Here is a 143,353-nt window from a genome sequence, read left to right as displayed (position 1 = left end):
CTCTCTGATTTTTCCCCATTCAGTTTTCCCTCCCTTCCCCTGTGGTCCTCTACACTATTCCTTATGTTCCACATATGGGTGAAACTATATGATAATTGTCTTTCTCTGTTTGACTTATTTCACTTAGCATAATCCCCTTCAGTTCCATCCAGGTCGGTGCAAATGGTGGGTATTCATCTTTTCTGATGGCTGAGTAATATTCCATTGTATATATAAACCATATCTTCTTTATCCGTTCACCTGTTGAAGAGCATCTCAGCTCCTTCCACAGTTTGGCTGTTGTGGACATTGCTGCTGTGAACATTGGGGTGCAGGTGCCCCTTCTTTTCACTACATCTGTATCTCTGGGGTATGGATTGTGCTTCTAGTGTCTTATCTAAGAAATCATGGCCTAATGCAAAGCAACAAACGTTTTCTCTTAGGAATTTTCTAATTTTAGGCTTAACATTTTAGGTCTGCACTTCATTTTGAATTAACTTTTGTATATGGAATGAGGTTCATTGAAAAAAAGAAAGATATCTAATTGTTCCAGCACCACTTGTTGAAAGGACTTTACTTTTTTTTGCATCTTTATCAAAAACCAGTTGTCATTGTATTTATTTCTCTACTCTCTATTCTGTTCCATTGATCTGTTTGCTTTTCTCATGGCCAATGTCACACTATCTGGATAATTATAGCTTTGTAAAGCGTCTTGAAATCAGGTAGTTTTGGACCTTCAACTTTGTTGTTGTTGTTGTTCTTCTTCTTCTTCCCTGCTCCCCAATCAGAAGACCCATTTATTACTCTAGAGTTGTGAAGGTCTCTTTGCAGTTATTGCAGTGTTTATGGCCCTGCCCAGGGCCCATACCCAATCTTCAAGCTACTTGGCAAGTAAAATCAAAAGGCTGCCTGGTGAGTGTGGAGTCAAAGCAAGATCAAAAGAATGACTTGGAGAGTCATTCACCCAAGCCCTGGAGAAACCAGGATGGTCCTCTTCTTCAAAGCTGTTTGGCTATTCTGGGTCCTTGTTAATTTCACATTCCTTTTACAAAGAGATTTTCAAGTTCTGCAAAAACAAAACAAAACAAAAGCCTGCTGCGCTTTTAATTAGGATGGTGTTGAATCTATAGATCAATTTGGGGAGAGTTGACTCTTGTTAATGTTGCGCTTTCCACCTATAAACGTGATATATCTTTCTGTTTATTTAGATCATCTTTCATTTCTCTCAGGCGTATTTTGTAGTTTTCAGAGTATAAGTCTTTCACCTCTTTTATAAGATTTATCCTGAAGTATTGCATATTTTTCAATGATACTGTAAATAGTATATTTTTCAATTTCCAATAGTTAATTAATTGTCAGTGTATAGCAATGCAGGTATTTTTTTTTTTTGCTGTAGTCATATATAGAACATAAAATTAGCCATTTCCTTGATTTCTAAGTGTACAGTTCAATGGCATCAAGTACATTCACAGTGTTGTGCAACCATCACCACTATTTCCAAATCTTATTCATCACTCCAAACAAACACTTTGTACTTACTACGAAGTAACTCCTCACTGGCCCCTCTCCCTAGCCCCTGGTAACCTCCAATTTCCTTTCTGTCTTTATGAAGTTTCCTATTCTAGATATTACATGTAAGTGGAAGCATACAGTATTTTTCCTTTTGTGTCTGGCTACTTCACCTAACATGATGTCTTCAAGGTCCTTCCATGTTGTAGCGTATGTGAGTACATCTTTCCCTTCTTGACTGAATAATATCACACTGTGTGCATGGTTTGTTTCTCCCTTACTCTTTTTTTTTTTTTAAGATTTGTTTATTTATTTATTTGACAGAGAGAGAGAGAGACAGCGAGAGCAGGAACACAAGCAGGGGGAGTGGGAGAGGGAGAAGCAGGCTCTCCGCTGAGGAGGGAGCCCAATGCGGGGCTCGATCCCAGGACCCCGGGATCATGACCCAAGCAGAAGGCAGACGCCCAACGACTGAGCCACCCAGGCGCCCCTCTCCCTTACTCTGTTGATGGATACTTGGGTTGTTTTCACCTTTGGGCCATTATGAAAATGCCGCAGTGAACACTGGCATACAAATATGTGTTCCAGTCCTTGTTTTCAACTCTTTTGGGTGTATAATAGGAGTGAAATTGCTGGACTATATACGAATTCCATGTTTAGCTTTTGGAGGAACCACCCAGCTGGTTTTTGTTTTTTGTTTTTTGGGGTTTTTTTTTTTAGATTTTATTTATTTGAGGAGAGAGAGTGAGAGAGAGAGAGAAATCATGAAGGGGGGGAGGGTAGAGGGAGAAGCAGGCTCCCCACGGTGGAGCAGGGAGCCCGACGCGGGGCTCGATCCCAGGACCCTGGGATCATGACCTGAACAGAAGGCAGATGCTTAACTGACTGAGCCCCCCAGGCGCCCTGCCCAGCTGTTTGTCACAGCAACTGCACCATTTTACCTTCCCAGCAGCGGTGCCTGAGGTTCCCATTTCTCCACATCCTCGGCAACACCTGTTATTTTCTGGTTTTAAACCACCCTGGAACTGGCAAAATGGTTTCTCACTGTGGTTCTGATCGACATTTCTCTGATGACTGATGTTAAGCATCTTTTCATGTGCTTCTTGACCATTCATAGATCTTTAGAGAAATGTCCATTCAAGTCCTTTGCCTATGTATTTTGTTTTTAAATAAACTCTTTATTGAAGTATATAGCCCGCATATGAAAAAGTGCACAAGTCATAAGTGAAGAATTTGGTGAATTTTCACAAAGTGAATTCAAGGTCTGCCTTGAATTATTTCTGCCCTCTAACACAAGGCTACCTCCATCCTGACTTCCATTAGACTGACTTCTAACTGGAGAGATTAGTTTTGTCTATTTTTAACTTAATTTAGGAGTACCAGGGGTACTCTTTTGTGTCTTCCGTCTTTAGTTTAACAGTGGATTCATCTATGGTTTTGCATGCAATTGCAATTTGCTCACTCTCATTGCTGTGTAGTATTCTGTGTGGATTTACCATAATTCATCCATTCCACTGTGACAGGGATTTGAGATGTGTCCCAGCTTTGGTTATTATTAACACTGGACATTTTAATGCATGTCTTTTGGTTGATATTTTTGGTGGTTTGATTTTTTTCAGCTTTACTGAGGTATAATTGACACGTAGAAGTTATATATATTTAAGGAGTACAACTTGATGTTTTGATATACATATACATTGTGAAATGATGACCACAGTCAAGCTAATTAACATACCCATCACCTCACATACTTACCACTTTCTTTCTTTCTTTTTCTTTCTTTTCTTTTCTTTTTCTTTTTTCTTTTCTTTTCTTTGTGTGTATGATGAGAAAACTTAAGATGTATCCTCATAGCAAATTTCAAGGATACAATACAGTATTGTTAACGACAGTCCCCATGCTGTACATCTGATCTCTAGAACTCATTCATCTTGGATGACTGAAGCTTTGTACCCTTTTGCCAACATTTCCCCATTTTCCCCATCTACCCAGCCCCTGGCGACCACAGTTCTACTGTTTGCTTCTATGACTTTGACTGTTTTGGGTTCCACATAAAGTGAGATCATGCAGTATTTGTCTTTCTGTGAATGGCATTTTTCACTTAGCATAATGTCTTCCAGGTTCATCCATGTGGTCCTAAATGGCAACTTCCTTATTTTTTCAGGCCAAATAACATTTCATTGTATATATATATACACCATATTTTCTTTATCCATTCCTCTGTCAGTGGACATTTAGGTTGCTTCCATATCTGGGCTATTGTGAATAATGCTGTGGGGAGCATGGGAGTGGAAATATCCCTTTGAGATCCAGATTGCATTTCCTTTGGAAATATATGCTGAAGCAGGATTGCTAGATCAGATGGTAGTTCTTGCTCTATTTCTAATTTCTTCAGAAACCTATACTATTTTCCATAGCAGTTGTATCCATTTACAGTCCTACCAACAGTGAACAGAGGTTCACTTTCTTGATAATGCCCTTTGAAGCACAAGTTTCTAATTTGGAGGAAGTCCAATTTATCTATTTTTTTCTTTTGTTTATGCTTTTGGTGTCATATTTACAAATTCATTGCCAAATCCACAGTCATGAAAATTGACCGTTTTCTTCTAAGTGGTTTTAGAGCATATATTTAGGTCATTGATCCATTTTGAGTTTATTTTGGTGAGATGTGGGTCCAGCTCCATTCCTTGGCGTGTGGAAATCCAGTATCCAGTTGTCTCAGCACCATTTGTTGAAGACACTATAGAATGGACGTAGCACTCTTGTCAAAAATCTATTGGCCATAGATGTATGAATTTATTCTTGGAGATACCAATATCTCACTGTTTTGATTACTGCAGCTTTGTAATGTTGTTTTGTTTTGTTTTGAGAGAGAGAAAGAGAGCATGGTGGGGAGAGGTTTTGTTTCATTTTGAGAGTGGGAGAGGGAGAGAGAAAATCCCAAGCAGGCTCCATGCTCAGTGGGGAGCCTGATACAGGGCTCGACGTGGGGCTCGATCTCACAACCTGAGATCATGACCCTGAGCTCATGACCTGAACTGAAACCAAGAGTTGGATGCTTAACCAACTGCGCCACCTAGGCGCCCCTATAGTAAGTTTTGGATAGGAGAAAAGGGCAAGGAAGCAAGACGTGACCTGTACTAAACATGTCTAGGGAGGGCTGGGACTCCCAAAAGAGTGGGTCACTGAGATGGCATAGAGGGGGCATTAGAAAGAGCTTGAGCTTTGTTATTAGACAGACCTGGTTCAAATCCCAGCTCCACTTCTTACTAGCTGTGTAAATGTAGCCCAGGTGGGAACATCTTTATAATTTTATAATCAAATTTTATAATTTGATTATAAAAATCATGTGTGCCACTTGTAGAAATAGAAGAAGCAAAGTTGAAACAGTTTAGAAGTGTGTCAAGTAGATAGTTACTTAATACCCTTTAGTCTCAGTGTCCCCATCTATAAAATCGGGGTGATGATTTTCTTATAGTGAAGGGTCACAGTGGGAATTGAATTGTGTACACTCTTAGGTAGGCTGTGAATTAGAAACAGACCACATGCATATCTACTCTAGGCAGAGTGAAACTCCTAATTTAATTGGCCTGGAGCTTATTGGTGACAAGGGGACCACACTGGCCAGGAGTCTCTACAACACATCTTGGTGCAGGTTTCTTCTGGCTCCTTGGTTCCCACACAGGACACGCAGTGCTGGCGATACTCTTGGCAAAGGTAGGTTTCTGCCAAGTTGAGGAAGTAGCCAAATTCTTATTGTAAAAGTAGCCCTTTGTACTTAGCGCTCACTTCACCATTTTGAGAGTACTTGACATTAAAACAATGTGTGCTTCTCTTTTCAAGATGTAGGCTGTCTTGTCACAAGAAAAAATGTTAGGCTCTCCTCTTCTTAAACCAACTTGATGTCCCCAAAGCCACATACTTTTGGTGAGGGTAGGGCTAGAGTGGGAGGGGAAGCTGCTCAGTGTCTGCATGTTCCCGAACAATGGCTGCAGCTTCAGCTTCCTAACGTTCCAGAAAGTTGTTCCTTCACAGTATTCAAAGCACTTGCACAGTGCATGTGTGACCTTGGGAAAGCTATTTAACTGCCGTGAGCCTCCGTGGCCTCATCACTAAAATGGACGTAATAGTACCTACAGGAAATGGTACCTATCGTTGGGAGGACTCAGTGACTTAATATTTGCAAAGCTTAATAAATATAGAGTGCTTGGGGCAGTGCCTGGCGCATGGCGAGTGCTATTATGTGCTGGCTGTGGTCATTATGAGCGGGCACGTAGCAAGTCTCCTCTACAAATATCAGGACTTTTCTGTCCAGTTGAACCTGAAAATTAGGTCATTCCTAGAACAGGGATAGGTGTGGTGGCCGAGGCAGGCCCTGCCCCAAGGTGGAGCTGTGTGAGGAGAGTGGGTAGGTAAGGGGAGGCGGCTGAGGCGCCTAGGGAGGTAGTCCAGGGACTGAAGAGACATGGCTGATGAGGACCTGGTGGGTACCAGTTGGGACCAATTGGGTGAGAGGGGCACAGTGGCAGGACCTCCAGGCTAGGGATGGAAAGCAGGGTCAGATGGGAATTCGGGAGCTGGGGACCTTAGCCAGTACCTGAGGCCTGGGTGACAAGGTTCAGCTTCCTCCGGAGGGCCAGGCATTTAGCCCCAGTGAAGAATTCGCAAGCACCTCAGGACACTGAAACAAACCCTTCCCTTAGGACTTGGACTCAGGCCACAGCTGTTGAGAGATCTCACAGAGGGAGCCATAGGGATGAGCCAGCTAACTCTAGTCCCTACTGCTGGTGAGTCAGAACCAGCAGAGAAGCTGGGAGGCACTGGGCAGTAGAGGGGGGCAGACCAGGCCTGGGGGCAGCAGTCTGACCCCTGTGGCAGGTAAGTTCACAAGCAGCTTATTCTGAGATGGAGGTGATGCTTTTCCTGGGCTTTATGAAGCAGGGAAGGATGTTGGAAAGAGCACTGCGAAGGGAGCTCGGAATCCAGGACTTCATTCTGGCTACTCCATTAATTCCCATTCTGGCTCTAGGCAAGTCACTTGGCTCTCTGCGCCTGTTTCTCCTGAAGTTGAAGAGGCTGGACTGCTTGACTGAGCTCTCTTGGAGTTCTGGTGTTCTGTGAGTACATGACCCGTGGCCTTGCTGTGTGTTCTGTGGTTGGCAAGGCCAGGGTGGGGGATGAGAACAGGGCAGGCTGGGGTTTGGAGGTCCTGGCCATGGCAGTGCCAGCTTCTGGATTGCTGGCAGGGGAGGCTGGGGTGGACACCCGAGACAGGTGATTGGAGGTCCTGCTTTGTTCCAGAGCTTTGGAACATAGCTACTTTTCTTCTGATGGATTTATAGCTGTATGGAACTAAAATGACTGTACCGGCTGGGGCAAATGGCAGTGGTGGTGCAGGGTCAGGGGAGGAATAGCTGTGGAGGAGGGACGTGACGGGGGCTGATCTGTGTCCCATGCAGCTGGTGTGATTGGGGCTCAGGGTGATAAGGGAGTAGAGACAGGAGCACGTCATGGAGGTGAGGCAAGGATTTCTTGCCCACACTGATGTTTGAAGTCATCAGGCAGTATGGTTTCTCAGGTAGAGTGACAGGATGCTTTTAAACAAAAGCAGACCCTGGGGGCAGGAACATCATTTCTGTGGCCAAAGGTAGAAAGAAAGGCACAGTCCGGAGGACAGTTTTTTTCTAAGTGGGGACTCTCAGGAACCCGTTGATATCTGACCCCTTCATTCTGAAAAATCCTGTGCCCTGATGACAGATAAATGTCAAGCCTGGGTCTCACCTGGGGCATTCTGACCCAGCATGTACTTGGGAGAGCGGCGCACCTTTTTTCTCCATCCTGAGCAGTGTGGGCTGTCCTGACATCGAGCAGTTAGAGCTCCTGGCTCAGCTGTGTGTTCCAAATCAGTGTCCCCCTCTGAAACTCCGGGCAAACGTTTTGGTCTCCCCTAATCTGAAGAGTAACAAAGAAAACCCTAGACAGGTGTATGTGTGTCTGTGTGTGCGCGCGCTTGGTGGGTGTACTGATGAGTGCCAGGCCAAGCTGTCGGGGAGTCGGTGGGCATTAGGGAACAGCTTGCCCATGCTGTCACCAGAGGAGGCAGATTTCTGCACATCTAATGGTGCTAGAGAACTGTGCCATCCGACTGGAACCTAGTGTCCGAATGAGGGCCCGGCACCCAAGAACCTTTGGAATCAGGCTGAGCCTGCATCAGGGTAACAGGGACCCAGAATTACCTTCTTACAAGGTCACATTCCTCAGCCAAGATTTAATCCCACCCCGGCTTTGCTCCTGGGCCCTCTCCAGCACTGCAGACCCACTAATCACCAGGCCAGGAACGCCCCAGTGCACCAAGAGGGCACTGTCCTGGCGCCGGCCCCTCCCCCCCCCAAGCTGGTTTGCCCTGGGTGGGACAGTCTGGGTGGCATTGCCTTCTCTCCACCACCAAGTAAGTGTCAGAGAGCCGAGGCGGTGATGGTCTGGGCTCCTCTGGGAGAAGGCTTCTGAGAGCGTGTTTTTCATGGAACTGAGTGTGTGCACCAGTAATTGTGTATCTGGGCTGTGGGCACATTGTGCCAGGGTGTGTGTGCACCACTGAGTGTATATGGATGAGTTTGTGCACCTTTGCAGGCAGCTGCCTGTGTGCCATCAGGAGTAGCGATGTGGACGTGTGTGTGTGTGTGTGTGTGTGTGTGTGTGAGATGTATTTGAATGGAAACAGGTGTGCTGGAGAGAATTGACTCTGGGGGGCAGGGCGAGGGGAGACTGGCTTGCTCTCTCCCTCCCTCTTCTTCCCCTGAGCCTTGGGAAGTGGGGGAGGATGGTACACCACCCCTTCCCCGGGGCAGGACCAGGTGCATGAGGGTCATGAGCCTGCTCCGCCTCCGCCTGGGCGGCTTCTGCACAGCAGGGGGACTGCAGAACCAGCGGACTAAGCAAGGCGCAGGAGAGGCCGCTTCCATGTGGGAGCTGATAGATGTCTGTGTGACCTCGGGTGATGAGCTGCAGGGGAGGGCGGCGGAGGACCCGGCCCATCCCAGAGGAGCTGGGAGCGGGAACCCTGCCTCTGCTACGAGGAGCTCTGGGGCAGTCCGGGGCTGCATCAATGTTGGATGAGCCCACGCTGCCTTCGCGCGCCTCGATACCATCTTCCATGGTCTCACTTTTAGTGTAACTGGAGAGCCCGGGGCTCAGCCCTGAGCCTGCCCCTGGCGATCTCCTCACCACGGCGCCACCCACCGGGGGACGGCAGCTGGGGTGGGCAGGCCGGGCCGGCTCTGGTGGACTGTCCCGGGACCGGGTGGGGGCCGGCCCGCCAGGCCTTTTCGGGCAGGGGGGTCGGTTCCAGCCTGGCCTCTCCTAGGGCCCCTGAGTCCTGGTGCTGGGTTACACCTCCTCTCGCCTCAGGCCACCTCGTGCTCCCCGGGGTGTCATCTGTCCAGCGACCTGTCCTTGGGGCAGTTCTGTCCCATCCCCCGCCTGGCTTTGGGAGTTTCCTGCTCGGGAAGGGGCTGGAGGGGCATCGGCTAGACGAACAGAGATCCCTTAGGGGAAGGAAGGGGAGTAGTGGTGACTGCGCAGAGCCTCCCACTGCAGGTAAGTGTCCGGAGCCCTGAGTGCGTGCTGGGAAAGGGGGGGGCAGGACTGAGGTCTGGGGGTCCCGACTGGCCATGCTCCTCACCACCCCGACCTTTTCTACTCCAGCCCCCGCGCCTTACGCCTTGTGACACCACACCCAGCCTTGCCCTAAGAGAGAGCGCTGGTGACGCGGGCTGGTGCTCCATCGAGCATCTGGTACAAGTTGGCGTGTTGGGCTGTGGCCTCGGGTGGTCCAACATGGACAACCACCGTGGTGGGCAGTGAGGTTGGATTGGATCAGCAGCCTGTTTTTGTAAATAGTTTAAGGGGACACAGGCATGCCTACTTGTTTACATACTGTCTTTGGCTGTTTTCCCACTCAGCCACAGAGCTGAGTACAGCTCAGCCTGCAAGCCTAGAATATGTACCATCTGGCCCTCCAAGAAAATGCTTGCCCACCCCGCTCACCTGTTCTGCAGTCCCTGCTCCTTTTTACCCTACACCTGGGCTGGTTCCCTCCTGCCCTCCTCCGCAGGCCCCACACCACTGGCTCAGCCAGGCTGAGTGCTGGCCACACCTGGGAACGCAGACTTTGGGGACCACCACTTCACATCTTATCACTACTGCTTTCTCTGGCAAGAAAGGAGAATAACTGAGGGCCACAAGTATTCCCAGGCATTCAGTAGGTTGTCTGAGAGCTGAGGGTTGAGCCGCTACAGCCCCCTTGCTTGACCCCAAGCTGAAAGCGAGCCCCTTCCTAGGCCGTAGGAGCAAGGTGGGTTAGCTGATGGTGAGCACCCAGGTCTGGCACCTGAGAGGCTGGGCAGGCCAGTTCTCGGTGTGGGCTTCCTGTCACCTCTCCCTGTGGGCCATGCCAGGAGCAGGTGACAGCTGAGGTCCCAGTGGAATGGTGGGGAGACAGTGCTGTGTGAACAGATAATAAACAGAGACACCAGAATGCTCTGGACGCAGCCGGGGCGCTCCAGAGGCAGGAGCCTTCCCCCGCCTGCTGCCTTAGAGCTTCCAGACCCTGGGGCCCATTGTGCCTTCTCTACTCCAAGCCTCAAGCCTTTGTGAGCGAGACTAAACCCTTTTCTTCAGTTCCTGTTCACACAGCTGAGTTCAGGGGAAGAGCAAAGCGGAGGGAAAGCCCAGGGCCTGAAGACAGAGCTGCACTCCCACCGCGCCATCACTAGGTGGCACCCTCGAGGCGCCGGCTCCTGCGGGGAGGGCTCCGCCTGTCCGGACACGTACCCTTGGTCTACTCACGGCCTGCGAGGCTGCGGTCCCCCACATTCTGAATCCCGCCAGGCCTGACCAGCTCTGTCTGCCCACTGAGGCAGCTCACCGATACCTCCAGACTCTGTACTTCAGGGCATTTTTACCTGCGAGTCCAAAGGGCTCATCAGCCTGACCTGCAGTCCTAGTCATTATTACCTGCTTCTCCTCCTCCTCCCCAGGGCTCCCTGGAGACAGGGACTGTCTTCCTCTTCGGAGCCCAGGGTCCGGCTCGGCAGGGAGGGTGTGTGGTGGTGAGTGAGGTTCACTAGGGCAGAGTGCTACTGTCTCTGCCCGCCACCGGAGCCGGTGTGCTGGCGAGAATTGACTCTGCGGGGCTGGGTAGGGGTGGGGGAGAGACTGGCTTGCTCTCTCCCTCCCTCTTCTTCCCCTGAGCCTTGGGAAGTGGGGGACGACGGTACACCACCCCTTTTGCTGGTGCAGGACTAGGTGCGGTGGGCTCATGAGCCTGCTCTGCCTGCCTGGACGGTTTCAACCGGAGCGGAGCTAGTGAATGCTTTTTTCCTATCTGGGTGTCCTGGCTATCCTGCTGGGAAGCCGGGTGGGGGCTGGGGGGTCCAGGCCCCTGTACCCTGGGAGGGGAGCTGGTTCGGAGATAGGAGTAGCCTTTTCCTGCTCTGGCCTGGTTCTGTTGGTGCCAGCATCCTAGGCTAGGGCCATAGCAGGCTGCTTGTTTCTGGGTTCCGTTTCCAGGCATACCTGGGGTCGTCTGGCACTGGGAGCAAGCACATGCTCATCAGGAGCAGAGGTGGGGGCTGGGACCCACTTTAGCATCTGTGGTGGCCTTGCCCCTCCCACCTGGCCCCAACTCGGGACATTCCAGGAGCCTCCCAGTCTAACAGGGCCCAACTGTGTGGCTGTCCTAGTGTCCCAGATGGAGGTTTGGAGGGCTGCATCTGTGTTGGGGAGGACAGCCACCCCCTCCCCAAGCAACTCCTTCTGATAGCTAGGGATGATGTCAGCAAGGGACCTCCGCCCAGCGCCAGGGCGGACGGTCGGTGTGGGTGAGGTGTGAGGTCTGGACCGTGCCTAGAGACTAAGGATGATCGTTGAGCGTCCCGCACCCACTGTAGTTCCTAGGAAGAAGGGTGGAAACCGTGTCCCGTTGAGTCAGCGGAGGCCAGGCCAACTTGTGCCCTTGGGTGTGACCCCTTGCAGACTCTTCTCCCTGATGGACTGACACTGACATGCAGGTGCCATTTCTCTGCCTGGAACAGGCTCCACCGTTAAGACTGGCGTTGTTCACTGGGGTAATTACTGGTTTGGGTTCGATTTCCATTCAAAACAGTAATCCCAGCCTGAGCTGGGTGTCAGATCTGAAGGCTGATTATTAGTAACATTTATCAACAGCCTCTCTCAGCTTCAGGCAATTACAGCTAATCTGCAGTTCCTGCTCCCTGTCTCGTGGAACTGCCTGCCCCTTCCCTGCCCGCCCCCTCGCCCCTCCGTTCCCTGCTCCTCCCTCCCCTCCCCTCCCCTCCCCTAGGCAGCCAGCCTGAGGGAGGGCAGGAGATGGGAGCCCCCTTCTGAGTCACTGTCACCCCCACATGTGGGGGCCCGCGTGCACGCTGGGCACCTGGGCTCTTCATCGGCAATCTTCATGTTGCAGAGTCTCGGGAAGTCTGAATCCGATTCTGTCAGAACTGAGAGGAATCCCTGCAGTTTGCAGAAGGCATGTCTCCTGGCTCCTGTCATATGATGTATTTTCACCTGCAGCAGGGGCCCTCTTGCCCCTGGACTCCTCTGCCCTCCCCTTCGGGCCCGAGACTAGCATGAGGCATGTCTCCTGGCTCCTGTCATATGATGTATTTTCACCTGCAGCAGGGGCCCTCTTGCCCTTGGACTCCTCTGCCCTCCCCTTCGGGCCCGAGACTAGCATGAGGCACGTGGGGCCTTTATTTACCTCAGGTACAAAATTTAAGGGACTGCTGAAAAGCTCAGGAATTGACATAACTAATATTTCAATGCAATACCTTTGAATATCAAAACTAACGCAAAAACATCCATAATGAACAAAATCAAAATGTGAATAGAGGATCCAACCCTTGATTGCAGGATTTGGCCTCACTGCCTCACACTAATTCCGGCCCCCGTGGAACCCTGTTATAGTTTAAAATTTGGTTGTTTTGTGTATGGGGGTATTTTTGCATTCAATTTGACTTAAAATATTATCTTGATAGCTGAGTCTTTTGGCACCTCATTCAGCTCCCCCTCATTTCCCATTGGGCCCTAACCCCTGTTCCCTTCATTTCTTCTTGTCTACTACCTCTGGTCGGGGCTCAGCATCTCTCTGAGTGGGGCCCCAACCCTGGGCTGGCCTTCTGAGGATGTGGACCTAGGGAAGGGACTGGACAGATGCTTGCTGGCTGACATCAAAATGGTTTCATGATTGCCGGCCTGGGCAGGGAAGGTGGAAGGAAATAGCAGGAAGCTACGCTGGCGCCTTGGAGGCCTGCTGTGTGGCTCACAGAGACAGCATGGATAAGATAAATCTTATCTATAAGATAAGACTCACAGGAAGTCCTAGCTGCATCCTTCAGTGTGAGCTGCTGTGTGGGATATTCAGGGGGATGTGTCCAGAGAACAGGTGGATGGAGGGTTCTGGAGTTTAGGAGAGGAGTGGGCCCACGATGCAGGCGTGGATGTTCTTGGGTTGTGGGAGGTGGGGGCGCCTGGGTGGCTCAGTTGGTTGAGTGTCTGACTCTTGATTTCGGCTCAGGTCATGATCTCAGGGTTGTGAGGTCAGGCCCTGCATCAGGCTCTGTGCTGGGTGTGGAGCTTGCTTCAGATTCTCTCTCTCCCTCTTCTCCCCACCCCCCACATGTGCTCTCTCTCTCTCTCTCTCTTAAAAGGGTTGTGGGAGGTGAAGCCCTGTGAGGGGGAAGATCACTCGGGTGCCTTTTAGGTGGAGTGGGAGGACAAGAGGCTGAGGACACAGGCGAGGAAATCCTAGAACCCCCATCAGTCTCTCAAAGACGCACAAGCACAGACCTGCTACCAACCCAGGGCAGGCCACAGAGAGCGGCAGTGAATGTGTTTTCTGGCTGTGGTTCCTCCAGATGGGGACTTTGTCCTCAGTGCACCTGGCTCTGCCTGGGTTGCTATAGTAACCGCAGATGCAGGCATACAGGGTCTCGGTGTTGCCATGGAAACGAGCAGCTGGGTGTCCCTGAGTGGCATGGCCACTGAAGCCTTGGAGATTCGGGCTGGTCCTGAAGGGCTTGGGAGGGGGACTGTGACCAGCAGAGAGGGTTTCTGTGTCCCAGTGAATCCTGATGGTGGTTGTTAGTGTGACTGTTGCCGCGGTGATGGAGGGAGACACCCAGGTGGCTTGTGGCAGCTTCAGTTGGGAGCTGAGTAGTGTAAGGAACTGCAACAGGATCCCGGTCTTTGTGTGCAGCCTGAAGCAGCACCAGCCTCCGGACTCCCCCCAGCCTTTGGCTGCCATGGAGGACAGGACCCTCTGCTTTCTTCCTGGGTTTGCACCCTTTTGCCAAGACAGGGGTTTTGTTCCCAGGAGGCACTCCCCGGCCCATGGGATCTCAGCAATCGAAGCAACACAGGAAGCCTGGGCCCCTGAAACGGGGCCACCGAGGAGATCGGTAAGCATTCGGCACCCCTGCCTTTAGCCCAAGGATCCCACCCTTGGGTCCTCCCCACCCCCCCACCCTGCTCGACCCCACCACTAGCCTGTCACCACATGGGATCCCACAGTCCTCCCACAGCCTCAGGCTCTAGACAGGTGAACAGGGAGGCTCTGCTCCTCCACCTGCCCCAGATCGGAGGGGTTTCCTCCAGCGTGGGAGCGAGGCCTCTGCCCTTGGTAGCTCCGTACTCCTGCCCTCTGTCTCTTCTGGTGGGCTTCTCTCCCCAGTCTCCACCTGACCCCCCTGCTTCGTCCCCGGCTCTGCTCATTACTGTCCTCATTCTGGGCTGCCTGCTTGCTGTCCCAGAGCCCGTCCACCCTGATCCCATTGGATTCCCAGCTGAAGTGGCCAAGACCAAGGGCCCAAGAGAGGCCTTGAGTGACCATGGTCTGGCCAGGCAAGGGGCAGGAATGAAGAAGTGAGGCAACAAGGGCATGGAGTCACCCCTTCTTTTCCCCCTCAGGAGAACAACCAGGAGGAAGTACTGGAAGGAAGGAAGGGAGATCGCTCGGTGAGCTGGCAGGGGAGGAGGGAGCACTGACTGGGAGAGGGCCATTCACAGGAGACTGCAGGGAGGTGGAGGGGAGGACATGGGCAGCTCGGTGGCCATGGAGCCCATGCGTGCTGGGGGTGTGTGTGAAATGGGGCCCAGGGGAGGGGTGACCCCAGGCAAAGGCTGTACTCACTATGGCTCTTGTGACCTTGGTTTGTTCCTCTTAGATCCTTCTGTGGTCCTTCTGCCCTGCTCCAGCCAGGTGGTGCTGCCCAGAGTCCCCAGGGTCCCGGACTCTGCTCCCCAGCCTATCCTGGGGGAATCTTGGCCAGGCCTTCCCCAGAGAAAAGGTGTCCTCAAGCTGTGGCCCGGCATCACTGAGGGAATTCCTTCCCACTGTCCACACGCCCGGACCCCCCATGCTACCTGCACCAGGCTGATAACCCAGGCCTATCTTCTACAGTCACAAAGTGGGTCTTTCCCAAGACTCCTGACAGGACCTCATTTGTTCTTCACTGATGTCAAGGGCCCTAGGATGTATCATTGGCCCAAAGGATAGGCAGAAACACCTTGTGAAGGAGGGGGCTCAGTCCTGGGTACAGATGAGGCCACATGTTGGGATCCCCTCACCAGCTGCAACATGGGGTACTGAGGGTCCCTGGTATCTGAGGAATCTGCCTGCCTCCCAAGGACCAGGCCAGAGACATACAGGGGCATCTGGAGCTCTCGTGGTTGTTGGTCCTGAGTCTCTGATGGGGGTTGGGATGAATGTGCCCTAAAAGGGAAGCTCTGTGGGGAGCCATGGGTCTCTGGTATGGCCGTGTGGCTGGGGCCTCCTGTGTTCTCCTTTTCAACACAGCCTCAAACCAGGTTGACTTTTTAGCCTAAAGAAAATCTCATGAAGAGAAAGATGGGAGGCATGGGGGTACCACTTGAGCTTACTTCAGAGGATCTCAGGAAGGAGGAGGAGGAGGGGTGCAGGGAGTGAACCCCAGAGGGATGACTCTGCAAAAGACTCTCATGAAGCTTGAAGACTTCTGCAGCCCGTGCATTCTGAGCCCCGTGAGCTGATGAGCATATCCTTCCTCCACCCACACCCGTAGACCATCTAGGCTGCAAGAGTCTTTGGGATCCCTCTGCCCTTGTGTAACAGGCAAACCGAGGCCTCAGGGCAGGGTCACACTGCAAGTTCATGGCAGAGTCAGGACTAGAACCCAGGCCCCCTACTCAAGGCTCTTTCTCTTCACTGCAGGCCAGGGAGCCAGCCTCGCTGGATGGGAGTCAAGGGGCTTATTGGGAGTGCGTGGTCTTTTGGTTATGACCTTGCTTCTTGTGCACAGAGGCTCTGAGCATACTGTGACTGTGTATCGGGCTGATGGCTAGCTCGCAAGCACTCCTGGCCATCCTGGGTTTCTGGGATTTGGTGCCCCTTACGCCAGGCTCTCAACACCACTCCGGCTCTTCCATGTTTAAAGGCTCTGCCAATATCTCTTAAAAACTATGTAATTCAGGCGCCTGGGTGGTTCAGTTGGTTAAGCGACTGCCTTCGGCTCAGGTCATGATCCTGGAGTCCCTGGATCGAGTCCCGCATCGGGCTCCCTGCTCGGCAGGGAGTCTGCTTCTCCCTCTGACCCTCCCCCTTCTCATGTGCTCTCTCTCATTCTCTCTCTCAAATAAATAAATAAATCTTTAAAAAAAAAAAAAAACTATGTAATTCAAGATGGTGCCAGCAAGCATGATATTTCACCTGTGGTCAGTCCTGTAAGGGCACACGAGGCTATAACTAGAAGGACAAGGGAGGTGAGGAGCCAGGCAGCCTCAGGGATGAAGGCTGAGTTATAAGGCTATATCTCTGCAGGCTGGCAATAGTCGTAATTAAGGGCAAAGTTAGATGATCCAGCTATGTAGGGACCCAGACAGCAAAAGAATTTTGTCACAGTGTTTTTGTCCTAGGTTCTACCATCATCCCAGGAGCTTCCATGTCTACGAAGACAGCTCCTCCAAACCCTGGCTTCTGAGTTACTTGTCTTCAACTCACTGACTGTCACCTCTGTTTCAGCAACCCATTTCCATGATCTGGTTATCATTTGAAACCATTCCGCCTCTCAAGTTTTAATCTCCGTATACCTCCTATGTGCTCTGTCTCCCTTGCCTCCACCATATCTGTTCATAGAGACCTTCAGGCTCCTGCCTCTTACTTTTTCCCCTCACCCCGAATCAGCTCTTGTTCCCCTCCAATCTGGATGCTATGGCCTCTTGCTTGAACTGCTCACCATTCACCACCTGGCCCCGTAGCCTCCCACCCCACCCCTAGAACGTGGTAACTGCCTGACTTCTCCAGTCCTGGCTTATTATAAGGCTGAGATGGGGGATGGGAATCCCTTCATGAATTGACACTTGTCCAACTTCATGGTCCACAGCCTCAACTGAGCCCCCAGCAGTGCCCAGCAGTCCTGCTGCCTACGTCTACTCCAACCGCACCGCCCCCCCAGCTATTTCAGAGCTCTCACATACCCCTCTGCTTTTCCACACCACAGCTTCCCCACTCACTCCCAGCAGCTGACCTAAACACTCTCTTTATAAGGAAAAGAAAACTTAGCAGGAGGTAATTTTTTTAACCTCTGCCCTGGGCTCCAAACTGACCTGCATCCATGTCTATCCATGCCTCTGGCCCCCATTATACTGAGAGATAGACGTCCCTCTTCCAGTTAGCCTCTCCACAGGAGATCTGGTAACTCTTCCCTCAACCCCTGCCCGAGTACCCTCTTCTGTTGCTCATTCCTTGTACCCTGGATCTTCATCGTCTCCACTCTCCTGACTCTTTCCATTGTAACCCAGTTAAGAAACAAAACAAAAATACCTTGACTTTATAACTTCCTCTGTCTCCTACTCTTCTCAGCCAAGGCTGTTGAAATCAAAATCTGGGTTTATTATCTTCATCTCCTCAACTCCTGCTCAATCCACTGGCTTCTGTTCCCACTATCCCCGTATCTCCACTGATTCTTTCGGTAAATCCTGCTGCAGCCTACGAGGTCCTAGTTTATCTCAGCAGCATTTGATGTAGTTGAGCACACTCTGCCTTTTGGAACCCTCTTCTCTGGAGTTCCATGACCTCACACTCTCCTTTTCTGCCTCCTATTCTGACAGTTATTTCTCTGTTTGTTTCTTGAGAGTTTCTTCTGATCACCCTGGCAGTGCTAAAGTGGCCCAGCATTCTGTCTGGATGTCTTTTCTCCCTTACACTTGTTTCTGCTCATCTGACTGTCGTGGCTTCAGCTTCCATCTCTAAGCTGATGACTACAGCTGCTACCTAGATATTTCTCCTTCATTTCATTTTTTCTTTTCCGATCTATCACTTTTTGCATCATGTGTTTAAGCTCTGTTCCTAGGTGCATAAACATTTAAGGTTGTTATATCCTTTTGAGAAGTTAATCCCTTCATTAATATAAAATGTTCTTCATCCCTGGTAATATTTCCAGTTGGTCTGTGTAATCACTCTGGCTTTCTGTTGACTAGTGTTTGCATGGCATATCTTTTTCTATCCTTGTACTTTTAATCTCTCTGACTTTATATTTTCAAAGTTTTTTTTTTTTAGAAAGCATGTAATTGTGTTATTTTTATCCAATTTGACAAATCTGACTTTTTAATTGGAGTGTTTAGACCACTTACAGTTAATGTTGTTATCAATATGGTTGAGTTTAAATCTGCCATCTTTCCATTGGCATTCTATTTGTCCTGCTTGTTCTTTGTTCCTTTGTCTTCTTTTTTTGCTTTCTTTTAGATTGTGTGTTGTTTTGTTTTGTTTTTGTGTTTTTGTGTGTATGTGTGTGAGTCTATTTTATCTCCATTCTTAGCTTATTAGTTGTAAATTATTTTTTTGTTTGTTTTTATTAGTGGTTGCTTAGGGTTTATATTATACATCTTCAACCTTAAAATAATATTATACCATTCATGAATATCATTGAGAACCTTACAACAGTATACTTCATTCTTCCTGTCTTTTGAGCTATTGTCATGCATTTTGCTTTTAGCTATGATATACACCCAACAATACACAATTTTTTTTTTTTTTTTTTTGCTTTAAACAGTCAGTTGTCTCTTTTTAAAAAAATAACATCTTTCTTGGGATGTAATTCATATACCATACAATTCACCTATATGTAGTGTACAGGTCAATGGGTTTTAGGTTGTGCAACCATCACTACAATCAGTCTTAGAACATTTTCATTATCTCCCCGCCCCTCAAAAAAAGCTGCATGCCCATCAGCTGTCACTCCCCTTTCTTCTACCCACTCCCAGCCATAGGCTACTGCTACCTTATTTTCTCTACAGATTTGCCTATTGTGGACATTTCATATGAATGAAATCACATAATATGTGGTCTTTGTGACTGGCTTTTTTCCTTAGCAGAATGTTTTCAAGGTTCATCTATGTTGTAGTATGTCTCAATAGTTCATTTCTTTTGTTGCCAAATAATATTCCATTGTATGGACACATGCATTTTGTTTATCCATTCAATTGATGGATATTTGGATTGTTTTCACTTTTTCGCTATTATAAATGATGTTGCTGTGAAAATTTGTGGACACATTTCATTTCTCTTGGGTCTATACCTGGGAGTAGAACTTCTGGGAATCTAATGTTCAGCCTTTTGAGGAATTGCCAGACTATTTTCCAAAGTGGCTGCACCATTTCACATACCCACCAGCAATGTATGAGGTTTCTAATTTCTCTACATACTTGACAATAAATGTTTTATTTGTGGTTTTTATTATAGCTATCCTACTGAGTGTGAAGTGGTATCTCATTGTGGTTCTGACTTATATTTCCCTGATGACTAATAATGACTGATGATGTGTCTACAGGCCATTTGTATATCTTTGGAAAAATGTCTATTCAGATCCTTTGACCATTTTTAAAATGAGTTATTTGTCTTTTTATTACTGGGTTGTAACCATTTGTTAGGTATTCTAGATACAAGTCCATTATCAGATAGTGATTTGCAAATGCTTTATCGAATTCCGTGGCTTATCTTTTCACTTTCTCTATGGTGTCTTTTGCAACACAAAAGTTTTAAATTTTGATGAACTTTATCTATTTTTTCTATTGTTGCGTATGCTTTTGATGTCATTTCTAAGAAATCATTGCTTAATCCAAGGTCAGAAAGATTTGTGCCTACATTTTCTTCTAACAGTTTTACAGTTGTAGTGCTTACATTTAGGTCTTTGATTCATTTTGAGTTAATTTTTGTATAGAGTGTGAGGTAGAGGGTGCCAAGTCTTTCTCATTTTAGATACTCAGTTGTCCCAAAACCATTTGCTGAAAAACCTATTCTTTCCACCATTATATGGTCTTAGCATCCTTGCCCAAAATTGATTTATAAATGTGAGTTTATTCCTGGACTCTCAATTTACTGCCTTGATTTATGTATCTGTCCTTATACCAATACCACAGTTTTGATTATTGTAGCTTTGTTGTAAGTTTTTGAAGTCAGGAAGTGTGAGCTCTCCAAATTTGTCCTTTTTAAAGATTGTTTTGGCTATGCTGGGTCCCTTGAATTTCCATATGATTTTAGGATCAGCTTGTCAATTTCTGACAGAGAAACCAGCTGGTATTCTGATGTGGATTGTGTTTAATCTGTAGATCAATTTGGGGAGTATTGCCATCTTAAAAATATTTAAACTTCTGATCCATAAACCCAGGATGCCTTTTTATTTATTTGGGTCTTCTTCACTTTCAAAGAAGTTTGTAGTTTCCATTGTAAAGTCTTGTACTTCTTTTTAAAAATTTATTCCCAAGTGTTTTATTTTTTTTGATGCTCTTGCAAATTGAATTGTTTTCTTAATTTCATTTTTTGGATTGTTCCCTGCAGGTGTATAGAAATATAACTGATCTGTATCCTGTAAGCTTGTGGAACTTGTTTATTAGTTCTAATAGTTTTTTGGTGATATCTTAGATATTCTTTATACAAAATCATCTCATCAATGAATACAGATAGTTTTACGTCTTCCTTTTTAATCTGGATGCCTTTTATTTCATTGTCTTGCCTAATCATCTTGGCTAGAACCTCCAGTACAACAGATTTTTCAAGAGCGAGCATCCTTGGTTTGATCTTAAGGGTAGATAATGCATTCCGTCTTTCACTGTTAAGTATGATTTCAGTTTTTGGTTTTCCATAGGTGCCCCTTACCAGGTTGAGGGAATCCCCTTCTATTCTTGGTTTGTTGAATGATTTTATCATGAAGAGGTATTGAATTTTTTCAAAAGCTTTTTCTGCATCCACTAGACAATTATGTGGTTTTTCTCTTGATATTGTATATCATATCAATATTGTATTAAGACTGATTTTTAGATAAGGCACCTTTGCATCCCCAGAATAAGTCCTACTTGATCAAGATGTATAATCCTTTTTTATATGTTGCTGGATTCAGGGTTTTGTTTGTTTGTCTGTTTGTTTGTTTAGTGAGAAAAACTTTTCATGGGCACCTACATATTTACCATTTCCAGTGCTCTTCATGTGTATATGTAAATCATCCTCTAGTATCATTTTCCTTTTCCCTGCAGGACTTATTTTAACATTCCTTATAGTACTGATCTGCTGGTGATGCATTCTCTCAGATTTTATTTGTATGAAACAGTTTTTATCTTGCTTTCCTTTTTGAATTGACCAGAAATAAAATTAAAATTGACAGGGCTCCCCCTCCCCCCACAGTGCTGTAAAGATGTTGCTGCACTGTCTTCTGGTTTGCATTGTTTCATGAGATGTGTGCTGCCTTTCTTTTCTTTGTCCCTGTTTGCAGTGTGTGTTCCCTTCTCCTTTTCTGGCTGCTTTTAAGATTTAAAAAAAAAAAAATCTTTTCAGTAATTTGATCATGAGGTATCTCAGTGTAGTTTTCTTTATATTTCTTCTGCTTGAAGTCTTTTGACATTGTTGGACCTGTGGGTGTATAATTTTCATCCAATTTGAAAAGATTTGGGTCATTATTTCTTCAAATATTTTTTTCTGCCTCTCCTCCTCAGCTCCTCTCCCACCCCTGGAATTCCAATTACATGTATGTTGGACAACTTGATATTGTTCCACAATTCACTGATAACTTCTTTTTTCAGCACTTTTTTCCTGAGCTTTATTTTGGAATATTTCTATTGCTGTGTCTTTGAATTCATAATCTTTTCTTCTGCAGTATCTAATTCTACATAGTGTATTTTTTGTTTTAGGTATTGTGTTTTTCAACTCCAGAAGTTTGATTTGGGTCTTAGCTACATCTTCCATTTCTCTCCTTATTATAGTCATATTTTCTTTTGCCTTCTTTCCTATATGGAGTAAGTCTGTAATAGCTCTTTTCACATTCTGGTCTGCTAATGTCATCTCTAGATATTTTCCTCATGACTAATTTTTCTTCTGAATTATGTGTTCGATCCTCCTGATTTTTTACATGTCTGATAATTTTTGATTGAAGGATGGATGTTGTGAATTTTACATTGTTGGGTGCTGGACTTTGTTTTATTCCTTTAGAACAATCATCACAACGTCAGGACTTTGTTCTGAAACAGTTAAATTATTTAGAATTTGGATCCTTTTGAGGTTTTCTTTTAATCTTTCTTAGGGTAGGTCCAGAGCAGCCTTTAGCCAAGGGCTAATTTAACCTCACTACTAAAGCAATACTCTTCTGAGGACTCTGCCTGATATCCTGTGTATTAGGAAGTCTTTATACTCTGACTGATCGGAACACAAACTATTCCCAGCCTTCTGTGATTTTTTGGGATTCTTCTGCCTACTTCTCTCTGGTGATTTGTTACCAGGATCACACAGGCTCCTCACATTGGGTCAGCACTCAGCCGAAGATTTGATCTCTTTCCCAACTGCACCAGTCCAGCAAACTCACGTTCTGTCTTCCGTTTCGGGGCTGTACCTGTGGTTCCTTCCATATCTTCACCTGGTAGACTTCCCGACATCCTTCAGGACTCAGTGCCACCTCTGCCAGGAAGCCTACTCAGTTGTCCTCAGTCACACAAAGTGCTAAACTCTATCATAAGTCTTAGTCAACTTTAATCATAGGTTATAACTCAATGTGCTAGTTGGCTGTGACTCTGAGGGCAAGGCCCTGTCTTACTTGGCTGTGTACCCTTAGTGGAGGGCTGTACATAGAGTAGGTGCTCCATATAAGTGCAGTGAATGAATGAAAGCCGGGTATGGATGCATGGCTGGTGGAAACAAGGAGACCCAAGGCCAGCTGCCTTCCAGCGGCTTGGATGTCTCCAGGGCTCTCCAGCCCAGAGTGGAGGGGTTCAGTGCAGCACAGCTTTCCTTCCAGAGTTGGACAGTACTGGACTTTAGGGCTTATGCTCTCCCCCTGCTCTGCTGCACAGGGGCTAGACTTCTGTGAGCTTTCCAGTGGCTACATATACCTGCTTCAGAGGGAGCTCTGTGACATCATCCCAGCCAGTGTGGGCTGAGCCCCATGGAAGGTCTTAGGGTGACTGGACTTTTGGCTCCTCAGCAGAGCCTTCTCCTGTACGAGGATCATAATCTGTGCCACAGGAAGCCTGATGTGTCACAGGAAATTTAGGATTTTAGGATAGGGCGTGATGAAGGGCTTTGATGACTGGGATGTGCAGCCACACAATGTAACTCTGCTGGGAAAGGTCCCACTTGCTCAGCCACTTAAAGAAGTATATGCTTTACTGTGATTCGATTATAAGCTCCATGAAGGCAGGAACCATGTCTGTCTGGTTTTTTTTTTTTTTATCAATACATATTTATTGGTTGTAAGAAATGATGAATGAATAAGTAGTGAGTAAATGCTTTACTTATGATTTGAAAAAAATAATCATTCTCATACTCTCTGTACAGATTCCCCTTCCCCCAGTCTTCAATGCAAGTAACCTTAAGAGTGTCCTGGGGTGGGGAGGGGCGCCTGGGTGGCTCAGTTGGTTAAGCATCTGGCTTTGGCTCAGGTCATGATCTCAGGGTCCTGGGATCAAGCCCTGAATTGGGCTTCTTGCTCAGCGGGGAATCTGCTTCTCGCTCTCCCTCTGCAGCTCCCCCTGCTTGTGTTCCCTCTCTTTTTCATTGTGTGTCCTCAGCAGACTGTGTATACACAGTAAGCACTCATAAATGTTGAAGGGATAATAACAGCTGAAATTTACTGACAACTTAAAGCACACCACAGATACTTCTAAGCCATTTACACAGATTAACTCATACAACAGTAAGAACCATGCTCTGAGGTGGATACTGTTATCATTCTCATTTTGCAAATGAAGAAACTGCGACATGGAGTGGATAAGTAAGTTGCCCAAGGTCACTTTGTCACATAACTGGGGAGGCAAATTTTCAAAGATTGTACCCTTAACTTCTGTTGATTGAATGAATGAATGAATGAATGAATGAATTTTGATTTATAGCATCTGCAAAAGGAGACCATAATAGACAAAAGTGTATTTCCTAAAACAATCATCACAACGTTTGATTTTCCATAATTTGGACTGTCCATATTCAGTAGCAGTACATCTCTCTATACTATATATATAACATTATATAATATACAAATGTAGTAATACTGTGTTAAGTATTGCATAATCCTTAGCATAGTGTATATCGTTACTATTGACATTGTGATCTTACAACATGCCAGGCTTTGTGTTAAATGTTTTACATACATTGTCTTCTTTCATATTCATAATTCTGTGAAATAGGTGTTAGATTTCCTGTGAGCTAGCTAAGGATCAGAGATAGCCCAAGGTCATGGAGCTTGTTACAGAACAGGATTTGAGCCCTTGTCTATTTAACTCCACATCTGTGATCCTAAGGGCTTTGCTGTACTCCCTGTCCTGTAGGCCTGCAGGGCTACCTTGGGCTTTCCAAGCTCTCTCTCTCCCAGGAAGCTCCCAAATCCTAGGGCCTAATCCTCCTTTCCCAGCCCTACTGAGGGGGACTGTGGGTGCCCCAGGCAGGCTTTCCCAGCCCCTGTCCAGCAGGGGGAGCTGAAGCTATGACAGTTCAGACACTGTGGTGCAGAGTCCCAGTACTTGAGAGCTTGAGGGACGCCATATTGGAGCCCATGCTAGGCCAACGGAATCCCAATCTCTGGGAGTGGGGCCCCAGAATCGGAATTTTTAAGTAGCTACCCAGTTGACTCTGATATCCAGATAGATTTGGGAACCACTGGCCCAGGCTCAGGAAAAAGGAAGTAGATACTCCTTAGGAAGAGAAGTGGTAGCTTCTTGCCCAGGCCAACTTCACAACACCTTTTTTAGAAGCATGGTGGCATCATGTGACATGAACATATGTTGTAAAATAGATTAAAATATTTTTTAAAACATTGCAGTAAATTTGGAATATATGAAACAATATAGGGAAGAAAAATAAGACACCTAGAGATAACTCCTGTTAACTTTTTGATTTATTTCTATCTTGTAACTTTTTGAAGTATATACAGTATATATAAAAGCACAAATTGGGGTATCTGGCTGGCTCAGTCAGTGGAGCATGCGACTCTTGATCTCAGGGTCATGAGTTTGAGCCCCACGCCTAGAGCTTACTTAAAAATAAATTTTTTAAAAAGCACAGATTTTTAATGCACAGTTTATAATGCATTTTCACAGCTGAATACAGTCATGTTAACAAAACCCAGACTAAGAAACAGAATGTTGCCAGCACCCTAGAAGTTCCCTCTGAGCCACTTCTGGTAACTGCCTCCTCCCAAAGCAGTTGTCCTGACCCCTAACATCATTGGTTAATTTTGCTCGTGTTCAGCATTTACATAAATGGAATAATTCATTATCTCCAATTTGAGTGTGTCTTGTTTTGCTCAGTATGGTATTTGGGAGATCCATCTGTGTTAGGTATATAGTTACATGGTAGTTCACTTATCGTCACTATATAGAGTTTAATTGTGTGACTGTAGCACAGTTTATATATCCATCCTACTGTGGAAGGTATTGTGGAATTTTAAAGTATTTGGCGGTTATGACCCTAGCGCTGTTAACAACAGGCTTGTCCATGTCCTTCGGTGCACATATGTGTATATTTCCGTGGGCCAGGTACCCAGGTGTGCAATTGCTGAGTTTTATGTTCAGCTTTCGTAGATGCTGCCAGAATTTCCCAAAATGGTTCTACCAATACCCTTTCACCTGCAGTGCGTGAGGCCGGTTTGCTCCACATCCTCACCAAACTTTGGTTTTTCCTGTCTTACGTTAGCTGGTCTGGTGAGTGTGCATTATTGCTTGTGATTTTGGGACTGTATCTCCCAGTGAATAATAAAATTGAACACCTTTTCCTTCATGTATTTCTTTTGTATTTTTTTAAGATTTTATTTATTTGACAGAGAGAGAGAGAGCACAAGCGGGGGGAAGGGTAGAGGGAGAAGCAGACTCCACTGAGCAGAGAGCCCCATGCCGGGCTCGATCCCAGGACCCTGAGATCATGACCTGAGCCGAAGGCAGCCGCTTAGCTGACTGAGCCACCCAGGCGCCCCAGTGCATTTCTTTTTAATCTTTTACTTATGTGCCCACCTGGTAACCCCTATTTCACTAAGAGAGGGAAAAAAAGGAAGAAAAAGAAAAAAAGAAAACGAGGAAAGTAAACCCTAAAGCAGAAACGCCCGGGTAAAGTCGTATGTTATTTTTCCTTTCAGTGAAGTCTGTCATCCTAAAAGTAAGCTCTGCCTATCTTAGGCTTAAAAGAAAATAAATGCTCTGCTGCTATTCTGTCTCTTAGCTCTTTCTTCCTATGCTTTTGTCAACCGTTTAATTTTTACTTGTTCTGCCAATAGCATTGGTATTTGGGGGAAGGATACATTTTTATGAACTTTGCACGAATAGTCTTCAAAGAAAGGCTGCTGTCGCAGAGGAGAAGCTTCAACTCGGGGTCAGGAAGGAAGCCTCAGGCAGCTCGTGCTGAGAGCAAGTCACTGGTGCTGTGCTGCTGGGAACAGTAGGGAGCTGCGCAGAGTGAGTGGGGGTGTGAGCTTCGCAGAGTAGATGCCAAAAGTAAGGGTGTTTTGTGTTGTGTTATCACTTCATAAAATTGTTAATTAAAAAAAAAATGGGTCTCAGGCGTCTGGGTGGCTCGGTTGGTTAAGTGTCCGACTCTTGATCTCAGCTCAGGTCTTGATGTCAGTGTCGTGAGTTCGAGCCCCGTGTTGGGCTCCACGCTGTGTGCAGAGGCTGCTTAAAAAAAGATGGGTTTCAATTCTCTTGAGGTGCTATTTTGGAAAAAACCTCTTTTTGGGTGTTATCTGAAAAAATGTACAGTATGAGTTTGTTCACAAGTGGTAATTACACAGGTTTGTGTGCATATCTTAACAAAGTCGTGTAGCTGTTTTGTTCTCTAAATTTTCTACGTAACATGTTTTTGCATATCATTAAACATTATTAGATGAATTTTGTTTTAATGGCTATATCATGGTTCTTTTATGGACTTACTGAAATGTATTTCACCATTTTCCTATTTGCATCATTTCAAGAATTCCAGAATCCTCCGTGATGAAGATCTTTGTGCGTAAATTTCCATGCGCACCTGATAACTTTCTTAGAATAGCTTCAGGGAAGTGAAATTCCTGGCTCAGAAAGAATGACTGCCTCAGAGATATTCATTAAAGGTCTTTGGTGCTTTCATAGGATCACATTTCCTTCCAGAAAGACTACCCATGAGGACACCCTCCCCCCAGACACGCCCTCCCTCAGTACTGTTTGCCAGCTTTATTTTCAGTCCCACGCACAGCGTCTCTTGCTGTACAAGAGACTGTTGTTTTTAACCTTATAAAATCCTTATGGATTTAGGAACATACTTAGAAAAGCTCCTACACACGATCAGAAAAATATTCTCCAACATTTTCTACTTGTAGTCTTTTTGTTTTCTTTTGTTTTTTACAATACGTCTTTAATGCATCTGTTACGTGTTTTTGTGTGTGACGTGACGGAGGGAGAGAACTTTTGTCCCCCCAGGTGGATAGCAAGTTTATCTGGAAACCATTGACTAAATAGTGCAACATTTCGTCGGCATTTTGTGAGGCCGTCTTTAGCATAACCCAATTTCCTCTGCAGATGTGGGTCTGTTTCCACACTGCATTGGTCCGTTGGTCATTCCCCGGCCCGTGCTGAGGTTTTATTTCAGATTCGTAGTACAGTTTCATAGCTGGTGTGGCAAGTCCTTATTCTTTTCCTCTTACACATTTTCTTGGTTATCTTGGAAAACTGACTTATTTTTCCAGATGAATTTTGTAATAAATTTGTCCCATTGAAAACAGAAATCCTATCGCACTTGTGATTAGAATGGCACGAATGTGTACATTGATTGGACAAAATTACAGGACCATACAGGAACAGAGGGGAAGTTTCTTTTTATCATGGGTGTTTGTATAGGTAAGATTTCAAGTTTGTTTTATTAGCATTTTAGTGTGTTCTTGTGTATGTCTGAGATGCTTCTTGTGAAGTTTCCCAGGATCTGTTCTTTCTTCTATTGCTTTTGTAAGATCTCTTGATGTTATCTTTTTAACTAGATGTTTCTGATATGTAGAATTATTTAGAGTCAGTGTGTCAGATCCAAAAGGGTCAGAGTGTAGCCTCACCCTCCCTGTGCCCCGGGGACACTGACACCAGGGGATTAGGGACTTGTCCCATGCCAGAGATGAGTCGTGGCCGAGCCAGGTCTGGAGCCCAGACCTAGATGCAGGGCCTGTGTCCCCTGGAAACTCCCCAGGCTAGACAGAGGGAAGGACTTGTTGTAACTCATCAATCAGGGACCCAACTGCTGTTGCCATGGAAACCTGAAAGCAGTGTCTTCTGGGAGGACCAGGATGTGGAGTCCAGAGAGAACAGGCTGCACTAAGGTGGGGCCAGGCTAGGATGGCCTGTCTCTGGGCCCAAGTGTATGTGTGTCTGTGTGTGTGTCTGTGTGTGTGTGTTTGTGTGTGAGAGAGAGAGTGCAAGCCTGCATGTGCACAAGAGCGAGAACAAGCCCACACTTTTTTTTTTATTCTTATGTTAATCCCCATACATTACATCATTAGTTTTAGATGAAGTGTTCCATGATTCATTGTTTGTGCATAACACCCAGTGCTCCATGCAGAATGTGCCCTCCTCAATACCTACCACCAGGCTAACCCATCCTCCCACCCCCCTCCCCTCTAGAACCCTCAGTTTGTTTTTCAGAGTCCATCGTCTCTCATGGTTCATCCACCCCTCCGATTTCCCCCGCTTCATTCTTCCCCTCCCGCTACCTTCTTCTTCTTTTTTTTTTCTTAACATATATTGCGTTATTTGTTTCAGAGGTACAGATCTGAGATTCAACAGTCTTGCACAATTCACAGCGCTTACCAGAGCACATACCCTCCCCAGTGTCTATCACCCAGTCACCCCATCCCTCCCATCCCACCCCCCACTCCAACAACACTCAGTTTGTTTCCTGCGATTAAGAATTCCTCATATCAGTGAGATCATATGATACATGTCTTTCTCTGTTTGACTTATTTCACTCAACATAATACCCTCCAGTTCCATCCACGTCGTTGCAAATGGCAAGATCTCATTCCTTTTGATGGCTGCATAATATTCCATTGTATATATATACCCCATCTTCTTTATCCATTCATCTGTCGATGGACATCTTAAGCCCACACTTTCTAAAGAGGGATGCCCTACTAGCATCCTTCCAGGCCTGGATTACTCCAGATCATTGCTGGGTGGTGCTGTAAGAAGGGGCGATGTGCCACTGAGATGGCCTCCGTGTGTCTGCCAGGGCCCAGGCTGAGGCCCCTCTCACAGTGAGCTGGAGGTGCTGGTCCGAAGTGCTGGCATCTGCCCATCGTGGGCCTTGGAGCCCGGCTGGCAGCTGCTGGACGCTGGACGCTGGCTCCTCCTCCCTCAGATGATGGGGTGGTCCAGGAGAGAGGCCCCCACCCAGGCCACACGGACACCGGGGTGCCGGGAGCAGACACAGACCCCTCACCCCAGGTCTCACCTCTGCTGCTGACAGGCCGGGAGGCAAAGGCAGTGCAGGAGTACAGGACGATGGCCAGAGGGACTGGACAGGCCCCGACCTTCAGATGGAGCTGGGAGTTGGGACACCCAAGGACAGGAGATACCTCTGCCACAGCCTCAGTCTGGCAAGATGCAGGAAGGGGACATGCCCTGGGGTTCTGAGAGTATCTGCGGGGTTTGTAGTTTGGGAGTCCTGACTTCCCTCTTTACCTTCCCACCAGCATCCTGTGCCTCTTGCCTTCTGGTCCCTTCCATGAGGCCAGGAGAGCCTGAGCTCAGCATTCACTGCATCCTGAACAAGGCCCACACACCCCCATAGAGGCCTGCTCTTGCTGGGTGTGGGAGGAGCTTCCAGAAGCAGGTGGGGCTTCTTTGGGGGTGGGGGATCTGGGGGAGAGCAGCAAGGAGGTGGGCTGCTAGAGCCCCCCCATGGTGCCTGAGGCTGGGCCTAAAGGAAAGCAGGGTGTTTAGCCAGCAGTCCTTGTCCCATCCCTCCCCCCCACCCCCCAGTCCTTTTACTCCCCCCGCCCTTTTGCATCTCAGGCCAGAGTCTGACCTCCAGGGAAGCAAGCTGTCACCCCAGGGAAGCTCACTCGAGCTCTTCCACCTCCTGCTGCCTGGATCCCCCTCGTGCTCCTGGGTCCAGGGGTGGGCTTAGGGGCTGGCAGAGCGGTCTTCTGTCGTGGAACATGGGGGTGATAGGGGGATGTGTTGAGTGTGGGAGCTCAGTGGGTGGGGTGGCATGTGTGGGTGCCTGTGAGCACGAGTGTGGAGAGACATAGAGGTCGGCCATGGCAGATACACAGGTGTGGTGTGTGTGTGTTTTGCGGAGGGCAGGAACTGTGTGTGGTCTGTCTGGAGTGACGGGGGCCATGTGGTGGCTAGGGTAAGGTGTCCGCTGCTACGTGACATGCCTTGAATTGGGGGGTAGTAGGTACTTGGTGGGGGCGTGCGTGTCTGAAGTATGTGAAGGAGTTCCACATACAGATGCATGTATGAGTACCGTGTGGTGGTTTGGGCAGGCGGTGATGGGTGTGTGTGAGAGACACAGCCCGAGACAAATGCGCCCGTGGAGTGTCTGAGGTAATATGTGGGAGGCAGCTGTGGACGCGCAAACTTGTCTGTGGTGGAGGAGGGGCCGACGTGTCGGTGCGTGTGGTGTGGCTTGGAAGGGGGGGGCAATCTGTAGCTTCAAAATATGTGCATGGTACGGGCGAGGTGCCGTGTGCATTGGGGTGTATTTGAGGGAGGCGATGCACGTGAGCTAGCACATGGGTGTGCGGAGCACGTTGGAGGAGGGTTAGGTGGGCATATAATCCTCCCTACACCTTGAGAGATGATGGCCATGATTTTCCCCCAAAAAGATGAAGAACCTGAGGCTCACAGAGGATCCCCCCCCTGGCAGCCCCCAGCCTAGACTCTAGAGGGCAGGGGCCAGGACTGACCCCTCTGGTGGCCCGGTGGGTTATGGCGGGTCATGTTCAGTTCTGCTGGGTGACTGGACTGAAGCTGGTCCACACGGCCTCAGGGCCAGTAAAGGAAAGTTCTTGTAAGTCAGTTGTTAAATATAGCTGCTATTAAGACTTGAACTCTATAAACTTAAAGAAATTAAATTTAAGGGCGCCTGGGTGGCTCAGTTGGTTAAGCGACAGTCTTTGGCTCAGGTCATGATCCTGGAGTCCCTGGATCGAGTCCCGCATCGGGCTCCCTGCTCGGCAGGGAGTCTGCTTCTCCCTCTGACCCTCCTCCCTCTCATGCTCTCTGTCTCTCATTCTCTCTCTCGCAAATAAATAAATAAAATCTTTTTAAAAAAAAGAAATTAAATTTAAAACAACGGTGATAAATACACGAAACTTACCACTTTTTTTTTTTAACTACATTTGACTCCACCTGTGCTCTTGAGGTGATTCATGTCTGTTGTATCTGAGTGGTAGAAATACTCTTCCCAGCTCCGCATTGTGTCACAAAACTGGCCAGAGAGGGTGTATTTATTCTGCCCCAGTCAGGAAATGCTAATGAAGACTTAATTTATTTTGTTGATTGTTTAGACAAGAGTCATGCAGATAAACTTCAAAACTTGTCCTGTCTGTGGCTGCTCTGTGCTATTCACTTGTGTTCAGCGTAGCTATCTAGTACAAAGTATTGAAGAAATTATTCTCCCAGTGTTCAAAAATGATTAACCAAGTCAGCAAAGAAGTCACTCAGATCACTGATGAATGAGTGAAGTTCTGACATATTTTCCTTGCTTGACTTTCACCTTATTTGTTAAACGAAAACATCAACAATCATTCAAGTTGGAACGATGCTCATTTGTCACTGCAACCGTAGGTAGGCTCCAGATAAACAGTGAGGCAAAAATCAATGAACACATTGGGGCGCCTGGGTGGCTCAGTCGTTAGGCGTCTCCCTTCGGCTCAGATCATGATCCCAGGGTCCCGGGACTGAGCCCCACATCGGGCTCCCTGCTCGGCAGGGAGCCTGCTTCTCACTCTCCCACTCCCCCTGCTTGTGTTCCTCTCTCGCTGTGTCTCTCTCTGTCAAATAAATAAATAAAATCTTAAAAAAAAAACCAATCAATGAACACATTGATTTCTGGGACAATCAACTGGCTGTATGGAATTGTTATTTGTAAATTATGTGCCATACATCCTTCAGATCAGTAAAATTTATGATAAACGTACGTATGTATGCCTACAAACATCTTTTCGGAGAGCCGGGTGTTAAACATCGCTGTTTCAAGCTCGCACGAGGCCCTCGTTACCCACACGCCCCGACAGGCCTCCCTTATCCTACAGGAGGGGAGGTGAAGGAGGGCAGGTGCAACTTGCAGATGCACGGAGCAGCTTCTGGGATTTCCAGAAAAGCTGTGGCTTGTCAGCAGCTCAGCTGTGACTTCCTCCTGGTCCCAGGCCAGGTGGTCAGAACTCACCTGGCACGAGTTCGTTCTGTACTGGCTACTGAAGGCCCTTCTCTGTGCCCGGTGCTGGGGATTCACAGGTGGGGGAAGACGTGCTCACTGCCTGCCTGGAGCTCACGGCCCAGAGGAGGAGACACCCCATCACAGCCGGTTACTCCCTGGAGAGTGGGGGGCAGGCAGGCAAAGCCTTGCCCAACTGGAGAAGGAGGGGGGCTGGGGCAGGGAGAACGGGCATGTTCCACCTGCAGCAGTCGTCCTCGGCATTGAATGCATAGCCCGCGTGAGATCTCTGTTAGAAATGCAGAGACTCTCTTGGCTGGTCTGGGCAGGGTGGCTGCCCGGGAGTCTGCAGCCTGCTAGGGGATGGGGAAGCAGGTGGCCCCCAGGCCACACTTGGAGAAACATCGTTCTAGCAAGACGAGAAAGATGAAGTTGCATTGGGAGGTCAGGGTGGCTGGAGCAAAGCAGAGTCGGGCAGCCTGGTGGGAAAGGGGAGGGCAGAGGGGGGCAGAGGGGGGCAGGCGGCAGAGGCAGGCAGCTCACACTGCCCCGCAGGCGGCGTGAAGGGGGCTGGGTTCTGTCCTGTGGAATGAGGGGCCGTCGAAGGATCCTTGTCAGCAGACAGGTGACAGGCTCAGAGTGGTAGAGCTAGCACATGGGTGTGCAGAGCATGTTGGAGGAGGGTTAGGTGGGCATATAATCCTCCCTACACCTTGACTTTGGAAGGTGTGTGCTCTTGGAGGAGGCAGAACTGCACGTACGGAGCCCAGAAGAGGCTGGGCTAGAAGGAAGGGGAGGTCGGGTGGATCTGGGCTTCTGGGCTGGTGATGGAGCTCACGGCAGGGCCCACAGTGTCGCCTGAAACAGGAAGAAGAGCGGATTGGAGGGATAGACATCCCAGTTTGGACCTGGAGACTTGGGGGTGGTTCTGGAGGAGCCCCCAGGAAGTAGATTTGGGAGTCCCTGCAGTTAGGTGGGGGAGCTATGGGAGTGGACAGCTCACCCGGGAGAACACAGAATGAGAAGAGTCTGAAACAGCTGTCCAGATTTGGCCCCAGAAGGTCGGGAACTCAGGTGTCTGTCTTGGTCTCATTTCTGGAAGGGGTGGCCCAGTTGCCAGGTCCCTCCAAGCAGGAGAGTCGAGAGTGGGCTGGAGAGGGTTGGAGGAGTTCAGAACCATGTGCGGGCAAGCTGGCTGCCTTCAGTGAAGAGCTGGAAGCCACCATGGTTAGGAGTCGTGGGGCCCTGTTTCTAGCTCCAGTCCTGGCTCTGCTACCAACTTGCTGTGTGACCGTTGGCAAATCACTACTCGCTCTGGGCCTCAGCTTCTTCATCTGCAAAAGAGAAGGTTGGACCAGACCGGTGACTTTCAAATGACATTTGGAGCCCTGGGGTCACCCAGAAGCATCCCCAGGGAAGTGCTGGTGGGGCGGGGAGCAGCTGAGAGCCTGGTACTCCAGCCCCTGCCCCACCCCCCGCTTCATCCAGAGCCGCTTGCTTTTTTGTGTTCCCTGTTGGCTTCTGGCTGAAAACCACTGGGGCAGAGGATCCCAAGTCTGGGACGCCTTGTCACCATAGACCCTGATGGAGACGAAAGAGTGATAAAACACAGTGAGAAACCAAGTATCCACTTACGGACCCTGTGTGGGCCTCAGTGCCCATTTCCCACATAGCGGAGTCTCGGTCGCGCCCACAGTCACAGGCCCCAGCTCTGCCTGCTCGTAGGTGATGGCGGTCGTGGGTGCAGCTTGGTTTGCTTCCTCCTCCTGGCTGGCGGGTCACCAGCCTCCGCCATCGGTGCGCCGCAGGTGGGCTCCGTGTGACGCGGGCCCTTCTCCGCTGCTCCCAGGCCAAATGCACTGTGAGGCTGCCTCCTTGTCCCTTGCTGTTCTCTGTCCATGGTCTCTCCAGAGAGCACAGGTTCTCAGACCAGGACACGAAACCCTGGGGTTCTTCCCCTAGCCTGACCTCGGTGGTGGCGCCCACTGTGCGCAGGAGGCCTCAGCAGGGTAGCGCCCTGGCTGCCCTCCGGCCCCACCAAGCTCCCCCAGACGTCCCCGACAGCCAGGCACTGTGGGCAAACTGGAGGCAAGGCTGGGTCCAGACCGGGGTGTGGGAGGGCCACGAGAAGGGAGGCCCCAGAGTGGGAGCAGGGTGCCCTTCCAGTGCCTCCGGAGGGAACCCAGCATCCCCTCCCTCAGGGCAGGGCCTCCGAGCTGTGGAGGGGCAGCCGGCTCTGGCTCTCCGTGGTGAAGCCAGAGGGTCACAGATCCCCACATGCCTTCACCCCAAGCTCGTGTCCCATCGCTGGGAAGGTTGTTCTGCCCCTGCCCCTACCCCCCAAGGGATAAAGGGCACATGGGGTCTCTTGCTACTTTAGGAACAGTTTGGAGGAAGATCTCAGCAGAAGTGGCCTCTCCCTGTCCTCTCCTCAGTATCTTAGATGGGCTCAGAAACTTTCTCCAAGGCCCTGAGAGGAGCCCCCTCCAGCCCCTCCCTGGAGTCCCTCCCTGTTCCTCCTCCTGTTCTCTGGGTTCCCCAGGACCGCAGAGGCCACTTGGACCAGCTCTCACTTGGCAGGGTGGTTGCGTGGGGGCAGGGGTGACGACTCTCGGTGTTTCCTGACAACAGGCTGGGGGACTCAAGCACCAATGTGGAGCTGAAGAGTGTCGTGGAGACAGGGGGCGGTGAGACCGAGTCTGTCCAGGCCATGCCCGTGGCCGGGGTGTGGCCCTGGGCCTGGGGAGGGTCGCTGTTTGAGAGGAGGACGCAGCTTTATAAAATGACTCCGTAAGTATGGCCCGGGCAGGCGGGGCCACAGGCCCCCAATGCCCCCCCCCCCCAGGGACATGGGCACAGACCAGGAGCACCTGCAGCAGGTGCCCCTGCAGCAGGCAGTGGGGGACCCCGGAGAGCTGGGAGGCCACCGGTGTCAGGGAAACACAAGAGCTTGGGCAGAGGCAGAGCCTGGCTCTGGGCCTTTGGGGAACGAGGAAGCCCCGGTGTGTTTAGGGGCCTGTGGCGGACCCTCCCCGATGTCCTAGGCCACCAGGCTGGGGTCTTCCTTTGAGCAGTGTGTGTGTGTGTGTGTGTGTGTGTGTGTGTGTTTGCACAATGAGGGGCTGTGGTTTCTGCCAGGACTACTGACTTCATTGGCCCAAATTAAAAACCCTCTGAACTCAGGAATCCAGGAATGCAGGCGCATGTCTTCTTTCTTAGGCATCAAAGTCTCTAGAAAAGTGATTTGCTTCATGTGAATCTCTGAGAGGGTTTTAAAAAATACACATTCCCAGGCCCTACCACCAAAGAGTCTGGGATGGGGCCCAGGAATGTCTATTTTTAAAGCCTCCTGGTGATTTTGATAGACAGCCGGGGCTGGGTGAGAAAACCATTGCTGTAGGGGGACGCCTACCCTGGGCCAGTCTTATCGGAAGCGGGGGGAAGGCCGGGCCTCTGCCTGCAGTACCGCCATTAGGCCCCCCTGCTTTGCCCCTTACAGATGTTCTGACTGTCCAGAATCTCACGCAAGGGGAAGACCCAATGTGCTCTTCAGTAACCTCTTCCTAGGCCGCGAGAGGCAAAAGAATGGTGAACCGGGTGGGCCTGTGAGGGAGAAAGCCTTAGGAAGGAGAGGGATGCAGGCCCAGGAGCCTCAGGAGGAAGGGTCCTTGCACCCCAGCATCTGGGGTTCAGCAGGCACGTGGCACCCGGGGCCACCCCAACCCCTGCACTGCCCCATCCAGCCCCACGGGGGAGCCTGGCTCGGGCTGTGCAGACATCACAAGGAAGAACAGGGCTCAAGAGAGTGCACTGCTTGGAAGGCAGGCATGCCAAGGAGAGTTGTGGCGTTTGGTTGATGGAGTTGCTTTTTAACGTTTTTGATGTATTTTTTTAAAAAAAGAATCCACTTAATTTAAAATGACCCTGAAAGCGCTCATCATTAACATGAAGGCTCGTGACTTCACTGAATTGACATGAAGTGACTGCCTGGTGCAGCCGGAGTCTGAGTTGGTCTGAGCCCGTTACTTTCCCATCCTGTCCCACCGGGTGCACCTCCCCTCCACCTGACGCCGCTCCTTTCCCTGCCTCCTGGCCGTGGAGCTGCTGAGGTGCCCGCTTGACCCAGTTCGCTGCGTCAGTCCCCAAGTGCTGAACCTTTGGGCTCCTTCCAGTTCCTCGCTATTATAAATATCACTGCTATGAATATCTCTGTACAAATTACTTTCTTAGTATTTGACTGGGAAACATTCCCCAAGTGGAATTACGAAGTCATAGGGCATGAGCAATTTTGTAGCTCTTGTCACGTTCCTGGGGAGTTCTTCAGAAGCACTGAACCTGTCTACCATGACACCAATTATGGATGGCTGTCCCTCCAGCCCTCCAGTATGAAGGTTCATTGTTTTTCTTTATGTGGAGCTGTATTGTTGGCTTTGGGCTTTCCCCATTGCTGTATTAGGCAGGGGGGGTGCTGCCAGGTTGTTTTCAGCGTGTATTACTGTAATGACTGGTGACGCCAGGCATAGTCTGAGGGCCTGCGAGAACCTGGTGGGCATCATTTGCCCTGCGGGGATCATGGTGGGGTCAGCTCTGAGCCAAAGCCCGGACCGGGGCCAGGAAACAGAGAGTTTGGTTCTCTAGGCTTAGAGCACAGCCCCCAGCAGTAGGCCAGCATGCACCCCAGGGCCACTGTCCCAAATGCTCTGATCCTGAGTGTGCTTTGGAAGCAGAAGCACTTGACCTGGGGAGAGGGCTGAAATGAAGGGGCACGGGAACCCCGATGGCCCCATGCTCGTCCCTGACCCAGCACGCTCTGCTGGGGGACAACACAGCCACCTGGCCAGCTGTGGCCTACTGGGTACACAGACTACCATGTTGTGCTTGTGCATGTGGACATGGGGCAAAACCAGACCGGAGGCTTTGTAGTACACCTAGCTGTTGTCTCGGTCCTGAAGATCCTTAGGGGAGCTGCACCAGAGTTTGCCCACTGCCTGTCAAACCAGGGTTTGACCCACAGCCAGCTGGGGAAGACCAGGAGTGTGTATTGAGGTCTGGGCCCCTGTGTCTTGGCTGAGGCCCAAGCATGGGGAGTTTGGAACAAGGAGGGCCTTAGGGAACATTGTCTTGAGTCAGGGTCCGAGACCGTGGCCTGCAGATAGTGCAGAGAGGGGACATCAGTGCAATCCGGGACTCAGGACAGAGGTAGTGAGGTTCAGAGGCACAATACCCAGTGCTGAAGTCTGGATGCCACGGCTGCTGCAGGCAGGGCTAAAGGGCACCCTCTGACCTCAGAACAGACAGACCAGACGAGGGTAGAGGGTCCAAGCACACGTGGGCAGTGGGAGCTAGCGGAGCACACTGACATCACAGGGTCAAAGGACTCCGAAAACTTGAGAACAAAGAGACAGATATGGACCTTCAAGGGTATTCTGGGCAGGATGGAGCAGGAGGGCAGTTTGTAAAACCAAGGGGATCTTAGAGTTTCTGTGCTGGGGGAGGGTAGGGCACAGGCTCAGTCTGTGGTGCAGACAGGAGGGCCCAGCCTCTTGGAGGGGAATTGGCAGAAGCTGGGCAGGGGATCCACATTCCAGCCCAACGGCTGCATTTGCCCAGGGCTCCTGTGCGCAGAGGGCAAGCCCAGATGGAGGGCATCAGGTTGAAGGTGAAGCATGCCTGTCGTGGGGTAGCAGGGAGCTCCCCTGGGCCCACCTACATCCTCCAGGCTTCGGGCAGGCAGCAGATCGGCTTTCCCTCTCATTCCTGGCCTGCTGTTCATGGGGCCAGCTTGAGTGGGGCTGGGGCAGGTGGCCACGGACAGAGGAGACATGGTCGGTGCCCCAGGACCCCCAAATGGCGACCAGACAGGGTTGAGACATGGCTGGGTGCAGCAGAACTATGGACCTGACATTCATACAACCTGTCCGATCCCGGTGCTACCCTGTGGCTTCAGTTTAACATCGCTGAGGCTCGGTCTCCTGTTCTGGAAGATGGAGAGACTCAGTATGGTGTGACTGAAAAGAACACGGGAGCGTGCTCAGCACAGAGAGTTGTTGCTCGGTAAACACCTCCGCAGGTGTCCAGAGCAGGGTCGAGTGGTTTCTGTAGCTGCTGACACCTCTGTGCACCTCCGAATCCTACCGATGTGGGGAGTTTCTGCGACCCCAGAGGCCAGCTTGGGGTTTGACAGACACGGCCCAGGGCGTAGCTGTGGTTAGTGCTCTGGCTGGTTCCGTCTGTGCCTGATGGATCGTGTCATCCCAGCGCTGGCTGACGAGGGAGGGCCCAGTAGGAAGCTGCCCTGAGGTCCCTGGGACCCATGGGTGTGCCAGGGATGCTCAGCAGTTCTCCTCCCTCACACAGGGGGTCCTGACAGAGGCAAGTGGCAGGCAGTGTGCACAGGCACGGGGCCGAGGTCTCGTCTGGCACCCGGCAGGACAGCCTTGTCCCTGCAGGAGCCATTACTGGAGGCCGACAGCACAGACATGAGAGGTTCGGGGGTCACCAAGCCCAAGGCAGGAGTGGGTGAAGATGGAGGGGTCCAGGGGGAGCTGTGCCCTGGTCCTGATCCCAGGCCTGGTCCCTCACTGTGCACAGGGGTTGGACCTTACTCCCTTCCGGGGGCAGGAGGACCAGGCAAAGGATGTGGACACTGGGGTAGAGTCAGGCCGTAGCTGCTCCAGTCTTCCGCCAGGGCCACCTGCTCTGGGTACCGTGGCTGTGGGGCAAGAGGATTCTCAGGTTCTGAGTCCCATTCTGTCCCCTGCAAGCTGAAACCTGGCACACTCTAGCCTGTCTGATTCTTTTTTTTTTTAATTCTTTTTTTTTTTTTTTAAAGATTTTATTTATTTGAGAGAGAGAATGAGAGACAGAGAGCATGAGGGGGGGGGGCGTCAGAGGGAGAAGCAGACCCCCCGCTGAGCAGGGAGCCCGATGCGGGACTCAATCCCGGGACTCCAGGATCATGACCTGAGCCGAAGGCAGTCGCCCAACCAACTGAGCCACCCAGGTGCCCTAGCCTGTCTGATTCTGAGTCCCTTTCTGGAAAATGCCCTCAAGTGTCAGGCGCTGTGCTTGTGCTAGGCATGCAGCAGGAGGCAGAGTTGGGCCTGGTCCCATGGAGCTCGTGGTCTAGGAATAATGCTGGTGGTGTTTGGGGACATCGGCCTTGGTTACAGAAGCACTCTGAGGCGGCATAAGGCCGTCTGCACAAGCTCAACCCTGCCGGCCATACAGTCCTGCACCTTGCAAATGGCCGGGGACGACCCAGGATCTGTCAGCACTGCCTGGATCCGCTGGGCAGCCCCCCTTCCCTCCCCGGCGTGTGCACACCCGCACCCACCTACACACACCCCCACCCTGCCATCACAACATGACGGTGGGCCTCCTTGCTCTCACTCTGTTGCTGACGTCCCTTCTGAACCTTGAACCCCTACAGTCTTTTCTCCTGCTTTCTCATCTGCTCCCCATTCTTCCAGCAGCTGGCCTCAAAAGCCGCTGGTCTGTCGGCGACCCCACTAAGTCTGACACTAACTGGGTCCTGCTCCTCCGGCTCCTGCTTCTGGCTCCTCCTTCCACCAACAAGATTAGTAACACTCACTCTTGAGCGTGCCCTGGGGCGCAAGCACAATGAGATTGTCCGTGAGCTGGTTTTCCCCCCAGTTTCCTTCCTGCTCGGCCAGCATCAAGGAGAGCACCTCCAGGGATCACACAGCCCTGGGGTCAGCGGCCCTGCTCCTTACTAGCCATGCCGGAACTCGGGCAAATTGTGTCACCTTTTGGAACCTGTTTCCTGATCTGTAAAATGGGAACCTTCCCTGTAGGGCTGCCCTAAAGATGAAATGAGACCTTGCATGTGCAGCTTTTAGCACACAGTAGGTGTTTTTTTTTAAGATTTTATTTATTTATTTGGCAGAGAGAGACACAGTGAGAGAGGGAACACAAGCAGGGGGAGAGGGAGAGGGAGAAGCAGGCCTCCCGCGGTGCAGGGAGCCCGATGCGGGGCTCGATCCCAGGACCCGGGGATCCTGACCTGAGCCGAAGGCAGACGCTTAACGACTGAGCACCCGGGTGCCCCACAGTAGGTGTTTAATACCTGCTTGCTTCTGGTATTACTTTGTGCCTCATATTCAGAGTAGATGACTGGAAGAATTTTGCTCATTTATTCACTCAGCAAATTTGTATCAATCTTCTGCCTTGTTCTAGGTACTCTCCCAGGTACAGGGGACACAGCAGGGAGCAAAACAGAGAAATGCCTGCCCTCAGGGAGTTCAGATTCTTCCCGTTTCCAGAGCTACAAACTGGAGCCTCTGCTGTGAGCCCTCCCCTCCTCCCAGTCTGCATCTTCCCTGTAGGACCCTCTGAATTTCCGTCCCCCCACTGCATTCCTGGGGAGGGTCCCAGTGCCCTGCAGCCCCACTTCACACATGCAGCTGCCCCCCATCACTGTCTTTACCACGTGTCACAGCATCACCGCCTACTGAGCGCTGGCCCTGTCAGGCCCTTTCGTGTATTAAGTCATTTCCTGTCTCGACATGCAAAGAACATGAAAGAGTTCCCATTATTTGCAGAGGAGAAAACTGAGGCCAGCCTGGTTAATAAACAGCCCAAGGCCCTACTGCTAGTAAAGGGCTGAGCCAGGGGGAGAAGCCCAGGCAGTCTGGCCTCTGAAGCCTGTCTCCAAAGGCTGGGCTTTTCCTACCCCTGTGCGACCCTGCCTGGGGTCCTGTGGGGTCGCCTGGACCCCTCACCCAGTCCCCTTCTCTGCCACTGGCCGGGCCACTCTGGCCTGGGCTACTGAAGAGCCCGCACACCAGATCCCTGCTCCAGGGGCTGCCTGTGAGCTTCTCCCTCACGGGGCGGAAGTGCGTCCTGTCATGTCCCCAATGCCAGCAACCCCTGGGGACTTCCCACTGCTAAGAGATCCAAGGCCAAACACTCGGCTGGGCACCGAATAACCTCCCTTTCTTCCCCCATTAAATTCCTGCTCATGGGTCCCAGTCACACCACCCACCTCAATACACTCCTGCCTCCCGTGTCTCCCCCGCTACCTTTATAAACTTCAGTCCAGCCTCAAAGGCCATCTCTGCCGCAGAGCCCTGCCTGACCCTGCCCCCCGCCCCCGATCAGACTCCACCGCCCTCTCCCCTAGACCCTCGACTTCCCTCCACCTGGGATTTCCCTTTGTTGCGTCTTCGTCCACCCATGCCTCGTCCTCCACTGCCTTGCGGTCTTCACAGGCTGGTGCCATGTCTTATCCATCTCCGGGCCCCAGTGACTGCCAGACTGAGTGCAGAGCGAGCCTCAACACTGAAATGAACGGAGCCAGCCTGCTGGATTTGGGGCAGGGGAAGACTGAATGTCTTTCTGTTCTCCCATCTCGTCCTGAGGCAGAAACCAAAAATGGTCAGGTCCCGGAATGGCTGAGCTGGAAGGCCCAGTAGAGGTCATCTGTGTCAATCCTTTATCTTTGTAATGTTGGCCTGAGGCCCTGAGAGGGGAAAGCCTGGGCCCTGGGGGAAGGCTGTGACTAGAATTCAGACCCCAGCCTTGTGCCCAGAGTCCTTCTGCTTTGCTCATTGCTCTCTCTCTTCTTTGCTCTTTGCCTCTGTAAGCTGCCTGCTCGGGTAACAACAATTACTGTAAATCAGCCCACGGGCTCCTAGCTCTGCAGCGGCCTCCTCCTCTCGGGATCACTACGTGCACCCTCCACACCTTTGTGATCACAATTTCGCATTCTCATTTTCTTATTTTGTATTCTTTTTTGGTAATTGACATTTAAATTCGGTCCTTTTGGACAATGGGGTGAATTTCTGGGTCGCTTATGTTCTTCCCTCGATGTTTCCTGTGTGATTCACACCCATCACCACACAGTTTTAGTTGTGGTAGCTTTACAATATATTTTACTATCTGGTGGGACTGGTCCTCCTCTCATTAACCATCATTATCAGAATTTTCTTTTTTTTTCTTACCTACTTTTGTTTTTTTCTTCCAGAATATTTTTACCTGGATTATCTAGAGGAATTAAGGGCAGTGAATAGTTTATCCCAGGCTGCCCTAATCGTGGGTATTGTCAGCGGTCTCTTAACGCCAGGCTCTGAAAACGGAAGAGAGGCCCATTGATGGGGAGGAGGGGGCAGGGGAAAGAGGCAAATAAGGAAGTAGTGTCACCAACTTCCCAACTCCCCACTCCCTCACCGCTGTCCCCAGTTCTGCTGTCCCAGGACCACGGCTTTCCCTGAGACTAGGACCCCTTGAGCAGCTTCGCGTGTAGGGGGCAATCCGGGGAGCAGGCCCGGCTCACATGTGCTCTGAACGGGCACGGCTGTGCCCCGCTGCATTCCCACCTGCCAGCAAGGACCCAGGCACTGACCCAACCGCTCTGAGACAAAATTCAGGAACCCTGGTGACTGACATGAGCAAGTCAGGGTGGTCCCTTCCGCTTCCTTCTCACAGAGCCCATGTTCACAAACCGGCTTGCTCACCTCTTTTCTTTAGATCATCATCTGAGGGAACCTTATGAAATCCCTGCACTTTATCAAGCTTCAGACCCCGTGGTATTTTGCTTCGAACTAAATGAAATGTAATCTCGAGGGGCGCCTGGGTGGCTCAGTTGGTTAAGCGACTGCCTTCAGCTCAGGTCATGATCCTGGAGTCCCGGGATGGAGTCCCATATCGGGCTCCTTGCTGGGTGGGGAGTCTGCTTCTCCCTCTGACCCTCCCCTCTCTCATGCTTTCTCTCTCTCTCTCATTTTCTCTCTCAAATAAATAAAATAAAAAATCTTTAAAAAAAATAAATGAAATGTAATCTCGGAAGAATTACTGTCTTTAAAATAGTCTTTTTATCACATAGGAATATACTAGGAATCTCCACTTACTCATGTTCTTTTTCTAACTCTCAAGTATTTTATCATTTCCTTCATATGAATCACAAATAAGTCTCATTAATATTATTTTAAAGCATTTCACACATAGTCTTGCCATTGTAAATGAAATATCTTCTTCATTTTCATTCTGGAAAACATTATTATTTTGTAATAACAGAAATGTGATTGGCTATTTTCTTTTTATCTTTTTATCTGGCAACTATCGAACTTTCTGATTCTAGAGGTTTTCTCGTTGATTCCCTTATGTCTTCTCAGGATCTCCCGTACAGTGTATCACTTACAATAATATAAATTATGACTCTTCCTTTCTAATATAGTAGACCAATGACTATTCATCAGTGTTGCCCTCAGGAACTTTCTAAAAATACAGGTAGTTGGGCCCATTCCATCCCCATGGAACCACAGCCTTGGGCTGGGCAACAGGGCCTGGGACTGGGACTGGTAGATTCCAGACCAAGGAGATGGCGCCCACAGAGCTGGAGAGGGTGTGAGCCGGGCTTGTCTAAAAGCAGACCAGTATGGAGAGCAACGTGATTGGCTTCGTAGACACTTTAAAATGTTTGGTCTGTAAGCAAGGGAAGTCAGGGAAGGATTGGAAGCAGCAGGTGCAAAGGCAGATCTGAACGGTGAAGAGATCATTCTTGCCGCCATGTGAGAAGAGACTGCAGGCGGCCAGAGGGAAAGGGGTGCACAGCATTATGTGACAGCTAAGTCATCCATCTCCTGCTTGTGTCCCAGGCGCTGCTTGCAGTGGCTCGTGTATATTAACCCTCCAGGCCCCGGGCACACAGGTGGTTCGTGGCACAGCCTGGCTTGGAACCAGCAGATCTGGCTCCAGAGTCCGCTCTGAAGCACCACAGCTGTTCCATGCCACAGGTGGAGTAGTTGGGGCCATGGTGGTAGCCTTGGAGGTGCAGAGAAGGGGACCAATTAAAGAGATACTTAGCACTGAATATCAATGGGACCGGGTGAGGGATTGGATACCAGGATGGGGGAGATATCAAGCTACCTGTTTTCCCACATGTTTGTGGCTGTTTGGAGTTTCTCTGGGACTTGTCTGTTCACTTTTCCATTGGGTTGTTCTTGTGTGCACATCATGTCTACTCTTTTTCATGGGGAGGGAGGGAAGGAATTCAGACTCCCTTGCTAGGGTGCATTCTGCACCTTCTGTCTGTCTTCCGGGTGTGTGACTGGGTAAGGGACAGGTCTCTGCTCATCATACCTTTTGCCTGGGGGATATGAGAGCAAGGTGAGCCTGATCTGAGTGTTCTCTACTCTGCTCTCCAAAGGCAGTTGGGGTAGGAGGTGAGAAGTGCATGTCCTTTTCATGTAAATTATCTGATGAGGCTCTAGATAATGGAACTCTAGTGATCTTGGGGGCCCTAGACATCAACCCACCCATCTTATAAATTGATACGTTGAGGCCAAGAAAACCGGGACTTGTCTGCTGTCACATGGGAGGCCGGGGACTGACACCTAGATCTCAGTTTCCCAACATCCAGACCTTAGCGGCATCTTCAGTGCAAGGGAGGGTGTGGCCAGCAACATCCAAAAGTGTCTGGTCGCCTGTCCTGGTGGGGGGCCGGGGAGGATCCCGCAGTGTATCACAGCCGAGGGGTGGGGTGGGGCAAAGCTGAGAACAAGTTGGCGGAGCCAGGGGAATGGGTACGGATAGCTCACGAAAACCAGACGGGCTGTGATGTGAGTATGGGGAGCTAGGACCCATTACAGAGACCTGGGGGATTTGGGAGCAGGTGGTCAGGAGGCTGGGGCAGAGCAGGTGAGTGACTGGGCACCTCCTAGGGTCCCACCCCCTGCAGAATGGAGACCTCCGAAGTCTATTCGAAGGGTGGGCCCGGCTTGCCCAGGGAGACCCCAGAAGTCCTGATGAGTGTGAGGGCCAGGACAGGGCCAACTGGCCGACGATGACCAGGTCAGAATCCAGGGCCTTGTCCTGCTGAGCGGAACCCCTGTCCCCAAGGAGCCCGTCCCTGGCAGCCTCAAGGTGTTAGGGTTAGGAGGGCGCAGGCTCCGTGGCAGTGGGGAGGGTGGTGCCTGCAGAGGAGACGCGTAGGAAGGCGGGCTGTGAGGGGGGCCGGGAATCGGGGGGAGAGGCAGAGAGGTCCGAAACAGCCCAGGGTTGGAGGAAGGCAGAAGTGGACGTTACCCCGCCCGGGCCCACCGGCCGCCCGGCCCTTCGCTCATCCAAGGAAGCCTGGAAGGGGCTCCACAGGGCCTCCTCCCTGTGCCAGAGATGGGCGATGAGGAGGGGTGGGCGGCCCTCTCCTCCCTCCCAGAGCCCAGGCCGGGCAGCTGCCCCCGGGACTTCCATCCTCCTCCTCAGCCGAGCCAGGGGCTCTGAGGCATAGTGTTTGGTCGGGACCGAGTAAATCCCGGCTGTTGTGAGAGCTGGAGCGCTTCTGCCTCCCACTGTGTGCCGGCTCCTCGGGGAGCCGTGAGCAGGGCGAGAAGGCAGCCCCGCTTGGCACAGCGCCGGCCCGGGTGCGGGCTCGCTAGGTGGGAGCTCTCACTGCCATCCTTGTCACCTCTCCGTGGCGCTTCCGACTTCCCGCACGGCGGTCACACTCCTTCTCTCCGTTCAGCCGCTCACACCCTGCGCGGAAGGCAAGACGTGCGTTGTCCCCACTTCACGGATGAGGAAACTGAGGCAAGTCTGGGCCGGTGGTCCCTGGCCACCCAGTGAGTTGGCAGCATAGGCAGGACAAGAGTTCCTCCCCTACACCTAGTGTGTTTTCACTCTTGTGTTTCTTCTATAAAATACAAGACTTTTATCCTTATTTCAGAGTTGAGCAAGCCATAATTGTCTTTTGTCTCGGGCTGTAAGGTCAACATATCGGAGAAATTTAGTGCTGGGGGAGGTAGCCTTTAAGATGGTGCCGCCCCCTGATTTCCATGAGGCACAGAGAGGCTACAGACTCGCTCAAGGTCACATTAGTGACAGAGCCAGCCCTGGAACCTGGGTCTGGTGTTCCTTCTCCTATACTCACTACTGTTATAGGTGTTGGAACTTTTATTCCCATTTCAGAGGTAGGAAACCTGAGCCAGAGAGGCAAAACTATTGACTTCAGACCCATAGCACTGCCTTTCAGGACTCTGCGTCCTCAGTAACCTGGTGGGGCTAGTCTGGTATTTATGAACTATCCTCGGCAAGAGGGAAGGCCATGGAGCGAAATATTGGTATATTGGGAGTAATAAACTTTGCAGTAGTTTAAATTGCATTTCAGGGTCTGATTCCTCTTGCTCGAGAGATGGTTTTATGAATTCAGAGTAGGATTGTTTAAAATGCATTTCACATTTTAAATAACCAAGGTTTTCTTAGGTGAAGAAGAATAACAGGTCAAAAATGCACACTCATAGGCTTTTCTGAAAGGTTACAAAATAAAATGTTCTTTGCTAGAGGATATGAAGGCACTGGCTCTTTGTTTGACAAAGGAGAGGGCTCTGCTAGATAAATCCTGCATTCTGAACAAATGACAGCTCTGTCCCTCTCTTCCTGATCAGCTTAATTCCTTGTTGCTTATCTGCAAATCCAATAATGCTGGTAAAACAGACCCCTCCCGCAGGCTGAGCACAGGGGCCTGGCGGCTCCTTCTCAGAAGCCTTTTTGTGTTTATAACCTCAGCCCCTGCTCCCTGGAGAGCAGGGCCTAGAAGCCCTGTCAGGAAGTGGGTGGCGGCGGGGGCACATTTGTCTGGAAGTGACAGCCTGTCCTGGACTGGGCCACTGAGTGCCCAGCCTCCCCGCCCCCAGCCCCGGCCCTCAGAGCACGAAACTCAGCCGATTCTCAGAGTGGAGCCGGCAAAGGGGGCACGGGGCAGGTATTAAGATTCAGCATCCTTCCCCCACATCCCCTGTGCCCCTCCAAGATAAATAACCTGGCCCCAAATTGCAGGCGTTTCCAATGCCCGCACACATTACAGTGCGGCCACCTGGGGGTCGTCTTGGTGATAGATCATGCTCCACTAGGTGACTAAGGAGATTTCAATTGCACAGCTTCCAGAATATTTATTTATTTACTTACAAAATCCACTGTGCATGGATGGTATTTACTGTCCCTCTCCCACCCACGGGGGCCCAGGGCTGTCGCCCGGGCTCTTTAGGGGTTACTAGGCCCTCACAGGAGCGGAAAACCAGAGTTGTGAGGAAGCCAGCACCTGGAACGAGGAGCCACACAGAGAGGATGGGGTCCTCGGGTGGCCTAGCTGATGGCACTCGACTGTGTCTCTCTCCCCCCAGGCAGCTTTTTATGAGCCCACGCGCGCGGGGCTTCCTCAGAGCACGTTACCTCCGGCGGTATCGTATCCCATCTCGTAAACCTGCTCCCCCCTGTCGTTAAAACCTCCCTGTAAAGGATGCCTAATGATCTAGTCTGTGAACACAGAATGCTTCACTTAAAACCAAGTCCCAAATGATAGGCATTTCGTACCCCCTACTCCTGCCGATTTCTCCCGTTAGAAACAAAGTGGTGCCGACGATCTCTGTTCGTAAACTTTTGACACCCTTGCATGTTTCCCTTGGTCAGGTTTCTAGAATGGGAATTAATGAGTCAAAGGGCTAAGGCTCTCATCGTCTGGTTTTCTCTACAGGATTGCAGTGAAGCCTGTGGCTCTAGAACTCTCTGGTGCCTGAGCTGGAATCTGAACTCTCCCACTTATTACCTGTGTGACTTCGAGCAGGTTATGTAACCTCCCATTTCTTCACCTGTAAAATGGGGATAATAATAGTACCTACCTCATAGTGGTGTTGTGAGGGTTCAGTGAGCGGAGCCATGTGTAACAGTTAGGTTGAATAGGCATGACTCATGAGATGTAATCATAAAGCAAACTTTATTTTTGTCTCCCACGGTCTCTTTAATTTTATTCTCTGGGGCTGCTCCCCGCCCCCCCCCCCCGAAACCTAGGTGAAATTGAGGGTAAGTCCCATGACTTCTCTGGTCATTTCCAGGTAACCAAAGGTTGTCCTGTCAGTAATTCATATGTCCTACTGTAATAAAAAAAAAAACTTTGAATTTCAGGTTTACACCAACTCTTCTTGCCCATCACAGTGTTCTGTGAGCCAGCTGCCTGCCGGAGAGGGTCCAGCTTGCAGTTCTGACCCTTTCCAGGGTCCAGAGGGAAGGGAGGGAGGGGAAGAAGAGAGGAGAGGAGCAGGAAAATTCTTTCCACCCCCCTCCTCTGGGTGATTTTTGGGGTTCTTGGACACCACTCCGTCGCTTAGGCTGTCTCCAGAAGCTCAGCTCCCTTGATGCGGGTGATCGTCGCTCCCCATAGCTCCACAGGACACTCTGGTTCCTTTCTCAGGCCCTGGGAAGCCTGGGCTCATCCCCTCCCCACTGTCACCTCCTCCCACAATGGGGCCCTCTCGGCTGAGATCTAAGATAACAGCATCTGGCCCTCATGCTGGGACCCACACTGGTCCACAGGAAAAGGGCACAGACCCGACCCTGAAGCAGCAGAGCCCTCTCAGCCAGCAGGGCAGCCACCCGCCCCTGCTCTTCGGGTTGGCAGGCCTGGATCCACTGCCTGTGCCCACCCATGGACCTCAGGACCATCCTAGGGGGTTCTCCTTCAAGCCCACCTCTCTGGATTTGAGGCAAAGGCCATGTACCTTCCCTGCTCCCACAAGGGTCCACTGGACCCTGAGGCTCTCTCTCAAATTCCCCTTAAGCCTCTAACAATTTAGAGGTAGGCGTCGGCTAACGGTACAGACCCGGGTTTCCTCCCCCTCTCTTCCAGGTCCTGTTTGGTCGGGGTTATCCCACCACACTCGGCAACGCGTTATTTATTCACTCGGCGCCTAGACCAGAGAGTTGCATTTCGTCATCCTCTTGCCCATAGTTGCTTTCTATGAAACCTGGGGATGAGTGCCTGGCCCAGAGCATGCACTCAACCAGTGATGGTCGTGTGTGATCCCATCCACAGGCCCCCCACTTACACTCACTCTGTCGCTATTTCATTTGGCTTTATCCCAATTTTATGTTTTCTTTAGACTGTGCTTTTGGTGGTGGTGGTGGTGGAGATTTTAATTTGCTATTATCTCCTGCAGTTACTTGGAAAATAAGCATATTGCTTTTAGTTCTGCCAGTGCCTACCCTACATTTTTTCAAATACATCAGTAAGCCTATTTATCTCCCTTGAGTCAGGTAGAAATGGGGCGGTGGTCTTTGTATGTTCTGCAGTTATTTAAGTGGAAATTTTGGAGGGCACTATCTGGCTGCCACACATATGCTACCATTTTGCCATCATGTCTGCTCAACAGCTTTGAAAAGGCACTGAGCTCTGGTGCAGGGTCTGCTCATCCCTGTCCTGGACTTTCCCATTACCCAGCTAGCAGTTGTCGATACGTCTGGCCTTGTCTCCCTCTGTCCTCCATTTTGCTCCCAATTATATCTTTCTAAAAGTACACCTGGGCAGGTTACTCGTGGCTTAAAACCCTTTAGTGGTTCCCTGTTAGTTATAGGATAAAATTCAAACTCTTCAGCCTGGTGTTCAGGGTGCCATGTGATCTAGCCCTACCTTAACTTTCTAGGCCCTTCTCCTGCCACATGGAACCACTCACCTCCGTGCTACCACATGGGTTTGCATTTTGATTATCAACTGCATTGGTCACATGTTCTCATATCCCCGTGGCTTTGCTCACGTCATCTTCTGTGTCTAGAATGCCCTTTGGTGAAAGAGCCCAGCTCAGCACCGGGCCAGTTGTAGAATCTCAGTAACTGGAAAGCTCCCCCCTTCCTTTCTTATACCAGTCTATCAAAATCCTACTCATCCTTCAAGGACCAATTCATCACTCTCAGGGCAGATTTGTCCTACCCCGACTTCCCTCGCCCCACTACCACTGGCCACCCCTCCTCTGTGCCCCCAGCACTTGGTACACCTCTGTTGTAACCCTAGCCCCTGGCTTCTCTGCGTCTCTCCTGCCAACTGAAAGCTCCCTGGGAGCAGAACTGGGCCTGACGCCTGCCAGAGCCCTGCACGGACCTGCGAGCCCGGGCGGGTCAAGTCCATCTCCTTCCTCAGCCCGAAGGGAGGCAACACCAAGCTCTGAGGTGGGGCACCTTGGGACTGAGTGCCCGATCTGGATAGATATTCACTTATTATTCAGATCCTGTTGCTTCCAAAATTGATTAGAGGTTGGCCGCACTCAATACAACTGTTAAATTAGAAACTGAAAATTTTAAATTCCACATGGAGTGGCAAGGTGCCGAAAGAAGGTGCGAACCTTCTTCCTTGGGTGAACTAGTCTCGCTGAGAGGAGCTTGCACTGGGGTCTTCCAGGTGGGGTAGCAGATGGGAGAGTCTCCTTCGGCCTAAACTCTTGCACTCCCCTCACAAACCGTGGCCATGTTTGAAAGGAGAATTTAAATCCACCCTTGCAGGATTTGGGCAGGTGGTGAGGCAGGCATTGGGTTTGCTATGTGGCGGCATTTTGGGAGCGATCACCTGGTTCTGCAGGCTAAATCTGAAAAGCCTAGGCCCTTTCTCAAGGGTCACCCTATAGCACAGTTGTGTTCTAACCATGGCCTAGTACAATCTACCTCATGTGGCTTTCTGGAGTGGCTTTTCAATGGAAGCCAAGGGCATACACTTAAAATGTCAACTAGGGAAGCTTTTTTTTTTTTTTTTTTAAGATTTATTTATTTGGCAGAGAGAGAGACAGCGAGAGAGGGAACACAAGCAGGGGGAGTGGGAGAGGGAGAAGCAGGCTTCCCTCTGAGCAGGGAGCCCGATGCAGGGCTCGATCCCAGGACCCTGGGATCATGACCCAAGCTGAAGGCAGACGCTTAACGACTGAGCCACCCAGGCGCCCCCAGGGAAACTATTTGAGCAGGAAAACCCATTGCCAGTTCTGAGTTGAGTGTGAACACTTACACACCCCTTAGAACCACAGAAGAACATACTGAGATCCTCCCCATGCCGTCCAACAAATGTTCTTGTGCAGACCAGCTGCAAGGACACCTTATACACACACACTCGTGCACACTCGTGGGTACATGGCACGCAGTCCCACTGGCTCCCACACATGCCATGGGCAGGCGCACAGCCTCTGCAGGAAGAGACATGGGGAGCTGTCTTATTTCTGCACCTCACTCTGCCTCCAGATTTTGCTCTCTCAGGACAGAACCTAAAGTATCTATTTAATAGATTCAATTACTTTAGGCTCCTGAGACCTTCCAACTTGATTCTGATTGCTTTAAGGTGTCAGATAATTTGGGAATAAATGGGGAAAGCATTCACATCCTTGAAGGGGTAGTCTTCCAGGCCCTAGTCAGTCATCACTGAAGTGGTAGCTGCGGGTTGCAGTTTGGGAAAGGGTGGCCTGGAGGGTGGGACCAGCCTCTTGTTGCTAGGCAGGGACGCAGGGCTCTGTCCTCTGGTCCTAAAGGACAGAGGCCCTCAGGGTAGTGCTTTGGCCTCCAAAGCAGGGGCCAGTCCCTTTCTGCTGACCTTCCTGGGAACCCGATGGGTGGAACCGAGGCCCATGCCAAGTGTCCCAGCAGGCAAGAAAACAGCCCTGCTTTCTGCCCCCTGCACCTCACTCTGGGGTGATTTCTTTTGTCTGCCCTCTGTCCGCTGTGACAGCGATAGCTCTTGGAGGTTGATAATCAGAGGTCACGGCCTTCAGAGACTGATGATGCTGTGCCAGACAGAGATGGATCTGTCCTGTCCTGCGCTCCAGAAACCTGAAGAAAGAGACCGGGTGTGTGGCATGTGGCACAAACCGTGCTAGGCCAGAAGGAGGCTAAGGGCAAGGGCTGTGGGCCCAGACTGCTGTGTGGGAATCTCAGCTTCACCACTGCACAGCTCTATGACGTCGGGCAAGATCTTTGCCTTCTCTGTGCCTCAGTTTCTTCTGCTGTGAAATGGGTATGATAATAGCATCCACCTCCTAGGGTGGTTGTGAGGATGAAATGAGTTACAGTGTAGAGAGCACTTGGAGCTCAGTAAATGCTCCAGACATTTTGGATATTGTTTTTAATAGTTAATGGGGAAGGCCAGGCCAGGCAGAAAGGCTGGGAGAGTCCTGCGGTGGGGAGTCCTGGCTGTGGACCTAGGGCAGCAGGATGGGGCCCTCTCTCAGCCCAGCTGGTTCTTCTCACACTCCCTCCCACCCAGTCATGCAGTCCTGATGGCCTATTTTGCACCACATGGACCTGCACGGTTGCAGGGTGTGCGCGCTGCTGAATCCAGGGTGCACGTGAGGACACCACATGGAGTGTGGAGACTGTGCCCCTCCGAAGACCCCTGCCCAATCACCTGTTCTCTCCTCCCCAGCTGGGGATTCACTGTCCTTCACCTCACCATGCCATGGCTGGCTTTAGAGTTGGTGTGAGTCACAGCCAAGACCTCCTCAGCACCCAGAGACTTTTAAGATGACTTTTTAAAAGAAGTTTTTGCCTCCTTTTAAGTGTGGCCCCTAGAAAGAGCTTTGGAGGACGGAGACCCTGGTTCCATTTCAGCTCCATCGCTTTGTAGCTTTATGTTCTTGGGCATCTTAGCATTACTGAGGCTTTATTCTCTGGAAATAGGAAAATACTTGCCTCTCAAGGCTGTTGGGGAGCTTAAATAATATAAATTTATAAGGGCTGGGAATACAATACACAGCATATGTTATTCTTCTCTTGACTGCTACAGCTTAGAGGGGAAAGACCCACGGCTTTGAGAAAGCAGCTCCCTTACTAAAAAACAAAGGTTCCCCTGGGGCCTGTGAGGACGTGGGGTGGGGGAGTGGAAGGAGCAGAGAGGGGAAGGCCAGCCTCCACGCTTCGGATCTGCAGGTTCCCCCAGACCTCTTCGGTTCTTTTCAGGCCTCAGCTCTTTCCCCGCACCGAAGGATCCCACCCCCCACTGCTCCTCCCAGTCCCCATCTAAGCAGCGGTTCCCATCCCTGGGTGGAGATAGGTAAGCCAGGCAGGCAGGTAAGAGTTAGAAATATCCCCGCTTCACAGAGAAAGAAACTGAGACTCGGAGGTCTGGGGACCGACCCGCCCAGCAGCCTCGGCCTTAGCCCAGGGTGGGCGCGGGCGCGGGCGCGGTCACGTGTGCGGCGTGGGAGCCCCCGGGGCTTCGGGGAAGGAGCGGGGGCGGGGGCGTTCGGAACGCCGGCGCCGGCCGGGGGTGGGGTCTCTGCCAGGGGCGGGGCGAGGGGGCGGGCCGCGGCCGCCGCCACGCAGCGCTCGGGCCCCTCGGCGCGGGACCGAGCCCCTCCAGTGGCGCCCGGCGGTGCGGGCGGGCCTCTCCCGCCTCCACGCGCGCGCACGCCCGCCGCGGCCCCGCGCACTCCGCCGCTTCGCCCATCGCGCCGCGCAGACAGCCGCTCGCCGAGCCCGCGGCCGGGGCCCTGGCGTGCAGCGCGGGCCTCGGCGGGGCCCAGCGCCCCGGCCCGGGAGGATGCGGCCCGGGGCGGCCCGGGAGCTGAGCAGGGCCCCCGCGCCGTCCCCTGCGGGCCCCGGCTTCCAGAGCCGCAGCCGCCGCCCCGCCCCCGGGAGACATGACTTCCAAGCCGCATTCCGACTGGATTCCCTACAGGTACGCGGGCGCCCAGCCCACCGCCCCCCTTCAGCTCGGGGGCGCGGGCTCGGCCCACTACCCTCCAGCGCTCGGGGCGAGCGGCGCCCACCACCCCGACCCGGGGTGCAGGGCCCCCGTACCCATCCCATCCCACATTGCGGGCGCGGGCTGGAGGTGCCGGGCCTTCCTACCCCAACTTTGGGCCCCGGGCGGACTGAACCGGCCTGCCCTGCTCCGTCTCTCGTCCGCCGGGGCTGCTGGAAGGGGCCAGTGCTCTGGGCCTGTGTGGGCCGTGTTGGGTTGGGCAGCGCCATGTGGCCGCCCGGGGAGGGAGCGCACTGCTCTGAGCCCTCCTCCTAGGCCCAGCACAGCGGGTCACACGCCGGTGTAGCTGTGGACAGACACCCGTATAGCTGCAGGCATGCACCCCCCGTGGGTGCATCGGGCCAGAGACACTCCTGCTGGTCTGTTCACACACGCAGAGCATGAATTCCTGGAGACAGTTATTCTGACCCAAGAGCACAGGCCGCTCATACACACATGCCCCTGTACGTCTCCACCGACACTGATTCTCGGTCTCACACAGGTGTACTCCTACTCTCTGTGCCCATAACATCCTGTATTTGGACAATACCTGACACCCGCTACCCACTCACAGGCACTACTCATATCAGAGACTCGGAAATGCACTTGCGAACAGGTCCATACCTGGACACCCACCAACTCACAATACACAGACCGCCTTTACACGCATAAGAGCACTCACGGAAGCACGGGTACCCTGTGTCCCCAGACTCTGTGGTCTGTCCCAAGGATAGATGGGCTTTGCCGGTTGCCTGGTGGCTGGGGTGGGGGAGGGGTGTTGGAGGCTTCTCATACAGGTGCAGGCCTTTCCCCCATCCACTCTTCATTCTCTCCATTACCCCTGGAATAGAGCTCATCGTCATGGCAGCGCCAGATCCTTGGCCACCTATTGGCTCCTGGTTGCCATGGGCTACGGGGCTGTCTCCAGGCCTCCCAGAGAGGCACGTGTGTAAGATGGGTGCTGGACTGCTGAGGGCCACTGTGCTATTGCCCGCCGAGGTGCTCATGCCTGCGGGCTGGAGGAGCAGAGCCTCCAGACCCGCCTTGTAACACAGCCAGCTCTCGGGAAGGGACCTGATTCTGGTCACCGATAGAAAATACTTCTGACAGAGCTCTTCCAGGAGTCTGTCCAGACAGCATCCAAAATGGAAACCAGCTGCAACCGCCTGAGGCTTGTTAAAAGGAGATCCTTCTGCAAACAAGCACCTGTCACTGACCTGGGGATTCAGGGTTTCTCCTGAGAACTGTTGTCTCTAAGCTCCTTTGGGGGCTCTAGGGCTTCCCAAGTTAGAATTTGTGGGTGCCCCTCCCACCAACATACACACGTGCACACACACGAGTCACCCATAGGGTTTCCTGCAGGCATAATGCAGTTACACCTCAGAGTCTCCCATAGATCAGGGAGATACTCCCATCGGGAGACTGGGGCTTTGCTGACTCAGGAGCTGCTTCCCTGCACCGGGCATCCAGGCTAGGGGCGCAGGTAGTTTCTGGAGCATCCTGGCTTGACACGTCTGTGCCGAGGACCTTCTAGAAGACCGTGCAGCCCCACGGAGTACCATTAACCTTTTCTAGCCGCCCAGCAGAGGTGCCTGGGGAGCACCTGCAGGCTGAGTGGCCTCTAACACTGTGGAAGTACGAGTGTGGGGGGGCACATGGCAGGGTGGTGGCCACAGACTGACTTAGGAGGGCAGGAAGGGAGAGCCCTTGTGGCTGTGGATACGATGGTATGTTTAGGATCTGGCAGAACGGGGGTCCAGGCCAGATCATGGGTCAAGGAAGCCTTTCCCAGAAGCCAAAGACCAGAACAATGTGTAGAGTAAGTGCACAAGTCTTAGAGAAAGCCTACCTCTAGGAAAGAGGTCCCTCGGGAGGTGGGCTTGTCTCTGGGAAATGGCTTTGTCCTCCAGAGGCGCCCAGGGCACTCGCATCCTTTAAGGGGTGATTTGGCACTTGCCCCAGCCTAGGCCCAACCACCCTATCCCCCCATTCCTTTCTTGGGCCCGAACACGCCACCTGGAGCACAGAATCTTATCGCCCTGGAAGCCTGTCCCTGAGGAGCAGCTTGGCACCTTTGTGGCTCTACTTGCTTGCAGTCCCATTGCTCTGTCACCCCTGCCTTCTTGCTCTGTGGCAGGGAGGGTGGGTCTCGAGCGGGGGGCAGGCTATAGTCAGAAGTTGCCAGAATCTCTCCTGCCTTGCTGGGGTCTTTCTGAGCATGCCCTGAGCCTGGGAAAGCACTGGACTTTGGGTGTAGCCTTCCAGAACGGGGAGACCTGGGCTGAGAAGAGGAGATGCAAATTGCCTCTCGCATTAACTGGGCTGCTGATTGCAGTTAAAGCCACATGCCTGTGTGATCGCAGAAAACTGGGGCAGAAGACAGGCAAGGCCGTTTACTTGCAGATGAGGGGGATGGGCACGTGGGCACGTGCTTCGGTATGAGGTTTTCCCCAGTGTCACAGCGTGTCAGAACTGGAATGCGTTGTTTGGTTTGGGGGAGAGAGGTCGGTCGATTTCTTGTTAGCTCCCCTGGTGGGGGTTTTACTCCCTCTGTGATGGCTGCACCTGCGTTCCCTAGGCCTGGCTCATTTTCTCTGAAGCAACTGCCAGTTGGCGATAATCTTCTTAAGGGTAATTGTGGCTCCGTTTATAATGATCATGGATTAATCTCACATTCTGACTCAGAAGGGAGCCATTTAGTTTATAAAGTTGAACAATTGGAATAATGTTTTGCCTTTTGATTTTTTTCTATTATTAGTAGTACTAATAATTTTCACTTCTGCCATTTTCTCTTATCTGTGTTCTTGAGTATTAAATGCCCCTCCTCCCTGGCTTCACAACCTTTTATGAGCTGCAGGTGGAGCATTAAGAGCGAAGGAGCGATGGCGGGCCCTGTCCTCAGTGCTCTCTCTGCACTGTCTCCCCCCAACCCAGCCCCGAACTCCTGGAGAGCAGGGACCGCACTTGGTCCTGGGCTGTGTGCCTGGCGTGGCCCAGCATAGACAAGATGCGCACTACTTTGAGTCAAAGAGGCATCCCCAGATGGTTTTTCAGACTTTCTGGCTTTCCTGGCTGCACACCTGGGTTCTCAGCACACCCGAGGGATGTAGTAGTCTCCCCTCAGGGAAAGGGATAGTGCTGGAAAGCGTGGCCCTGCGTCAGAGAATGAGCATCGCAGCTGGAAGGGCCCTTCCAGGCTGTTGGGTCCTCTGTGTGAATGCGCCCTTCCATCACGTGGGGGTGACCGTTAGAAAGCTCTTCCTTGGGGTGAGCCTCAGCGTGCCTCTGGGTTCCCTCCTCTTGGCTCTTGGGAGGGTCCTCCCTCCCACCACTTCCGGACGACGCTTCTGGGGAGTAGAGGGACTGCTGACCAAGCAAGACCTGGCTCTTCCAGCTCGGCCCGTGTGGGAAGCCTCGGGGTGCCGTGGATGCTATGGTGGCCGCTTCACCTCCGGCCGCAGGGAGGAGGGGCAGAATCTCTGGCTACTCCCAGCCTCGGTGCCCCCGCCCCGGGGAAGGCGCCCCGCTGCTGCTTCTGGTGGGAGGAGCAGGGACGCAGGGGTGAGAGAGAGGACTCAGGGAGCAGGGACTGTGCGGCTCCCCTCAGGTTGGTCTCTGCCCTCCTCCAGCAGGCGTCTGGAGCCACCTGCAGCTTCCTGGGTGTGGCCTGTCCCACCCCGAGCAGAGGGAGGCTGTTACTTCCTTGCTGGGGGCCCTGCTCCCGTTGTTGACCTTGGGCCCTCCCTGTCATGGGGGACAGCTTTGGCTCACTGACTCGTCACCTTGAGGCCTCTGTAAACAGAACTCCAAAGTCTCATCAGGCTGATGTCAAGCCCTGTGTCCCCCATTCTGCCTGTGTGGGGCAGACCTGGGTTTGGGGACCCACATGTAAGACATGACCTTCTCCTGTTAGGTTTCCTTTGGTTAGACTCTGCAAGCTCTCCGGTGTCTTCTGAAGTCCTATTGTCTTAATGAACAGTTTAGTATCACTTCGACTTTGTGTCACCTATAAGTCTGCTGTGAGGCCTGCCTTGTCTTTAGGTCATCAGTAAACATGCTAAGCAAGGGAAGCAGGATGCTGGAAACCTCTGATTATGGCATGCTTTATTGTCGCAAAACCCTGTCTCTTTGGAGGAGCATGCCGCTCACATTGCTTTATCTTGCCCACTAGTGACTGTCACTGATCCTTGCGATTCCATGTGGCAGCCTGGCTGTGCTGCCCTCCCATTTTCCCGGGTAGGTCTGGGGGCATGTGCCCTGACTTGCTGGCCGACTGGGCTCAGTCCTGCTGATCACTAGGTCTTCTAGCTCTTCAGTGAATCTGTCCCATGATCTTACCTGGGGCCTGTGTAAGACTGATCGATCTACAGACTACGATTTCTTCCCCCATCTGAACAGAAGGCTGCATTTGCATACTTTGAGCAACTCTCGGATTTCTTTTTTGTTCTTTAGAGATCACCAGCTGTGGCTCATGGCCCTCATTTGCATGACTGAACATTAAAATCACCTATGTTTCTCGCGTTAAAAGAGAAAATGAGGTGAGGGATTGATTCTGGGCTAACTTCCCCAACAGTTCTGAATCACCAAGTCAGGGCCGAATGTTTTAATGACGTGCCAAGTTTGGGAGCCCACGGCAGGAATGGAGAGGGCCCATCCTGGGAGACTGGGACTCCTGTGAGCCCTGTGGGCTTCTCCCTTTTGGGGCTGCGCCTGTTCCCACGCGTACTGTGTTTCCCTGGTGTTCCAGGCAGCCACTAGGGCAGATCTGGGCGTGCTGGGGTGGGGGTGGGGAAGTCTGGCACAGGTACAAGGCTTGCAGCCTGGCCCCCTGCGTGGTCTTGACTCCTCTGTCTCCCTGGGTCCAGCAGGGGCAGCTTCCGCTGTGCCTGAGTGGAAGGAATGTGGGCATAAAAGGGGGAGAGTGAATTGGGCGTGGAGTACGGGCCTGTCCCTAGGTAGCCTGGCCCCCAGGGCTCTGGTCAGCTCTGGTGGGTTAGCTGAGCATGCAGGGGGTGGAGTCTAAAGAGAGGCAGGGCCCCGGCTTCCTAAATGTGTTGTCCACGGCTGGCTGTTCCATCCCCTGGGAGCAGTGCCCCTCCTCTCATTCGTTATCAAGCATGGTTTTCTCTCCAGATACCTGTTGGGCAGCTCGGGGGAGGCAAGATATGGAGGGGCTGTCTCCCTGGGAGGCGAAGGGCCACCTCGTTCGTTGGCCCTGGGCAGAATGGGTGGATTGGTGGACACCGCCGACTGGGTTTCTCCGACCCTCAGGAGCCAGTGGCCGGTGCGTTCCTGGATCTCCCTGGTCCGGTCCCCAGCAGGAGGTGACCGTGATGAAGGAGCCGCCAGGGTCAGCTGGAGGACCCATCCATCAGTGCCCTGTCTCCTTTCCGAGGCTCCTGGCGGGGCCGCAGCTGCCAGCCCGGGCTTGGCAGCGATTCCGTAATTGGAGCCCGAGTTGTTAAAAAGCCATTACTTTCTCCTCTGTGGTTATCATTTAGTGTTGCCCAGAACAGTGCCCATCGGGTAGAGGCAGGCCAGGGAGTGGCGGCGGGACAGGAAGGAAGGAGCCCTGGTGGGAGCTGAGGGGCAGGGCTGCCTGGAGGGGTGGGGCGGGGGCGGGGGCGGGGCCTGCCCGGGTCGGGAGAGGGGTTTCCTTCCACTCCCTGGACACAGCCCCCCTTGTTGCCGTGGTTCTCAGCAGCCGCCGGGGCTTGCGGGGATTTGTTCTCCATCGGGGCGATATGCGCCTCCGACACAGGGCTGTCCGGCGGTCCGGGCTCGTCCCTGCCGGGGGCCCGTGACCCGCTTTCCTAGAAACAGGGCCCTGGCAGGAATCAGCTTTCCTGGACGCGCCGTCGCGCACTGTTGGAACCACCGCTCGGAGCTGCGTGGATTGCCGGCCCTCCCGGGGGGGTCGTGCGCAGCCAGGCATGTTCCTCCTCACCCCTGGCCGGGCGCACGTGGCTTCCCCCAGCCGCGCCCCTGCACAGGGCGGGGGGGGGGGGGGGCGCTCCGGTGTGCCCAGCGGGGTGGCCGGGGAGGGGGGGCGTGGCTCTCCAGGCTCTTCCAGGCTATCCGAGTTTCTGGAATCTCTTCAGAAGCTTACCCCTTTTCATCCATCTTTCTGTGAGGGCCGGTCCTGAAGTCCGTTCCACTTGTAGTCCTGCCAGGTGACCGGCGGTACTAAGGCCTGCGGCTCTGGCTCTTTCTGCCTGATCAGGGAATGGAGGTGGGCCCGGAGGAGGAGGAAAGCAGCCTCCTTGCCCGCGCGTGACCTGTGGAGAGTCCGGGCAGTGGGACGGTAGCCTGCACTAGGGATGTGCGGCCCCCCCGCCCGCACGGATAGGGACACCAGAGCCACCCTTGTCCGTCGAGCTGTCGCTGTGACCCGGCGCCTCTGGAGGTGGCTTTGCTTGTGTCAGCTTAACTCGCGGCCGATGTCCCCTTTTCTGAATGACCCTAGATGTTCGCGTCAGCACCACAGAGGGCGGGGCTTTGCCCTGCTCCCCAAGCTCAGTCCCCGGACGACCTGGCTGTCCCTGGCCCTGCCCTAGGAAAGCGCAGGGGCCTTGCGCCATGCCAGGGGGCCACGAAGCTGCCTCCTGCCCCGGGACTCAGAGCCAGTGGTCTCGTGGAGGCGACGTGGGCTCCTGTGGCCAGGCCACTAGCATGACTGAGATGACGGGCTGCCCCGCGTGGACCCAGGTACAGAGCTTGGCAGGCAGAGCGCGGCTGGATGTCAGGCCCCGTTGTTGCCGTCAGCCGGTGCCACGTGGAGTCCAGAGTGCCCTTTCTATTCATCTCCAGCTGGTTTGTAAGGAATCCGCGCTGCTCATGCCGCAGACCCCGGTGGACCGTGGCGTCTGTGGACTGAGCCCTTGAAGTCTGTGGGAGCAGATGCGTGGCCTCGGCATTTTTCAGTCCGGCCACTGACTTAAGGTGGAGAGGCCAGCGGCAGAGGTGTAGCCTCTCAGACCTGGCGGGGCCCCCAGGCACCTTGCTCAGCCAAATAAACGCATCCTTCCTTCATAACTCTCGCTGCTGCCCTCCGGCCTGGGGTGCCTGCTTTCTCGGATGGCACTCCCTGTGCCAGCCAGCTTGAGGTTTTAGGAGCCGGGTCCCTGTCGCCTGGTCCTGGCAGTGCCCTCAGGGAGTCCCACGTGCAGCTGTGGGCGATTCTAGGTGGACTGAGGCCTTGACTGAGAAGCACGTCTGTTTAGCAGTGTCTTCCCTTGTGTTCTGGCAGCCAAGGCTTTTGGAGAATAAGGCTGCGACCAGACTCAGCACAGTCGGGGCTCCTCTTGAGTGCAGGGCGGCCCCTGGGTGTCAGGAAAGGCCTTCAAGTAAGGAGGACAGCTACCAGTTAAAACCGGGCAGTTGTCTTAGGTTGTGGCCGGGGAGGTGGGCGGGGAGAGCCAGAGGTGGGCGGTGGGCTGTGGGCTCCATGCGCTTCCTGCCACACCCTTGGCCGGGCCCCCCGGAACACGGACACACGGGTAGTTTGGATGAGCCGAAGGAACACTGCAGGTGGATGACTGTTGCCGGTAGAAGAGCTCCTGTCGTCAGGAGGAGGTGGCACTGGTTGCAGCTTGTCTTCGGGGTGACTCGCCCTCACCTTCCCCCCTTAACACGCGTACTGTGCTCACCTGCGCACAAGCACACCCACTTCTTACGCAGGCGCTCATCTGCACAGCTGTGCGGTGTGTGCTCACACTTGTAGATGTGCTCGTGTATGTGGACACCTCCTGGTGTGTGCACACGCACGACGTATACTTAGCGCTTCGCATACAAACCTGATGCACTCAGGCATGCCTGTGCAGGGACCCGCTCAAGGTCTGGTCCAGGGGCAGGCTCCAGCATCACTGGGCCAGGGTAGTCTGGGGGTTCCCAGGGCTCAGGTCCTCAGACGCCAGCCCTACTACCCCCTAACCTTGGCTTTTATAGAATTTGGGGCTACGGCTAACGGATGTATCTTGGACTAGAAGGAATGCTAAGTGGTTGGAGCTCCCTAATTATGCTTGTCTTCCTGGGAGGCAAGCCCAGCCTATGTGAGTTGACCCTGCCCGTTCCAAGACCTTAGGGACTCAAGGATTTGATGCCCTGGTGCCCCCTGCGCCATGTTGGCTGGTTGCTGGGCTGCGTCTGCCTGCAGATATCCCCACCCAGCCCTAGCCCTGCCCTCAGGGGCTGGTTGGTCTTTTAGCTTCGCTCTCCCAAATGAGGGGACCCTCAGCCTTCTTTAAGAGGGGAGGGGGTGGGCAGCACCTCCATTCTGCCACCTGGCTCCTGGAGAGCCAGGAGTTTGAATAGAAGAGGAAAGAGTCTGCCGCAAAGGATCCAGCCTCCTCTAGGAAGGACAGAAAGATGGGAAGAGCTGGTGAGATCCGAGAGGGACTTGGAGCCAACAGGCGCCTGGGTCTGAAGCCCAGCCTTGGGCTTGGCTTGCACCTGACGCCTCTGGGCAGGTTCCCCTGGATCTCAGGCATGTCTCCTTCCGTACTTACCGGGGCCAGGCTGACCAGGAATTCCTTGGGTCAGCAGGGACCCCAGCAGGAGAAAGCTCCTAAAGTGGCCAAAATATAGCTCCCACCTTTTTGTCTGGAGCCACTTTCCAGATAGTAGCTCCACCCTTCCCCCCTCTCCTCTGCACCCAGGAGTCCTGACGGGAGGGGTTTGAAGAACCCAGATGTGCGAGGGGCGGGCTCTGGGTGGTGTTGTGGCAGCCGGTCGGCAGGCCCTGAGTGCCCCCGTCTCCCTCTGCAGTGTCTTAGATGATGAGGGCAGCAACCTGAGGCAGCAGAAGCTGGACCGGCAGGTGAGTGGGGCCGGGGCCGGGAGGACGGGCAGTCAGCATTCACCATCCTGGGTGGAGAGCGAGGATTGTCTCCCTTCCTGGGGTGACCCTGGCTGGCGGGGAGGAGGCTCTCACAGAAGAGAGGCGAGCCCTGTCTTGACCAGCTCAGCACCAGCACTGCCCCAGAGCTCAGGGCTTTTGCCGGGCAAGCAGCTGGTGGCTGCAGGCGGAGCACTGGACATCCGTACGCGTGTAAGGCCACCTGGGCTGACCTGTGCCTCCTTTTCCTGGACCCTGAGTCTCCAGGTGCCAAGGGCACGGAGCGTCGGCCCAAAGTGGGCTGTGGACCCCCTGGCAACCCCTAGAACCGAGCTGAGCGATCGGGGCCCTCTCTCTGGTCCCAGCTGGGAGCCTGCCCTCCGGGTGGAAGCGGCGGGCTGCGCTCTCGGGGCCCGCCGACTTGTGTGTCTGTCCCGTGCCTGCAGCGGGCCCTGCTGGAGCAGAAGCAGAAGAAGAAGCGCCAGGAGCCCCTGATGGTGCAGGCCAACGCGGACGGGCGGCCCCGGAGCCGGCGGACCCGGCAGTCGGAGGAGCAGGCACCCCTGGTGGAGTCCTACCTCAGCAGCAGCGGCAGCACCAGCTACCAAGGTAGAGCCTGCCCGGGGGCGAGCCTGGGGAGGGCCCCGCGCTGCGGCCTCGCGCCCCCTCCCGCCGGCACTGCTTCGGGGAGGCCCTCACGGCCGGCCGGCCGGCCGGCCGGCCAGGGCGGGCGAGGGGCTCCTCCCGCCCGGACGACGCCCAGCCCAGGTGGAGGGAGGCCGGGGCCTGGAGCCCGGGGCCCCGGCATGTGCTCAGGCATCCTGAGGCTTTGGTCGCCTTGGCGGGTGTTCCTTGAGCACCGACTGTGTGCCCGGGGCAGGGCCGGGCCCGCAGAAAGGCTGCAGCCCCTCCGGAGAGAGCGGGTCCCACCCCCGTCAGAAGATAGTTTCTGCTCACCTGTGGCTGCGAGCAAGTCACTTACTCTGTCTCGGCCTATTTTCTCCCCTCGTAAAGTTGAGGAACATCCTGTATCTTGGGGCTTTAAAAATCGAAGCGGCCAGTGTGTCCCGCGGTCCAGTCATGAATGCTGTTCCCTGCGGAGACTGCTGCCCAGGCTTGGGGTGGGGGGAGGGTGCCTTTGCCCAGCGCCAAGCCCTGAGGAGGCGCGGCTGGCTGACCTGGGGTCCCTGGTTCCGAGGGCCCCTCCAGCGCCGCCTGCTCTGCCCTCTGCTGGCTCTTGGTGTTAAATACAAGGGGGTCGGTTCCAGAGGCTGAGGGGGGGTTTGGCATCAGTGAGAACTGCTTCTCCCAGCGAACAGTTTTTCACTGACCATGCTCATCCATGTTGTATATCCATTTTTTAAATATTTATTGAGGGCTTACTTTGTGTCAAGCTCTGGATTAGAGGCTGAGGGTCCTGGGGAAGCACAAAACAGGCGTGTTCTCTGTTCATGGACTTGGAGGTCTAGGAAGGGAGAGAGTTAAACAGGTGGTCACAGGTGTGCTTGGTGGAACAGAAACAGGCTCTGTGAGTGAACGGCAGAGAGACTGCTCCCAGACGAGGGCCAGGGAAGGCCTCCCTGAGGAGGTGACGCCTGAGCAGGAATCCACAGGTTGAGTGGGAATTTAGTTGGGGCCAGGGGGGCCAACGTCCGGAGTAAGGACAGTGCAGACGGTGGGACAGTAGAGCAAAGCCCCTGTGGCAAGAGGGGACGCACTGAAAGCGCCTGGTGGGGCTGAGACTTGGGGTACCCGGGAGATGAGGGGTGTGCTGTGAAGGCCAAGGCCAAGTGGAAGGGAGCTGGAGGGGCCAGACTTTCGGGAGAATGGTGGTCTTCATCTTACAAGCAATGAGAAGTCATTCAAAGACTTTGCGCAGGTTGGGGTTCTGATGTGTGGAGACTGTGGAGGCCACCCAGCTGTGACCCTGTTGGTGTGTGTGCAGCTCTTTGTAGGCCAGCGTTCCCCTCCTGCTCAGGGTACTCTGGGTGCCAGGCTCCCATGGGCTTGTCCCACGCGGGCTGGTGCAGCCTCCCTGGAGTTCTTGCCCTACGAGTTCTGGGCTCTTCTAGGAAATGCAGCCTTTTCCGTCTTCAGCACCTTGAGTGACCCACTTTCTCCCAGATGCTCTCCCTCGCCCTGCCCAGGCTCACACAGTTTGCTGGCCCAGAGCTCTGACTGCGTGCTTCTTGGTTGATCATGCCGTGGGCCAGCCTGTTGACTATCACATGGGGCTTCAGGAACCACTTCCTTCCAGTTTGGCCTGCCCCGGCCCCTTTGTCTTGTAGAGGTGGGTGGGACAGAGGCCCTGGCAGGGCTTGGGTGGTGGTGGGGCCCTGGCAAATGTGCTGAGAAGTGAGTTCCACTTGGAGCTCTGGTCTCACCTAGGGCCCATGTTTCTCTCTCTCTCTCTCTCTCTCTCTGTCTCTCTCTCTCGGGCTCTCGCCTGAGCAGTTCAAGAGGCCGACTCACTTACCAGTGCGCAGCTGGGAGCCGCCCGCCCAACAGCACCAGCCTCAGCCAAGAGAACCAAGGCAGCATCTGCAGCGGGGGGCCAGGGCGGGGCCTCTAGGAAGGAGAAGCAGGGGAAGCACAAAGGTTGGCTTGCCTCCATGACAGCCCCTCCTCAGGAGGCCTGGCTCCCACTGGAGGGTTTGGGGGGAGGCTTCTCCTCCAGACTTGGAGGTAAGGGACAGGGTGGGAGGCCTCCATGAAGGCGCAGAAGGGCACTTGGGCCCCCACCCAGCTGGCGCTCAGGCTTCCTCTAGCTCATGGGGGTTCCTGAGCTGCCCATGGGCATGGGCAGGCTCCCCACACTGCCAGGAAGTGAAGTGAAGCTCGCCTGGGTCCAGCCCAGGCAGCCCCTCCCCGACCTGGCCTGAGCACCCTCCACCTCTGTCCTGCCCTAGGCAGCCTGTCCCATCCTTGGGCGGTACTCGCGACTGTCACATGGGCTTTCTCGACTCTCCCTCTAGCCCTAACTCCACCCTCTGGGCCCACAGACCAGTCTGTTCTCTCAGTTCCTCTCTCTCCAGAAAAGATCCCCAGAGATCAAGGACCGTTACGGTGGCTCCTGCCACAAGTCTGTCTCTGCTGGCTAGACACCCCGTGTCCCCAACCCGTGTGCATGCGCAGTGATTCCCAGGCGTCTGAGACGGGGTTGGACAGTGGTGTGTCCGGAGTCATAGGCTTTGGAGCTGACTGCAGCATTGAGGGGCCTAGCTCAGCCGGGCAGGGGACTGCCACCTGTGTGGGCCAGGCCTTCTGTTACTTGGGCACCTTGGGCAGGGTGACGTGGGATGGGAGAGCTTCCATCGGGAAGGGGAGTGCAAGCCGACCTCTGTGTTTTTCAAGGGGCCCCATGTGTTTTGAATGACGTGTGTGAGTTATGGGGTGTGTGTGTGTGTGTGCACGCGCGCGCGCGAGAGAGATCAGCACTAATGACTGGGAGGTGGCCATGTCTGAACGAGTGGTGGCCTTGGCCATGGTCATGATTGGTCCTTGTTCTCCATCTTATTTTTTTCACTGTGCAGTTGGTTTCGTAGATGGCTGTCTTCTGCCTAGGGATGTGAGGCATTTCAGACCAACCCTCGGCAACTAATCTGGGGGAACAGCAGAAGAAACGAAGCCCATGTCCCTTTGTAGCTTGTTGATCGTTAAGAGGCTGGCAGCAGTCATTAGTGTTTTTAAAAATCAGTTTTGTAGAGGGCTCCCCCCACTCATCCCTCACCCACTTCAAAGACGTCTGAGAATCCAGGCTCTCCCCCCCCCCCCCCCACGTGGCCTGCAGGCACCAGCGGGCCAGCTGCACTGGCAGAAGACAAGTCTGAGGCCCAAGACCCGGTGCAGATCCTGACTGTGGGCCAGTCAGACCACGCTCAGGACGCGGGGGAGACGGCAGCCGGCGGGGGCACACGGCCCAGCGGGCAGGACCTCCGTGCCACGATGCAGAGGAAGGGTGAGCCCTGTGGGGGTTCAGTGACACCCCCAAAGCTCAGTCCCAGGTTCTCAGATGCACCATTCTTAAGGAGCATGGCCCTGGTAGGGGGCACAGTGCGAGACCAATGAGAAACTTGGGTGTAGGGGTCCCTGATAAGGTCAAGTTCAGGGAAATCAACTAGGGAAAGCAAACAGTCCACAGCCCAGCCTTCTCTCCCCACCTCTATTTCCTGTCCCTAGGGAGACCCAGGTTTGGAGACAGATTTCCTTTCCCTCCTTTGAAAAAGGTCCTTTTGAAAGTGTTTCCCCTTCATCTGCTGAGCTCGGGGAGCAAGGCCAGAATGCCCAGAGGCAGGGCAGATCCTCCCAGGAAACCTGCTGCCCAGAGAGTTTCCCCACCAGGAGCCCCGCCCCACGGAGTCCCTGGTACAGGGTGGCAGAAGGAAGCCTGGCAGGGCCACACGTTCCAAGAAATGAGATCAGGGCTGGCTTCCTGGAGGAAGGGCCATCGAGGCAGCAGGAGGCTGGGGACAGCATTCCAGGTGGGGAGAAATGTGTAGACAGAAGGCCACAGGCAGGCTGGGAGAGGAGTCAGTGGGCCACGTGCATCAGGCCAGGGAGGAAGGAGCTGGGCCTCTCCCAAGCAGATTCCATGGTCTGTGCCAGCCGAGGCCACCAGTAGACTCGAAGGCTCCCGGCACAGGGTCAGCTCCACTCAGGCCTCGCTGCCCAGCAGATGGGCGCTGACTGCCTGAGAGGGGGGTCTCATGGGAGGACTGAGCGGAAAGCTGGGTGGGGGGGGGTTACACCCTAAGGATGGTGACCAGCCCCAGGTCATGCATGCCCTCGAGAGGACGTGTCCTTCCGTATATTTGGATGTATGTGTGTGGACGCATGTGTGGACATATGGCCGTGTGTGTGCACGGGTGACTCAGTGCTTCGGAACGGGTGGCCGGCGCGTCTGTGACCACTCGTCCCTTCCCGTTCCTCTGCCCTGCCCAGGTGTCTCTAGCAGCATGAGCTTTGAAGAGGAAGAGGAGGAGGAGGATGAAAATAGCTCCAGCTCCTCCCAGCTAAACAGTACCACCCGCCCCAGCTCTGCTACTAGCGGGAAGTCCGTCAGGGTGAGGCGCTTCCCCTGCCCGGAGTGGGGGGTGGGCGGGGTCCCCAGAGGCCTGCGTGTGAAGAAATGGAGAGTTGGCTCTCTTGGGACTGGGCCTAGAAACCGAGCAGGAGCTTTTCTGGCCAGGGCTCTTCTGTCCTCTCCTGCTTCCTCTTCTCTTCAGCCAGGCCAGGAGTGGGGGGCTCGAGTTGGAAGGGATGGCCCTGAGAACCTGCCCACATCCTCCATCTCCCCCAGCCCTGGGGACGGCTGAGGTGGGGGAAGGGCTGAGGAGCTAGCTGCTGACCCCAGGGCCGGGATGGCCGGGCCCACATCCCAGGGACCCTGCCCCAGTTCCCACCACCACCACCACCACCACATCAGGAGGCAGCTTTGGGGCCCAGACCACCAGTTGCAGCTGCTCAGGGTCTCTGGGGCTCAGGGCTCCTACTCTGTCCCCTGTAGGAGGCAGCCTCGGCCCCCAGCCCGACAGCCCCGGGACCCTCGGCGGATGTCGAGGTCCAGGATCTTGAGGAGTTTGCACTGAGGCCAGCCCCCCAGGGTATCACCATCAAGTGCCGCATCACGCGGGACAAGAAGGGGATGGACCGGGGCATGTACCCCACCTACTTCTTGCACCTGGACCGCGAGGATGGGAAGAAGGTGAGGTTGGCCCGAACTTGCAGTTTCCCTGAGGCAGGCTTGAGGTCCTATGGGCTGGAATGTGACTGGGAGCCTCAGGTCCAACACTGAGCTTTCCGTTCCCCCAAGGGATAGAAGCCTCCGTGCCCGGTCAGTGCGTACCTTTGTGTTTGCTGGTGTGTGTGTGTGTCACACCCACGGTTGTGACCAGAGGCTGGGCCTGGAAAGTGACCTTGCTCCATTCCCCAAGGTGTTCCTTTTGGCGGGAAGGAAGAGAAAGAAGAGTAAAACTTCCAATTACCTCATCTCTGTGGACCCAACAGACTTGTCTCGAGGAGGGGACAGCTACATCGGGAAACTGCGGTACTAGCACCCCCCTAGGAAGCAGGTGGGGCTGGGAGGGAGGGGCCGGGCCAGACTCTGGAGTGGGCGTGTCTTGTCCCTGGGGGAGATCTAGGGCAGGGGTCAGATCCTCTCATAGAATCCTTTGTCCGTCAGCTCCAGCCATAGGCCCGGGCCTGTGCCAGCCTAGAGCCAGACTCAGAGATGGAGCTCCCATACCCTACCCCAAGCTGCTCCCAGGTCGCTGGGGCATAGGCCCATCAAGAGGGACAGGTCAGACCTCAGGAAGCCACTGACGATGTGGGCCACCCTGGAAGAATTGCCTTGGCCCCATGCTCAGTGCCAGACGGCACGGCTGTGAGTGAGCCCTTGAGGGAAGAGAGCACAACCTTGGGGTCGGGGGAAGGCTCTGAGCTAGGCCTCAGAGCTAGGGGAGTGTTTGCCAAGGGACAGAGTGCCAGATTGGGGGAGTATAAATCAAGCTTAGAGGTGAGGAACTAATGCTGGAGATGGGGCTAGACCAACACTCAACAGGCTGGACAGGAGAGAGGGGGTTGTGTCATCCACTCTCCGTGGGATGTTGAGTGCCTTTTGCAGTCTTGCCAGATGCCATCTGCTTGCTCGCCTCCCATGAGGGGAGCACTCCTGCTCCTCCAGGGAAACCTGTGGAACTGAGACTTACCTCCTGGGATTTCCCTCACTCAACTAGGATGCCCTTTGATTCTATTCAGAGCGAGTCCAGGCCTTCTCCCCATGAAGGACCTTCAGAGGTGGGGATTCAGTGTGCAGTGTGCTCCCAGGTCTGCTCCTGGCCCAACCCAGAATGCTCTGCAGGCTCCTCATGGGACAGACTGAGCTGCTCCCTGCCCTAAGGCAGAGGGTGCATGATCCTCTATTGATTGCCTGTCCTTCAGGTCCAACCTCATGGGCACTAAGTTCACCGTTTATGACAATGGAGTCAACCCTCAGAAGGCATCATCCTCCTCTACTTTGGAAAGTGGAGCCTTGCGTCAGGAGTTGGCAGCTGTGTGCTACGTGAGTCGTGCGTTCCTGAGTCTCCGGTCCCCAAGTTAGACAGGACACCGAGGACTTGCTGCCCGGTCTGTGGGCTGTCCCATCTATCTTTGTGAGCAGACAAGACTGTACAGAGTTGGGCTGCCCTCTGTTGGCATGGCCCCTGTCTGTCCTCAGAGCTCAGACCACAGAAAGCCATCTGCCTGGGGAGCTCTGGGAACTGGGCTGAGCTCTGTGCAGCCCAGCCTGGGAATCGCTGGGAAAGGAGGCGGCAGGAGGCCTGAGATCTTGTTGGTGCATCCTCCACCCCTTCCTCCAGTACCTGGGCCCTGCATGGACTACAAGGCCCTTTGCATAGTCATCTCATGGAATGCATGACCTGAGAGCTCAGTCCTATTTCCTTTACTGTATAGATGAGGAAACTGAAGCTGAGAGGTTGGGTCACTTGCCAGTGTCATACAGCACATAAGTGACCAAACTGGAATGTAAATACAGGGAATTTTTCTACCTTTTTTTTTTTTTTTTTTATTCATGAGAGAGAGAGGCAGAGGGAGAAGCAGGCGTCCTGCGGAGCAGGGAGCCCGCTGCGATCCCAGGACCCTGGGATCATAACCTGAGCCAAAGGCAGACGCTTAACCATCTGAGCCACCCAGGCACCCTCTACCTTATTTTAAAAAGGGATTGGTACACCCATTAATCTGGGCCTGGGTACTTCTTGGAGGCCAACTGGGAAAGCCATAGCTGTTCTGTATGAGCCTGTGGTGCCACCTGCTGGTCACCTTTGGGGAGGCAGCCCGAATCTCTTCAACTGCTCATTGAGCCCAGCTAATACTGTTTGAGGCACTAAGGATACAGTAGTGAACAAGAGATGCAAATTTATACCGTTATGGGACTTAAACCCCTAGTGGGGAGACAAGCTATAAAACAGATTTATAAGTAAAACAAATAAATAAACGTGAAGAAGAAACAATCAGGCCTGGAAATGAAATGTTCAGATGTGTGGAAGCTTTTAGTAAGGATGGCAGGGAGGGCCTCCCTGAGGTAGCACTTGGGCTTTAAGGCCCAGAAGGAAGGGAGAGCCAGCCGTGTAGTGGAAAACACAGCCCGTACTGATGTCCTGAGTGGTTGGCATGTGTGTGTAGGGGCGGGGGGGCTGCGGGTAGAGCAAAGCGCAGAGGAGGAGAGTAGGTGGCGGGGAGAGGAATGTAGTGGGGCCCTGCCACGTGAGGCTTGCAGTCAAGACCTTCAGCTTTTAATCTGCATGAACAGTGGAGGCAAAGATGTGACTTAACGGGACGACTCGCTGCCGTGTGAACAGATGGGCAGGGCAAGGTCGGAAACCAGGAATCCAGATAAAGGCTAGTACTGTGACCTCAGGGAGAGACCGTGCTGGTAAAGTGGTTGAGTTCCAGATAGAATTTGAAGGGAGAGGTGACATCATCTGCTGATGGATTAGAAGTGGGTTGTGAGCAAAAGAGAGTAGTCAAGTATGACTCAGAGTAGGTTGCCTGAGCAAATGGAAGAACTGAGTTGTCAACTGAAGCGAGGAAGACGGTAGGGAGGAGCTGGTTTGGGCAGAGTGGAGATTCGGGAGCTCAGTTCGGTTGGGTTAAGTGTAGAGATGCCTGTTAGACAGGCGGAGATGGTGAAAACTAGCTCGTCAGCTTTATTCCCTTTCTCCCAGTCTCTCCATTAGGTAAGTAGAGTCCTCAGATGGCCAGTGTTGAGTCCTCTCTCTCTCTCGGTTTCCCAGGAGACAAACGTCTTAGGTTTCAAGGGGCCGCGGAAGATGAGTGTGATTGTCCCAGGCATGAACATGGTTCACGAGAGAGTCTCCATCCGGCCGCGAAACGTGAGTCTCTCCCCACCCCCCGTCATCCCATCATGTGCATGCACTTCTGGGAGCAGAACTGCAGCTGCGCTGTGTTAGGTGTAGGGGACGCAGTGGAAGAAGCCCCGGGGCTCTAGGTGGAGGTCTAGGGAGATTAAGGACTCCGTCCCGAGGGCAGATCCCTTTTTAGGGCGGTTGTGCGGCCAAGGCACGGGGCCGGTGTGACTCAGGTGAGGCTGCCTTCCCAGGAGCACGAGACGCTGCTAACACGCTGGCAGAGTAAGAACACGGAGAGCATCATCGAGCTGCAAAACAAGACCCCTGTCTGGAATGACGACACGCAGTCCTACGTACTCAACTTCCATGGACGCGTCACACAGGCCTCCGTGAAGAACTTCCAGATCATCCATGGCAATGACCGTGAGTGTTTCTGTCCTTCCTCAGGACTGTCCCCATGACACCCAGAGCCTTTAGCTCAGGGTTCAGCTCACCCAGCCCTGCCTTCATAGGCCAGAGCTCAAGGATGTGGGTTACATGGCTGCGATCAGAGGTCAAAAATTCTCTGACCCTATGACTGGGAGGCCCTTGGAAGAACTTTCTTTGGAGCCCTAACCCTAGACCCTGTGCACTCAGCAGAGTCTCAGGTGTGGGAACACCCTCTGAATGGACTTTTTCTCTTCTTCTCTGTCTCCTGGTATTTGTGTGCCTCTCGTTCTCCTCTGTCATCTACTCCCTCTTACCCACCACTTCTTCCAATTGTTTTACCTCCTTTGGGCATCTCTGCTCACCTTCTCTGCCCGTTATGATTTGTCTGTCCGCCACCCCCCCGCACCTTCCCTGCCCTGTCCTGTGTGGCTTTCCCTGTGCACGCGTGTGCCGGGCTCCAGCGGACTACATTGTGATGCAGTTTGGCCGTGTGGCAGAGGATGTGTTCACCATGGATTACAACTACCCACTGTGCGCGCTGCAGGCCTTTGCCATCGCCCTGTCCAGCTTCGACAGCAAGCTGGCCTGCGAGTAGAGGGCCCCCCTGTGCCCTTTGGGGTTGCCCAGCCTGGAGTGGAGCTGCCTGCCTGCAGAGACAGCCCTGCTTACCCTCTCTGTACATAGGCCTCCCGCCAGATGAACCTTCAGCTCTCAGTGGCGCCCTGGCCCAGCCGGCTCAGACCGGACTCCTGCCTCCACTGTGGAGACAGGACCAGGTGGGGGAGGTGTGTGTGTGAGGGGCCAGCGTGAATTCTTCCTGGGCCCCAGGGTCCGTACGCACACTCCCACTCTTGAGTTAGTATCCTGCTGCAGCCGTGTTTGCCAAGCTGGGCAGCCTCTTCAGCTGGGAAGGTAGGAAGAAACAGAGGGAGAGGAAGCACAATGCAGGGCTGCTGGGGCCCAGCCATCCACTCAGTCTAGGAATCAGGTGACAGTGGGTCCCCGACAGTGAAGGGCACAGTGTGGGTGTGTAGGTGTGTGTTGGGTACATCGATTTTATATAGAAGGGCTAGGATTGGCTTCCAGGCCCTTTGCTGACTCCGGAAGGGCTCAGCCAGGCTGGGAGAAGTTACGGGGGTTGGGGAAAGGTGAGTGGCAAGAGCTTGTCAGGACTGCGGGGGTCCGGCTGGCGAATTGGTTGGTGGCCCAGGGTTCCCGCCCATTTGGTTCCTCTAGGTTTTCTGGGTGCGCACGGAGGCAGCAGGAGGCCGGGGCCTGCGGGCCCCAGGCTCAGCATGCGGGAGGTACACGGCACACGCTGCCTGAGGAGCTTTCTGCGGGGCAGCTTGTGCGGAGTGCCCAGGAGACGCGGACGGGGCCGGGCGCCCAGCCTCAGAGGGCACTCAGGTAGGCAGGCCTGGGCCTCTAGCTGGCAGGGCAGCGGTCCTAAGCCATGGCGTGTTCTGGGAAGAAAGTAGCTCCAGGGGTTCTGGCCGGTGCCTCGCAGCCCCTGTGCGCAGCCTAAGTCGGGGCTGCTGAGGCCTTGCGTGTGGTTCTTCTGGGCTGGGAATGGGACAGGGTGAAGAAAGGCAGGGAGTACGTTAGAACCACGAGAGAGGAGAGGTGGCAGAAGCCTTAGAGATGAACTAGTACAACGTGTCACTTTAGGGGAATCACATTTAGAAGATGGACTTGCACCGGGTCACCTAGCTGGTCAGTGGCCGAATTCAGAACTTCCGCCCCCTCGATTTCTTTGTTCCTACCATCCCCCGAGAAACTGCTCTCTCTGGTTCTCTGGCCTTCCTGGGCCCCCGGTCTGCATGCCCTCCCCCTTTTGTCTGATTACAGAGACTTAGAAATGTCGGAGTTGATGTACGAAATTGAAACCGTTCTCAGAGGGAAATTAGGCAGTTTCCTGCTGAAAGCTGGCTTTTTGAACATCAGTCTAATCAGGACTGCCCGGTGTCTGGCTTCTCCCCGAGGGCAGGCCTCATGAAGGCCGTTGCGCCTTTCTCTGTTGGGGTGTGGTGGGTGAGGCGTGAGTGTTCCAGGGCGGGGCCTGATCTCCACCATCCTCCTCTTCGGATGGCACTCTTGACCCTGAAGCCTAGGGAACGCTAAGCTCTTGCCTGCCATTGACCCTGGCCGAGGCTGCTTGCCCAGACGGAGGCCAGAACTCAGTGGGAAGCAAGCAGGAGTTCTTCCCTTCAGCGGAGATGTGCTTGGAAAGGCTGCATAGAAATTTTTGGTTTAAATAAGTCCTACTTGAAACATGCGAGTGAGGCTCTGTAGTGAGGGGGAGTGGTTCTGACTGAAGTGGTAGGTAGCAGTGTGTTCTCATTTCCTTAGATTTCCTATGTGGAGTGTTCTAGCGGGGATCTGGGTGAGGCCCCTCTACAGGACTGGTTTCTGGACCACTCCTGGGGTCATTCTGAAGGCACTAGACTTTTTCACACTGGGGCTGGTCCACTTTTCCACAGTCCCAGTTGGGCTCTTACTCTCCTGACTGGGAAGAGACCTGTTGACATTTGGGATGGTGGAAGCTAGACCTCAGAAGTCTTGTTTAAGCTGTTTCTCTGGGTCTAGGATTTTAGAGTAGAACAGATTGATCTGAGAGGAAAGCCTGGTGCTAGTGTGGAAAAGGCAGAAGCACAAGGGCAAACGCTCACACCCTGCGTTCCATCGAATATGCAGGAGAGGACGAGGAGGGGTTAGGAACGTGTCTTGAGCTTCCCAGCCTAGACATGGGGATGGTAGCTCAGCAGCAAAACTGTTGGGCACAGAGTGACAAGAGCAGTTGAGTCACCTGCTCGAGACCCAGCTTCACAAGGTCTGTTCTTAAGACCCCATTCCTGGTGATGCTGGTTTTCCCTGACCACTGGTCGCCTAGCCATGGGCCCAAAGACTCAAAAAGCTGCCAGGGCCCCTGGAGACCACCTGGGCTCAGCATCTCCCAGGGTAAGAGCTCTTGTTCTTCACACCCTCTACCCAGATGGGACTGGATGATGGAATGAGCAAGCCCTAAGGGTGGTGGGCAGCTGGGACCTCAGGCAGCTCCTTCTGTCACTGCTCCTGGGGCCACACCCTCTTCCCCCAAACAGCTCTTCTGTAGAGCTGTGATGTTCACTTTCCCACTCTTTCCTTCTGGCTCCAAGGTGCTCTGTCTCTGTGTGTCTACGTGTCTGTGTATATTTGGGGAAAAGGGCAATCTGCAACTCACCCACTGAGGTTTCTTACTACGATCATTGTTCTAAGGATGAGTAGGAAAGGAATAAGGATATTACGATTACCTGTGGATTTTGTTCATTCATTTCATGCTGTTTGGTCAGAAAGTAAACCTGGGAAAGTACCAGCTCTTTCTTGGGAGAAATATTAGGAGGATACCGTCTTAAGAAATTTTAGTTTTTCAGTTCCATTTTGCATTACCTGAAGAAATTGGTATGTTACATGCATGCTTTGGGATGAATTTGAACATAGTCTAGTGAATGTGCCTTAAAAATCACGACACTAGTTCAGAAGGAGCAGTTAAGGTCCAGACGCATGCTGAAGACAGGTGTTTGTTAGAAGCCAGCGAGTGTGAAAATTTGGAGTCTGTGTCCTTCAGTGACGAAAGGGGCAACAAAATTGCAGAAGCTTGTCTTTGGTCTGGAAATTTTAGAGGAAATTCTAAATTTAATAAGCAGTGGTGGTGATTTCAAACCTCCTAAGGACATGCTTTCCTCACAGTGTGGTCCGCAGTGAGGGGAGACGCTGGGCGGCCCGTGGCTCTGTGACGCAAGCACAAACCCTCTCCTGGCTGGAGTCCCTGGTGGTCCCTCACTGTGGCAACACTGGCCGCCCCTCCAGCATTCTTTGCCCCAGCTGAGCTGTACCTGTGACCTCTGAGCACACTTTTCCAGAGCTGAAGGAGTCTGCTGTGTTGTGGGGCCCAGCACTGAATGGTAGCGGCCCCCAGGAACAGACCAGGGGAAGGGCTCCTGTTTGTGCTGGGTCCCTTTCTGTACCTCCAGTTTGCAATCTTGCCATCTCAGGATATGGGGGGGTGGGGAGGCATAGCAGAAGCGTGCGGATTTAATTTTCTGACCACGTTGCGAGGCACGGTGGTCTTCTAGAGCTATGTGATTCTGAGCAAACCACATGATCTTCCTAGGTCGTTTTCTCATCTACACAGCTGCAGTAAGAATTAGGGTGAATGAAAAATTGATCTTTGCTTTCATCACTACCTTTTCTGGCTCATCACTGTGCCTTTTTTCTTTCCTCAGAAACCTGTCACACCCATTCCTCTCTCCTGTTCTACTGCCCCTCTCCCTTCCCCCATCAGGGTCCAGGCAGAGCTGCAGATTAGGCCAAGATCCAGAGTTTCCTAGAGTGTAATTTTGAGTGGCTTAGAAAGGGAAGCCTGACTCTGGCCTCTTTAATCCTGCAGAGTTTCAAAGGGGACTTGGTCAGGATGGGGGGACACTTCTCTTGCTGGGATTAGCCATTTAGCCAGTTTTCCTAATGCCTAGAATATGTATGTCCATTTGCACAAGATTGTCTTTTCCTATTCTGGAGTGGTCATTTTATTTTTGTTCCAAATTATCTGGAGTTTTAGACAAACTTGCAAAACTGTGCTTTTATTAAGTGACTTTTTGAATAAACTCTTTGCTATTCTTGAGCAAATGTATTTATTTACTGGTATGTGCAATGAAAAAGTTGGTATTTTCCCATGTTGACGTTATATATGTTGTAGAACTTAGTGTTTGTCTAAGGACAGACCATATAGCAACAAATTAAACTTGAACTGTTTAAATACTGCTGTGCACTTTTTTTTTTTTCTATAAAAGGGGAGAAAACATTTCTTACCTACAGTGTATTTGTTCCGTCTGTCCTAAGAGCCTGGGGGTGGGGGTGGGTAGGAAGGGCTCACGGCTTGTTTGGAAATACTACTGTGTGGGCTGACGCTGTCCTTCCTGTGGCTGAGCTCGTCAGATTTAAGGCTGGGCAGAACCACACCCAGGCTGGGAAGGGCTGGATAGAAGAGACTTCGGTTAGAGTAGTCCTCTGCAAGCATGGGCAGCTTAGTTCCTCAGTATGCCCCTAGGGGCCTGGTTCTTAGGACAAAAGTAAGGAGAGCTGGTTTTAGTTTTTTACCCTAGATTTGGAGTTTTTATGTGGCCAAGATCCTGCCAAAACCACGGCCCAGCTCCTTGGCTCTGCCTCTGTGGGAAACCGCAGATGCAGGTTCTGACCAGAGGTTTTTGTTGTTTAGCGGTCAGGTGAAAGACAAACAGCCAAGGACAGGGTGACCATAGGTCCATGGCAGTCCCGGTTTATACCTATTGTCCTGGCATCATTCTAATTAAAGCTCCCTTTTCTCTTTCTCTCAAGGAGCCTTAGTTTGGACCATGAGTTATCTGATCACCCAAGCCATAGAAGGTACAGAGAGAGTGGCTCTCATAGGCCATCTCTTCTAAAGGTCCAGTATGCCTCCATTCTTCAACATGCCTTCCTCCCTGGGCCTAGTTTTTTAGAGCACGTGCACCGCTAGTCCTGGAGCTCACAAAGTGCTTTCCTTGTGCTCCTATTAGGACTAGGAAAGAGGCTCTCCTGACTGGCTCGCCCTCCTAACTTAACCAAGCTCAGTCCCAGGTGATGCCCTTGTTTCCTAGGCCATTTATCCATCCCCAGAGCTAGGACTTCAGGCTCTGTGCCACAGTGCTCAAAGGTCACTGAGGACCTAGCACCTGGGGGCTGATCAAGTTCACAGCCCAGACCAGTTCCGAGAAGTGAAGACCATAAGGAAAAAGTACACATGACAAAAACTAGTCCTCTGATTTTGGTCATCCTGGGTTGTATATACACATAATTGTCATCCTGAAGGATAAAATAATTCGGAAAAATCCACAAAGGCACTAATCTAAATGACCAAACACATAAATATTTCTGAAATATAAATGTTAATATATCCCAACTGTATAAGCCAACCAAGAGTGAGGGCAGTGGGAACCATCATGAGCTCTTAGTACTCCTGGCAGGAGATAGTTCCATAAGCCAATTTCCCCCAAAGATTAACATTCAAAATAGTTGGTTATAGGACATCTTACATACCGGCCTCATAAAAATACCTGAACATCCACATACTTCCACACTTGTCTCTGTTTTGTCCAACACTGCTCTTTCTGCCAAGAATGACCGTTCTTTTCCTTGGCCACCTGGAGAAGTTCTTAGCATGCCTGAAGATCCAACTCCCCAGTAAAGCTTCTTGGAAGTACTTTGGCAAAAATGATCTTTGTGTTCCTGCAGATTTGGGTCCACATCTCAATTACAGCGTAAAACCTTGTACAATAAAAGTAAATTAGCTACCATCTAGTGGGTGGTTAGCATGGAGGAGATGGGAGGGCCAGTGCTGTTTTAGATGCACTGATGATTCACATTTAATCCTCCTACCCACCCTGGGAGAGCTGGACTTCGACTCCCCTGTGTCAGGAGAAAGCCAAGGCTCAGGAGGGGTAAGGAGCCAACAAGAGTACAGATAGAATAGGCCGGGATGGAATCATGACCAATATTTCTCTGCCTGCAGAATTCACAATCTTGAGCCCTTTTACAGTTCATTTAAAAAAAATTGGACAAGGCTCCCACACTAAGCTTTTTTGTTTCTTAAAGGTAGGAATTGAGGCTCTGTTCCTACTGCCCAGCTGTGGGCAGTGTCTGCTAAATGAATAAATGAATGAATAAGCTAGAAAGAAACACACATCTCTAATAAGGGAACCATATATACTAAGGCAAAAAAGAAGGAACCAGGGACCCAGGACTCCTTATAAATCAACCCCTTGCAGTGAAAAAAAGGAAATGACAGGGAAAATGATTTATCAAAACAGTAAAGAGCACCTACATTCTTTTTTTACCTTGAGCATTACATCTAGATCACTTCTAGTACATTTTAAAACTATACTCTCTAAAGTGAATCAAAGGTTCCACACACAGATGGATACAATATACTTTTCCTACAGACTTAGTCTTCAATGACTTTTCTGTAACAAGAAACGTTAATTTCATTAATTTAAGAAATGCCTACTATTAGCTGACATGTTATCTAAATATGATCCTATAACCTTCTGACAGCAGTCTATATGCCTATATGTTTGATTTTAGCTATTTTCCTGGCATTTTAGTCGACCAGGAACAATGGAACTCCAAAAGCCCTAACGACCTTTACATCATTTCTTAGTTTTCAAGTCTTCCACATTTCATGACGAGGAATGTTCCTGGGAATGTGTCTTCTTTAAACTCTCAGGTCTTACATGTAAACTGAATTCACTCATCCTTCCTAGACAGGATACATGGGTGCCATCTTATCTCAAGAAGACAGATGACAGGGGCGCCTGGGTGGCTCAGTCGTTCAGCATCTGCCTTCGGCTCAGGTCATGATCCCAGGGTCCTGGGATCCTAGCCCCACGTCGGGCTCTCTGCTCAGCAGGGAGCCTGCTTCTCCCTCTCCCACTCCCCGGGCTTGTGTTCCTGCTCTTGCTGTGTCTCAAATAAAATCTTAAAAAAAAAAAAGGTGGCACCCTTAGAAATTAGGCCTTTAGTGAGGTTAAGACTGGGAGGAGTTTGACCAACCTCCTCCCCTTCCCAGCTTTCTCAAAAGACCCAGATACCTGAATATAGAATAGTCTCTTTCCCTGGGCACTGCTATAGGTTCTCTGCAACAGACACACTGCAACTTTCCTTTCGGGCTGGCACTTTGTCTATAGGTTCAGTCCTCCTCATTTCTGTTTCAATTCATGTGGTGGTAAGAACAAATTTCCCAGAGGGCACAACAATTAGAAATAGCTGTCCTTAAGTACATAGATTCTCTCCCTACTCCTCGCTCTCTGACCGTCTCGTGGAGGTCCACCACCCAGCCTCCAACCTTGGCTTTGCAGGGCAAGGATTAAAATCTCTATTTAAAGCTTCCTCTGGCCACTGAAGGCCAGAGGTACAATGGTGCTTCTGGGCTGGCAGTTCTGTGAAACAGAACAGGCATAAAGGAAGCTATAGAGACCCAGCAAAACCAGAGTAACAGTCCCCCAACTCGTCTCTGGGCTCATTCACAGGTCGCTGGGAGCCTTCTGCTACTCTGGAGAAAAGCGGGTATCTGAGGCAGCAGCAGTGCTCCCCAAAAGGCCCTCACTGGGAGGAAGGGGCTTCTTCAGTTCACACAGCAGAGTCTTACCCTGCTCTGGCCCCATCATACCCACTAACAAAATGTTCTCTTCTTGAACCCAGGGGACCGCTAACCTGCGCAAGGCCCACAGAGTAAGGCATCCTGGACTCTATAATCTTCACTTTTGCAGCCTTAAGTCCTCATCACGTGTAAACTAATGTTTGGTCACAGGTAAACCAGCTGCTCCTCCTAGCACGAAGTCAGACCTCTGCCCCTGAGTGCCCAACAGATCAAACATAATTCCTCAGTGGATCAACTCTCTGGTGGAAGAAAGGCATGAAGAGAAAGAGTGAAGCTGTATTGTGTTCATACTAATTGCTATGGTGTTTTACAAGGTGACAGGTGTGTGAGCACCAGGAAGGATACACGATATCCATGGTAGTGGCCTGATTAGCTAGGATATTTAAATACAGAATGAAATTCAGGGCACAGGGCCAAGGATGAAATCAGAGAGGAGAGAAAGGTCACCTTGGAGCTAGAGTAATGGATACTTCTCCAAACCAACTAAAGCAGAACCTGGGGGTTCCGCTTCCTCAATGTGCCACCTGTATATACTTTATCAGGGCTGATGCCCAGGCCTTCATCTCTGAAGTCTTGGGGCCATACTTCTTTGGTGGTTTCCTCTTGCTCAGTGTAAGTGTCTGCACCGAATCCAGCATTCTCTGCCAAGACCGCAGGATCCTCTTCTTCATGAAAACAGCAGGAACAGGTTTGTGGCTGTGCGTCACATGAGGTAACAGAATTCTCTTCCCCGGCTCCAGGGTCAGTGGGCATTTCCCAACCCAAATGATCTGATTCTTCACCTTCCAGCACTCCCATTCTTTCAGCTAGTTCTTCAGCAGAGGGCTCCTTGGGGTCAGGGTAATCCACCAGGATTGTTTCTTGCCTACGCTTGATGCAATCTGAAAGGTCATAAATTGGGTAAGTCTCTTCAGGGTAACCTAGAGAAAAAAGTAGCACAAAGTCTTACAAGGAATGTCTCTTCAACAGAAAGTATCAGGCTCAAAGAGGCTTCTCAGGCGGCAGCCATCCTATCCCAACAAATCCATTCAAAAAATCTCTAAGATGACTCTAACAGTTCTAAAGTTTTACTTGAGTAAATTCTTAGCGATCTGGCGGACTATCCCAGTGTTTTTTGAAATACAAACCAACTCAGAAGAAAATCCCTTCTCAAGTGCAGGGTGGTTAGGGCAGAGTAGAAGTCTCGCCCCCCTCCCCCAGCTTCTGCAATGACTAAGATTAAACAATGTGAGCCTTCAGTTAAAAAAAAAAAAAAGTACCAAACACCAGATGGAGAGAGCATAGCTCAAGGCTAATGTTTATAATTTCTATTTGGATCCATTTCCAAATCTTCCTGCGGTGGGGGGGTGGGAAGGGGGAGAAAAGGAAGACTAAGCTCTTTGGGGGAAAAAAAAAACAAAAAACCACCACCACGAAGGCTTCGACTAATCGAAACAACTGAAACGGCTTGCGAGTGTCAGAAAGAGAGAGCCCCTTCAGCAAGACATGCCCAAGATCCCAAAGGACAAGCACTGTGTTTTCACAAGACAGAATTCCCATTGTTGGCTTCTTCGTCTCCACAAAATGGAACAAAAGACAACAACAAACCAGTAAACAAAATGAGTAATACTGGTACTGAATCCCAGCTATGATAATGAGAAAAGAAGAAATGCTGCCAAATTAAAGAATGAACTGAAATAAATCTGTGTCCGCCAAGCTGTGCTGGAACAGCAGATGGGCCTCACCCAAGCTCATACGCCGGCGCGGGCGCGTCAGCCGTGCGTCCTACACGATGCGAGAAGCCGGCGAATCCAAAATCCATTTGCACATTATGATAACTGACAAATTCAACCCTAATGCAAACCACTTTTTGCCTGCAGATTCTGAAAAGCAGGGGTCTTTTTTGATGCAGTGTAGAGTGTGGAGAGACCTATTTTAACAACATTTACTGTTTTTTTTTTCTGATTATAAAAGTCATACAAACTCACTACAGAAAATTTTTAAAAACACAGACAACTTTAAAAAAAAACACAAGTCACCCAGAATCCTACCACTGATAATAATCTGTTGTGTTACTTCTGGCCTTTTTATCATGTATAAACATACTGTGTGTAAAATGTAATATTCTGATTTTTTTCATTCAGCATTCTATCGTGAGCTGCAAAACATCCCATCATACAGCTACATAACGGACACGACTGGCCGAGCCTCTTCTGTAAGACATGTAGGTTCTTTCCAATTTCCCCCTATTATAAGTAACTTGGCAGTTAGGATCTCTGAATAGAAGTCTACGTCCACTTCCCTATTTCTTTAAGATAGCCTGCTAGAAATGTGAGAACTAAAGGGATCAGACATTTTCCAAGCCTGTTTTTACACTCCACCAAATGGCTTTCCAGAAGAATGTATATTTTCCGTCCTACCGGTGACATAAAAACTTGTCCCTCTGATCACATCTTCGTCATCACTGCCAGTGGCATGTGAAGCAGTGTCAGTCCGCTGGCTTAACTCACTGTGGATGGAATGCGAGGTCAAACAGCCTAGCCACCCAAGGCCCTCACAGCCTCCCTGGTCAAGGGCACGGGCTGGAGAAGCATACTTGCTAATCAGCTCCCAGCCACTGAATACTTAAGTCCATTTTCTGGCATGTTCCTGCCTTCTCCACACCAAGGACAAAGCTTACCTTTGGAGTTCCATGGCTATCTGCTTTGGTTTAAGAGGGGAAGGCCTGCTAAGGAAAACCAAATAGAGACTCACAAACGGGCTGCTGAGGTAGCCCACTATTAGCCAACATCGCTGGTTATTCAAGAATTTCATTAAAAATATAAGCAAGCTATAAAACTCATTGATCCTATGAGGAAGTCAGCAGGGGAACCAAACTAAGCAAACTATGTAACAGCCCCTAAAAAAAAAACAAAAAAAACAACAGTCAATGGTGCAAACAAGAGTTAATATCAACTTGTAACCGATACTCCCAGTAATATTCAAAATACTACTGCACTGATAAAACCAACCAGACTTCAATATAAAAAGGGGAGCAAACAGGAAATAAGAGCTTTTAGAAATAGAAAATATTTAAACTTGAGAAAGGGAGAATATAGATTAAAACGGACAGGGCTAAAAGCCAAATGAGTATATTAGAAGTCGAAGTATAGAAATTCTTCTATGACAAAGGTAAAAATGATAAAGAAATGGAAATTGTGAGGAAAAAAAAATATAGGCTGCATTGAAAACTGATCCAGGACATCCAATCTCCAAATTATTGGAATTCCAGAATGAGGGCAGAGTAGGTTAAATGGAAGCAATAACCAAAAAAAAAGGTTATAAAAGAAAATATCATTTAGCTGAAGAAAGACTCAAGTCTTCAGATGGAAGAGTCACTAAATGCTAGGCAAAAATACTATGAAAAATTCACATACTCACACACTCAGATATATGCCAATGAACCTGCCCAAATTCAAATGTTTAAGTATTAAAAGATTATACGTTTCCAGCCAGAAAACTAAAAACAGTCTGCCTATTGAGAAAAAGAATCAGACTGTGATAAGATTTCTCATTTTCAACATCAAATGATTTCTCATTTTCAACATCAAATGAAAGCTAATACAGCAAAGTTTTCAGACAAAGAAAAATGGCATGATCAAATAATTATTTGTATAAAGGTGAAAAATGGTATGTGTAGATATCCAAGTACTCAGAAAATACACCAATCTATAAGGGGGTGAGTGGGTAGGGGGTGGAGGTACTTAAGAATTCTGACAAATACAGGGCGCCTGGGTGGCTCAGTTGGTTAAGCGACTGCCTTCGGCTCAGGTCATGATCCTGGAGTCCCGGGATCGAGTCCCGCATCGGGCTCCTTGCTCGGCAGGGGGTCTGCTTCTCCCTCTGACCCTCCCCCCTCTCATGTGCTCTATCTCATTCTCTCTCTCAAATAAATAAATAAAATCTTTAAAAAAAATAATAATTCTGACAAATACAAAAAAATTTTTTAAATCTAAGAATATACTGTATACGAGAAATCGGTAAACAATGTATCAATAAGAATTATCAATGTAAACGGTTAGAAATTTAGTGCCATTGTTGAAATACTTAAAATAGGCTAATATATTTGAAAGTTAATATTGCTTGGAGCTAAAATTCTATATAATTTCACCACCACCTAAGAGGAAGACAGAAAATAAATGTGATAAATATTTAACCTTATATAACAAGGTTATATAAAAAGATTTGCAATTTAGAGGAGAAAATGCCAATTTTCATTTCTTTGATTACTAGAAAGATTGAAATACTTTCTAATGTTTTGTAGCAAGGTGCATTTTTTCTTCTGTGTACTGCTTACACGGGGATATCAGTTTTATAAATTATAGAACACTTTATATATTAAAGGTATCAACTTCTTTCAGTCATTTGTCACAAATACTTTTTCTAGTTTAGTGTTGGCTTTAAATTGTGTGGTATTCTCTAATCTAAGTAAAGGTTTTACATATTCAGGCTACATTATCCTTTCCCTTACAATTTTCTTCATTGCTTTAAAAAAAATTTAATTGCAGGGGTGCCCGGGTGGCTCAGTCAGTTAAGTGTCTGCCTTCAGCTCAGGTCATGATCCCAGAGTCCTGGGATCAAGCCCCGCATTGGGCTCTCTGCTCAGCAGGAAGCCTCCTCTCCCCCTCCCTACCACTTTGCCTACTTGTGATTTCTCTCTCTGTGTCAAAAAATATATTGCAGATTCACATGTTGTTGTAAAAAAACAAACAAACAAAAAACCCAGAAATCCCATGTACCCTTTACCCAGTTTCTCCCAATGGTAATATCTTGCTAAACTATATGACAGTACACAACCAGGATATTATTATTGATAGAGTCAATATACAGAACATTTCTATCATCACAAGGATCCCTTATGCCCTTTATTTGCCACACCTATTCCCTCCTGCCTCTATTTCCTCCTTAACCTCTGACAACTACTAGTCTGTTTTCCATTTCTATAATTTTACCATTTCAAGAAAGTTATATAATTGCACAGTATGGAATCTTCTGGAATTAGACTTTTTCACTCAGTATAATTATCTGGAAATTCATCCAGGTTGTTGCATGTATCAATTTCTTTTTATTGCTGAGTAGTATACCGAAGTATCATTGTACCACAGTTTTGTAACCATTTACCTGTTGAAGGATGTTTGGGTTGTTTGCAGTTTGGGGTGACTACAAATAAAGCTGCCATAAATATTCATGTATAAGTTTTATGTGAATTTAAGTCTTAAGTTCTGTGATACATGCCCAGGAGTGCAACTGCCAGGTTGTAGAATAGTTGAAGATTTATGAAACTGCCAAAATGTTTTGCAGATTAAGTGTACATCCCCACCACCAATGTATGAGTGGGATCTAGTTTCTCCATATCCTTGCCAGCATTTGGTGTTGTTACTGTTTTTTATTTTAGCCATTCTGATAGATGTGTAGTGGTTATTTCATTGTGATTTTAATCTGTATTTCCCTAGTGGCTAATGATGTTTAACATCTTTTTGTGTGCTTATTTGCCATCTGTATGGCTTCTTTGGTGAAAGTCTGTTCATATCTTTTGCGCATTTCCTAACTGGATTGTTTTTTACTGTTGAGTTTTGAGTGTTTTTTTTTTTTTTAAAGATTTTATTTGAGTGAGAGCAAGCATGAGCGGGGGGAGAGGGGATGGGCAGAAGGAGAGGGAGAATCAGACTCCCCGCTGAGCGGGGAGCCCTGACTCAGGGGCTCAATCCCAGGACCCTGGGATCATGACCCAAGCCGAAGGCAGATGCCTCACCGACACTGAGCCACCCAGGCATCCCGAGAGTTCTTATATACTCTAGATATAAGTCCTTTGTTGGATAGATGATTTGCAAATATTTTCTCCCACTGTGTAGCTTGTCTTTTCATTATCTTAACAGGGTTTTTGCAGAGCAAAAGTTTTAGATTTTGATGACCTCCAATCTATCAATTTTTCCTTTTATGAATTGTGTTTATGATGTCAAGTTTAAGAACTCTTTAACCCCAGATCCCCAAGATTTTCTATATATTTTTCAAAAAAGGTTTATAGCTGGGCACCTGGGTGGCTCAGTCGTTAAGTGGCTGCCTTCAGCTCAGGTCATGGTCCCAGGGTCCTGGGATCAAGCCCCGCATCAGGCTCCCTGCTCGGCGGGAAGCCTGCTTCTCCCTCTCCCACTCCCCCTGCTTGTGTTCCCTCTCTCGCTGTCTGTCTCTGTCAAATAAATAAATAAAATCTTTAAAAAAAAGTTTATAGTTTTACCATTTATGTTCATGATCTATTTTTAGTTAATTTTTGTGTAATATGTAGAACTTAGTTCGAGGCTTATTATTTTTTGCTATAGATATCCGATTGCTAGAGCACCACTTGTTAAAAAGGCTATCAAAACTGCTTTTGTATCTTTGTCAAGAATCAGTTGTACATGTTTGTGTGGTTTTGGGTTCTCGGTTTTATTCCTTTGATCTATCGGTCTATTCCTATACCAATATCACACAGTTTTGATTGTTAGCTATATAGTAAGTCTTGGAATCAAGTAAACTAATTCCTCCTGCTTTTATAAAATTTTTTAATTATTCTATTTTCTCTGCCCCTCCATATATATTTTAGAATAATCTTGTCTGTATCTACAAAAAATCTTGCTGAGATTTTGATAGGGGTTGCATTAACGCATTTGTCAATGTGGGAATGGATATTTGTATTATGTTGAGTTTTCCAAAAAACATGATAGATCTCCCCCTTTATTTACACCTTTGATTTCTTTCATCAGTGTTGTATAGTTTTCAGCACATAAGCCCTGTACATGTTTTGCTAGATTTACACCTAAGTCTTTCATTTTTTGGTAAAAATTTTGATACCAAATTTAAAATTGCTATCAACATGTTCATTGCTAATATGTAGAAATATAATGATTTTTGTCTGTTTATCTTGTATCTTACAACCTTGCTGAACACACTCTGGGAGTGCTGCTGTTGTTAAGTAGGCTCCAGGCCCAGCGTGGAGCCCAACATAGCGCTTGAATTCATGACCCTGAGATCAAGACCTGCGCTGAGATCAAGAGCTGGACACTTAACTGACTGAGCCACCCAGGTGCCCCAACTCTGGGAGTTGGGGCTTTCTACATAGGCAATCATGTAATCTGCTAAGAGGAGCAGTTTTCTTTCTTCCTTTTTAATCTGTAGGCCTTTTATTTCCTTTACTTGCCTTACTGCACTACCTATAATATTTAGTATTATGCTGAATAAGAGTAGTCACCCTTGCCTTTGACTATTTATGTTAGCTGTAGGTTTCTGTAGATTCTCTTTATCAAATTGATGAAATTCCCCTCTATTCCTATTTTTCTCAGAGTTTTTATTATGAATGGGTCTTGCATTGCTTTTATACTCAAGAAATCCTTTCCTGCTAAAGAGCCAGTACATATTTGCAACAATTTTTTCTACTCTTTTAAAGGTTTCTCTTCTCCATCCCTAACTACTTATCTGGAATTATTTCACTGTTAAATGTGCAGGCTCTTACTTCTGCTCAAGCAATGATGGAAACATGGGGACCCCTTTATTTTTTTAATTTTATTTTTTTTAAAGATTTTATTTATTTATCTGAGACAGAGAGAGAGAGCACATGAGAGGGGGGAGGGTCAGAGGGAGAAGCAGACTCCCCACCGAGCAGGGAGCCCGATGCGGGACTCGATCCAGGGACTCCAGGATCATGACCTGAGCTGAAGGCAGTCGCTTAACCAACTGAGCCACCCAGGCGCCCGGGACCCCTTTCTTTAAACAACTAGAAAACCAAATGAAATATAGGCAGCACCAATTTTCAAACATTAATAGGCAGTATAGCATGATCCCTGAGAAAAGGGAAACAGAGTCCAGTGGTCCCACTAAGTTGGGAAGACAGACTAGAATTTAGGAAGGCCAGGGAAGAATACTAGAAAGAAGCTTTGTAGAAAAAGAGTTTCAGGGATCTTCAGAGAACTCTTCATGTTTTTAGCTGAGTTCTGATCTGTGCATATATGTGGAAGAACTACCCAAGGCCAGGAAAAGAACTACTGAAAGCATTAGGCCTAAAAATTCTTGGCACTCATACATTGCTGGGAATAGTTCATGTTCCTGCCAGCCAGAGTAGAAAAACATTGCAGAGCATCAGACAGAATCCTAAGAAGGGTACTGCCTTACTAGTGGGGCTAAATTAGCCAGAGTAAAGGCTGCTCTGGACCCATTCTCACAAATCTTAAAAACAAGCCTTAAAGGAATCCAACTTATTTCTGGTAACTTCACTGTGTGTTAATAAGAAGTCCAGCAACTATTTAAAGTACTAAAACAAAAATCCAGAATCCAATAATATAAAATTTGTAATATCCATCATCCAGTCAAAATTTACCAGGCATGTAAAAAGGGCATGAAATTAGGGCCCACAGCAAGAAGAAAAATTAATCACTAGAAATAGACCCAGAAGATAAGATCAGCAGCTAAGACTGTTAAAGAAGCTAGTACAAATATGCCTCATATTTTAAAGAAGGTATAAGAATATGAGAAATGAAATATTTAAGAAATGAAAGACTTAAAAAAGACCCAAATAGAACTTCTAGAAATGACAATACAATATCTGAATTAAAAATACATTAAATGAGGGGCGCCTGGGTGGCTCAGTCGTTAAGCATCTGCCTTCGGCTCAGGTCATGATCCCGGGGTCCTGGGATCGAGCCCTGCATCGGGCTCCCTGCTCAGCAGGAAGCCTGCTTCTCCCTCTCCCACTCCCCCTGCTTGTGTTCCCTTTCTCACTGTCTCTCTCTGTCAAATAAATAAATAAAATCTTTAAAAAAAAATACATTAAATGAGACTAGGAACAGATCATATACTACTAAAGAAAAGATTAACTTAGAAGGCACAGTGAGAAAAATTATCCAAAATTTAGCATGAATAAAAGAACAGTCTATGTACAACCTATAGGGCAATTTCAAAGGTCTAACAAATGTGCAACTGGAGAATCAGAAGTGGTGAGGAGGAAGACAGAAAGAGAAAGAGAAAGAGAAAGAGATAACATTAATAAAATAATGGCCAAAGTGGTTGGGGGGAGGGGAAATCAAAGATCAAGGCTGCCACCTTGAGAAACTGGAAAAAGAAACTGCAAATTAAGCCAAAAGTAAACAGAAGGAAGGAAACAGAACAGAAATCAAGGAAATAGGAAACAGAAACCAAAATACAGTTCTTTGAAAAGATATAAATTTCCGGCCAGTCTGATCAGGAAAAAATTTAGAGAAAGAACAAATTACAAGTATCAGAAACAGAAGAGAGGGCGCCTGGGTGGCTCAGTTGGTTAAGCGACTGCCTTCGGCTCAGGTCATGATCCTGGAGTCCCTGGATCGAGTCCCGCATTGGGCTCCCTGCTCGGCAGGGAGTCTGCTTCTCCCTCTGACCCTCCCCCCTCTCATGTGCTCTCTCTCATTCTCGCTCTCTCAAATAAATAAATGAAAAAATGTTTAAAAAAAAAAAAAAAACAGAAGAGAGAACATCCCTATACATTACATACATTAAATGAATATAAACAACTTTATACTAATAAATTTGACCATTTAGATGAAATACATAAATTCCTTGAAAGAAACAAGCTATCAAAGCTCATTCAAGAAGAAATAATCTGGGGCTCCTGGGTGGCTCAGTTGGTTAAGCGACTGCCTTCGGCTCAGGTCATGATCCTGGAGTCCCTGGATCGAGTCCCGCATCGGGCTCCCTGCTCGGCAGGGAGTCTGCTTCTCCCTCTGACCTTCCCCCCTTCTCATGTGCTCTCTCTCATTCTCTCTCTCTCAAATAAATAAATAAAATCTTTAAAAAAAAAAAAAAAGAAGAAATAATCTGAATAGCACTGTATCTGTTAAAGAAATTCAATTTGTAGTTAATAAACTCTTACCAATAAGAAAACTCTAGGCCCTGATGGTATCACTGGAAAATTCCGTGTTTAAGAAAAAGATAGCAATTCTATACAAAGTCTTCCAGAAAATGTAAGAAACACAATGCAATGCATTACCATGAAATCAAAACCAAAAAGATGACAAGAAAGCAAAGCACAAACCAATATCCCTCATAAACACAAAAATAAAAAGTCCTTAGCAAATTGATCCTAGCCATATAGAAGAACATCATAACAAAGTAGTTTATCCCAGGAATGTGAAGTTGTTTAAATATTAAAAAAATTTTTAAAAAAATCAATGTAATTCACTGGATTAACAGATGAAAGCAAAAATATGATCTCAGTTAACAAAAGGCATTCCCCAAAATTAAATATCCATTTGTGATTAAACTTTCAGCAGGGGTACCTGGGTGGCTCTGTCTGTTAAGCGCCTGCCTTCAGCTTAGGTCATGATCCCAGAGTCCCAGCTGAGCCCCACATCGGGCTCCCTGCTCAGCGGGGAGTCTGCTTCTCCCTCTGCCCCTCACCCTACTCATGTTCTCTCTCTCCCAAATAAATAAAATCTTTAAAAACAAAACAAGAAAAACCTCTCAGCAAAGTAACACTAGGAGGAAGCTTCCTCAACCTCAAAAAGAGCATCCATGAAAAACCAACAGCTCATATCACACTAATGGAGAACATGTGAGTACTTCCCTCTAATATCAGGAAAGCAAGGATGCTTGCCCTCACCACTTCTATTCAGTATTGTGCCAGAGTTTCTGACCAATGCAATAAGGCAAGAAAAATAAAAGACATATAGATTGGAAAGTTAGAAGTAAAACGGTCTATTCAGTTTGATTCTCTATGTAGAAAATTCTACGAAATTTAATCCTAAGAAATCTAAAGAAAAAAATCTACTAGAACTAAGTGTGTTTAGAAAGGTGATAGGAAATGAGGTCAGAATACAAAAATCAATTGTATTTCTATATAGTAACAAGCAATTCGAAATTTTAAAATAAACACATTATCTTCAAAAATATGAAATATTTAAGCATAAGTTTTTAAAACATGTACAAGACCTATATACTGAAAACTATAAACTCTGCTGAAAAATTAAAGATCTAATAAATGATGAGATATAAAATGTTCATGTACTGGAAGATTCAATATTGCTATGATGTTAATTCTTCCAAATTGATCTAAAGGTTCAATATGATGCCAATCAGAATCCCACTGGGCTTTTTCATAGATACTGACATACTGATTCTACATTTATGTGAGACTATGAAGGGCCTAGAATAACCAAAATAATTTTGAAATAAAAGGGAAAAAAACAAGTTGAATTTGCGCTACCTGATTTCAAGACTTAATATATAGACACAGTGATAAAGACATTGTGATATTGGTATAATATAGACATGATTTCACTTATATGTGAAATTTAAGAAACAAAACAAAGAAAAAAGAGAAACAGGGGCACCTGCGTGGCTCACCTGGTTAAGCGTCTGCCTTTGGCTCAGGTCATGATCTTGGGGTTCTGGGATCAAGTCCCACATCGGGCTCCTTGCTCAGTGGGGAGTCTGCTTCTCCCTATCCCTCTACCCTCCCCTGCTCTCTTTCTCTGTCCCTCAAATAATAAACTTAAAAAAAACAAACAAACCAACCCAGACTCTTAAATATGGAGAACAAATTGGTGGTTGCCAGAAAGGTGGGTGGGGGATGGATGAAACAGGTAAAGGGAATTAAGAGTCATCACTTATCATGATGAGCACTGAGTAATGTATAGAATTGTTGAATCATTATACTGTACACCTGCAACTAATAATACTGTATGTTAATTATACTTGAATAAAAAATTTTTAAAAAGAGAGGATCCAGAATAGACCCATACATACACGGTCAACTGATTTTCAACCAACGTGCCAGAGTAATTAAATGTTCCAAAATAAGTGGGAATAATTGGATATCAACATGGAAAAAAATTAACCTCAGTCCTAATGCCTCACACCATATATAAAAACTAGCTCAAAATGGCTTATAAAAGCCTAAATGTAAGCTAAAACTATAACACTTCTAGAAGAAGAAAACATAAGAGTCAGGCAAACCTTGAGTTAGGTAAAGATCATAAAAGAAAAATGATAAACTGAACTTCATCAAAATAAAAACTTCTGCTCTTTGAACGATGCCACTAAGAAAATAAAAGGGGAAGCCACAGTTTAGGAGAAAATATTTGTAAAATACCTAACTGATAATAAACCTATATCCAGAATATATAAAGAACTCTTGTAACTCAATAAAAACAAAATCAACCCAATTAAAAAATTGGCAAACAATGTTAACAGACACTTTACTAAAGATACACAGATGGCAAATACATTAAGAAATGTTCATCATTATTAGTCACTGGGACATGCAAATTAAAGTCACAACTGAGATACCACTATACACTCACTAGAATGGCTAAAAGTAAAAAGGCTGACAATATCAAGTGTTACCAAGCATGTGGAGTAACTACAATACTCCTACATCACTGGCAGAAGGCAAAATGGCAAAGCCACTTTGGAAAACAGGTTGACAGTTTCTAAAAATGTTGAACATACACTTAACATAAAAGCCCAGAAATAAATCTCATTCCTAGGATATACCAAAAAGAAATAAAAATATATGTTCAAACAAAGATGTGTATGTAAGTTCATAGCAGCTTGATTCATAAGATCTCAAAGCTGGAGACAACCCAAATGTTCCTAAACTAGTGAATAGAAAAACAAACAACAGTATATCCATGTATCAGAATACTACTCAGCAATTAAAAAAAAAAAAATACTGATACATTCAACACATGACTCTCAAAAGCATTATGCTAAATTAAAGAAGCCAGAAACAAAAGAGCATGTGCAATATGGTCCATTTATATAGAAAACTATAGGGACAAAAAGTGGTTACATTGTGTCAGGGCAGTTGAAGGGATTCCCTCCAAAGGGGAAGGGAATTTTCTGAGAGGACGGAAACATCCTAGATCATGATTGTGGTATAATTATACCACTCTACACATTTGCCAAAACTTATCTAACCAGACACTTACAACTGGTGAATTTTATTATATATACATTATATTTTAAAAAATTTTTAAGATCTCTTTTCTGGGCTGACAGCTAACCAAGAAATGACAAGACACTGTTTACCTTCCCAGTCCTCCATGTAAGGGGCCTCCTCAGCTTCTTTCTCTGGAGTGGGCCTGTCAGTGAATTTTCCTTCTTTCATGACCTTGGTGATTTCTCGGAGCTGATGCAGCAACTGTTTTTCTTGGTCAGAAGTCACAGTCTATGCTCTGCTTAGAGATATCAGACAACCCAGGCATTTAATGGTAAATGAACTCCTGGGCAATGAACATAGACATCACTATGATCTGTCTGGATCCTAGAATAGGAAGTCCAACAGCAGCAGGTAAATATTCTAGAAATTGGTCCTGGAAATGCATTGCTAGTAATTAGATATGTTAGTTCAATGTTCTGATTGATTTTATAAATGCGGAAACTAAGGCCTAGAAAAGACCAAGTGATTGCCCAAGGTCCCACAATGAATTAAGGCCAATACGGGGACCAGACCCCAGATGTTTCAGCTTTCAGTTCAGTGTTCTTTCAGTATACCTCACTGCCCTCATTCTCTAATCTCTAAGAAATTTCACTGTTACTCTTATTACCCATTTACTATAAGCCACTTTTCTCCAAAGCAAGGTCATCAAAAGAAAATGTGCTGAGTCATTAGACTCAACTAGGGAAAAATATCCTACTAGCCCAACCCTGGTTTCACTAGGCTGCATCTAGTTATGCAGAAATAAAGATACATCCAAAAATTTCAGAGCTGGATCATTCTGACAAATCAGTCATCGAGACCAGAGAAACTGAGGCCCACAGAGGGGAAATTCTACATTTATTCCTACTGCTAGTTAATGCCATCACTTGAACTACAACTAAAGTCTTCAGACTTCTGATAGCATCCTATGCAATTCTTAAAGCACAATGCTCAAGTTCCACTTTAGAAAACCTGGGTTTGAGTCCCAATTTAGCTGGATAACACTGGGCAAATGTGTACAAAAATAAGATGAGGCTCAAGATTAATAGTAGGACAATTTTCTTTGAGATGGAAGCATTGCATCACACTCATAGGCAGACAAAGTCCTACTCAGAAGACTGAAAACTAGTTTGGAACCAGTTTTACCTAGTGGCAGGATTTAACAGAGACTACTTATTCTCCTCTTAAAAATCCAAAACATTCGAAGGCAATATAAATTCATGAAGGAAAAATGACCTTTAATATAGCCTCACAGAGGTGCTATCAATTTTTTCTAATCAGCCAGTCTCCAGCCTGTGTTCCTTTTTATGCTTAGTCTAACAAACTTCAGCCTTAATGACGAGCAGGGGAAAAAAGTGTTCCTCCCTCCAATGTTAAGATGGTCAAGTGAGGAAAATGAAGGTGCAACATTTCCACAGACCTCAGTGGGAAGAAAACAGAAGCACCATGAGCTCCACTTCTTCCACACTAAAGGGCCTCAAAGCAATGAACTAAAGAAGCCTGTCTGTCCCACACTCAGTTAAATCTTACATGTAGCAGGCCTCTTACAGCTCTAGTCTTCCTATCAAGTCAGGAGTCCTGACTTGTCACAACTGCTCATCTACTCTATAGAACTCCTAATTCTTACTATTACAACAACCCACTTTGTGGGGGGCTTCTGACTCAGCTAGGGCACCTTTTTAGCTAGAAAAGCCTATTTGCTAGAATCCAAAATATGGAAAGAACTTATAAAACTCAACACCCAAAAAACAAATAACCCAGTCAAAAAACAGAAAAAATGCCTATTCATGTCTTCTGTCCAAGACCATGTACAGACAGCCAACAGGCACATGAAAAGATGATCCAACATCACTCATTACCAGGGAAATGCAAATCCAAACTACAATGAGATATCACCCCACACCTGTCAGAATAGCTAAAAATCAACAACAGAAGAAACAACAGGTGTTGGCAAGGCTGTGGAAAAAGGGAAACCCTCTTACACCGTTGCTGGGAATACAAATTGGTGCAGCCACTCTGAAAAACAGTATGGAGGTTCCTCAAAAAGTTAAAGATAGAGCTACCCTACGACACAGCAATTGTACTACTGAGTATTTACCCAAAGGATACAAAAACACTGATTCAAAGGGGTACATGCACCCCAGTGTTTATGGCAGCATTATCAACAATAGCCAAACTATGGAAAGAGCCCAAATATCCATCGACTGATGAATGGATAAAGATGTGCTATACATATACAATGGACTATTACTCAGCCATAAAAAACAATGAAATCTTGCCATTTATAATGACATGGATGGAGCTAGAGAGTACTATGCTAAGCAAAATAAGTCTGAGAAAGACAAATACCATATGATTTCACTCATGTGGAATTTAAGAAACAAAACAGATGAACATAGCAGGAAAAAAGAGGCAAACTGAGAAACAGACTTTTAACTATGTAGAGCAAACTGAGAGTTACTGGAGGGGAGTTGGGTTGGGGGATGGGGTAAATGGGTGATGGGGATTAAGGAGGGCACTTGTGATGAGCACTAGGTGTCGTATGTAAGTGATTTATCACCAAATCCTACACCTGAAACTAATGTTACACTGTATGTTAACTAACTGGAATTTAAATAAAAACTTGGAAGAAAAAAAAAAGAGCCTATGTGCTTATCACAAAGCTCTGGCCCCTGGGCGCATGTGTTACTTCTCTGGACTGTACTCGGCGCATTTTGATTTTTACTGAATGAAACAGTCTTGACTCTGTTTCCTAACTCATGGAAAACCAGAACCCCTAATTTTAAAAGGGATAGCTCTGCTAGGAGAAGCATAAACAGGCAAGTGAAGCTTTCTCAGAAAATTCTAAATTAAAGCATCCTCTTTTACCTCCAAACAAGCATATTCCTATTGTCCATATCATGCATTAGGCAATTAATCATGGTCCGCCTTACAGCTTCTGAATTTATGTAATGAAGGTTTTCATAGATTTCTCATTGTCTCAACTTGGTTTGATAGTCCTGGAGGGCACTGATGAATTCATCAGTATAGGCCCAGTGCCACGAACACTGCAAGCACTCAATAACTATGTGTTAGTTTAACTGGTCCCCATTTCCTTACCATCTGTTTTCTCCCACCTCCCTGAAATCTAGCTTCTACTCCATCATTATACCAAAACTTGTGAAAATCATCAACACCACTTTACTCTCAAGTCCAGGAATCTTTTTTTACATTTCATTCTTCTTGACTTCTCTGTACTGGGCCATCCTCTCCTTGAAATATTCTCTTCCCTTGGCTATTAAGACTTTCGTATTCCTCCCAGTTTAACCATTCCTTGGATTGCTGATCCTAGCTCACTTTCCCCCATCCGCCTTCTAAACACATGGTTTTCCTGAAGGCTAAATCCTCGGGCTCTCACTTGTCCATTCTTACAGTCATCTCTCAGGAAGCAGACCCAGTATCACAAATTAAACCACTGCCTCTACATACATGATACCCATACTCTACCTCTAATCCCGATTTATCACATGAAAACCAGTCTCATAACTCCAGTGATCTAGGGCATTTCCACTTAGAGGCCTTGCTATTAATGCAGTTAACCTCAAATCCACTCTTCCAAAACAGGGCCTAGTTGGCCCAGGATGAGGAACAGCTGCATGAGCAGCCAGGTTTGGAGAGGTTGGGTATGGCAGATTCCAAGATGCTAGAAAAATAGAAGGTCAGATTGGAAGATACCTGATCAGACTTTTGAGTATTATAAACCCAGAGGAATCATCAAGTTCTGAATCCAAAAGTAAAGAGAATGAAACAGTTTCTTACAACACCATTCATGATTAGAAGAGAATTCAGACCAGCAAAAGACTGCAAGCTATTGCCACACAGTATGTGTGCCTCAAGATTTTGATCTCCTCTCTTGCCATTTGCAACGACGTGGATGGAACGGGAGGGTATTATGCTGAGCGAAATAAGTCAATCAGAGAAAGACACGTATCATATGACCTCACTGATATGAGGAATTCTTAATCTCAGGAAACAAACTGAGGGTTGCTGGAGTGGGGGGTGGGGTGGGAGGGATGGGGTGACTGGGTGATAGACACTGAGGAGGGTATGTGCTCTGGTAAGCGCTGTGAATTGTGCAAGACTGTTGAATCTCAGATCTGTACCTCTGAAACAAATAATCCAATATATGTTAAGAAAAAAAAAGAAGAAGAAGATAGCAGGAGGGGAAGAATGAAGGGGGGGAAATCGGAGGGGTAGACGAACCATGAGAGACGATGGACTCTGAAAAACAAACTGAGGGTTCTAGAGGGGAGGGGGGTGGGAGGATGGGTTAGCCTGGTGATGGGTATTAAAGAGGGCACATTCTGCATGGAGCACTGGGTGTTATGCACAATGAATCATGGAACACTACATCTAAAACTAATGATTAACGTAACAATAAAAAAACTCAGGAAAAAAAAAAAAAGAATTTGATCTCCTCTTTCCCCATGACCCTTACTTACCTCCAGCCAAATGACTTCTAAACTTGTTTCCTTTGTTCTGACCTCAATACCCAGATTTCCTATTGTTGTTGTATATCATATAGATGTTCTGATGGCACCTCAACCATATTTAAAGCTGAACTCATGATCCCTATACCAAAGCCTTATCTTCTTTCTCCTCTTCTGTGTTTTTATCTTGATTGGTATTATAATCTTGTCATTTGGGCCACAAATCTCCAACTCATCTCTATCTCTTTCTTCTCTTTCATTGCTATTACCTAGTTTTTCTTTTGGGGAACCAACCCCTCTTTTGCTCATAGTGTAAAGGTTAGAGTGAAGCTATCCTTTCCCTTACCTCTCCTTCAAGGGTGGCCACGTGGCCCACAGCCAATCATCACACTCCATCCCTGGGCTGCAGTGACTGATTCAGTGATATACACAGGACCCAAGTTGGAACAACTGTACTTTCTCCTAAAACTGGGTGTTGAATGCAGTGAAGCCAGATCTGAAAACTTCTCATGTTAATTCATTCTGACAGCAGTCCTTGAAGAACCTGTCCATTTGTTTCTGTCCTCTAACTCTCCAGAGCGGTTCTGTTTCCCCCTCTTTCTGAAACCTGGATCTTCAGCTATTCCTTTGATATTATGAGCTATCCCATACTTTTCCAATAAATTCTGTCGCCATCTCCAAATTTTTGCTCCCCAGAGTTGGCTGTTTGCTACCAAGGAATCCTGAAAACAGCCTGTGATTTTTAAAAACTTTTTATTTATTTATTTAAGTAATCTCTACACCCAACATGGAGCTCAAACTCACAACCCCGAGATCAAGAGTCACATGCTCTTCTGACTGAGCCAGCCAGGTGCCCCAGCCGGCAATTTTTTATTTTATTTTATTTTATTTTATTTTATTTTATTTTATTTTAAGATTTATTTGAGAGAGCGGTGCCTGGGTGGCTCAGTCATTAAGCGTCTGCCTTCAGCTCAGGTCATGATCCCAGGGTCCTGGGATCGAGCCCTGCATCAGGCTCCCTGCTCAGCAGGAAGCCTGCTTCTCCCTCTCCCACTCACCCTGCTTGTGTTCCCTCTATTGCTGTCTCTGTCAAATAAATAAAATCTTTTTTTTTTTTAAAGATTTTATTTATTTATTTGAGAGAGAGAGATAGCGAGAGCAGGAACACAAGCAGGGGGAGTGGGAGAGGGAGAAGCAGGCTTCCCGCCGAGCAGGGAGCCCGATGTGGGGACTCGATCCCAGGACCCTGGGATCATGACCTGAGCCGAAGGCAGACGCTTAACGACTGAGCCACCCAGGTGCCCTAAATAAATAAAACCTTAAAAAAAAAAAAAAAAGATTTGAGAGAGATTGAATGGATGAGAAAGAGCACAAGTGGACGGGAAAGCCAGAGGGAAACACTTAACCAACTGAGCGACCCAGGCACCCAACAGCCTGCGATTTTTCTTCTCCCTTCTGTCAAGTCCCCTTGATTTGGACCCTCATTTCCACTCTCACTGACCTATTTATTACCTTTCCCTGGAACTTTTTCTATAACCTTCTAGCATGCAGCCATTCTACCTGTCACTAGAAGAGTTACTTTTCTAAAGTACAGCAGATCACGACATTTCTCCTCAAAAGCCTTTAGAGACATCCCACTATAAAGACAATGAATTTCAAACTTCTCAGCCTACCATTCACAGCCTTCCAGTCTGGGCCCAGTTTACTTTTCTAGTTTTTTCTTCCCTTACCTCCCTACCCATTTACCCCAGCCCTGATATGCTCTACTCCAGTTACTCAGGACTACCTACTGTTCCAAAAACATGCCTTGACTTTCTAACCTTGTTTGCTGCTTATGCTACTACCCTCTCCCTCTGAAATGTCCCCCCCCCCCCCACCAAATTGTGTAAGAGGAGATCCTTTCATCATGTAAGGCTTATTCAAATTCCTCCTTTTCCATAGAGCTTCTGTGGTAGACAGAATCATGTTCCCTTTCCCACTCCCCAAAGAAGTTCACATCCTAATCCTTGGAACCTATAATGATATTACTTTATATATAAGGGGACTTACAGTTGTAGATAGATTTAAGCTTGCAGATCAGCTGGCCCTAAAACAGACATTATCCTGGATTATCTGTGAGGGTGCATGTAATTGTAAGGGTCCTTAAAGATGGAAGAGAGAGGAAGAAGAGGTCAGAGTAATAGGATGTAAGAAGGTCGCAATCCACTGTTGCTGGCCTTGAAGATGGAGGAGAGGGTCCACTGAGCCAAGGAATGCGGGTAGCTTCTAAAACCTGAAAAAGGCAAGGAAATGGATTTTCCCCCAGAGCCTCCAGAAGGGAATGCAATCTTGCCACCTTGATTTTAGCCCAGTGCAGGACATCTAACAGATCTGTGAAGATAATAACTGTTGTTTTAAGGCATTTTGTTTGTGGTCATTCGTTACAGCGGCCACAGAAAACTAATGCCATCCCTGGAGTACACTTGCTCGGAGATACAGTTCCTTAGAGAGAAAATAATAGTTGCCACTGACAACCACATAGGGCTGCAAAGAGTAAATCAAACTAGATGCCAGAGAAGATATTCTTATTATTGCTAAAACAGCCTGCTTTATTTGAAGTACTTTCTTTATATCTACCTCATTCATTCTTTCAAAATGTATGGACATTGTCAGTGCACCAGCATCAGGAATACAAGTTTGAACAATGAGAATTTCCTATCTTCAAGAAGAGTACAGGGCATTAGGGAGCACAGAAAAGTTAACAGAAGATCAGAAAGTAATAGGATGCTTACAATATTCAGCCAACCGAGGTGGCATGGGAGCCCATCAGAGAACACCTAACCGAGTTTGAGGTTCAGGGTCGGATGCTAAGAGAAAATGATGTCTAAGTTGAGACCTATAAGAAAGAATTAAAATAAAGGCATGTGGGATGGGGGTCGGGGAGACAGTCAATAAAGGAAAAAAGTATCTGCAAAGTCCTAGAAGCAAAAGCAGATGGGTATTTTAGAGGAAAAGCAAGTAGTCAGTGTGGCTGGAGCACAGAGAGAGAATGATGGAGAAAGATAAAGCAACAAAGGTATGTAGGGCCATGTCACCCAAGACCATGTAAGCCAAGTTAAAGATTCTATACTTTACCAAAAGCAACGGGGACCTGTTAAAGCGTTAAAACAAAAAAAACAAAACAAAAAACAATCCATTTGTTTGGAAGAGACAGTGAATTGAAGAAAGGCAAAATTAGAGAAAAGAAAATCACATGAGCTACCACATGAGATAGTCCTGACCTATGTCAAAAGTAAAGGTCTCAGGGCAGTATCCCTGATGAGCAAAGATGCAAAAATCCTCAACAAAATATTAACAAATCGAATCCAACCATATGCTAAAAGGATCATTTACTTTGATCAAGTGGGATTTATTCCAGGATGCAAGGATGGCTCAATATCCACAAAAACATGACAAATCACATTAACAAAACAAAGAATAAAATTCATATGATCATCTCAATAGATGCAGGAAAAAACATTTGACAAAATTCAACATCTATTCATTATAAAGTCTCAACAGTGAGGTTAGAGGGAACATACCTCAATATAATAAAGGCTATACGATGAACCCACAGCGAACATCATACTCAATAGTGAAAAACTGGAAGCTTTTCCTCTAAAATCAGGAACAAGACAAGGATGTTCACTCTGGCCCCTTTGTTCAACACAGTACTGGAAGTCTTAGCCTCAGCAGTCAGACAAAAAATAAATAAAAGGCATCCAGACTGGTAAGGAACAAAACTGTCACTATTTGCAGATCACAGGATACTATATATGGAAAACCCTAGAGACTCTACCAAAAAGTTACTACACCTGATAAATTAATTCAGTAAAGCTGCAGGATACCAAATATACAGAAATCTATTTTATAGAAACCTGCATTTCTACATACTAATAATGAAGTAGCAGAAAGAAAAATTAAAACAATCCCATTGACAATTGCACCAAAAAGAATACCTAGGAATAAATGTAACCAAGGAAGTGTGTGTGAACAAGACGAATACCATCTTGCACAAATCCACCATGATGACCACTCTGTGACCTGAAGCCTTCTTCAGTATAGCACTCCCCCACCACACATACTCTTTGTTTGACGACACCCTTAGGTACTCCCTTGAGGTATAAGGTCCTTGATATTCTCTGGAGAGAGGACTGTGATTCTGAAACATTTCCTCCCAGGTCTCCCAGCATATATACTCCCCAGTCTCTAAGGCTATAAAAGCAGGACTTATGGTAGGTGGGGTTGTGCAGATCTACTTGTCTTGCAGCCACCCACAACACACTTCTGCTCATAAGTCCCTTTAATAAACCACTTATTGAAAAAAATAAAAAATAAAAAAATAAACCACTTGTTGGAAAACTGGATTCTTCAGCCTTTTTCTTCCATCTTATGGTTCCTCAGGCCTTTGGAGATCATTTTCCATATGCCTCCCTTTCACAGAACAAGGTAAAAGACCTATACTCTGAAAACTGTAAGACACCAATGAAAGAAATTGAAGACAACACAAACAAGTGGAAAGATATACCATGTTCATGGACTGGAAGAATATTAAGATGTCCATACTACCCAAAGCTATCTATAGATTCAATGCAATGTCCATCAAGACACCAATAGCATTTTTCACAGAACTACAACAAATACTAAAATCTGTATGAAACCACAGAACACCCCAAAGAGCCAAAGCAATCTTGAGAAGGAAGAACATAGCAGTTGGTAGCACAATCCCAGATTTCAAGATAAACTACCAAGTTGTAGTTATCCACTTTGGTACAATAAGGTACTGGCATAAAAATAGACATAGATCAATGGAACAGGATAGAGAGCTCAGAAATAAACCCACACCTACGTGGTCAATTACTCTACAACAAAGGAGGCAAGAATATACAATGGAGAAAAGACAGTCTTCTCAATAAATGGTATTGGGAAAACTGGACAGCTACATGAAAAGAATACAACTGGACCATTTTCTTACATCATACACAAAAATAAACTCAAGATGGATTAAAGGCCTAAATGTGAGACCTGAAACCATAAACTCCTACAAGAAAACATAGGAAGTAATCACTTTTATATCAGCCTAAGTGACATTCTTCTAGATATGTCTCCTCAGGCAAGGAAAACCAAAGTAAAAATAAATTATTAGGACTACACTGAAATAAAGAGTTTTTGCACAGTGAAGGAAATCATCAACAAAATGAAAAGGCAACCTACTGAATGAGAGAAGATATTTACAAACGATAGTTCTGATAAGGGGTTAATATCCAAAATATATAAAGAACTTTTACAACTCAACACCAAACTGCCTTCCCAGCCAATAATCCAATTAAAAATAGGCAGAGGACCTGAACAGATATTGACATACAGATGGCCAACGGGTGCATGAAAAGATGCTCAACATCATTAATCATCGGGGAAATACAAACCAAAACCATATCACCTCACACTTGTCAGAATGGCTAGAATCAAAAAGATAATAACAAGTGTTGGCAAAGATACAGAGAAAAAGGAACCCTTGTACACTGTTGGTGGAAATGTAAATTGTTGCAGCCACTGTGGAAAACAGTATGGACGTTCCTCAAAAAATTAAAAAATACTATATGATCCAGTAATTTCACTATGGGCACTTACCCAAAGAAAACAGCAACACTAATTCAGAAAGTATGCACCCCTGTGTTTATTGCAGTATTTACAATAGCCAAGACATGGAAGCAACCAAGTGTCCATCAATGGGATGAATGGATAAAGAAGATGTGGTGTATATATATGTGTGTGTGTGTGTGTGTATGTATATATATGTGTATATATGTGTGTATATATATGTATATATATATATACACACAATGGAATGCTATTACTAAGCCATAAAAAAGAATGAGTTCTTGCCATTCACAACATGGATGGACCTAGAGGGTGTTATGCTAAGTGAAATAAGTCAGAGAAAGACAAATGCCAAAATACCTTACCACTTACATGTGGAAACCAAAAAAAAAAAAAAAACAAAAAACCACACACACACACAGAAACAGACTCAAATACAGAGAACAAACTGGTGGTTGCTGGTGGGGGGCGGAGGGAAATAGGTGAAATAGGTAAAGGAAATTATTAAAAGATACAAACTTTCAGCTATAAAATAAATAAGCCACATAGACGAAAAGTACCACATAGAGAATATAGTCAATAATATTAATAATGTATGGTCACAGATACTACACTTATTGTGGTGAGCACTACGTAACGTATACTGAAACTAATAGAACACTGTATGTCAACTATATTTCAAAAAAAAAAAAAATTCATTCACTCACTCATTCTTCCATTTCAACTAACACTTTAGAGCCTACTGTTGGCCTATGCTAGGCTCTGGGAATAATACAAATAATCCCTGCCCTAGCAGAGCTTAGAGTCTTTTGCAGGATGACAGACTTATTAACTAGGAAGAAATGACAAGACAGGATGATCGAAGAGACATAGGAAGTGAAGGAAAAGGTAAATCAAGGATAATATTGGATTTCTGCTTTGGGCTTTTAAGTAGATGGTGGAGCCATTTGAGGAGATGGAGAATATTAAAGGTGGAGTAGAGTCAGTTGGGGATAGATGATGATTTTCATTTTGCACATTCATTCATTCAAAAGACATTTATTAACTGAAGAAGGGCAGGTCATCTATGAGACATGTTCAGTAGGACCCTGAATATAGAGGACAGGAAATGAAGACCTTAGCAAAGAATGCCATGATTACCTCTTCTACCATAATACATATACAAATGCTTATTTCAAAAGTGAATACCTATCCTTTTTCAACAATAAGAATTTCCTTAGTATCTACTATGTGAACATAGTGAACGAAACAGACTAAGTCTGTCCTCTCTAAGTTTATATCCCAGCAATGCATGCCCTAAATCTACAGGGCCACACACGTCCTCAGCATGCCTGCTACAGCTGTTTTCTGCCCCAGGCTGCACCCTCACGGCTCCCTCAGGTCATGTCATGCTTCCAGGAGGTGAAGGATTACAACCGGACATGCTGCTCCAGAAAGGAAGTGCTGCTGATCTTAAGGACAGAAATAAGGACACCTCAATTCTGATTCCTAGATCCTTTTCTTAGTCTTTATGTCCTTGGGATGGATACTGTGCTTAATATCAGGCATAACATGACACAATACCAACCTTCTACAAGGCTTAAACACATACATAGACATATTGCTCACAGGTAAAAGCTGTCTGAAAGTTTTATTAGATAATATTAAAAACCTTCCCCATATTTTGATTCTTACATAAGCATGGAGATGAAGTCTCAAACTATTTCTGGAATTTTAAGAAAATCTTAAAATTATGGAATTAACATTCTATAAAGGGACTTCGAAGGCTGTAAATGAACATGTCTTCTATGTCTTAAATCCTCTCAGACTCCCAGAGCCTGGAAATGTGTTCAATTTTGATCTGATGGAAAAATACTAGGGTATTTGGGGCTCTTCTAATAATCACAGAAACACAGACTTGAAGAACTAATGCCACAGAGACTAAGGTTAAAGGATAGAAGTATAAAAAGGAAAACAATGTAAAACATGGGGCTACCAGGGCCTTTCAGTGTTGGAGGTGAAGTCTCATAGGGCCTACCTGTAAGGATAAAAGGTGTTGGATTAGGAGTGACAGGGAGAAGGTCACCTTTTTGGGACTGGAGGAGGAAAGATTTGGGAAAGGGAGCCACAAGCTATGCTCTCTGCAGTGGAGGGAAAGCCGATCCCTAGTTCTTGAGAAGTACTGCAGAGAGAATGTCTTACACAGTCATTGCCATGTGGCAGGCTGGAATCAATAGGTTCTCAAGGAGTCCACACCTTAGCATCTTAAAAGGAGTAAACGTTCTGAGCTAGGACCTGTGGCCCCAGAAACAATGAGATGGCACAACTCCAGCTGCAGGGTGGGGACAACTCCTCTGCCTTACAGAGAAGTAATCCTAGCACAAAGCACAGAAAGTAGTCAGGGTCACAGTACCACATCGCTGGCTTGGGCAATGCACAGATGGTATATATAGGTGGGAAGGTAGAGCTATGGGATTTGAGCTAAGGGAGTGTGAACAGCAGTAATAGTGAGAAAATATCTTTCTCTGGCTTCTTACTCCAAGGCCCAGTGGTTTAGTCTCCCAGGTAGGAGGCCCTGCCCACAGGTTTTCATCTATGGTTTTCATGACCCTTAGGTGTGACATGGGTCTTCAAATGGACCAGAACCAGGGTACAGATACTTTTTGAGGGACAAGGGTCCATAAAAGGCTGGTAGTTTCCCACCCAGACTGTGAGTAGTAGAGGGTAAGGGCAGAAAAGATCAGAAAAGTATAGTACAAATTGGTTTAGTCACACTCCTACAAAAACACCTACATTAGATAATGTATATAAAGCACTTCACTCAGAGCTTGGTTCTTAGTAAGTGCTCAACAAGTATCAAATTGTATTACACACTTACAGAGATATATTCATGTATAAATATGTACACATTCCTCTACCACTCTGGCCAACAGTCTGGATAGTCACTCTGCTTTCTGGACCAAAAGAAGGTCAAGGCTCCTGGGCGCAGATAGGCAAGGTTCAGCTTCATAAATGTCATTTCAGCAGCATTGTAGACATTGTAGAAAAAGCCAAGCCAAGGAGCTGCAATCTGAGGATGTTCACTCTTGCCTTATCTAGCCAAAGACGCACAAGGCTGGAGCCAAGGAGCCAAGGAAAGGATACCAGGCACTAGCACCACCAAGAGGGCAAACAGAAGAGGCCATGGCGGAGCAGCAGTTTCCTGGGGCAAAGACTCCACAGTGAGCCCAGGGCCACAGGAGGGACCTTTTAGCACTTGGGATTTTGCCACTCACCTCCCAGCTCTTCCTCCATCCTTGTCAGAAGGCCTAGCGGAGACTGAATCCCTCTTTGTTCTCAATCTCACATTCTGGCTTTTCCTCCCTGGCCTCCCCACATCCATATTTTCTTTCTTTTTGCCCACTTTCATCAACCTTCTGAAGCTACCTTTTCAGATCCTCAGCGAGCCCTGTAGCAGGAGGGCTGTCTCCCCTGTGGGGCATCCTAAAAGGCCAGTGTGACTCCTGACACCCATTTTACATGTCTAATCTTGTTCTGGCATAGTCAACACAAAATACAAATGCCTGATCTGATTATACTTGCCCTCTTCTTTTTGTCTCAAGCAGATTTAAAAAGGCATAATTTTAAGTAAAACCAGATTATTAGACAGCTATGAAATCATCTTCATTAGAACCTGGTTATTTCACCCCACAGAACTGCTCATGAACCTCTCCTCACAATAATGTGCACAACACTGAACAAAAACTCTTGAAAGCTGAGACTCTTGAAAGCATATGGTATGAAAATGGATGCTTAGTGAGAAATAATATGTAAATGACAAATAAGTTGATAATTATATAAAATGAAAGTAAGTGGTCCAGAAATCAAGGAAAAGCAAAATTCTGAATGGATTCTCTAAATGGGCAATAGTCTGAGTCCTGGTGTGTGAAAACCTACCTCTCACCATTAGGTCCCACTCTGTTGATTAATTTTTCCATAGCTTCCTCTGTCTCCTTCAGTTTTTCTTGCAGTTGAACAAGCTCAAAATTGGCTGAAAAACAAACATCAATCTAAGAACCATCATACACAACTCCAAAAGCTCTTGTCCAAAACTGGCTGGCTGTGACACCCTACAATCATCCCAGCTGGTTCAGAGATTCAGAGAAGAGACTCCGCGTCTCTCCAGCTGGTCCAATCAGGACACGAGGGGTACCAAGGTGTGGGCACTGAGATCTAAAGGATACATGTTTAGGGAGTAATGCACAAATCACTCCTCCTACACACAGAAATACAGCAGGACCAGCTAAAGAAAAATACCCAGGAGCAAAAAAACAAAACAAACCTCAACACAGTCACCCAAGAAGAAATGAAGAAGATAAACCTATCCTTTCTAGTCCCAGTGATGCTTGAGGGTCAAAGTACTAAGCCTGCAAGGTACTTTAGAAAAGGAGTTAAGACCCTGAAATGAGCAATAGTTCACCTGCACCCGAAGTTTGAAAACATATCTGGAAGATCATGATTTCAATGCTATGCTTCTTCAACAGAGGAAGTCTTGAATGAGGGCTGAAGCCTCCCTGCCCAAGGTTTCCTACCCTCATCATTTGGGGTGAAGTGGTACAACCCTGGCCCCCAGTATTCTCAACAAAGGTCAACAGAGATCACATCGATCTACTGACATTAACACTAAGACCCTAAAAAGTAGAGCAGAAAAAATAGATCAATTAGTACAAGAAATCAACTTTAAGGCAGCAGGAAAACAAAATGCTCTTCATTACGCAGATAATCCAGTTTTTCTGTTTCATACATGAGTACCCTTCTACCCAGATATATTTAGAAGGCCACTGTAAGATACAGTATTTCAAAGGCCTTTTAATACTTCTGGAACAAATTCTTATGCATGCAGCTAACATCTGCAAAGTGTCTAGAGGACTGTGCCACATAAATGCTTATTTTTATTTTCTGCATGATTCAAAACTGAAGGATAAGAAGCAGATATAACTGCTACATTATAAAACAGCTGATCCTAGGAATTCATTTTATTTACTTCTGTTTTCAATGCATTATGTGACTGGATACAGAATCTGTTATTTTTCGACAGAGTCCGAACATTTTTTAAATTATTTTACCGATGCATTTACCATCACTGTTGGTTAGATGTTATCTCAATTAAGAACACAAGAGCTTTATTAAAGGATTTCTTGAATGTCTAAGATTTCTAAAAAGGATGCAGACTGTGAGTGGGGTATCAACTTCCACAGAAAATCTGGAGTAAACCCAAAAAGCAGTTATGGCCAAGGGCAGATGCTGCGGCAGCTCAGCCTCACTCCATTTTGCTGCTGTCTCTCTTTTAAAAACTTCTGATGAGGCTTCATTATCCACAGGATAAGGCAGTTTGGCCTCCAAGGCCTTCAACAACATGGCTTAACCTACCTACTCCTCAAGGCCTTCTTTCCCACAGCCGTCCTATGTCAGGCTGTGTCTTCCTCAAGCCATCCCGTCCATCGGACAGGACCCAGCTCCATGTCGTTTCCCATAAGGCTTTCCCCAAGTCCCCTTCTAAACAGTAAACTTGGCACAAGTTATTTTTCATCCCAGAGTATGAATTATTAGGGGGAAGAGCCATGCCATATACATCTCATTTCCCCAGAGAGCACAGAATATTCTACTTGGTCAATAAATATTTGATGACCATGTTTCATGAGTCAGAAGTGTTAAACCCTGTCCCTAGATCTAATAACTGATTTTGGCAAGGACTTGATCTCTCTTTCTTAGTTTTCCTCTCTATGGAATAAAGGTATCTGCTACAAATATTCTGAGGTCTGGAAATGAGAAATAACCCACTCCAAATGTGAAATATTAACTTGCTAATATATAAAAAAGTAAATGGACAGTTTTGTACTTTTTGTAACTCTCTTTCTCTTAAAAGCCCAACATCAATTTGGAAACTTGAGAATTCCCAGAGCTTAGGTAAAAATGGCATCAGATTAACTTGGGGCAATTTTTCAGAAATGCTTTTTAAGACCTACCCACAGACTGTCCCTCTGACTGTATTAGGGCGGTCTGACTCAATAAAACTTGTGCATATACTGAGAAGGGGCACTTACTAATTTTCCTGTGGGTGTTTCCAGCTGCGGCAGTAGAGCATTTCCGATCCTCTGTAGTAGTTTTCCCCTTTGAAAGCTGAGAATTGAAGGAGGTACAGCACATCAAGAGCAGCTCAGAACCTCAAAGTCATGGAAAACCTCATATTAAATGAAAAAAGAAAAAAGGTTGGGAGACAAAAATTAAGTCAGAAATCAAATCAAATATTAGTATCAGAGAAACATTTCAAAAAAAAGGAGAGAAAGAACCAATAGAAGGTTCCCAAGAGAGGCACCTGTGTGGCTCGCTCAGTTAAGCATCTGCCTTCAGCTCAGGTCATGATCTCAGGGTCCTGGGATCGAGCCCAGCGTCAGGCTCCCTGCTCAGCGGGGAGTCTCCTTCTCCCTCTCCTCCTGCTTTCTCTCTCCCTCTCTCTTTCAAATAAATAAAATCTTAAAAAAAAAAGGTTCCCAAGAAGTGAAAAAACCATCAAGGCACAAGGCCAGGTCATCTGCCTTACCCACACTTATCTCAAAGGGGATGTGCAGCCCCCAGAGGTGTTCTTACAGAGGCAACTCAGCACCCCCGCAGAGTTTCTGGGCAAGAAGGACTTGCTTCTTACTCTGGTTAGAAGGGCACAGTGAATATTTAAGATTTCCAAAAAAGGCTGCAGAACGTGACTTCTGCTCCACTTCACGGTGTCTAGGCCTATAGCTTGATGAAGCCTGCCTAGAGGTGGAACTTAATTGGGAGTCTGCTTTTAAAGGACCCAAACCACATCTCCCCAGAGCAGGGAGACATCAGGCTTACTTCCAGGATTGGCAGTTTTGTTTCAGAATTACTGCAGTGGATGTTAAACCCGCACCTCATACTCCTGGAGGGGGAAAGGAGGGCAAAGTGGTGTTGGTATGGTCATTATTGGGCCTCACAGTGGCTACTTGGAAATCACTGTGCCAATCCTAATAATAAAGTTCTCCTTAAAATATCTTTAGGCCTTTTTAGCTTGCAAAGACATCCAGTCAAAAAAAACAAAAACAAAAACAAAACAACTGGGGTGGGAGGAGGCTTTCTTTGACCTTTATTGCTCACTGCATTAGCAACTAGAAGACCGAGGCTCAAGTCCTGATTCTGCATTTCTAGTTGTGAATTCTAGGTCAAAACCCTTTAAGCTCTGAGCTAAGATCTTCTCTCCTGTAAAACCAAGATAACAGTTATCCTAAGTATCTCATAAAGAGGAGGCAAGATTTAAAGATGATTTGAATAAAGGTTATGAACTGTAAAGAGTTTTAATGCCAACAATGATTTTTATTATGACACTAGATTTTATTGATATGATCAAGATGATTCCACTTACCTTAAATAGAATATACAGTATATATAAAAAAATCCCAAAACCATAGATTGGAATAATCTGTCCCATCAGGCCTCTTCCACGACCTCCTCCTCCAGTGCCTCCACCTGATCCTTTGGCCTTTGCAAATGCCTCTGCAAGGTGAGACCTCTGGAAACGAGCCCCAGGGGTCTGGCCATCTGAGGGTGGCTGGTGATGATGCATCATGGGTGGAAATCGACCCAACTTTCCTGAGAAAATAATTAGTATTTATTATTATTTTTTTAGCAGTTTATATCTCATGGTTTTTTATATTCTCAATACTGATGATTTTTTTTTGTAGTTTTTAATTTTATTATATTATGTTAGTCACCATACAATACATCATTAGTTTTTGATGTAGTGATCCACGATCCATTGTTTTCGTATAACACCCAGTGCTCCATGCAGTACGTGCCCTCCTTAATACCCATCACCGGGCTAACCAATCCCCCCTCCCCCCTCCCCTCTAGAACCCTGCTTGTTTCTCAGGTCCATAGTCTCTCATGGTTCATCTCTCCCTCCAATCCCCCCCACATTTTTCCCTTCCTTCTCCTAATGTCCTCCATGTTATTCCTTATGTTCCACAAATAAGTGAAACCATATAATTGACTTTCTCTGCTTGACTTATTTCGCTTAGCATAATCTCCTCCAGTCCCATCCAGTTTGATGTAAAAGTTGGATATTCATCTTTTCTGATGGCTGAGTAATATTCCATTGTATATATGGAGCACATCTTCTTTATCCATTCATCTGTTGAAGGGCATCTCGGCTCTTTCCACAGTTTGGCTATTGCGGACATTGCTGCTATGAACATTGGGGTGCATATGGCCCTTCTTTTCACTACATCTGTGTCTTTGGGGTAAATATCCAGGAGTGCAATTGCTGGGTCATAGGGTAGCTCTATTTTTAAATTTTTGAGGAACCTCCACACTGTTTTCCAAAGTGGCTGTACCAACTTGCATTCCCACCAACAGTGTAAGAGGGTTCCCCTTTCTCCACAACCTCTCCAACATTTGTTGTTTCTTTCCCTGTCCATTTTGGCCATTCTAACTGGTGTAAGGTGGTATCTCAGTGTGGTTTTGATTTGGATTTCCCTGATGGCTAATGATGATGAACATTTTTTCATGTGTCTGTTAGCCATTTGTATGTCTTCTTCAGAGAAGTGTCTGTTCATCTCTTCTGCCCACTTTTTGACTTGATTATTTGTTTTTTGAGTGTTGAGTTTGAGAAGTTCTTTATAGATTTTGGATACCAGCCCTTTATCTGTAGTGTCATTTGCAAATATCTTCTCCCATTCTGTGGGTTGCCTCTTTGTTTTGTTGACTGTTTCCTTTGCTGTGCAGAAGCTTTTTATCTTGATGAAGTCCCAAAAGTTCATTTTTGCTTTTGTTTCACTAGCTTTTGGAGATGTATCTTGAGAGAAGTTGCTGTGGCCGATGTCAAAGAGGTTACTGCCTATGTTCTCCTCTAGGATTTTGATGGATTCCTGTCTCACACTGAGGTCTTTCATCCACTTTGAGTTTATCTTTGTGAGTAGTGTTAGAGAATGGTCGAGTTTCATTCTTCTGCATGTGGCTGTCCAATTTTCCCAGCACCATTTATTGAAGAGACTGTTTTTCGATTGCATGTTTTTTCCTGCTTTGTCAAAGATTATTTGACCATAGAGTTGAGGGTCCATATCTGGGTTCTCTATTCTGTTCCATTGGTCTGTTTGTCTGTTTTTGTGCCAGTACCATGATGTCTTGGTGATCACTGCTTTGTAATATAGCTTGAAATCAGGCAACGTGATGCCCCCAGCTTTGTTTTTCTTTTTCAACATCTCCTTGGCGATTCGGGGTCTTTTCTGATTCCATACAAATTTTAGGATTGTTTGTTCCAGCACTTTGAAAAATGTCATTGGAATTTTGATCAGGATGGCACTGAAGGTATAGATTGTTAAAATGTCTATGCTACCCAGAGCAATGTTTATTCTTCCGATCCATGAGCATGGAATATTTTTCCATCTTTTTGTGTCTTCCTCAATTTCTTTCATGAGTGTTTTGTAGTTCCTAGAGTATAGATCCTTTACCTCTTTGGTTAGGTTTATTCCGAGGTATCTTATGGTTTTTGGTGCTATTGTAAATGGAATCGTTTCTTTAATTTCTCTTTCTACAGTTGCGTTGTTAGTGTATAAGAAAGCAACTGATTTCTGTGCATTGATTTTGTATCCTGCCCCATTACTGAATTGCTGGATGTGTTCTAGTAATTTGGGGGTGGTGTCTTTTGGGTTTTCCACATAAAGTATCATGTCGTCTGCGAAAAGAGAGAGTTTGACTTCTTCTTTGCCAATTTGAATACCTTTTATTTCTTTTTGTTGTCTGATTGCTGTTGCTAGGACTTCTAGTACTATGTTGAGCAACAGTGGTGAGAGTGGGCACCCTTGACGTGTTCCTGATCTTAAGGGAAAGGCTCTCAGCTTTTCCCCACTGAGGATGATATTCGCTGTGGGGTTTTCATAGATGGATTTTATGAGCTTGAGGAATGTTCCCTCTATCCCTATACTCTGGAGAGTTTTAATCAGGAAAGGATGTTGTATTTTGTCAAATGCTTTTTCTGCATCAATTGAGAGGACCATATGGTTCTTCTCCCTCCTCTTATTAATGTGTTCTATCAATTGATTGATTTGCAAATGTTGAACCACCCTTGCATCCCGGGGATAAATCCCACTTGGTCGTGGTGGATGATCCTTTTAATGTATTGTTGGATCCTATTAGCTAGGATTTTGTTGAGGATTTTGGAATCCATATTTATCAGGGATATCGGTCTGAAATTCTCCTTTTTGATGGGGTCTTTGCCTGGTTTGGGGATTAAGGTAATGCTGGCCTCATAGAATGAGTTTGGAAGTTTTCCTTCTGTTTCTATTTTTTGAAACAGCTTCAGTAGAAGAGGTATTATTTCTTCTTTGAATGTTTGGTAGCATTCCCCAGGCAATCCATCAGGCCCTGGACTCTTGTTTTTTGGGAGGTTTTTGATCACTGCTTCAATCTCGTTACTGGTTATTGGCCTATTCAGGTTGTCAATTTTTTCCTGTTTCAGTTTTGGCAGCTTATAGGTTTCCAGGAAGGCCTCCATTTCATCCAGATTGCTCAGTTTATTGGCATATAGTTGTTTTGTTTTGTTTTTTAAGATTTTATTTGACAGAGAGAGACACAGCGAGAGAGGGAACACAAGCAGGGGGAGGGGGAGAGGGAGAAGCAGGCTTCCCGCGGAGCAGGGAGCCCGATGCGGGGCTCGATCCCAGGACCCCTGAGATCATGACCTGAGCCGAAGGCAGACGCTTAACGACTGAGCCACCCAGGCGCCCTGGCATATAGTTGTTGATAATAATTTCTAATAATTGTTTCTATTTCCTTGGTGTTAGTCGTGATCTCTCCCCTTTCATAATTTTATTAATTTGGGTCCTTTCTCTCTTCTTTTGGATAAGTCTGGCCAGTGGTTTATCAATCTTATTAATTCTTTCAAAGAACCAACTTCTAGTTTCGTTGATCTGATCTACTGTGTTTCTGGTTTCTAATTCATTGATTTCTGCTCTAATTTTAATTATTTCTCTTCTAATGCGTGGCTTAGGCGTCGTTTGTTGCTTTTTCTCTAGTTCTTTAAGGTGTAGAGTTAGTTGGTGAATTCGGGATTTTTCTATTTTTTTGAGTGAGGCTTGGATGGCTATGTATTTCCCCCTTAGGACCGCCTTTGCAGTATCCCATAAGTTTTGGACCAATGTGTTTTCGTTCTCATTGATTTCCATGAATTGTTTAAGTTCTTCTTTGATTTCTTGGTTGACCCAAACATTCTTGAGCAGAGTGGTCTTTAGCTTCCAAGTGTTTGAATTTCTGCCAAATTTTTTCTTGTGATTGAGTTCCAGTTTTAGAGCATTGTGGTCTGAGAATATGCAGGGAATAATCTCAATCTTTTGGTATCAGTTGAGACCTGATTTGTGACCCAGTATATGGTCTATTCTGGAGAAAGTTCCATGTGCGCTCAAGAAGAATGAGTATTCTGTTGTTTTAGGGTGGAATGTTCTGTAAATATCTATGAGGTCCATCTGGTCCAATGTATCATTCAAAGCTCTTGTTTCCTTGTTGATTTTCTGCTTAGATGATCTGTCCATTGCTGAGAGTGGAGTATTGAGGTCTCCTACAATTAACGTATTGTTATCAATATGACTCTTTATTTTGGTTAAGAGTTGGCTTATGTAGATGGCTGCTCCCATGTTGGGGGCATAGATATTTACAACTGTTAGATCTTCTTGTTGGATAGACCCTTTAAGAATGATATAGTGTCCTTCTGTGTCTCTTATTACAGACTTCAGTTTAAAATCTAATTTGTCTGATACAAGAATTTCTACCCCAGCTTTCTTTTGAGGTCCGCTGGCATGGAAGATGGATCTCCATCCCTTCACTTTCAGTCTGGATGTATCTTTAGGTTCAAAATGAGTCTCTGGTAGACAGCATATGGATGGGCCCTGTCTTTTTATCCGATCTGCAACCCTGTGCCGTTTTATGGGAGCATTTAGACCATTCACGTTGAGAGTGATTATTGAAAGATATGAATTAATTGTCATCATGTTGCCTGTGAAGACGTTGTTTTTATAGATTGTCTCTGTAAATTTCTGTTCTATATCACTCTTGGGGTCATTCTCCTTTTATAGAACCCCCCTTAATATTTCTTGCAGGGCCGGCTTAGTGGTCACATATTCTTTCAGTTTCTGCCGGTCTTGGAAGCTCTGCATCTCTCCATCCATTCTAAATGACAGCCTTGCCGATAAAGTATTCTTGGCTGCGTGTTCTTCTCATTTAGTACCCTGAATATGTCTTGCCAGCCTTTCTGGCTTGCCAGGTCTCTGTGGATAGGTCTGACGTTATTCTGATGTTCCTTCCTCTGTACGTAAGGAATCTCTTCCCCCTAACTGCCCTTAAGATGGTTTCCTTGGTTCTAAGATTTGCAAGTTTTACTACTATTACATGCCGGGGTGTTGCCTTGTTTTCCTTGATCTTAGGAGGGGTCCTCTCTGCCTCTAGGACTCGAATGTTTGTTTCATTCCCCAGATTAGGGAAGTTCTCAGCTACGATTTGCTCAAATACATCTTCTAGTCCTCTCTCTCTCTCTCTCCACTCCCTCCGGGATTCCAATTATTCTGACATTAGAACGCTTCATGGTGTCACTTATTTCTCTGATTCTATTTTCATGGATTCTGAGTTGTTTTTCCCTGGCCTCCTCTTTTCCCTTTTTATCTATTATATCATCTTCCAGGTCGCTTATTCACTCTTCTGCCTCAGTTACCTTAGCTGTTAGATTATCTAGATTGGATTGGATCTCTTTGATAGCATTTTTAAATTCTGCCGATTCACCTTTTATTTCTGCCCTTAGAGACTCTATGTGCCATTAATTGATTTCTCCATTCTAGCCATTGTCTTCACAATTGCTAGCCTGAATTCCATCTCCAACATCTTGGTTATATCTGCATCCATTTGTAAATCTGCAGCATAAGTCATAGTCTCTGAGTCTTTTCTGTTTTGGGGGCTCCTCCTCCTAGTCATTCTGTTGATGGGTGTTTGGGGGAATGTACAGAGTCCAAATTATTGACCAGAACCCAAGCAAGATGCACCTGTTTTCTTGGGACCTTAGGGTTGCTGGCCTCTTGTTTTCACAACCTGTCTTCTGCGGGAGGGGCCTGCCGTGCTGTTACTCAGGCAACCCTGTTTGGGCTGAGTTGCCCTGCCCCACTGTGGCAGGGGATGGGCTCAGCGGGAATCAGTTTTGGGGGCTTTTGTTCTCTGGCAGTTTTCCACGTCTCTCCCGCGAGTCAGAGCAGAAGAGACCGTTTCCAACCCTCTGCCTCAGAGCAGAAAGACTGCAGCCTGTTCTTCAGTGAGCTCTCCAGGCCACACCGTCCCTGTTTCTGTCCGTGCTGCTATAAACTGCAGCGGCCTGGGTTGTGTGCCCCTCCGCAGCGCCCCCAGCCCTGCCTCCAGGTCGGGGCCCGTCTCTGCCCTTTGTGCTTCTAAAACCGCCAGCTGCTCCCAGTTCGCGCGTGCACGACTCTGCCGCTTGGGGTTTCCACCCCAGGGGTTGCAGTTCACCAGCACGACCCTGGCGCATTGGTTTCCGACTCGGAGGCTGCAGTTCGCGTGCGCGCGACCGTCGCTCCGGTTTCTGGGGGGGGGGGGGGGGGGCTGCAGTTTGCGTGCATTCGACCCCGCCGGTCTGGTTTTCCACCCTGGGGGCTGCCCTAAAGTTCTTTCCCAATGTTACCGGTCTGCGAGTCTGTGCCCGTCCGCAGTGCGTGAGGCTGTCACTCACCGCCGGTGTAGGATCCCCACGGCCAGGCACCCTCCCACCGCCATTTATCCTCCGATATCTGCCCGCAGACTCACGGCTCTCTGCTTCGTACCTCAAAACCAACTGCCTGCGATATTCTGTTTGTAGAGATCCAGATCTTCTTACATCTCAGGCTGGTTTCGTGGGTGCTCAGAGTGGTCTGGTAGATATCCAGCTCAATTCTAGGGGGACCAGTTGAAATAGGGTCCCCTACTCCTCCGCCATCTTTCCCCTCCTCCAGTATTTATTTCTTCTACTATTTTAAGTATAGCTCTTATGAAAACACCTCACGCACTGAGGCATAAATAACCGAAGCCAATTCAAACAAGTTAAAAAAACAGGAACTTGATTACAAGGATACAGAGGTATGACACAGATAATAAATATGATGTGGCAATCTCTAGCTGTTCACCAAACCCATTTTCTCTTCCTTCTAGGTCCACAGCTTGAGAACATTTTTCAGCTTCCTATACAGTTAAATGTAGCCATGCAATGGAGTTCCAGCCAGAGGAATGGGAGTGATATGTGCTGATTCATGGCCTGACCTATAAAACGTCCCATGTATTAAACTCCACATTCATTTCCCATCTGTAGCCTTCATGCTGACCTAGGGGAGACCTCTGAAGTCATGTGATGAAAATGGCAGAGCCTCCATCAATCTAGGTTCCTGAATAACTGTGCGGCACAGAGTCCTCCAGTGTTGCCGCTCAACCAACTTAGAACCATCTGGACCTGTTTATGTGAGTGAGAAATAAACTTCTATTGTGTTATGGCCATTATACACTTTGGAGTCTGTTACAGCAGTTAGCCCCTGATAACTACTACAGAAAAGGAAGTGCAATCTGGTCTCAGAAGAGAAAAGAACCAGAAACTGGAAAGCCATCAGGATCCAGGACAGCTACTCTCAGTCTACTTTTGTCTCCCTCTCTATGGTGCCACAGGCTTTTTCCTGTGCTTCTCTGTGCAGATCTTTATTCTCCCTTCTGGCAGACCATTTCTCTAGCTTCTTTGTGAACATGGAGGAAGATGGGCACCCCAAAACCCTTCAGTTTGCGTGTCCTTCAAGAGGCCAGCAGAGGGCGCCTGGGTGGCTCAGTTGGTTAAGCCACTGCCTTCAGCTCAGGTCATGATTCTGGAGTCCCGGGATCGAGTCCCGCATCAGGCTCCCTGCTCAGCAGGGAGTCTGCTTCTCCCTGACCCACTCCCCTCTCATGCTCTCTCTCATTCTCTCTCTCGCAAATAAATAAAAAAATTAAAAAAAAAAAAAAAAAAAAAAGAGGCCAGCAGAGACTAGTCACAACTTCAAATTCCTTGGAGGAAGATTTTGATTACTCTGCTTGGGGAAGTATGCATCCCTTTCCAATCAGCTTTTGCTGGGCAGACAGGATTCGTGTAGCACAAACAGGGTCACAGGGTTCTGTGAGTAGAAGCACAGGGCTTAGAGAAAGCGTGCATCAATTTCCTTGCATTATTTCCTCCATCAGGGGCAGTCACACATTAACACCAGCTGCCAAGCCTCCTGAGAGCCACAGGTAAGAAAGGAAAGACCGCTCTTCAAAAGGCCATGTAAACAGGGTTGTGGGGAAAAACCACACTGGGAGCTAACAGTACAGAGCAGAAAACACGAGAGAGAAGAAACACTTCATAAATCAGACTCCAAAAATACAAACCATATAGAGAAATACTGTTAGACTTGACTTCAACAAAACTACAGATTTCTGTACAATAAAGAATACCACGAACAGAGCTATAATAGATGACAGACAAGGAAAAAACTCCTGCAACATCTAACATTGACAGAGTAAATGTCTAGAATAGACAAGGAATTCCTACAATTTTATATAAAAATCACAAGAAACCCAAAAGAAAAATGGTCAAAAGCTATGGGTAGGGAACCTACAGAAAAAAGCTGAAATGACTAGCAAGTAAATGAAAAGATGATCAAATTCAAAGTAAAGGCAATGAGTAAAATACAAATTAAGATAATGAGAGAGCATTGTTCATACCGATCAGAAGGGCAAAAATGAGAATGGTGGATAATAGCAAAGGCTGGCAAAGACGTCGGGAAGAGGGTAAACAGATACAGCCATTCTGCTAGGAGATCTTAGTGACATTAAGTATGTCTCTGTCCTATGTGATCCAGTGATCCCACTCTGGTGGATAAATTTCAGAGAAATTCTCAAATAGAATGGTCTATGTACAAATTACAGACTTTATAGACCTGTGTGAGAATGTTTGCTGTGATGATAATGTAGCAGTTACTTGAAGTAACTTTGATTTCGGTAACTGGAAGAATGGAAAAATCAAAATGGAGTGGATACAAATATGGAATTCTATGCAGCTTTTAGAAATCACACTTTAGATGTATCTACAGCAACATGAATCTCTTAAAAAGCACGGCACTGAGTAAAAAGCAAATACCATTATGTAAGCTGAAGACATCATAATTATACTACAGGTCTTTCAAGCAAATATGTAGGTATAGGGACATAAACACAGTAGATACATATGAATGGGAAAGGGAATGGGCATGTGGACTCAAGATAAAGGGTTAAAGAGAAAAGAACAAGAAAAACTTGCACTCATGATGTTAATAAGGTGCTATAAACTGATGACTATCTTTAAGTCAGCTGTGCTCCTCAGGTAAGAAAGAAGGCGGGCGGGCAGGCAGGGAGGTAAGACAGCTAACCCCTATTAGGTTTGGAAGACTGCTTTCCGTCTTGTATCCCTCTCTCAGCCAGCTCCACTCCAATAATCCTCCTTTCCCTCCCAATATTGACTTTGGAGGACACGGAATTTATGGGAAGAAGTGCTTTTCAAGAGGACAGCAACAAAAGTAGAGCTTCAGACAGAAGAAAACCAGGTCAACACTCCTTATTCTGGGTGCTGGTGACTATGTCGCTATTAAATTGTCAAGGATCTTAATATATTAAATGGTGAGTCATGGCTTTAAGGCTATAATGCACCTTCAAAAAAAAAAATGCCTAGCCAGCATCCAAAAAGCTAACCTTTCTCTTGAGAGAATCTGATAGATCAGATGGCTAGTGTTCAAGAAACTAGATTTAATATTTGTAGTAATATACGTTGTTGAACTTCATTATACTGTACTGAGAACACAGTCTCCAAAACTTGGTATAAAACAAAAGAAAATTAAAAATAAAAGTCAGGTAATGGCACAAAAATATTTTTTGCGCTTCTAAAATTAAAAAATGCTGACAATGCTAACACTACCCCTCTCGCCCCAAAACTTTTACAGTCTGTCAGCCAGGAAGATTTATAGGACAACTGTTATGTTCAGGACTCTATGCTATAGGTAGGAGCGGGCCATAAATAAAATAGAAACAACAGTTCCCACACTGAATTTTAAAAAGTAGTATATTCAGAACAAACACCAACAAAAAAGGACAGGTTTTCATGGACATTACTAGATAAACTAAATGTCTAAGCATTAAAAGAATGCAAAGAGAGAAAAAGAAAGAGGAATCAAATGGGATCAATCATTGAAGGGAATGAGACATAGAATAAAGCAGCAAAGGCATGCCAGAAGGAAAGAAGAACTCTGCAACAAGAAAGAGATGAGGACAAAGAAATAAGAATAAAGAAGGCTAACTACCAAATTAGTTTGGCCCCATTTAGGGAAGTAACAAGAGATAAGGAGAGGGAAGTGCAGGTGGAGGGTTTAAATGCTAACTTGTGGTGGATAAATGTGATACTATGGGTCTAAGATCAGGGAAATGACTTAATGAAAAGGGTACCTGAAAGGGATTAAATCTAGCATTTGAGTATAGGGCCTAATGCAGAGACAAACTTGGGTATGAGAAATCAACAAGAAGGCAGTAATTAAGCTCTAAAATGTAACGGCCTGAGGGGATGGCTATAACAAAGAGGAAGCAACAGATCCAAGGGCTCTGAGCATGCAGCATTTACTATTGAACAGAATATAGAACTAATGAGGGAAAGGGTCAGAAAACTCCAAGGTTAGGAGTTTAATATACTAAGAGAAGATAATGAAAAAACTGGGTGGGCTTATGACAAGGGGAAGACTAAATACACATTTTTCACACACTAAGTTCCAGGTGTTGGTGGCACATTCAGAAGAAATTTTTATTAGGCTACAGTTAGGCTTGAGAAGAAACTCTAAGCTACCTAAATGAAAAAGTTAATAAAGTGAGTGAACTATTCCCATATTAAAAGTGTTGGTGGGATAGGTGTACTTATGTGCAAAAAGAGGAAGAAAAGAAAATGGAGCTGTCAAAGACCAGATGCAAACCAGAATCCTAAAAATAAATAAATAAAGAAGGGCAGAACTGAAAACAAATGAGAAGTTTAAGAAGCTGATATAAGACTAATGACAATCCCTGTGTTTTTTTTTTTTTTTAAGATTTTATTTATTTATTTGACAGAGAGAGACACAGCGAGAGAAGGAACACAAGCAGGGGGAGTGGGAGAGGGAGAAGCAGGCTTCACGCGGAGCAGGGAGCCCGATGCGGGGCTCGATCCCAGGACCCTGGGATCATGACCTGAGCTGAAGGCAGATGCCTAACGACTGAGCCACCCAGGCGCCCGACAATCCCTGTTTTTAGACACAATGTATTCTTGAGAAAAGGATGGCCATCCTATGAAATCTTGACTATCCACCTATTTAGACAATAACAGAAACCAATGTACTACAAAGCATCATGTAATCTTCAGAGTCAGAAAGAGGCTTAAAAAAATCATCCAGTCTTTCAACAAATAGTATGGAGACAACTAGATACCCACCTGCAAAAGAATGAAGTTGGACCCCTACCTACACTATTTTTAAAAATTAACTCAAAATTGATTAAAGACCTAAATGTAAGAAAATTACACAACTCTTAGAAGAAAACAGACATAAATCTTTGTGACCTTGGATTAGGCAATGGTTTTAGATAGGACACCAAAACCACAAAGAAAGAAAAAAAGAATAGGTAAACTGGACTACAAATTTTAAAACTTTTCTGCTGCAAAGGATACCATCAGGGCACCTGGGTGGCTCAGTCGTTAAGCATCTGCCTTTGGCTCAGGTCATGATCCCAGGGACCTGGGATCGAGCCCCACATCGGGCTCCGTGCTCAGCGGGAAGCCTGCTTCTCCCTCTCCCACTCCCCCTGCTTGTGTTCTTGGCTCTTGCTATCTCTCGCTCTCTCTCTCTCTCTGTCAAATAAATAAATAAAGTCTTTAAAAAAAAAAAAGATACCATCAAGAAAGTTAAGACAACATACTGAATGGGAGCAAATAATAAATCTGGTAAGGTTCTAGTATCCAAAATAGATAAAGAACTCCTTCCACTCAACAATAAAAAGAAATAACCCAACTAAAAAAGGTCAAAGGCTCTTAATAGACATTTCTCCAAAGAATATATACAAATGGCCAATAAGCTCATGAAAAGATGTTCAACACCACTAGTCATCAAGGAAATGCAAATTAAACTGACAATGAGATATACTATATTACACCGGCTAGGATGCTATAATAATAATTAAAAAAAAGAGAAAGTATTGGCAAGGATGTGGAGAAAATCGAACTCTCATACTCTGCTGATGGGAATGTACAATAGCGTAGTCACTTTGAAAACCAGCCTGGCAGTTCTTCAAAAGGGTAAACAAAGTTTCCATATGACCAGCAATTCTACTCTTAGGTATATACCCAAGAAGAATAGGCTCCCACAAAAACGTGTACAAAAATGTTCATAGCAGCATTATTCATAATTACCAAAAAGTCCATCAACTGACAATAAATGGATAAATACAATGTGGTATACCCATGCAATGGAATATTATTTGGCCATAAAAAAAAATGAAGGGGCGCCTGGGTGGCTCAGTCGGTTGAGTGACTGCCTTCGGCTCAGGTCATGATCCCGGAGTCCCGGGATCGAGTCCCGCATCGGGCTCCCTGCTCAGCGGGGAGTCTGCTTCTCCCTCTGACCCTCCCCCCTCTCATGTGCTCTCTCTCTCTCTCTCATTCTCTGTCAAATAATAAATAAAATCTTTAAAAAAAAAAAAAGAATGAAGTACTGATACATGCGACAATATGGATGAACTTTGCAAACATTATGCTAAGAAAAAAAAGAGAAAAGATGAGAAAAGAAAAGAAAAAGAAAAAGCCAGTCATGCAAGACCATATATCACATGATTCCATGAATATGAAGTGTCCAGAACAGGCAAATCTATGGAGACAGAAAGTAGATTAGTGGTTGCTTAGGGCTGGCGGGGGGAGGCAGAAAGGAGAGTGACTGCTAATGGGTATGAAATTTTTTGTGTGTATGTGGGAGGGGTGATAAAAATTTCTAAAATTGATTGTGGTGATAGTTGCACAACTCTGACTATATTAAAAACCACTAATTGTACACTTTAAATAGATAAATTGCCTAGTATGTGAATTATATCTCCAAGTTTTTAAAAAAATCATCTAGTCTAACCACATGAGTTCAATACCCTCACCTTCCTTAAATGGAGATTTAACTTTGCTGAATACAATCAAACAGGAAATTCAGTATTGCCCCCAGGAAGCTCATGCCACCTCTGAACAACTGTTAGAATAGTCTTCTTTATATTGAGTTAATAAGTGAGTAATGGGCGGAAGAAAGGAAATCAAATGTAGGGTTTCAAACAGTAGGGAAACGTGACTGATAAAGAGCTTGTAGACTGGAATCAAAGAAGAGCTGAAAAGTGGAGGAAAACTATTTTCAAAGGTAAGAGAAGGAATTGGAGAGCAATGGAACAGATAGGCTAGGTGGTAAAAACAGGTTTTATATCATAGGAGAAATCTCAGCATTTTGTATTTGGTGTAATACTTCACACAATTTACTACTGAACACTTAGTGCGCCAGACACAGATTAAAATGATAAATAAAACAGGGGCACCTGGGTGGTGCAGTCATTTAAGCATCTGACTCTTGGTTTTGGCTCAGTCATAATTTCGGGGTCAGGAGAATCGAGCCCCACATCCTGCTTCGTGCTCAGCTCGGGAGACTGCTTGAGATTCTCTCTCCTTCTTCCTCTACTCCTCCCACTCATGTGTGCGCTCTCTCTCCCTAAAATAAATAAATCTTTAACATATCCTAATAAAAAAATAAATTAAAAAATAAATGATAAATAAAAAAGTCCCTATCTTTAAATTAAAGAGTTTACAGATGAGCCATATAGTTCCAGCAACAAGGCAACTGTGCCTTAACCATCAAATCCAATAGTTTTTACCCCTCAGGTCTCACTCTGAAGACTTAACTGCAACACAAGAAAATGATTATCACATACTACTCATTTAATAAATATAGGATTAATCTGAATAAATCCTTGTCAAACTTTCTTGCCCTAATCTCAAGAACCACTCTCCTGGGTTCTTCTTTTCCAACCAACTGGTCTTTCAACCTATTCTTTCGCAGTCTCATGCACAGGTTCTTCTTTAATCCTTTCCCTAAGATCTTTGTCTCAACATATTTTTTTCTCTATCCTTTTTCCTTTGACAAACTCATTCTCATGGATCCATTATAAGTTCCAAAATGTATAGCTCTAGTTCTGACCTTTCCCCCTCAAGCTCCCATCTCTTACTCTAAATTCCATTAGTATATACTTCCTTTTAGTCGGACTATCATGTCAAACCTAAAAATGAAACTCATTTTCACCTTCCAAAACCTGCTCTCCTCCTGTGGGTGTTTATTAAAAAAATAAACAACAAAAAACAAACAGTCATTCTCTCAGACCTTTAGGCTTAAGACCTATGACCTCTGCCACCTGTGACCAAGAAAATTCTTGAGATGGTAGGCTAGGGTCAGAATGCTCAATTTGGAAGAGATTTTTTTTTTCCATAAAGTTAACTGTCTTCAACAGGGAACAACTTCACCTCTTGGATCTTGGTACTATATTGCTTAGAACTGAACCCAGGATGTTTAGAAATTCAGTGGCTATAAAACATTTGGAAATAATTTAAAAAAAAAATTTTTTTTTTTTTTAAGATTTTATTTATTTGAGACAGAATGAGAGAGCATGAGAGGGAGGAGGGTCAGAGGGAGAAGCAGACTCCCTGCCGAGCAGGGAGCCCGATGCGGGACTCGATCCCAGGACTCCAGGATCATGACCTGAGCCGAAGGCAGTCGCTTAACCGACTGAGCCACCCAGGCGCCCCCAAAAAAATTTTTAATAGATATCTCAAGTGTACAAAAAAGTATAAATGATAATGTATGAGCACCTGTATACCTGCCTACCACATAGATGTAACTGGAAGACTTGTGTACTCTCAGAATGTGCACTTTATACTTTACTATGTTAAGTGTATACTCATAAACTACATACAATATTGTCTTGAGTTTTAAAACTTTATATTATGAATGGGCAGTAGCGACAGTCATATAGCAATATGAACATACTTACTGCCACTGAACTGTACACCTACTGGTTAAAATGATAAATTTCTGTTACAATAAAAAAAACCTTTATATTATGATATCATACTATACTCATTCTTCTGCAACTTCCCTTTTCTGCTCTTTTTCTGGGTGGGGATTAATATTTTGGCCTAGAAATGCACCATGTTGATTTGATATATGTAGCTCCAGTTCATTCACTTGAACTGCCATATAGCATCTCCTAGTATGTCCATTATCACAATTTATTCACCTCCTCCCGAGCTGATGAATATTTAGGTTATTTTCTATTTTTCACTATTATAAACGTTCTACTTTATAGCTACATTACAAAGAGGATTTGTGGTTTTTAAAAAATTTTGCTTAAAAAAACAGCTCAAAAAGGACGCCTGGGTGGCTCAATTAAGCGTCTGTCTTTGGCTCACGTCATGATCCTGGAGTCCTGGGATCGAGCCCCAAGTCAGGCTCCCCGCTCAGCAGTGAGCCTGCTTCTTCCTCTCCCTCTGCTCCTCTCCCACCCCACCCCACCCTCTCTCTCTCCAATACATAAAAATCAAAAAAACAAAACAGCTCAAGAGACCAGGATATTAAAGATATTAGAACATTAAAACTGCACTTTTCAAAATAGAAAACAGCTGTGTTCACCATCTCTATCTGCACTTACGTATTCTCTAAAATGGGACTTGACTAAATCCTAATTGTTTATTGAAAGCTTTCCCCATATTTAGGTTTATTTATTAAAATTTCACTTAGCATATCATTTAAGCTTGACTACAAACTTAATGGATTTTACAGAGTGAAGTTCTACTTTCCCTTAATAACCATCCTTATTGCTAAAAACAAAAACTCTAACACTGTTAACAAAAGAGCTTTCTGAAAGAAGCATTAAACCATCTGCAACATTTCATTCTTAAGACAAATAAATCAATAAAGAACTGGATGTGTTTATATTTGATTACCGCAGTTTAAAAAAATCCTTATGGGCCAATTCCTTAAGATATGTAAGCTTCTCCCTAAATACTGAGGAAATTCTAGAGGCCAAATTTAATTCGGCATTACTTAAAGTGGAGCCTGGGACCACAGCTGACTGTTCCTCATCAGTCTCCTCCAGGGGCCCCTCATCTTGTTACATTCCTCTCCTACCTAAAGCTGTGCTCTCCCCACCACTGCTTCGATGTTTTCTGCTAATTTAACCATGTATTTTTTTCCATCTTTTACCAACCTCCTCACTCCCAAATTATGCTACATACTATTAAGAGATACTTGTGTGTCTAAGTTGCTCAGCACAGGGCCTAGTCCATATACCCTACACATGTTAATTACTGTTTTGTTAGGAGTCATCTTCCTAAAGCATAATTCTAACAGGTCTTGCCATTTTCTCCCATCAAAAGCTTTCAGTGGTTTCAACACAAGACTGTGTTACACAGTCAGCAAAGTGAGTAAAATCAGTACTATCTTTTCAGAGTTATTAGTTAAGATACTGGCTAGGCCTCCAACTATTTAAGTGGAGGTTAAATAAACCCCCCCCCTTTTTTTTTTTTTTAAAGATTTTATTTATTTGAGAGAGAGCAAGCAAGCACAAGCAGGGGAAGGGGTAAGGGAGAAGCAGACTCTCCGCTGAGCAGGGAGCCCGATGAGGGGCTCGATCCCAGGACCCCGGGATCATGACCTGGGCCAAAGGCAGATGCTTAACGGACTGATCCACCCAGATGCCCCTAAATGAGCCTTTCTAGAGCTCATTTTCATCATCTGTAAAATGGATATAATTGGGGTTGTTACACGGATTATTCAGGGTTGTTACAAGGATTACAGATTAGGGGCACCTGAGTGGCTCAGTCGGTTAAATGTCTGCCTTCAGCTCAGGTCATGATCCCAGGGTCCTAGGATCGAGCCCACATCAGGCTCCTTGCTCAGTGGGGAGCCTGCTTCTCCCTCTCCCTCTCCCTCTGTGTGCCGCTCCCCCTGCTTGTGCTCACCTGTGCATGCACATGCACTCTCGCTCTCTTTCTCTGTCAAATAAATAAAATCTTAAAAAAAAAAAAAGATTACAGATTAAATATCATATACAATGGACCCTGCATGCACAGTGGGTATTTAACAAATTCTGGTTTTGCCTTCCCTACAAACTGAATTTCTAAACAACTGAATTCTATAATCTAGTCCAAAAGTACCTCTTCATATTTCTTTCCCATTACATACTCCTGATTCAGCCTAACTAGACTTCTCCCCATGCTTTGAGCCTGCCTTGTGATTTCTTACCTCTAAGCCTTTGCCTTTTGCTGACTCCAGTGATTTTGCTTTTCTCTCCAACTCCACATGTCTAAATCTAGCTTATCCTTCAGGGCCCAGGCCAAATACTACCCACATCCCCAATGCTTTTTCTCATCTCATCCCCCTGCACTTAGAACATACTGCTTGTTCCTCTTTAATTGCACTTATCACAACTGGCCTTATTCAAAAGTTATATTTACGTGACCTTCAGCCTCTCCTTGAATGGACTGAGAAAGAGAAATAGATAAAACCTTCCTGTAAGTACTATTTCTACCCAGTTTTATTCAGTGCTGACTAAAACTTACAAATCCTATCAGAGCACCAGAGAAGATGCCTCTGACAGCCAGAAGCTGGCCGGGTACTATCAGCTAGGCCTTGGTGTTGGTATGAGCCGGTGTGGGGCACTCACAGCTAGGTCTTGGTGTTCTCCTGTTAAACGTCAGCAATTTCAGAACATCAACATTAAACAAGGCTATTCTGTGACCACCATGGATCAAGACGAAAGAGTAATAAGACCACTCTGTAATCTGCCTGAACACAGACAAAACATGAATACTGTCCAAGCTAAAAAATATCAAATAGCTCCCATTTCCGGATAATGAGGGACTGCTGCTTCTTCATAAATTACAGCTTCAGCCCTTCTCTAGTCTGTTCTCCCTTTAGATAAACTCTATTAAGATATCCAGCCATCCAGCCACAGAATTTGCCTCACTTCCTGACGGCATCCAATCCAGAGCAAAGCCCCACATCCTTAAACCTTCTTCAAAAATCACCTAACACATGCCCACATCCTATAATAAAGTTTTTCTAACAATCTTACTGTGATGTCGCAAGCTTCCCCATGGTGTGCATTCTCCCTAGCTAAAAGTAATAAATCCAACTTCTTTAACTACAGGCATTCCTTGTGCTCTGTGGCTGAAGGACAAACTATGAACTTCTTGAATAAAAGTCTAGGGTATGCTCTGGGTCTTGCATGCTGTACACTTTGCTGAATTGATCTGGATGACTATACTGGGCCTGCTGGCCTTTACTGGAATCTCAAGACCCAGCACAGTTACGCTCAGAATTAAAAATAATTTTTTACATTATCCTGAGTGGTTTTTAGTTTTGAGTATAGAAAATGGCAGCCAGGGTGACTGGTAAAAGGTGCTCCTTACCCACAACTCTGCTCCACACTCATTCCTCTAGAGGTTTCTGAACTTGAAAAAGTGCCTAATCTACATGTATTCACAGGCTCTCAAACTGTCTCCTCCCTTCTCTGACACTCTTTCAGAGCAGATACTGAGGTTTCATTAGGAGAAAAGAAAAGGTAAGGGACCAAAATAATACATTCGTCCTCAAGTACTTATATACCAAAACAAAGAGCTAACTTAAGATAACAAAGAATTAAATATGTATATGTATTATAGATGTATATATACATATATGGACACGTAACTATACATACATGTGTATATATTTCCACATCTTAGATAGTTCTAGACCCAGTGGGCAGAACTCACCTGAGGAAAACATGGTGACTTAAGAGTCTAAGCTATTTTGAAGGAACAGGGCCACTGGGGAGGTACCGGTAAGGAAACCTATTTGTAAGTACTCAAAGCTAGTCCCTCACTGGAAAACATGGGCAGGCGGGATCAGGAGGAGAGATGCCAGATATGACATTATCGTGGGCGCACTCCAGGATCCAGCTATGGAGGTGGGGAGCAGGACTCTCCTGAAGCCGACTCTCACGCAGAAGCAGCGTACGGTCATCTTGGAGGGCTTCAACTAGTCTGGCACCTGCCCGAAGTCTCAGCGTGCTAACCTTGGAACAGCTGACAAGCCCCTGACCTTGCGTGCTGAGGCTTTCGTGTTAAACAGGTGCAGAAGGTGAGAGGAGGGGAACTGCTACTTTGGCCGAAGAAGAAATTGGTCAGTGAAATGAAGAGAGAACTGTAGGAGAAAGGGACCGTGCCAACTCAATATTTGTGGCAGCAAAGTAGGGGTTGTGTGGCGCAGGTCCTAGGAAGGCAGAATCAGGTTCTGAAAACAAACAGCCCCATGGCATGAGACCCTTTCTAAGAGGAAAGCTTTCTTTCTTTTTTTTTTTTTTTTTTAAGATTTTATTTATTTGACAGAGACAGACAGCGAGAGCAGGAACACAAGCAGGGGAGTGGGATCATGACCTGAACCGAAGGCAGACGCTTAACGGCTGAGCCACCCAGGTGTCCCTAAGAGGAAAGCTCTTAAAATGCATTGCTGCTTGAGCATTTCAAAAATTGTCAAGCAGATAGGAAAGCCAGAGGGGGCAAAAAAAAAAAAGCAGATGTACAGGTAGTTCTTCTAAAAGAACAGAGAAAAGCTGAAAAGACACATAAGTGAATGAGTGGCAAGACTTGGAAGAACCCCAGGAGGCCAAGGTCCAAAATAAGATTTACAAAAAGGCTAGCCAAAGCAAACGGAGTATTTTTAGAGCAAAAAAGGCAATTTACCTGATGATAAAATGTAATGCTGAGGAAGAACTTTTGAACTTCTATTTTGCTTCCATATTCTCTATCAAAGGGACCAAATTTTGGGTTAAATGAAAGAGAATCAATAATCCTAAAGACAAAAATAAAGTCCCAGATGGGTGAGGAGAATAAGTTCGTCCACTAAGCAATTTCTACCAAGACTAAAAAACCTGCAAGAAAAGTCCTTAAGCTAAAAGAAAATTTTAAGAAATTCTATTGATAGAGAAAATTTTAAAGAATGGAGTAGGTGATTATTGTTCCAGTTTGCAAAAGGTGGATGGTGGACTTTTCACCCATGCAGAAGTGAGCACACTGTAGCTCTTAGACTAGATTCTAAATAGGATTCTTCAGGAGACTGTGAGGCAGATGGCAGAGGAGGAGGATCCTGAGCTTAAGTCGTGGACACACTCGGAGATAACAGCTATATCTGTGTGACTGACTCTGAAAATGACCCAAAGACTGGCAGAACAGTGCTCCCACATTTCATCCTAGGGGGAATCGAGGAGGAAGGCCACATCGAAAAAGGGCAGAGGAGCAGAGCTGAGATTGGGGAAAAACCCAGGTAAGACTAACCACAAATGTGAAGGATGCCACAAGCATGGAGAAGTTAGAGGATCAGACCCCACCCTAGGCTTTGGGGACCCACACTGGGAAGATGAGTGCCCATTAACATCTTGCTTTGAAAAAAAAAAAAAAAAAATCAGTGGAGCTTAACTTAGCTTTTAAAATCAGTGGGGTTTAACTCTGGGTACTTTAAAAACCAACCGGCTTAACTCCAGGAAAGCCAAAGAGAGATAGGAAACTGAGTCTTTGCCTTAAAGCATAATAAATAACTTGGCTTTAAACACAGCATAGAAACAACAGTTTGAAAAGTGCCTGAGGTACACGTGACAGATGTATTTACTACTCTCAGAACATGTGCTGGAGGGGCGCCTGGGTGGCTCAGTCGTTGGGCGGCTGCCTTCGGCTCAGGTCATGATCTCGGGGTCCTGGGAAAGAGCCCTGCATTGGGCTCCCTGCTCTGCAGGAGGCCTGCTCCTCCCACTCCCACTCCCCCTGCTTGTGTTCCCTCTCTCGCTGTGTCTCTGTCAAATAAATAAAAACTCTTTAAAAAAAAAAAAAAAAAAAAAAACATGCTGGAGGCACAGGTATCTTCAGGAGAGTTCAACAACAAAAGTGCTGGCAAGCGCCATTTCTCTTCCCCTCCCCAAGCCTAGATAGCCAGACACTTGCAAAAACCAGCATGAACGCTCTCCACCTATTTTACTACTACCATGTGTGCAGCCCCACCTTCCCCGGCACGGCCTGGCAGGCATCTCTCTAAAGCGGCTCCCGCCCCACCATACCCTGCAAACAACCCAGCAAGGACCAGCACCACTCCAAAGGGAATCCTGTGCTGGGAAAGGGGAAGCTAACCCCACACACCGGTGCCCCTACAGTTCCAGCAGCCAAGCCTTTTCACCGGCCACAAAAGGAAAAAGCCCTGCCTTCTGGCATGTCTGCAACTGTGACAGAAAGACCAAGTGCAGAAATCAAGGCTGACTGCTAACCCTGCCCACCTATGTTCCAAAACAAAGTGAACAGCACAAAATGGACAAAACCTAGATGAGCAGCAATCAAAAAAAAAAAAAAAAAAAATAGCAGCTTAGCATTCTAATATACCACAAGGTCAGCAAGTAAAATGCCAAAAATCTAAAGCAATCCTCAGGATGCATTAAAAGAAATGAGAGTTTTTAAAAGGAGGGTGGGGTGGGGGGAGGCAACAGGTTTGCTCTTCCATGAGCTAACAGGCTTCTACTTGCTATTATTTGTCTTCTAGAGAGGCTGTTTTGAGATACTTGGAACTAGGTCATATGAGGAATGGATGAACTCCTACAGATGTCAACATAGGAAAAAAGCCTGAAAAAGGGAACGTGATGCTAGTCTTCAAATTCCTGAACTCACCATCTTTCCCTTTAATCTATTCTCCTCCATTCCTACTTTGGTGAAGGGCATCACCATCTGTCTATTCACCTAAGCTAATAACTTGAGACTAATCCAAGATGCCTCCCTCCCCCTCACCTTCCAATTCTATTTAAAAATGGCTCTTAACTGGCACCTGGGTGGCCTAGTCAGTTAAACGTCCACCTCTTGATTTTGGCTCAGGTCATGATCTCAGGGTCATGAGATCGAGCCCCATGTCAGGCTTAGCGTGGAGTCGGCTTGAGATTCTCTCTCTTCCTTTGCCCTTCCCCACACTCATGCGTGCACGAGTGTGCACACGCTCTCTCTCAAGTAAATCTTTAAAAATGGCTCTTAAGCTGACATTTCTGACAATGTTAAATAAATTTCAAATCATAAAAACATAAAAATAAAAACCAGAGAACTATAATAAATAAAAATTTAAAAAAGCTCTTAAAATTGTTCTCCTCCCTCTTACCCAATGATGGCAACCTCCCCTGCTCTATTTCCTCCTTCCTCCAGTACCCCTATCTCCCTTTGGGAATCTCTCTCAACTTCACAGTGGTTAATTAGTAGTTAATCAGTATATTCTTTCTACCCAAAGCACTGCAAGTAACTTAATTCAAGCCATTACAATGTACGGATAGGTTAGTCAGACCTACTGGGAAAGAACGAGGAGTGGGGGTGCGAGCTAGGTACGAGTGAGGTGGGAGTGAGGGAAGAGTTTAAAAGAAAAGACATGCTCCTTCTCTGGACAGTGGAATGTGAGAGGTGATGTCTGGTACTGTTGCAACCACTGCTGCTATCCTGAGAGAGCAGTCAGAGGACAGAGCCAACGTGAGAAGGAACTCGGAAGTGAAATGCACACATAAAATCAGAGCTGGAGCCCTGAACAGATGGTGAATCTCTGGATCAGACAACACTAAAGGCCAGTTCTAACACAAGGTCTTTTCATTTGTACAAAGCAATAAATCCCCTTTTTGTCTTAAGACAGTTCAAGTTGAATTTTCTGTCATTTGTCATGAGGATCCTAACTGATGAGCTCAACAACACTGATTTAAGGATGCTCATGCGGCCTCAACCGGAGTACGTCAACTATCTTCTCCTTACAGAGATCCTCACCATGCAGTTCCTACAGTGCCGCCAGGATGTCCTTTCTAAAACCAGACTGGAGCTTCTCTTCTACTTACAAGCTTACAGTGGCCTCTTCTACTTTTGAAATAAAATCCAAACTCCTTGAGTACATCAGAAAAAAAAAAAAAAATCCTCACAGTTTGGCCCCTGCCAACATCTCTGGTCTCATCTCTGGTCAAAATGAAAAACTTTTCTTCTTAAAAGGACACCAGCAAGAAAGTGAAGACAACCCACTGAGTGGGAGAAAATATTTGTAAATTATATATCTGAAAATGGGTTTTTGTCTAAAGAACTGTTAAAACTCAATAAAAAGATAAGTAACCCGATTTAAGAATAGGCACAAGATCTGAGTAAGACATTTCTCCAAAGATGATATACAAATAGCTAATATACACACAAAAAGATGCTCAATGTCATTAGTCATCAGGAAAACGCAAATAAAACCACAATGAGATATCACTTCACACCCACTAGGATGGCTGTGATCAAACAGGCAGACAGTAAGTGTTGGCAAGATGTGGAGAAACTAGAATGCTTATACATTGCTGGTAGAAATGTTAAATGGTGTAGCCACTTTGGCAAACAGTGTAGCAGTTGCTCAAAAGGTTAAAAACAGAATAATCATATGATCCAGAAATTTCACTCTTCATTCCAGCCACACTAAAATGCTCATATTTCCCAAATGTATATGCCCAAGAAAAACGAAAACATGTCTAAGTGTGCATTCAAATGTTAATAGCAGCATTATGTATATAAAAAATATAAACAACCCCAAATGTCCATCAACAGATGAATGGATAAATAAAATGTGGTATATCCACACAATGGAATATTATTCAGCCATTAAAAAGTAATGAAGTACTGGGATGCCTGGGTGGTGCAGTCAGTTAGGCGTCTGACTCTTGGTCTCGGCTTAGGTCGTGATCTCATGGTGGTGAGATTGGGCCCCATGTTGGGCTCCACACTCGGTGTCAAGTCTGCTTGGGTTTCTCTCTCCTTCTTCCTCTGCTCCTCCCCCTCACTCTCTAAAATAAAATTTTTTTAAAAAATGAAGTACTGATACATGCTACAAAATGGATGAACCTTGAACACATGCTGAGCAAAAGCAGCTAGTCACAAAAGATTACATATTGTATAATTCCATTTATATGAAATTTCTAGAAATTTATACTGATAGATTAGTAGTTACCTAGGGCTGAAGGGGGTGGGGTGGGGTGTGTTGGAGGGGGTGATGGCTAAAGAATATGGGGATTTTGGTGAGGGGTGGGGTAGAAAATGTTCTAACACTGATTGTGGTGATGGTTGAACAACTCTGAACAAACCCCACTGAACTGTACACTTTAAGTGCGTGAACTGTATGTGAATTATACCTCAAGAAAGCTGTTAGAGGGATAAAAAAAACAACCAGACTGTCCTGCTCTAGGACACCTTTCTTGCCCCCAATAAACCTGACCATTCTAACCATGAGTCCTCACTGTTTCCTGCAAGGGCTTTGAGTACATGCAACGGACACTTAGGCCCTATTTTTTGTCTATTTTCCTCTACTAAACTGTGATCCTCAGAGATTTGGCTCATTTTTCTTAGAATCCATGGTTATCTGTACACTGTGTATACACTATGTGAAAGAGTACATCATAAGTATTTACTAAAAGACGGTCTTAAGGGCTGTCATGTGGAAAAGGGACTGTCCTTATTTCACATACTCCAAAGGGCAGAAATGAAAGTTACAATGACAGATTTCAAGAATTTTCTAATAACTGGGGTTGTCTCCTTCTCTAAAACAAGGATTTCAGGGTTCTGTGAATTCTCAGAATTGATACTCAAATTCTGAATGTATGTGTAAGTAGTACGTGAATTTTCTAGGGAGAAACTCCATAACTTTCATCAGATTCTCAAAGGGGTATATGTATATAAACCCCAAACGGTTAGGAATCACTGTTTTTAAAATGTTAGCATACCGGCACAGGGATTTTAAGTAGTTTAATTTTTATTGAAGTATAGTTGACATACAATGTTACCTTAGTTTCAAATGTATGACATAATCATTCTATAGTTCTATACATTATTATGCTCACCACAAAATACAGCTACCATCTATCACCATACAACACCATGAACGCCACTTACTATACTCCCTATGTTGTACTTTCATCCCCATGACTTACTCATTTCATTACTGGAAGCCTGTATTTCCCACTCCTCTTCACCCATTTTGTCCATTCCCCCCACCACCCGTCCCATTTGGCAACCATCAGTTCTCTATATCTATGGGTCTATTCCTGTTTTTGTTTGTTCGTTTATTTTTTAGATCCCACATAAGTGAAATCACATAGTATTTGTCTTTTTCTGACTTATTTCAGTTAGTATAATACCCTCTAGGTCCATCCAAGGGCAGAGAGTTTAGTTAGCAAAATTTCAGTTACTGAAATACATCATTCAGGAGAAGTTTTTTCCTAGATTATACTCCTTTGGTAACTAATGCAAAAAGAATTCACAGTAGGGGCACCTGGGTGGCTCAGTCGTTAAGCGTCTGCCTTCGGCTCAGGTCATGATCCCAGGGTCCTGGGATCAAGCCCCACGTCAGGCTCCCTGCTTGACGGGAGGCCTGCTTCTCCCTCTCCCACTCCCCCTGCTTGTGTTCCTGCTCTCGCTAGGTCTCTGTCAAATAAATAAATAAAATATTTAAAAATTCACAATATCAGTAGCTTCATAAACTTGAATTATTCACTTAAAAATATTTATCAACTGCTATTTTAGGCAGATGCTAAAGAAATAGTGGTAAACAAGACCAAGCCCCTGCCCTCATGAAACTTACATTCTTGAAAGTAGAAACAGAAAAAAAGTGAGTAAATAAGAACATTTCATATCATATAGTAATTCCTTCAAGAAGGAAAATAGAACAACATGAGGAACAAGGAAAGGTGGGGCTGGAGTTATCTTAGCTAGGGTCCATAGGGAAAGTCTCTGAGAAGGTTACCTCTGAGCAGAAACTTGAGTAATTAGAAGGAAGCTGAGGGAAGAACACTCTAGGAATAAGGAGAACAGAAAGTGCAAAGATTCAGGGGCGCCTGGGTGGCTCAGTTGGTTAAGCCACTGCCTTCGGCTCAGGTCATGATCCTGGAGTCCCGGGATCGAGTCCCGCATCGGGCTCCCTGCTCAGCGGGGAGTCTGCTCCTCCCTCTGATGCTGTCTCTCATTCTCTCTCTCTCAAATAAATAAATTAAGGGAAAAAAAAAAAGAAAGTGCAAAGATTCTAAGATGAGAACAGTGGATAACAACTCTTGAGTTCTCAAGGGAAAAAGCCACTAATGTGGCTCTACACGACATTCAGAAGAGTATCTCCCACTCACATGCAATAGAACTTACTCAACATAATTCAGCATAATGGAATTCAATTGAGTAAAATACTATTTTAGAAAAATCTTTACTGCTCAAGATCATCATGAATTAATCTTCAAGGCAGACAAGGCAGTTATCATTAGACAAAATGAGTAAAACCTTTGGGATTTTGTAATAAGGCAGAAAGGAAAAAAATAACATGATTTTTTAGAAGTCTCTTCCAGGTAGATAGTTTTACAAGCATAAAGTTTATCAAGCACATTCTATCAAGAGAATTCTCAGTTCAATCTGTCCTCCACCCCTAGAGCTTAGTGCTTGTCATCTGCAGTATTTCTATCTATGATGTGCAAAAGAGTGGAAAGATAGTCCGTGTGCACAAATTACAGGGAAGTGGATTTCAGTTCAAAAGGAGCTGTCCAATCGTCGAAAGGCTGAACATTACTGGAAGTGTTTGGAGACTGTAAAACCATCCTCACGGGTATTACAGCAATAACTTACAGGAGAAAAGTTACAGAAGAACTTCAGGAGCTAGAGAGAATTGTTCTAGTTCCTTCTCTCAGTCTGGACATCCATCCCTTTGCACCTATTATGTAAAAGCACCTGAACGCAACCAACTGGGTGGATTTGTAAACACCACACACACCATACCAATAACAAAGGATTAGCAAACACTTAAGGGGAATGTAGTAATTCTTTCGTCTCAGTAATTGAGGTCTGAATTAAAATCTTCAAATTATACTTAAAAAGGCACAAAGACGGCCTGAAGCTGGGCGCTGGAAGTACACAAGGACTTCAGATTAACAGCAATGCCAATTGACTTTACTTCATAGAAAAGCAGGACACAAAGCACACAGAAACCCCAGAGAGGGGAATCCAAGCGGGAGCCCTCCGGACTCAAAGCACCTGGACAGATGTGACAGCTGACTGAAGCCAGGGACGGGAGTGGGGAGGGCTGCGAACGGGAGAGCGAGAGACCACCTGGAGGGCGCCCAGGTACTCGAGCCTGCAGCCCCGGCCCTTCCTTCCAGCATAAGGTCGGGACGGACCCGCTGCCCCATGGAGTCGCCGCTGTCAGCTGACGCCGAGGGAACCGCGGGGCTTGGCACCTCCCCAACGCCGCCCGGTCCGCCCTCTCTAGCCGGGCTGGAGGAGACCTCGACTCACCCCTCCCTGCAGCAGCCGAGAGGGAGCTAGCCTGCGCTTACCTTCCGGCGCCGGCGGCGGCTCCTGCCGCTTTCCGCGGGACAGGAAGGCCTTGGGCAGCAGCAGCGACACGGCCAGGACGAGCCCCGAGGCCAGGGCCACCCTCTGCACGGTGGAGTACGCCATGGCCGCCGCCCTCGCCACAGGTGCAGACGCCAACCGGAACCGGAACCGCAGCGCCGGCGGCCTCTTCCGACCGAACCGCGGGCTGCGCGGACGGCGACGCGCGAGGGACAAGTGCGCGAGGCACCCGCACGGCGGTCCCCGTCTCCGTCCTCGCCCCCGCGCCCGCGCCCCCGGGTCTGGGCCAACTGGAAGCTCCTCCCTCTCCACGCCCCGCGGTGCGTTCTCCGCCCCCGCGAAAGGCTGGCGGCTGTGCCCTTCCTTTTCCCCGTCCCGCCGGCCGCCCTGCTCGCCGGCCGCCCCCGACCACGCCGGCGAGCGCCTTACCGCAAGCGGCTCCCGCCGCTCGCAGCCAGCCTCCGTCCGCAGCCAAACGCGAGAATGGAAGCGCGTCTAATGATCTCGCTCCACGGTGTGAAACCCTTCACGAACACCTCTTGGTCCTCAGCACAAGTCCTCACATCTTTCTGTGACCTCGAGGCCCTGACCGATCTGGTCTGAACAGTGCTGCATCCAAACTAGAGCATTTGCTCTTTCCCCAGCAGATTCTTTGCTTTCAGGGAAGCTTGGTTTGTCCTGTTCCCTGTGCCTGGAAAACTCCTAACGTCATCTCTGCCGGTGAAAAACTCTGAAGAACTGAAAAATACTACCTCCATGAGACTTCTCCAGTCAGCCTCTCCTCCCTCTGTATTCCCACAGTCCTTCCTTCCTGTCTTTATTCATTTATTTATAAACATTAAAGAATAAACATTTAGTTCCTACAATGTATCAAATCCGGAAATGGGACTATAGGGTCTGATGAGTAAGATGGGTTTCCTTCTGGGGCAGATAGGTATCTAAACACGAAAATGCAGGAAATATTCTGGACTCTGGAACAGTCAGCTCAACTGGAAGGAGGGGTCAAGAAGAGCTCCTGAAAGTAGGTGAAATTTGAGTTTTTGAAGAATAAGTCACTAGACAGGTGGGAGGAGTTAGAGTATTCAGACAAAGGTAGCAAAGAAAGCAAAGACATGAAAGCCTGTGTGTGCCTTCCAAAGATTACTAGTGATTCATTTTGGCCAGGCCATAGGGCTGGTGACAGGATATAAAGTGATGAGGCTACAAATATAAACAGGAGTGAAATTGTGAGAAGACTGGATATAACTTCCAGTTCAACATGGCAGATGGAACACACCCATTGATCTTTCCACAAAAATGAAAATAAAGAGAAAAAGTGTATCTACAAGACTGAGAATGAATGAAAATATGACAACAGACAAGAAATGTCAACATTTTGTAAGGTGCAACATTATCCAATAGAAATACAATGACAGTCACGTATGTTATTTAAAATTTTCTAGTAGCCACATTAAAAAAGCGAACGGGTGAAATTCATTTAATACGTTTTATTTAACCCAATATACCCAAAGTATTATTTCAACATGTATAGCACTCGTAAGTCACATTTCAATGGCTTAATAGCCATGTGACTAGTGGCTACCATATTGGGCCGTGCAGGTGTAGAGCATAAAAAGTGAAGTACCGGGACGCCTGGGTGGCTCAGGCTCTGCCTTCGGCTCAGGTCATGATCCCAGGGTCCTGGGATCCAGTCCCGCATCGGGCTCCCTGCTCCGCGGGGAGCCTGCTTCTCCCTCTGCCTCTGTCTCTCTCGCTGTCTCTCATGAATAAATAAATAAAATCTTAAAAAAAAAAAAGTGAAGTACCTACTGAGGGAAAGCCCCTAAGAGGCAAACTAATTTGCCCCTCAGAAGCTAGGGGGTCTTAAGAATTGAGTTCCTTTAAAGGCAGAGATGTGGAGTGGGGCTGAATAAAGGATTGGTTGAAAGTCTAGTTAAGAAGCAGGTGAGATCCTCCAAATCTTGTTCCTCAATTATTGCAGCTGGGTGGGTGCCCCTATCAGCGTTGCTCAGGCATCCTCATTGTTGAGATCATCAACATCACTAAAAGTTATTGAGCACTTACTATATTCCAGATATTTTACATATCATAACAATTGATTCTAAGAGTTTTTTTTTTTTAAGTTTCATTTTTCATTTTTTATTTTTTAAAGAGAGAGAATGAGAGAGAGCACATGAGAGGGGGGAGGGTCAGAGGGAGAAGCAGACTCCCTGCCAAGCAGGGAGCCTGATGCGGGACTCGATTCAGGGACTCCAGGATCATGACCTGAGCTGAAGGCAGTCGCTTAACCAACTGAGCACCCAGGCGCCCCGATTGTAAGAGTTTTATGAATATAATATACCCACTTTATAGATGAGAAAACCAAGAAACAGAAAGCTTATGTAACTCCCCAACAATTACATTGTATCAGTCTAAAGCTTTTACTTGAACCCAGGCATGCTTACTCCAGGACTTGCGCTCTTAACCCCAGTTTTACTCTCTGGAACCAGGGAAGCTCTGGACTCATAGACAACAGGTGCAGCCTATGGAGGTGGTACCTTATGGGATATGGCTTCTAAGAGGTGCAGAGAAAACTGTGATGACCCACCCCCAAAATTCTGACTTGGGTGACTGGATAGGCATTGATTCCATATAACAGCATTTTGAAAACAGAAGAATCAGGTTCGTGAGACAAGGAATTCAGATTTTGACTAGTTGAATTTGAGTTCCGTGAAATACCCAGGTACTGCTATCCAGTTGGATATATGGGTCTGAAACTCACAAGAGATGTTTGGGCTAGAAACAAATATGAAAGCGATTGGCCCTTCAATAGTAAGTGAAGTCTGGGAGAAGATAACGTCAGCAAGAGTGCTCATATAGAGTGAGGAGAGGCCGCAGGGGGAAACCTAGATTACACCATTATGTTGAAGTTCCCAAATATGAGGACAGAAATGGGGTGGAAAAGAAGATAGTGATCCAGGTGTTAAAAATCTCGAATAAGGAGTTACTGGGAAGTTAGAAGGTGACAGAAACAGAAGGTGTAATGAGCAACCAGAAGACACGCTCTTGTACGGAGTGGTAGGTTTTGTGTTTGCTGGTCTTGAGAGTGGTTGTAGCGGCGGCAGGCTCTCCCAGGCATACTTCTAAGTCCTTTACATGCAAACATGCATTTATGAGAATACAAAACTCTGAATAAATGCCTGACCCTAATTGTTAAGTGCTTAATCTCATGTATTTATCATTCTGCCCCCGAACAAACCTTTTTTCCTCCTGCCTGCCATCCCACCGCTGTGGAACTTGTAAATTGCTCCCTTAGAAGCTTTCTCCCATGTTCCTGGCGTTCTGATCCCTATGCTAGTTGCCTTCCCAACATTCCTGATTTACCTTTATTCCACTTATCTTGACATCCAATTTCAGCCCAGAAACAAACTGCTCATGGATCACAAGACCCAGGACAGAAAACCTACCTTTCCCCGGTGGGCAGTAGGAAGCAAAGAAGGGCTCTTCTAGCCTTAAACCCCCACAGAAGGGGAAGACCTCCATCTCCCTCTCCTCGGAATCTAGTTCTACTTTGTCTTTTAATGACCAGCAGGGCTCCCTGATATGAGGCCCGGGAGGGCCCACAGCCGGAGCCACTGACCTGCAGCTGCTGCCAATGACTTCCTTCCCTCCACCCCCTTTCACAGCTGACCTTGCCTAATAAAGAAGCCCAAATAAATCTGAACTGCTTCCAGAAAGCTCTCCTGGATGCTCCAGCTCATACTAACTCTTCTTTCATTGAATTGCTGTGGACACTGTTTATCATGGGTTTGCTGGTTTTTTTTCACCTGGACGGGAACCCCAGGAGGACAGGGTTATATCTTCTTTCCATGACATGACCGAGCACAGAACTGGCTCACAGTAGGTACTTACTGAAGTATGAGGCTGCTGGTTTCACACACATACACCCCCCACACACATACACTGATTTTGCCACAGCTCCAAGCAACTATCCATCTTCCTAGGAATCAACAGTCAGAGTTTCCTTGAAGAGTCACCACAGTAGATATATAAACTACCAGTTATAAAATAAATAAGTCCTGGGGATGTCATGTACAGCATGGTGACTGTAGTTAGTAATAATGTATTGTATATTTGGAAGTTGCTAAGAGAGATCTTAAAAGTTCTCATTATAAGAAAAGAATTGTAACTATGTGTAGTGATAGATGTTAGCTAGACTTATTTTGGTCAGCATTTCACAATATATGCAAATATTGAATCATGTTGTACATCTGAAACTAATATGTTCTTTTCTAAAGCTAATATGTTCTATGTCAATATTCAGTATATTTATATTTCAAAGGTTAAAAAAAGAGTCACCCCAAAGAATCTCATTTCAAAAAGTCACTGATTTTGCCCACCATAGGTCACTCTACCTCATCCACCAAATTCGCCCCCCTTGTGACCACGATGGTTAATTTTATGTGTCAACTTGGCTGGGCCACAGCACCCAGATACGTGGTCATACATTATTCTGGATGTTTCTGTGAGGGTGTTTTTTTTTTTTTTTGATGAGATGAACTTAAATCTGTGGAATTTGAGTAAAGCAGACTGCCTCCATAATGTGGGGGGGCCTCACCCAATCAGTTGAAGTCCAGAACAGAACAAAAGTCTGATCTCCCCTGAGTAAGAGACAATTCTGCAGCAGGAGATCTTCAGACCTCCTGGATCTCCAGTCTGTCAGGCCACCCTGAAGATTTTGGACTTGCTCAACTTCTATAATCACATCAACCAATTCCCTAAAATTAATCTCCCTTTCTCTCTCACTCTCTTACTCTCCCTCCACTCCCACCGCCCATCCTGACCACACACACACACACATCCAATTGGTTCTTTCTCTGGAGAACTCAGAAAAATACAGTGACTTTGCCTATTTCCAAAAATGTAATTCTCCCATGACTGAGGTTTTTCTATCCCACAGGAGATTCCAAGGATGCACCTTGGTCTCTGAAAACAGTTCTAAAGAAGAGCCCAAAGGAAATACAGTAAAGTCGTGGACCCTTAATATGGGCAGGAAATTGGGGTGGTCCACAGGGAAATGAGACCCAAATATCCAGAACACTGAGCAGAAAGGAGCAAGGCCTGTATCTCCAAAGCCCAGAATGAAGACGCTAAAGAAGGAAGCAGGAGATGGGGTAGGATGCACACAGAGGGTATATTGGACCCAGGCCTTGAAGGAAGGGTAGAATTTCCATCAGGGATGAAGGAAATGTGATAAACAGCTTTTCATTGTGGATGTCCAGAATCTTTTGAATATCCTCTCTTTGATGTTATCCACATCAAGAACCTCACATTGTCAGTGTAGAATCCAGCAAACTACTTCCCCTTGCCACCAGGTGCAGGTCTAGAACTGCTTCCCCAGCCAGACCTACCCATGCCTGACTTCCATTTGGAAGTTATCTATGAGAGGAAACAGCAATGGCTGGGTTGTCATTTTTGACGGTCCTAGGGGGCAGCAGAGGTGGGATGTGCCCGCCGTTGGTGGCCACAGCAGCTTCCCGAGAGGCAGAGCTGGGACCA

The 143,353-nt window shown here is 47.4% G+C and overlaps 2 protein-coding genes and 1 long non-coding RNA gene across 3 annotated transcripts; 2 read left to right on the top strand and 1 right to left on the bottom strand.

The window, feature by feature from the left end:
• The first annotated feature begins 5,102 nt into the window (after positions 1-5,102).
• On the top strand, positions 5,103-11,534 carry LOC118004011. The gene is made up of 3 exons (XR_004677469.1): positions 5,103-5,205; positions 6,518-6,605; positions 11,524-11,534. It is a non-coding gene; the product is annotated as an uncharacterized LOC118004011 (long non-coding RNA).
• Positions 11,535-53,734: 42,200 nt separating this feature from the next.
• Positions 53,735-75,425, top strand: TUB (TUB bipartite transcription factor). The gene is made up of 12 exons (XM_034995480.1): positions 53,735-53,834; positions 62,667-62,718; positions 63,183-63,345; positions 65,191-65,334; positions 66,527-66,694; positions 67,678-67,799; positions 68,243-68,440; positions 68,670-68,782; positions 69,676-69,796; positions 71,529-71,627; positions 71,855-72,026; positions 72,494-75,425. The coding sequence occupies exons 1-12, from the start codon at positions 53,797-53,799 to the stop codon at positions 72,625-72,627; spliced, it is 1,524 nt and encodes a 507-aa protein (XP_034851371.1). The 5' UTR covers positions 53,735-53,796; the 3' UTR covers positions 72,628-75,425.
• Positions 75,426-79,508: 4,083 nt separating this feature from the next.
• On the bottom strand, positions 79,509-137,972 carry RIC3 (RIC3 acetylcholine receptor chaperone). The gene is given in 6 exon segments (XM_034995481.1): positions 79,509-81,161; positions 93,295-93,440; positions 107,188-107,281; positions 109,335-109,410; positions 110,666-110,892; positions 137,797-137,972. Coding segments are annotated over 6 exon segments (1,104 nt in total). The 5' UTR covers positions 137,921-137,972; the 3' UTR covers positions 79,509-80,724.
• Between the last annotated feature and the right edge of the window lie 5,381 nt (positions 137,973-143,353).

Source organism: Mirounga leonina, unplaced genomic scaffold (assembly GCF_011800145.1).
Source record: "Mirounga leonina isolate KUSES-001 unplaced genomic scaffold, KU_Mleo_1.0 Mir_92, whole genome shotgun sequence".
NCBI lineage: Eukaryota > Metazoa > Chordata > Mammalia > Carnivora > Phocidae > Mirounga > Mirounga leonina.
Note: the sequence above shows the minus strand (reverse complement) of the source record. Positions and strands in the feature narration are given on the sequence as shown.

Excerpts from the sequence above, each read along its gene's own strand:
- TUB (XM_034995480.1), top strand. The coding sequence starts at position 53,797 with ATGACTTCCAAGCCGCATTCCGACTGGATTCCCTACAG. Across the intron at positions 62,719-63,182 it reads AGCAGAAGCTGGACCGGCAG|CGGGCCCTGCTGGAGCAGAA; the intron begins GTGAGTGGGGCC and ends CCGTGCCTGCAG. Across the intron at positions 68,783-69,675 it reads AGCTACATCGGGAAACTGCG|GTCCAACCTCATGGGCACTA; the intron begins GTACTAGCACCC and ends CCTGTCCTTCAG.